This window comes from Ambystoma mexicanum, chromosome 5p (assembly GCF_040938575.1).
Source record: "Ambystoma mexicanum isolate Mex_15411 chromosome 5p, UKY_AmexF1_1, whole genome shotgun sequence".
NCBI lineage: Eukaryota > Metazoa > Chordata > Amphibia > Caudata > Ambystomatidae > Ambystoma > Ambystoma mexicanum.
The window spans coordinates 194,869,738-195,013,916 of NC_090930.1; the positions used below are offsets into that span (position 1 = coordinate 194,869,738).

At 44.6% G+C, this 144,179-nt stretch overlaps 1 long non-coding RNA gene across 1 annotated transcript; it reads right to left on the reverse strand.

Moving 5' to 3' along the window:
• Window positions 1–11,253: 11,253 nt before the first annotated feature.
• LOC138480844 (uncharacterized) lies at window positions 11,254–51,588 on the reverse strand. The gene is made up of 3 exons (XR_011274144.1): window positions 51,520–51,588; window positions 37,755–37,839; window positions 11,254–14,427 (listed from the first exon to the last, which is right to left on the reverse strand). It is a non-coding gene; the product is annotated as an uncharacterized lncRNA (long non-coding RNA).
• Window positions 51,589–144,179: the final 92,591 nt, after the last annotated feature.

The window sequence follows — 144,179 nt, forward strand, 5'->3', positions numbered from 1 at the left end:
ATAATATTCCTAATTCATTTAATGAGTTTAGGTTTATTTAAAAGTAATTTCATAAGATAATTACTTGAGCAGTTCCCTATGATCAAATGCACTGCAGATGTGGATGTACTCTCATCAAAATTAAGGCCAATGGGTGGTGCAATATGAAAAGGACCATGGGATACAGTTGTACCGATCCAGCTTTTTGGATGGAGCAAGATCACTCTGAGGGGGATCAACAAAAATGATTCCAAAGAAATGAATGAATACTAACAACTTATTCTATCTAGATGCCCATGCAGACATTAGTTTATACATATATATCAGAGTGAATAACAGCTATAATAATTGCTGAGTGTAACTCTTCATATATTACTTTTGAACACATTAGAGATTTTATAAAATTCCTTTGTGACAATGTTACTATGTGTTATATGTTCTCCTTCACGAGGCCTCATATTATTATTAGCTGCAATCAGTCATTTCCAGGAAATGTCTGCAAATTCTATTCTGATTTGCAATCTTTTCAAATTGAATAATTTCAATAAGAAATCCAATAATCTGCCACACCCCAGAACATTTTCTACAACTTTACTTTCACATCAGCAAGTATTGTAATGCTATGTAGTGCACCAATAAGTGAAGGCTGGCAAATACAGGCAAGATAACAACACTTACTGGTAGAAATGCTGTAAAACTGAAAACCCCAAAATGTGCATGCCACGAATAATTCTGGATTTTGTGCTGGGTGTCCTAGTCTTTGGATGAGTATTTCTGGCACACATTAAAATGTAAAACTCCCAAAATATCCTATAAATCTCAAGGGTTTCAGACATAAAGCTGCGTCTTACAGTTTCCCACGGAGACACTGCCAAGCTGTGTTTCTTATGTGGCAGATCTTGGTTTGTGGCAGGGTGTTGCGTTTGTTTAAGTGTTGTGATTGAGCCATAACTAAACGATCCAATTGCAAATGAAACCTACACCCAGCTAGTAATCGAATTGGATTTCATGTGTGTGTATTTTTCTTGTTAATCAAGGCATATTCAGCAAACCTAGAAGGTTGCCTGGCAACTCATGAGTCAATGTTCATGACCAAAATCAGTTTTTGTCTTCACAGATCTCCACAAATTGGAAGGATGGGTTATCTCTGCTTGGCCATCAGACCCAACTGGCTTTTTACACACCATTTGAACTGCATCTGTTTTTATTTGGCACAGAGCAGGAGGGGGTGCTGTGTTTTAAATCAAAATCTACTCTTATCCCGGGCAGGACGCATGACAATTCCAAATCATTGGTGGCGCAAGACGTTAAAAACACCAATTGGCCCGATAAAACAGCTCACAACTATTTTATTTAATTGTTTGTATTTATTCCATTTATTGATAGTGCCCAATACCCAGAGGTATCACTGCGTTAGAGGTTACAAAATATTCAGTACATTGGAGACACACGGTACCAAAATGGTACCGTAGGGTGGTTATCATGCACACATATTATAGTACAGATGAGAGATCCATTCAATCATATTTGCTGGACCGAAATGTTTTGATGTTTTTGCAGAAGCAGATAGGAGCTCATCATTTAGACTTTCACTGCACTTTGCCGTTGCATGTAAAACTTCTAATGGTTGTCTCCCAGTGACAGTGGGACAAGCTGATGGTCTTCTTTCCAGAATGATGATGCTGCTCTCCGAGGGACGGCGAGCCGATCTGATGGTACTCGTCTCTTCAGAATGATGAGGATCCTTGTATTCCTGACTACCACCATGGACCTGGGAGCGTCTAAGAAAGTCTGTTTGCTGTGGGCTCAGAGCTGCGTAGTTCAAAAGCTACATATCGCTTGAAGAACCTGTGACTGTGCCATGTTTCCCGGACGGAAGCTTGCACAAATGCTACCTGTCGCAGAAAGAACAGTGGGAGATTGGACCATTCTAAAAAGACTGAGCTAATGGTTGTTGCCTTGCCTGGCAGAGAGATCTATCTATCTGCCCACATGCACACATTATTGCAGGTCATCAGGTGTCACACTGCCTGTCAGATGTAAGTGTTCCACCATATATGAAAAGCACTACATGAAGAGCACCACCACCGGGTGATAAAATAACTTCTATGCAGAAGTACAGGGATTCATTGTGGTAAAACCGCCTACTCAGATACAACATACTACAGATAAACCAGCAGTGATCACTATAAAAGGTGAAACAGGCACAGCCCGAAAGGTATACCTCATTCACCTCTGTTGGTAATATTGGGGTGAGGGCAGGCTATATCTTCAGAAGGGGCGTGAGCTGATGACAGTAGCAAACCAAACAGGGTTAGTACAATTATTCAAAAATAAAAGAATGTCCAGTCAAGGTTCCAACAAAAAAAAGGGACTTTAATCTAGCAATAAAATATAAACAACTAATTTAAAATGCAAACCCGCGACTTGTAAAAGATACACAAAGAATGCAGAGCTTGATGTGAGAGTACACTCTGGGTAGATAGGCAGGAGTGTTCAAGCAAAACATTCCCACAGAAATGTCAACCGCGAAGGTAGTGTCTTAACAAGGAAAAGAGACAAGGCTTAAATGCCACTGTGGTCCTTAAAAGAAGGGCTGGGGACATGCCTCTTCAAATATCTTCATTTTTGTTCGTGGGGCCCAACAGGACTGAGCCAGGTTTTTTGCTGTCTAACCAGGAATCTGGGCACTTTCAATGCTGGGCCAGCGTGGATTTGTGGAGTTTTGTAAACATACCCCAACAATGCAGTACTGTTCAGCAGGAGTGTTGACTTGCAGGTTGAAGATGGTGGGAATAGCAGGCAGTGTTTGGTCAAGGCACTGGAAGGGGAGTAAGGCTGGCTCCACAAAGCATTGGGGCACTACAGCAGTGTCGGCTTAGAGCTCAAAGGAGCTGGTGAGCAGACACGTTGAAGAGTTGTAAATGCTCAAAGAGTCAATGGGTCGCCGATTCAGAGACGGTAAACAGCACTGAGCAAACTTTGAGGTTCAGAGGTGGTCAAGTATCAAGGTCAGGGGTTAATATTCCAGTGATTCCCTGCAGCAGCTTGAACAGTTACAAAGGTGCCCAATGTGGTGTGTAGGTGCTTCGGCGATCCAGGGAGAGCAAGGGATCTCTTCTTTGGTTCTGTGCTTGCTCAGAGATTCAATGCAGGGTTTCCAGGGAAAAGGTGAGTCCTAAATTTCGCTCTTTGAGAAGGATTAGTCCACAACAGTATCACTCCCACTGTTCCCTGAGGGTGGTTAGGTGCTAGAGCTTCTCTTCTCTGCCTTGAATGCCTTCTGTCTTCACCTCTCTCGCAGAGGACTTTGGAATAGACTGTATTCCCAACAGCGATCCAGTCAATCCTTCTTCTTGTCTTGATGGTCCACAGTGGAATCATGGAAGAAAAGTGGTATTGCTCTCCTTATAAAGGCAAAATGTCATAGGGGATTGATCCAAGGCAAGCCTGTTGTAAGAGGTCCCATGCCTGTTGTAACAAGTGACCCTTGCCTTCTGACATCATACCCATTGTGCCTTTCCATGCAGAAAATGATGGGGACATGAATTTGTAAAAAGATGGTGGGACCCCTCTAGTATCCTACGGCTCCTCTCTACCTACTCTAACTCCACCCCCTTCCCACATCTGCTGACTTCTAAGGTCCCCCAGTGACCAGCACACTGGTGTGGGTGTGGATTTTTTATGCCAGTGGTACCTTTGAAGGACTGACTCCCAAGAGAACTCTTAGAGAGAGTTTTCCTGGCCCTAACAGGAAAGTGTCATCCGTTGTGCAGGGGGGGTGGGGTTAAAGGGGACAGCCTGGCCATAGTTCCAGATTGCAGCTGTGGATACAGTCAGACCAGACTCTAATAAACATCAGTCCTCTCATAGCTGGACCCTACTAACAAAGCTGACAATGGTATAATATCAAATTGCAGTGGATGTATAATTGTGTGGAATTAGTAGCCACCATGCCACAACCAGGTATGGCTCCTATTTACAGATGTACGTCCTATCAGATCAACTGAAGTTACACAATGATTATACTTTGCGTCAGAGGTGCAGCCATATAAAAAGCCACCTCTGCCAGAAAGAACTTTCTGTTCCAGCAGCCTTCAGGAATCTACATAAAAGCTTTGCGCCTACCCTGTGGCACAGCAGGGCTGGTGCTCTAGGTATTAGGAGACTGGTTCAGCAAATGGCATGTGTATGCACAATGTTTTTGCATGGAGCTTTACTGACCTCCCTTTCAGAAACAGAATTACTTGCATCATTACTTGCACATCCTCACAGATGGCAATCCAAGACATTGAAAGCTGTGTGTGCTCTACACACTGGTAGACCCGGGGAACCCAATGTCTATGTTGGGCCTGCACTGCCATGCAGTTGCATCAACCATTTGTATGTGTGAGAGGGACATAGTGCTTTGACAAGAAACACCTTTGCAATTGACAAAGCTAGTTATTCAGGAAATGACAACAACCTGGTGCTGAAGGCAGGCAGGTGGTCATATAACAAAGGGCCATCCCATTTACCAGTTTGGTCTGGCCTACTCTCCCCTGAGAGTTCAGTCGGCCATCAGAAAGATCCATGGGTGAGGAGGTTTCAGGGAAAGGCCTTGTTTCAAGGCTGGACAATAGCTTGTCAAAAGCTGTACTGCGTTAAGATCCCTCATCCCACCACTGGTCCTTGTGTCGCTGCTTTTCTACTGGTACAACCCCTAACATAGATCATAAAATGTCCACCTGCACTGCTTCTCACTACTGACTTGCCTCTCCATCCATTTCTATTCACACAAGGGCAACTATTGTCTTTGCTGATGCTTGCTTTACTGAGCCTTAGCCTAGGATCTAGGAAGTTGACAGGTTGGTTTCTGGGAAAAATTAACTGCTTCACCAATAGGCCGGAAAAATGGTAGCAGGGCCCCCACACGATCCACGTGCTTTCCATTATTTAACAGCACCCTATGCCTGATACATATCTCTTCATTTGCAGTACGTTACATGATCGAGAAATGAAGACCAATTATTGTTTAAAAGTACATATGGATTAACATGAGCCCATACACTGGCGTGTAATTATGTTGCTCGGTGTTACCACGGGGAAAGGTCATTTTCAGATCAAATAAAGTAAGGAAAAGGCTGTCTCCTCGAATTGTTATGTGCAGTTAGGGATTTAACGTACAGATTTATTGAAATGTAATTGCAGACCAACTGAGTTGTCTGAATTCATCAATTCTGGATGTAAATGTTGGCCAGACTTCAGAAATGCTGCCAGAAGCAGTTCACGTTCTAACACTTAACAGTGAAGACCCAGCAGGTTTCCCCAGCAGGGCTGCATGCAGCGGTTTTTGTGTATTTCTTTTAACTTGAGCAACTGGCAGGTGAAAGGTTGTTGGCGTCACGCGCACAGTCAGGTGACCTTCGTGCCCTGATGGAGAGGACAATTGTTTTCATGCTTTTGCAACATTTGGTGAAAGTAAACCTGACCCCCGTGACCCACCAGGTGGTCGGCGTCATGTGGAGACAAGATAGTTTGAGACACCCGTGATTAGAAAGGAAATTAACACGTGTTGAGTGTTCTGTGTTTGGGGGTGGACAGTAGGCACACGTTGGATGACCTTCAGTCACAAGTGGATGCTTGGTGAAGTAGAGCACAACTTTTCGAGAGGACCTAAACCTACTTTGCCTTTCTGAACAGGCATTAATGGTGGCATTTTGGGTGCAGCCGTGCCCTATTTAAAAGGTCCCTCCTTTTCATACGAATCTGTCAAGTAGTTAACGTACACTTCCAGAACTATTTCTTTAAAAATGCTCAGAAATTACAGTAATACAAGTGAAATCAGAGTAACAAAAGCATTATATGGTGGCAACTACTTTCATTTCTTAAATATAATCATTTTCAAGAACGATTGTTATAAATGATTACGTGTTGAACAACTGAAACATCTCTTACATTAGATTAAGCAAGAGGCCAGGTTAAAGGGCATGACAGCATGTACATTTGTTTTGTAAGGAATACAGTTCCCGCTACAATACCTAAACATGGTATTGCAAGTCACCTCAGAGTCCTGTCACCTCATAAAGGACGTCAGACTTTGGCCTCTTTTTCTATGTTTGGTCATGGAACTCCTCTCTCTTGACTTGCTATATCCATATAACACACGGTAGGGGGTATTTTTTCACACATCTAGGTTCTGGGCTCTTATACTACAGAGCAGTATACGTACATGGTTCATTTGGGAATCATGTCGAAAAAGGCTTTATATCTTGTAAGTAATATGGTCTGTCTTGGGAGGCGTGTTTTGTTAGGAATAGACACTGGCTCAGATGGTGTGGAATGAAATGATCTATTTTTTTTTTTTCGAATGGAAACAAAATTACATTTAGAAAGACCGCTCAGAGACCGCTTTCCTGGGTGGTGGGTGTTCTTTAGAATGTGATATTTCTGCATTTTGAAGGCCACACAAAATCAGCTGAAATAAAAAAAAAAAAATTGAGTTTGCCCTTCATAATGAATAAATAGCACATGCTACCGGCCCGGATAGGTGGCTACATGGTCAAAAAAAGCAATAAAGTTAATCATCCACAGAGAAGCAATAGCAATGAAGCTGCATTCCCCCTACGAAGGCACCGCCTAACAATTCTGCAGGCCATTAGCAAGGTTCAAGATGGGTTCATAGGTGGTTGTGCTGTGAGTGAAGCTTAAACTTAAACTTCCTTCACTTTTGCCATTGTGTGTGTTAGGGAGCCTTGCTCTGCTGTCCCCGTGCAGAGTGTGTGAGTGAAACTGTCACATCTTTCGCCTTTGCTGTATATGTTCAGTGTGCATTACAGCTTGTCACTCTAACTGCCTTTGTTGTCCCTGTTTTGTCTGTGATATGATATTTTATTTGTATCACACTCACACACAAGTGTTTCAGAGGCAAAGGAAGGGAACAAGGGAGGACAAAACAACAATCTTACTAGGCCCAGTGACATTGAGAACGTGCAAGTGCAGTGGCGAGGGACAGGGAAAGTGCAAGGGGGAGGGAAGGAGTGGAAAGTGCTGATCAACAACTGGTAGCGTAGCCAGCATGGTGGCAAGTGCAAGGTTAAAGTTCAAACAAGGGGTGTCTAATAAGTGCAGGTAAGGGGCCTGTAGGGTTGCAGATACAGACCGAAGTGCAAGGGTTGCCATGAGGCTGTGCTGGTGTGTGGCTGGGTAGGCAGGGACCTGGGCCCAAAAATCAGAGAGTAACCAGGTGCCCGGTGCCGAAGCGGACAGATCAGCAGAGGAGAGGAATAGCAAAAGCAGAAGCAAAGTGGAAGCTCTTGAGGTGCTTCCGGTACCAAAGATGGTTCTTCTCAAGTTTCAGAGAAGCAGGGAGGCTGTTCCAGAGGGAGGCCCCAGCCGAAGAGAGAGATCTACCCCCTACTTGTTGCTTGGAGAAGCGACTGACCCTGAGGGAGTTGGAGGTGGAGGAGCAAAGAGCTTGAGTAGGACAGTATTTACAGTGAAAATAGCACTGCTTCTGCCCATGTAGTTCTTAATTTGCTTGTGGATTAGGCTGCAGTGTCTGTGCACTGCCTTTTCAGTGTTCCACTCAGGGATCATTCTAGCTGCAAATCTGCTGAAACGGTACTCTTCTTTCCTAACATCTATTTGCTTGCTTGCCTGAGTATAATCTTGTGAATGGATCGTTACAATAATTCATTTTATTGGGAGAAACATGAATGGATTTGCAATATTCTTTTTCTACGGGTACTGTTCCAGTGGTTCTTAAACGTGCCGTGGTCCTTCCACTCCTAAAAAAAAACCTGACCTTGATTCTCGAGTTCCTGCTAATTATAGGCCGAACTCCCTGTTGCCAGCAATTTCTGGAAAATAATGACTGTTTCCACCTGTACCAATCGGGCTTCCTTCCCAAGATGGGGACGGAGTCCATTATGATTTCATTGCTGGATGACCTGGCGATGCTTCAGGACCACAGAGAGACAGGAGTTCTTATTCTCCTGCATCTCTCCATGGCCTTTCATACAGTGGACCACCAAATTCTTTTGGCCAGACTAGAACATGCTGGTGTAGTTGGATCTCTTCTGGCCTGGTTCAGGCCTTTTTGGAGAGCGATCACAGACGGTTTCTTTCCAAGCGTGCTTTTCTTCTTTTGTTGAGATATCCTGCAGAGTTTCCCAGGGGTCGGCTCTAACTCTGCTTTTGTTTAACTTGTATGTGCACATGTTGGTGGATCTCGTAACTGAGTACGGCATACTCTTTTATTCATACGCAGATGATACACAGCTGATTTTTAGGTTGGATTCACCGCAGTCCTCATCTCCCAGTCGGTTGCGGGACTGTTTGGAAAAAGTTGGTGCGTGGAAGGTGGCCAACGGGCTTCAGTTTAATGGGAATAAAACAGAGATTTTAGTAGTCGGACCCCAGGCGAGTGACCACCTTTGGAATTCGCAATACTGGCGTGACTCCCTTGGCCCTTGGCCCTTGTCCTGTTCCTTGAGCCTCAGTTAAGAGCCTGGGTGCTTCACGAGAGACCCTAATGGCTCTCGTGAAGCACCACGCTGGTTACATCTGCAACAGCATTTATCTGGGACAGCCAAAGAACCAGATTCAGAGATTGCAGGTGCTACAGAATGCAGCAGTGTGTTTAGCGCTTAATGTTATCCGTTTGACTCCTTCGGCTGCTCTTCTTCGCCGACTACAGTGGCTGCCTGTTGAAGCGTGGATCGAGTTCAAGACTGTGTGTGTGGTACACAGAGATCTTCATAACACTGTTCCTCAATACCTGAGGAAGAAGCTGGTTAGAGATGTTCCTGCTAGAAGTCTTTGTTCAGCATCACAGGCTCTTCTGAAGATTCCTAAATTTCGTTGTAAGTGGCTAGGTGGCCGCTCTTTTTCAGTACTTGCCCCCAGTTTGTGGAATGCCCTCCCATTACATCTGAGAGTGCAACCTGAATACTTTCCTTTTAGGAAAGCACTTAAAACCAACTGTTTGGCTTCTTTTCTGCTCCATAGTATTTTTTAGGTATGCTCTAGTAAAATATGCTCTCCTCAGCTCAGCACCTAGATGCCTTTGGGCCTTAGTTTGCGCTTTATTAAATTTAAATAATAATAATCAGAATAAGCCAACAGGTATGGTTGTGCCCCCTCAAGGCTGGTTGACATCGGCAGTGTCTGCCTGTTAAGCATAGACAGTGTTGTTAATAGTGCTGTGCATACACCATACAAATGTGCTGTACTTTTCAGGAACTGACTGTACTGGACTGCTGTAATTCTGCAAAGCTGCCCTGATGAAAACTTCTGGTACAAGTATAGCAGACCTTCTAACCTGCACAGACACTGCCCTATCAAAAGTATAGTAGTCCTGCTAACGGTTTCTGGCAATGAGACATTCAGGATATGACAACAGTACTGCAGTGTGACATGTTTCAGTAAAGGGCCAGGAGGATAGCTCAGGGAAACGCACTTCGCACTTGGCGCAGTATGGGTTTTATACATGGTCCTGCACTTAGAAGATGGACTCCGGCATGAAGCATGATATAAAAAGTAGTTTATTATAATTATTATAACATTTCAACTAGGACTAGTAAGTATATCAGTAATTCTAAAGAGTTCTGATTCTTGCCTCACATTTGGCACCTGTATGCATAACTGCTCATTAGGATAGAATGGGAGCTTTAAAACACCATGGACATTTCTTCCTTGTCATTAGTTTTGACTATTAGGTGGCGCTGAAATAGTGGCTCTTGTTTTATTGTCATTTAAACAAAAGCTTTAAAATAAGAGATTCAAATTGGGGCTTGGAATGAGGGTCTATAATGCTTTTCAATGCAGATGGTATATGAGGATGGATTTGTGTTGTTTGGCTATGTGTCACACCCATCTCTAAGTCAAATCTATATGATTTTCCTACCGTTCCCACCCATCTCCACCTTAAACCACACCCCTTTTTGCACCCTTTAACCTGCATTTGTAGTGTGTCGTGGATTTATTAGCCATTTTATTTAGTTATAGCAGAAATGTGTTCCTGGTCACGTGCACAAATAAATGTAAATTCTATAAAAGATGCTGGTCTGGTTCATAGCTTTCAAACTGCATTTAAGATTGAAAGGCAGCTAGCATATTTGATCCATTGTAGTGAGGCTGTAACAAGTCGTGGGAGTCCAGGTTTGAGTATCATTTGGACTTTCTCAATTTTGACTAGCATTGGGCCACGTTTCTCAGGTCTGTTTCTAGTTTATGGACCCTAATGAGCAGCTTTTCTTGTTGACCCTTAAATTGCTGTAAACTAATGGATGAAGGGCATCCGAGTGGTATCTCGCCACAGAGACTCTAAGTTTAGGTTTGGTTGTGAGGGTGAAAAAACATCTCACGTTATTTTGCAAGGTGGTACTAGAGGGCATGATGGGGTAGTCAATAAATGTAACACCTGGCTGCGACCGGGACGCTAACATATTCGGCAGTGCCCTGCGGATGGAGTGCTATTACTGTTCGATACAGTATCTTGGGTCGGAGACTATTCTCTGGCATCTGAGGACTTCCTCAAGGCTGTTTGGCTCACCTCTGGCAACGTTGTCCAAAATGCACTTTCTCAAGAATCCCTATTCTTATAAGCTAAGAATCTTCACACAGTTGAGCAGGCACTTACTGGGCTAGCCACACAGAAAGAAAAACGAGAGGCGGTGCTTAATGCGTCACCCCAAGCGGTGCTGGGCCACCAACAGGCCAGCCAATCGGGAAAGAGAAAGGTGCCCGGAAGTGTATGAATTACTTTGTGTCTGTGTGCTTAGCGCAGGCGTGGGTTGGGGTTGAGATGAGAATACACACTAAAGTGTGCCATGCAGTACAAGAGAAAATGCTTGTATAGGCAATATGCTCGTTTCCCACTGTGGGCGTCTATGATTTCAACAGTGCTCATAAACACAGAAAACGATAACACTTTGCACTATGAGCGTTGTTTTTAATATTATTGCGAAGTGGTGCTGTTTAACGGTTTTAGAACATGGCACCCTCCAGCTATGGACTCTTTCCACTGACAATGAATGTGGCGCACAATAAAAACACTTGTTTATCTTTATTCATCCTCAGATTCTACTTTGAGAAGGCACCCAACCCGTCTCACACCCACCTTAACAAATACCCTGTGTCGTAATGGATTATGGTGTGTAACAATGAAATATTTATTAATTTTTAGAATTCAAAGAAAATCAAGCAAATCAAAATTAGGGCAGCAGCCACCAGTGTGTGGCAGTATACATGCAAAAACTCCTACAATACAGTTACTTCAAACTCCTAAAATAAGATACATAAACCTTTAATAGAAACAGAAACAAAATTACTTTTTCTTCAAAATAACAGATAGCAAACAGGTTAAGCACTCCCCCTGCAACACTTCCCCCAAACACCTGCTGACTAAATTATTTGTGGATGGAAATCAGTGGCAAGGAGTCAGAAAGAACAGGGAAAAATCAGATTTAAAATTCAGTCCACAATCCCAAGACGGGAGGCCAGAAACGAAAATGAAAACCATCAAAAGGAGCAAAATGGCAACCTCTGATTTTACTTGTTACTTGTATCTCAGTTTACAATTACGGTAGGATAGCTATCACAGAAATTCATGTGGCTGCACTTAAGAGACATGGAAGCTTACAGACTACTGAAAAGGGCACCAAAGCAACGTGGACACAGGTAAGACATCTTTTTTTGGAAGGAAACAATGCAGAAGAAAACATGCAGAAGAATTGCAGCTCTTATTTGACACAGGCTTTAAAATGACAAGCACCTAGGAAAAGGGGCTTAGCTGTGAACATCGGAAATCGGCTTTTGGATGAGAAACAAAGGCACATATCAGACAGGATTCTGAGGGAAAGGAAATATTCTTAATGAGATGATGTTTGGGTTTTTCTGGGAAAAATACAAATCTGAATTGAGAGAAAAGCACAATACATGGGAAAATTCGGTTTTTGCTGCAGAATGAGAGATTCTATTGAGGCGCTATTTTAATTACTATATTATTAAAGAAGGTCACTGCATGCAAGGGGGTTAATTTCGAATTTTAAGTAGCTCGCACTGCGTACCTCCTTATAGGGAAATTATTATTTATTTTCAAAATGGTACTAAGGACTTACAAAGATAACTGAAATAATTATAAAAGGAATACGCTAACAGATATGGACTAATACAGATTCGTCTAAGGAAAGGTGAACATATGATACTGGCGATTTGGGATTTTGTATGGGATTTGAATAGGATGCAAGGGTCAAAAGAGCAGGATATGCAGTTTTGGGTACTGGATGATGTGATACTTACAGGGTAAGCTTGTGTTTGGTAATTTGGACAGTCAGCAAGGTCTATGGATAGTGGGGCCAAGGGATATGGTCACTGAAGTCACTGGGACTGCTGGTCCCTCCTGGATAGGATCAGCTGGGTAAGGCCTGGTCACTGGGGACAGCTGGGCTCTCATGAATGGGATCAGTTGGGCACGGTCTGGTCAATGGGCTCCACTGGATGGGATCAGCTGCCTTTCCTCCTTTCTCCCTGGACTATTGGGTATGCCTGGATCTGGATGGGTGGTTCTGCCTCGATGGAATCAACTGCCTCTGGATCTAGTTTTGGAGTTTTTGAAACATCCCTTGTGTTTCTCTGTCACCTGCTTATATAGCCAAAGTGACATGTTAGAATTTTACAATCTAGGGGAAGTACACTGGAATCACCCATTGGCTGGTATATGCCGGTCTACTGGTGTTCCCTCCTCCCCCTGAGTTCATCGGTTCTGGGGAAATTACCTCATTTTATGTGTATGCATTTATGACTTTCTTTGTTTCACAAAGTCTATTTCTTGACAAAATTAGTTATGGAGCAAAACTTCAAATTTACACTAGCCACCATCATGAAAAGTAGATGTGCAGATTCAATGGGTCAAAGGGAATTTGGCAAGCCGATCGCTGACTCTGTGTGAGGTAGCATTGCATTTTTGCCCTTTGTTTGATATACATAATTAAAAAAATTATGGCAATGAGTACAAATGTTCAAAAGTATGTTTCATAGTAAATATATTAATAAATAATAATTCCTATTCATTTATAGTGCTGAGAAAAATGTCTTAAAGTGCAGCAGTCTTTTAGTGTCACTGGGAAAGATGGTCATGTGGGAGGGCATTGCTGCAAAAAAAAACAAAGCCAAATTGTCTGCTCTTGGCTTCAGTTTACACAAAGGGTCTCCTGGGAAGGGCGTTGAAGGAAATTGCACCTCTGTGTCAAAACACAGGGCCCAGTCACCTCCTTTGTATTAGCTGGCAGTCCTGCCGGCTAGTCCAGTAGGACCTGTAATTATCCTCAGCCCCAGCACATGTCCATGCAGAATTAGTTCACCCAAGGATGTGAAAGTGGGAGGCAAGACCTCCTTGATCAATGCCTGGGCTCAAAACCAGTTCTGCTAGTTTCAGAGTTTTTTTTTTTCTTTCAACAGAAACCTAGTCTTTTTGGGAATAAATATAATGTACATTTTATAGCAAACCCCCATATTCAATCACATTTATGTGCAAGCACAGGTTGTCACTTGATGTTTGGTTTTCAAATGGCACTTTACTGATCTGCACAAGAGCAGATCTACACGTGTGTTCATTTCCTTTCATGTCACTTTCACAAATGCGATTTCCCCTGCACACAGTTTCTTCATTACTAACCTCATGGAGGGCTTTTACATCTACGGTCAGTTTATGGACACAGAGAGATGCTGCCAAGAACTTCTTTGATTTTGACATGGAAAAGCAAGCCCCCATTTAATTTCTTTCTTCATGCAATTTGAGCGCAATGATTCACGGCAAAAAAACAAAAGCCGTGTTGAATGACAGCACAGAATTCTTTGCTCCAGTTACTTTTCAGTACTAATGCCATTCCTGAGATATATTGCCTTATTTTTTGGCAATTTGAATAAATAAATCACACATGGGTGTGTTTCCAGGAAGGGCACAACTTTGTGATGTTTAACATGAAGAAAGAACAAATTGTAAATGCAACTTGGATGTCATGCGCAGCTTTAGTATTTCAAAAGGACAGAACAGCAAATGTTGTGCCGTTCTGAGCATAGGTTATTTTTTGATGATTTACTTTGGAAATATACAATGCATAGCCATTTTTTGGGTGGCAGCGTACAGTGCTCGCCACACATGTACAAATGGAAGAACAGCACAGCTGCTTCTGTGGCATTATACCAATGTGGTTTTTTGGTGTGAAGGGAATTTCTGTTAGGTCTTATAAATGTACCCCACAGATACCCCCCAGCTCTGCCGTGACGTTTTGTTGCAGGAGAGTAGGGTTCATTTGGCGGAATCCTCCTTCCTCAGGGAGCAGCACTCCTAGATTCCCTTCCGTCTTTCAGTTGGAGGGTATGGAGCAGCACCCTCTTTCCTTCCTTCCCTTTCCAGGTTCCCGGGAAGTCCTCACCAAGCTAGGAGGTAATGGAGTTAATCATCTAATAGAAGATAGATGAAGACAGGTTTTAGGATTTTTCAATGACAGTATTCCTGGAAAATATACAATAGCAGAACATTGATTACAGTTAAGATTTTTCTGTGATCTCTTCCTCACATTTAGACAATAAAAACACACAAATTACTCAAAGGAACAAGATAACTTGATTTTTATACACCTCTGTTTCATTTTCACAATAACATCCAGCAATTTACTCAACAGGACCAGGACAGCAACTTGACTTTTAAAACACCCTTTTTCATTTTTACAATAACACTAAAGAAAAATACTCTCTGTAATATAAATATACCTATGCTTCTAAATACTTCCTTCTGCTTTTTCTTTTCCTTTTTTCTAATTCTTCCGATGATTCCTCTGTTTGATTTTCCATTGGCTCATCAATCAGCTGCAAAATGTGTCTGGGGTGACAACTTTTTAACTGATTGATGTGGACCCATTTCTCTTCTGACAGCTCTCCTTTGTGGATGCGGATCTTGTAGGCTACAGGTGAAAGTTTGTCTACAATTTCAAAGGGACCATGCCGGGGTGGGGGGAGGGCAAATTCTCCAGATTCCAATGAAATACGCAAAAGCATGCTGACAGTGTTTTCTTAGATTCTCAACATATTCATGTCTCATGGAGGTGTTAATCGGGTTCTGCTCATGTGTTCTATAGAGCAGATGCTGGAGTAACACCATTCTCATCCTGTCATTAGCTCAAATGGAGATATTTTGGTCTCAGAGGATCGTGTCGATCTGATGGCCATCAGGACAAGAGGTAATCAGATGTCCCAACTTAGCCCAGAGTCTGCCACAAACTTCTTCAGAATATTCACAATGGTTTTATTGTACCTCTCAACTCCCCCACTAGAGGATTGTAGGTATGCAATATGGAGTTTCCTTTTTACCCCAAGTATCTCCCACATTTTTGTCATCACTTCGCTGGTGAAGTGACTTCCTCGTTCTGACTCAATCCTTTGGGGAAGGCCAAAACGCGAGAAGATGTGGTTTATCATCAGGGCAGCTGCTGTTTCTGCCTTGCAATTTGGGTCCGGGAGACATTCCACCCATTTGCTAAACAAGCATGTTACTGTCAACATGTACTTGTTCCCCCGAGAGGAGCAAATCACGGGCCCGATGAAATCTACTTGTAAATCTGACCAAGGCTGTGTCATCCCCCTCGTCTGGAGGAGAGCTCGGTTTGTAAGTGAACTTGGCTGAAATTGTGTACACACAAGACACCCCTTCAAATATTGGTCATGGTCCTGCCCCATAGGTGGCCTGTATGCAACCTCCCGCAAGATTTCTAAAGTAGTATGAAACCCCGATGACCGGCTGTGGCCGTGTCATGGGTGTGACTTAGCATCAGGCTTCGTAATGAGGTAGGTACCACCCACTGGTCACATCCAAAGATGGATCTCCTTAGCAACAAACCGTCTTGGATTCAGAACATTTTGGTAAACTTCATCAACACCCTGAGATCCTCTTTCCAAATGTAATCAGTATTTTGGCAGAGGATAGTTCACAGGGTTCTCAAAGTGTTGGTAAACATTTCCCAATAATCGGTCCCCTTTTTGTGCCATGATTAAATCAGCATTTGCAGTCTCCTTACTCCACGGGCAGTTGAGAGTTCATTGTGAACAAGTTTCTGGGACCTGGTGACAGCAGGGACCTGGATTTCCCCCAACAGGGACTCAATCTCAAGTAGATCCCCCTGGATGGCTCCAGTTTTTGCCAACTGATCAGCCAGGTCATTTCCGGTTTTGTCTGGTCCCTCTATTGTGGAATGACCCTTAATCTTCTTCCAATAGCTGGTTATCCCATTAGATATGACCAGATCATTAATATTTTGAATGAGCTTGCCATACTTGAGTGGTTTATTATTTGCACACAGCATGCCTCTGGTTTTCCAGGTAATCATGTGCGCCATGAACCCGTTCCTGACATAATCTGAATCAGTGATTATGGCCAGTTTGTGGAGTCGTGTTGCACGGCAGCGAGTAGGCCTGGTGAACTGCCATCAACTCTGCCACCTGACTCCTGCAAGAACCGATCTAGTGCCCAGCGGAGGGTTCCAGGGCATCATCCACTCATACATCCCCAACGCCGGCCACCAGTTCTGTTTCCCCATTTTTGTCAACATGGTTGGCGCACCCGTCCACATACGCTGTGGGCATCCCCTTGCACGTGTCTTCTTCATAGACCTTGTGCAGGGAATTCAGGTACGCTTCCATGTTGTCTTGGGTTTTGAGACTTTCGTCCTCAAGTCAGTTTTCTCAGACACAATTATGCAAGTCAGCCAAACCTTGCGCGAGGAAACTCTTCTTGTTTTGGCCACATCTGACCTCCACAGAAAGCCTTGCATGGACAGAATCCGAAAAGTAATTCTGGAATTACTTACATTTCCTGCCCGGATTCTGTCACTTTGGAGGTATTGCAAAGGCTGGTGCGGAGTGTCCACAATGATGTGCTCCCCCTGGATGAACGGACAGGCAGATTATTTTTTTATGACCACACCGTTGTCAGGAGTGCATTCTCACAATCGTTGAATTTCTCCTGCACAGAGTATAAAGTTTTACTCACGTTGGAGATTAATTTATTGACCTTGTTATGCTTTTGATATAATACTGCTGTTAAGCATGTATTCGAGAACCCTGTCTCCAAGAAGAACTCCATGTTTTTGACAAGGTAAGCTAGACAAGGCGCTTGTGAGAGGCTCTTTTGAGTTGTTTCACTACCTTTTCTTGCTCTGGACCCCACTCCCACTTGACCCCCCGCTTCAACAATTGGACCAGGGGTCTCGTGACCTCTGCGTAATCCTCAATTAACTTCCTACTGTAATTAGTCAGTCTTAGAAGGCTCCTTAGTTCACACAGAGTTGTGGGGTATTTTTGTTTTAGTAGTGCTTCCACTTTCTTCGCTTGGGGACAGAGACCCCCAGGGGTGATTTCATGTCCCAAGAGGTTGACACGGGTCCTACACAACTCTTCCTTCTGGAAGAACAGTTTTGCTCCTGCAACCTCCAACTGGGTCAGAACATAGCGGATTTCCGTTATGTGTTCCTCCACAGTTGAGCTTTTAATCAGGACATCGTCCACATAGGCCAGGTTGCCCCTTTCACCCAAGTCGGGCATGGCCTTATGTAGAAAGATGTTGAAATCATTGCCAGAGTTTATGTATCCAAAGGGAGTTTGGGTCCATGTGTACTGCTGCCCCCAAAGGCCAGCTTGTACTGGTCTTCCCTACTAACGGGTATGGTCCAGTATCCATTGGTCAGGTCAATGGCAGTGTACACCTTTCACCCCTGGATCTGGGCCAGTCCCTCTTCAATGTAGGGAAGAGGCCATCCGGACATATGGACCCATTTGTTCAACTCCCTAAGGTCTGCGCAAAGTCTCCAATGGCCATTTGGTTTTAAACTCCCAAGTACTAGACAATGTTCCCTCTAAGCTCTGTGCATGTGCACTTGCCCAGCTTCCTTCTGGGTGCTGCTCAGAAGATTTTTAGCAGCGCATACAGACAATTCTCACCTATTCAAAAAGATTTAATAAGGCACAAGCCACAGCAATTGCCTGAAATTGTATTTCTTTTAAATTAAGCAACTAGTCTTGATATTCTGCTCATTTGCATTACACTACTATGCAAGGGTGACCGTAAACACCTAAAATCCCTAACAGCAAAACACACACAAGAGGTTAAAACGAATATTAAAAACTGTCTCCGTGAACAGAAGAATCTAACAAAGACATATTGTTCCCTCCCTACTCATGGCTCCTAAAGCTGACTCTATCACACTTTTACCAAATGACTCTAACTTCAGCCCCAGAACACATTAAGATACTACTGGACAACCTTGACTCTTTCTCTCTTGGCTCTGCGAAAGGTTAGTAGACGTGTAGCTATATCCACTTGTGTTATGTTTGTTGTAACATGAATAACGTTCACACGCCAACATTTCTGTTACTCATTGCGCCTTCCCAAAAGCATCACCCACACTATATAATCGAACTACCATCTCAAATAATGGATATTGTAAGTAAGCAAGCTACTTTGATGTGTAACCTTATCCCTTATTTCCTCTTTTTTTTACATATGTCACGCAAGTGCTTTGAAGCAGCCCCCTTGCAGGTTAAGGCATTACAAAACTCAAATATTAATTTGCCCTCTAGAGATTTTGAGAAGACAAATGTGATGCTCAGCGTCTCCTATTTTAGCACTACTAACATTACCCTATAAGTGGAGAGCAACGTTGCAAAATCATTTACTTAGCCTACAAGGGAAAATGGGTATGGACTATGCCTGGTATTACTCGTCCATAGTATCAGGTCACCACATATTCAGACAGGAGAATGCTTTCCACACAATCTGCATCATTTCCAAGTGTCCAGGGTTCCTTTGGCCATAGACCTTCACACATTATATGATAACTTGCTTCTATACAAAAACGCTTTCACTGAGCACTTGTGTAATCCTACACAACGATATATGGGTGGGGTATGTTGACAACAATCTTGTATGCACTGCAAAAGAATTGTGTACATGCAGAGTCATGACATTCTTAAAATGCACATAATATGTTGAGGCATTAAATATGCATTGCTTGCAAAGTATTGTGGGTCTGCAAATATCCCAGTGAGTGTTTACTGCTACAATCCCTCACTTTTTACAGCACTCTATCAACTAATATTGGAGGCTAGCACAGGGGCCGGGGAAGGGTATGTGTAGAAGAGCACAGGTCACCACTCCTTGAAGAAAGCAGCACATTTCAAATACCAAGGCACCAAGGCAGACATCTCGGCAGTACACTGAAGGAAATGTGCTGCTTGTTTGCTAAAGGATAGGAAATTCTAGTACCCGTCTAGACAACAGCACATTTGTTTTGTCTTTCTATGCTCAGCTGATGAATGCTTTTCAATATAACCATGTGTTCTGCGTGTATTGTCTCTAGCAGCTCCCTGCATCTTACTTAACTGATCACAAAGAATTACAGAAGAGGGATCCATAGTCACAGAAGAAGGCACTCAATTGTATCGCTGATGAATTGATGCTATTAACTTAAAAGACGTATATATGTAATTTTCTTCAGTAAGGCTCTTTTTTAATTGTATCTAGGCTGCGGTGGGGAAGGGTGGGCAAAACTACACACTTTAGTATGTGCCATGTCATTTCACTTCATATGTTGGGGTACAAGCAGGACTCTAATCAGATTATGCTCCCTACTTGGAGTCAAATGATTTTTCGGGGATTAAAAAAGTAATTAGCTTTGCCAATAGGGATACTTTCTGCTCATTAAAAGATGTTTTGTCCCCTTAAAATTCCTCTTGAGATCAGGCATTAATTTTAAATATCCTTCCTAGGCCACTGCTCTACTGGTCACTAATTCAAAAAAATATCTCTGGAGCTTTGTGGGTTTAAGCAATGATATGTTCATTGTTTCTCTTTTTTGTTAGGCACATTTTCCTTTTTTTAGGGAGTAAAAATTGATGCTGCATATGTCTCTTAGCTGTAAGGCTGGTGTTATCACTACCCACAGGAGAACGTAATGTGGATAGTAAGAAGAGGCACAGGAATTTGTGATCCTCATATTCTGATGGGCAATTATTCTGATACAATTATCATCCTTACACACATTATTAAAAGCATGTTCTCCTGGCCCTTGAATTACTTCATTAAAGTGGCACTTGAACTCCTATCAGCATGTTTTTGACACATTGTTTTTAATTGCCATTAATCCATCAGGCAAATCTTGTATTCTGTCTGAATTTCTTGACAGCCACATCAGTTATGACAACAACAGATATTTGTCTTTTGTAATAAACATGAGTGATTTTTCAGTGGCATAAAACATAAAAAATGTTCTGCACAGAAGTATGTTTGCAAGGTACTGTGGCAGATATTGAAGTCTTGGACTGGTTGATGAGTTTTCTCTATAATCACATATGACATATTTTATTTTAGCCTATCTGTTTAGAAAAAGTGTTGTAAGATTTGTAAATAATTGCAGTGGTTGGGAAGAGAAAATTCCTTTCCAAACTCTCTTTTGCAACGGTAGCTCACAAAGTGGCTTACCTCATTAGTCAGTTGCGCACATGGAAAATAATATGCGCACAACAGCCAACCAGTTGTGCACTTAGAGAAAAATAATGAGAGGGAACATTGGTACCAAATTATTAAAGGTACTGTGGACTGGACGAATTATCCCATGGTACTCTAGGTTTTTTATGATTTCTGTAAGGGACTCCGTAGATGCGAGAGGCAATAGATACTGCTACAGGAATACAGGCGTCATTCCAGGGTCCACGGGAATTGTGGTAGAATGTATTCTGGTGCGACCAGAGTTGTACGAGTTCCCAGCAAATATATCTTGAACATCTAAAAGCACCTGTTTCAACTTTTTCTTTTGTTCCTCGGTCTCACAGGCATCAGCGAGATTGACCCTTTCTTCAACCATCTGTCTGTAGCCTGGAAAGACCTTGGGTTTCGTGATCTCAGCGGTCTCCTCCAGCTGTTTGGAGAGATCTCTCATGAGGGTGTTGACCTGGACAGAGGGTTTCAGGTAGGAGAGGCAGTCATTGCGGACCTGGAATATCACCTCATCCTTCCTGATGTCACAGGTCACCTCTTCCCCCCGTAAGGGCAGGGAAAGTACACCAAGAAATTCCCCCCTTGCCGGGTGAAGATCTTTTCTGGCGGTGTGTCATTACCACAGTCATCGCAGTCATTGGGGATTGGTCCTATAATTTAATTCCCTAAGCCAATGGAAAAATGCTGGTCATCAACCGCCATTCCAATAAAGATGTCTACGCCAAGAGTGATACTCCTATGGTCGCTGTTATCCACCAATATTGGAATGGTGTTGTGTTCTAAGTCCACTAATGGTGTTGAGTTTAATCCCAAACCCTGCTGTTGGAGATGGTAATTGGGGTTTACATAAGCGTCTGGATTCTGAGGTTTCTGTCCTTGCTTAGTTTTTAAGTAAATTGAGAATTGTTGGGTCTGTCCTGGGATGGTGACCTCCTCTCCAATTTGAATTTCATCTGCACACAGTAGCAATTGAGCTGACCAAAATGCCTTTTCAGAATCATCAAAGCCCATAGGGTTGCCCCCCCCAATTGTAATGTAATTGAAGGTCCAAATTAATTGCAAATCGATTGAGAATGTCACTGCTTAAATAGAATGCAGCAGAGAGATCTTGCACGACCCAACAATTATGCTCTATGCTTTTATCATCTATGGACATTTTTACACCTGCTAGGCAGGAGATGTTTGGAATTGGGAGTTTCCAGGTCCATTTCCCACTTATCAACCAATTTAGATGTGGGAATGGTCGGATATTTTGGGAGTTTCCTGAACAATGCTTTGCCGATGACGTGTTTTCCATTCTTCAGGCACACCCTGGAGAGAACAAGCTCCATCCCCTCATATATCTGAATAGGGAAGAACAGGTGTTCACCCATTTTCTGGATATCAGCCAAGCTTTGAGCTGGTTTTTCATCACTTTTTACTACAGGACTTGGATTTTCAAATTGGGGATCGGTATAAAATTTCAAGGTATTTCCTTCCAGTATGGAATTAAGAGCTGAGGCTGGTTTTGTGCAAAGGTGATACTCTCTTGGTATTTTTCTTCCATAACCAAAATGTGGAGGTGTATGTAGGCAGTGAGTCGGTCCATTTTAAGCTGCTCCTCTTTAATATTCTGAGTCATGTAAAACTCAGTCAAGGCTTGATGTAACAGGCCACTGTCCTGCCACACCATCCATGTTAATGGAGGTGACCTGTTGCATCATGCTAGATAGCCAGGCTTCCTGCTGCTACTCTGCCCATTCCCCTCTAATGAATAGTTTTGACAGAAGTTGCTGCCTAGCCATATTAATCTCAATGGTGCTCATTATGAAAAGTGTTCTTCCTTTATTTAATCATCTATGCAAGGACAAGTCTGTCCTCGTGTTGCACAGTTTAGGGTTAGGTTAACTTTATTTTTACACACAGGCCTAATACCTAGTATCACTACCTTCAGTGGGTTAGCCTGCTGTGTTAAGCTGTCACGGGTGGGAACACTAAGCTCAATCCCGGCACAAGCCCCCACTGTTTAACGGTTTTAGAACACGGCACAGTCCAGCCAGGGACTCTTTCCACTGACGATGAATGTGGAGCACAATAAAAACGCTCTTTATCTTTATTGATTCTCAGATTCTACTCTGAGAAGGCACCCAACCCATCTCACACCCACCTTAATAAATACCCTGTGTCGCAAAGGACTATGAACCATGCCGGTGTGTAACAATGAAATATTTATTAATTTTCAGAATTCAAAGAAAAACAAGCAAATCAAAATTAGGGCAGCAGTCACCACTGTGTGGCAGTAGACATGCAAAACCTCCCACAATACAGTTACTTCACACGCCTAACATAAGATATATAAACCTTTAATAGAAACAGAAACAAATTACTTTTCTTCAAAATAACAGATAGGACACAGGTTAAGCACTCCCCTTACAACATTTCTCCCCCAAAAGCCTGCTGACTAAATTCTTTGTGGATGGAAAGCATTGGCAAGGAGTTAGAAAGAAGAGGGAAAAATCAGATTTAAAATTCAGCCCACCACCCCAAGATGGGAGGACAGAAATGAAAAAGAAAACCTTCAAAAGGTGCAAAATGGCATACTAAGATTTTACCTGTTACTTGTATATCAGTTTACAATTGTGGTAGGATAGCTATCACAGAAATGTGTGTGGCTGCACTTAAGACTACTAAAACTGAAACTATTCAGGACCACATCGATACCCTTGCTCCGACCCTTGCTGATTTATGTAGCCATTCCTTTTCATCTGGATCTTTCCCCTCCCATCTCAAGCACTCCCTTGCGCAACCTCTCCTCAAGAAACCTACAGCTGTCCAGCTAACTATCGCCCAATTTCCATTACTCCCTTTTGGGGAAACTCCTGGAAACGCTGGCCATCTCAGAGCTCAATCTTCATTCTGACTCTGTTGGCTCTCTCCACGACCACCAATCTGGTTTCAGAGCAGCCAGAAGCAGGGAAACAGCTCTTCTGAACATCTGTGAATACCTGCTCTCCAACCTTGACTCTAACATTCCCTCTGTCCTCATCCTACTTGATCTCTCCTCTGCTTTCGACACAGTCAACCATACCATCCTGCTCAATCGTCTCCATGACAACCTGGGTATCACTGATCAGGATCTGGCCTGGCTTACCTCTTTCCTTTCTGATCGACCTTCCCAGGTACAAATTGGGTCCTTTCTTTCCTCTATCTCCCTCTCTACCTGTGGTGTTCCCCAGGGGTCTAACCTCGCGCCCTGGCTTTTCAACCAATACCTAGCTACTCTCACCATCTGCATTTCCATTTTCTGCTCAAATTCCAGTGCTATGCTGATTACACCCAACTTATTTTGAGACTTCACTCAGACACCTCTTCTCCTTCCCTCATCTCTGATTGCCAAATCGTCATTCAAAATTGGTGTGCCACCAACAATCGCTGTCTAAATGCCAACAGAACTGAGATCCTCCTCATTGGTACACCTGCACCATGCTTTTCCCTCGCTCTCTGGTCGGCCTCCCTTGGCCCTCCTCCTACCCCTTCCTGTCAAGCTAAGAATCTCGGGGGCATCTTTGACATCTCACTTTCCTTCTCCGCACACATCGCTGATGTCTCTAAAAAGTCAAACTTCCTACTGCACCTCCTTAGAGGTACTCTGCCATTCCTCTCCTTCCCACAGAATCTCACGGTCTCCCAAGCTCTGGTTCTCTCTAGGTTGGACTACTGTAACAGCCTCTTTCTATATCTACCTGCCCCCACTCTCCACCCTTTACAACTAATCCAGAACAGGACTGCAAGACTTGTCCTTGGCCTCAAGCCCGGGGATCATGTCTCTCCAGCTCTGAAATCCCTACATTGGCTCCAGTGGATGCAAGGATTAAGTCTAAAACCCTCTGTATTGTCCACAAGGCTTTCTGGGGCTTGGGTCCAAAATACCTCCAACTATCCCTCCGTAAATATCTCCCCTCTCGAGCCCTTCACTCCTCTACTTCTAACTCCCTGAGAGTCAGTCATTTTTCAAAGAAATGAGCTGGGCGCAGATCCCTGTTGTTGGTGGGGGCCTCCCTTTGGAACAGCCTCCCGGCCACCTTGAAACTTGAGGAGAACCATCTCCAGTTCCGGAAGCACCTCAAGACCTTCCTATTTGCTTCTGCCTTTGCTCCTCTTCTCCCCTGCTGATCTGTTTTCTCTCTTGACACTATGCCCCTGGCCACCCCTTGTCCCTTGGACCCAGGTGCCTGTCTCACCCTCCTGCACTGACTCCGAACCACCCCTTGCACTGGGATCTATATCTGCACCCATACAGTCCCCCATTTCTCTTCTACACTTATCAGATTTACCCTATCTGACAAATCACGCACTTGTCTATCTATTTATTAATTGATTGCATTTATTTATTGCACCTATTATTTATTCTGTTTCTCTCCTTTGTCCCACACTTTCCACCTCTTCACCTTCCTCACACTTCCCCCCTTGTTTTTCCCCTTTTCCATGCACTTGCGCATTCTTGATGTCACTGGACCTAGTAAGATAGTTGTTTTTATTCTCCCTTCTTCCCCTCCCTTTGCTTGGTCTCGCTCTGAAACACTGGTGTATGAGCACGACATAAATAAAATATCATATCGTATCTTATCAAGAGACAAGGAAGCGTACAGACTACTGAACAGGGCTCCAAAGCAACGTGGACACAGGTAAGAAATCGATTTTTGGAAGGAAACAATGCAGAAGAAAACACACGCAGCAGAATTGCAACACTTATTTTACACAGGCTTTAAAATGACAAGCAGCTAAGAAAAGAGGCTTAGCTGTCAAATCGGAAATCAGTTTTAGGATGAGAAACAAAGGCACATATCAGACAGGATTCTGAGGGAAAGGGACATTTTCTTAATGGGATGGTGTTTTGGTTTTTCTGGGAAAAGTACAAATCGGAAATTTAGAGAAAAGCACAATACATGGGCAAATTCAGATTTTGTTGCACAATGAAAGGTTCTACTGAGGCTATATTTTAATAACTATATTATTAAAGAAGGACACTGTGCGCAAGGGGGTTCATTTAGAATTTTAACCAGCTCGCACGTGTCCCTCCTTATAGGGGAATTCATTGATTTATTTCAAAATGGTACTAACGACTTACACAGATAACTGAAATAATTATAAAAGGAACACACTAAGCAAAGGTGAACAGATGATACTGGCAATTTGGAATTTTGTATGGGATTTGAATAGTATGTGAATAGGATGCAAGGGTCAAAAGAGCGGGATATGCAGTTTTGGGTACTGGGTGATGTGATACTTGCAAGGTAAACTTGAGTTTGTTAATTTGGACATCCAGCGAGGTCTCTGGACAGCGGGGCCAAGGTATCTGGTCACTGGGGTCATTGGGACTGCTGTGTTCTCCTGGATAGGATCAGCTGGGCAAGGTCTGGCCACTGGGGACAGCTGAGCTCTCCTGAATGGGATCAGCTGGGCAAGGTCTGGTCAATGGGCTCTCCTAGATGGGATCAGCTGCCTTTCCTCCTTTCTCCCTGGATTATTGGGTATGCCTGGATCTGGATGGGTGGTTCTGCCTGGATGAAATCAGCTGCCTCTGGATCTGGATTTTGAGTTTTCGAATATCCCTTGTGTTTATATGTCTCCTGCTTACATTGCTAAAGTGACATCATAGAATTTTACAGTCTGGGGGAAGTACTCTGGAATCACCCATCGGCTGGGATAGACCTGGCTACTGGTGTTCCCTCCTCCCCCAGTGTTGATTGGTTTAGGGAAATGACACCATTTGATGTGTGTGCATTTATGACTTTCTTTGTTTCTCAAAGCTTATTTCTTGACAAAATGAGTTGTAGATATGCAGATTCACTGGATCAAAGGGAATTTGGCAAGCCGATCACCGACTCTGTGTGAGGTAGCATCACTTTTTGGCACATTTTTGCCCTTTGTATAAAATACAAAATTATGGCAATGAGTACAAATGTCCATACATATATTTCACGTATTTCCCCCCAGGTTTCATATTGATCCCATCTATAGAGCAGCCAGAACTGCATTTTCCCTGGCCATTTCAGTTCCCCATGGGCTAGAAAGATGCATATGGTCTCTTTCTGTTCACCAAACATTTACATAGAAACCTAGCATAACATAATAATTCTTATTCATTCATAGTTCTGAGAAAAGTGTATTAAACTGCAGCAGTCTTTTAGTGTCACTGGGAAAGTTGGCCATGTGGGATGGCAGTACTGCAAAAACCCCCACAGCCAAATTGTCTGCTCTTTGCTTCAGCTTACACAAAGGGTCTCCTTGGAAGGACATTGAAGGAAATTGCACCCCTGGGTCAAAACACTGGGCCCAGTCACCTCCTTTGTATTTGCTGGCAGTCTGCCAGCCAGTCTAGTAGGACCTGTAATTATCATACCCTCAGCCCCAGCACATGTCCGTGCAGACTGAGTTCACTTGAGGATGTGCAAGTGGGAGGCAAGACCTCCTTGATCAATGCCTGGGGCCAAAACCAGTTCTGCTGGTTTCAGAGGTTTTTTTTCTTTCAACAGAAATCAAGTCTTTTGGTGAGTAAATATAATGTACATTTTATAGCAAACCCCCATATTCAATCAGATTTCTGTGCAATGTGGTTTCTGCTGCACGCAGTTTATTTTTAATTAATCTTCTCTGGGCTTTTACATCTATGGTCAGTTTCCGGACACAGAAAGATGCTGCCAAGAATTTCTTTGATTTTGACATGGAAAAGCAAAACCCCATGTCATTTCTTTCTTCATGCAATTCGAGCGCAATGGTTCACCGCAAAAGAAAACAAAAGTTGTATTGAATGACAACACAGAATTCGTTCCTCCTCCAGTTATTTTTCAGTAGCAATGCCGTTCCTGAGATATATTACCTCATTCTTGGCAATTTTAAGAAATAAAGCATGCAGGGGTGTGTTTCCAAGAAGGGCACAACTTTGTGATGTTTAACATGAAGAAAGAACAAATTGTAAGTGTGACTCGGATGTTATGTGCAGCTTTAGTATTTCAAAAGGACAGAACAGCAAATGTAATGCCGTACTGAACGTTGGTCATTTTCTGTTGATTTACTTTGGAATCAAACAATGCAGAGCCATTCTTTGGGTGGCAGCATACAGAGCTCGCCACACATGCGCCAAGGGAAGAACGGTGCAGCCGCTTCTGTGGCATTTTTTCCAATGCGTTTTATTTGTGAAGGGAATTTCTGTTAGGGCTTGTAAATGTACCCCACAGCTAAGTGTTTGATGTTTGGGAGCAGGTTGTGTTCTCTGTGCTTCCCGTGCAGAAAAGGCTTTCACCAAATCAAAGGACTGGCCCTTTAACTTGGATTTCCCAAGGTGCAGTGGAGCTACAAAATCACCACACCCCGCGGAGCAGAGCAAAGTGTTGCTAAGTGTCGTGTTTTGTTGTTTTTGTGGGGGTTCCTGTACCGGAGACAGTCTTTTGGGTCCAGTTGCAGTGTCCCTCCACAGCGCTGTAGCACAACTCATTCTCCTCCCTGATACATCTCCCTCCGGCATGTGGACCCGGGCTGCTTTGTCAGCGGGAAGCCTCTATACGACTTAATTGAATGAAGCGGCAGGGAGTGGCTGCTGCAGCCGGGTCTGGAACAGCGAAAACAACTACAAGAAAAATGGTGACTCGAATGCAGCAGCAATCGATATGGACATTGGTGGAAGATGACACGTTAGCGGAGAAATTCAATGCAGGCAACAACAGTGACTTTGGCAGCATAAACAAAGTGAGTGGCGTCATGCAGCTGCAGCAGGGGGTCCAAATAATTTCTGAAGTGGAATGGCAACTAATTAGTTCTTCCCTGCCCCCACATGACATAGACTCAATGAGCGTGTTAGCACGGAAATGTTGCATTTTCTGACTCCCCGAACACAGAATGGTCTAATTAAGGCCAGGCTTGAGATGTCGCTAGAAATTGAAGACATCATAGATGCGTAGTTGTTAGACGCAGTCTCTTTACAGGTGGGAAGTAGGGATATGCAGGAAGAGGGCGGGGGGCTGCATTTAGTAGGCAATGATGAGACCATAAAATTGGAAAACCCTGAGTACGAAATACTCATGAAAGTAACAATTCACAGGTGTTGTAATAATCGATCATCCTCAAGTCCGGGCATGTATAAAGGAAGACATAAATCAAACAGTGTGTGAGATGCTCACTTTAAAGAAAAGCTGTATACCATTTAATGGTCACTTTGGTGAGGCTAAAGGGAAGGCGACTGCTGGTACAGAACCAGAATCCTTGAGCATGGCTTGTAGGTCTCTTGACATTGCCAAGACGAGGAGAGTAAATGGAGTAATCAAAGACCTAAAGATGAGGGAGAATGAAGAAATACAATCAAAGGCTGAGGCTGATGAGAGTTGGCTAGCAGGGGCTTAATGGGCAGAAAAGCAGCACCAATTGAAAAGAAGACTTTGATATATGAGCTACAAGAGTAAAACGAGTCGTTCAACAGGACACACAGGTTGATATAGTGTCAGCGTCAGGACTACGAAATTTGGTGCGGCTAACCATGATGAGGAAGTTCAAAGAGGGGCATGGTCAAAGTAGGCGGGAGCAGTTGTGAGCGGTGCTCCTCTAATTTATTTAATTAATTTTTACCGTTCCTATACTTTTATTTTAAAAAGAAACAATTTTTGAAACACAGTTGAAACTTGCACTTCAGTGAACTGCACTGAATGTTCTCTTATACAGCAGGTGCGTTTGTTTAGGGGTTTAGATTGCACGTGGGAGGGGAGTTCTAATAGGATTTGTGGGGAGCTAGGGCAGGGCAACGGAGAACATAGTTCCACTACTTCTTTTTGTGCACTTTGATCACTGGGCATGCCTGTCTGTGCGCTTACATTCAGACTTTGAAACTCTAAGAGATCAATTAGGTAAGGAATGATCCATCAGGCACACCACTATATCTGTCAAAAATGACAGGAGACTTTTCAAATTGCGATTTGACACATGAGCAGGAGAGTATTAGAGTCGACAGGGGATCTCAGTCCAGCATTCCTGAATCATCCTGTATAGACTCACCAACCAAGTAAATGGCAACCAAAACTTTTGCACAGATGAGGGGATAAAAGGTCAGCTGTCAGTGGCAGCAGGTATCCAGATTCATAATAACCTGATGACGGCCCTAACAATCTCCATGTCTCTGTTTATTAAATTATATGAATCATTGAATTAAAGTCTAAAATATCACGAGACACTACTTGCAATGGTTCACTCCAAACTTTTATATTTGGTAATGTTCACCAAAAAAGTCCAAAGGAGATTAGGTACTGAACCAGTAGTTATGCCATTTTATGCAAAATGGCATAAAAAACTGAGTGACCTGGTAAGAAATGAACTGGCTGAAAAAAACGATCTGATCGAGGCAGTGACAGATTCCACAAAATGGATGAGACACAACTTTGATCAAATGGCTCCACAAACAGTGGTACCAGAATGGCTCTGTGTGCTTAACTTTAACTCGCATTGAGACAATAGGAAAAGGCCCAAGCAAATAGGAAAGGCCGAAACCACAAATGGAGAGACAATACAAGGTGACACAGTGGAGGAGTGTAGTGGGAATGTTTGTAAAGAAGTACTGTCACAAAGTTCCAATATTATACAAGGACCAAGTGGATTCACTAAAGGTCCAAAAGACGATGTGATCCTGAATCAAAAAGATAGAAGAAAGGCTGTAATGGAACCTGAGGAAGTTGTGGCCATGAAACAACCGATAGCCAGGAACGCAGATACAGGCAGTACTGCAAAGACAGTAAATAGGTCAAAAAATTCAACAGTAAGGGAATGCAGCATGAACTAAAGTGCAAAAGGTACCTTAAATCCATTTTCAATTCCTAAAGACAATACCCTACAAAGCTTCAGTATTTTTAAGACAACTAAAAAAACAGCTACGCTGAAGGAGTGACAAGAGGAGTGCAAATTCAAACGAGAGAGGCAATTAAAGGGAAGTTGGTGAATGCAAATACACAAAAAAAGGAAAATCAAATGGGTGGAGAATCTTCATAAGAAATCTAACGACTCCACCAAAAACTACCCTATTTGATCATGTGAATGCTAATAGGATGTCAGATAACATCAATAGCCTAAAAAAATAAAAACAACTTGGAGCAGTACAGAATTATCCCGACGTCCAATGCAATTCAAAGAGCAAGGATGGAAGAGAAGGAGAGTGAGAGGGAGAAAAGTCACATGGATGAAACTGAGTTATTTGAAAACCTGTCGATATACTTAGATGAAAGTGACGACGGGGCCATCTCCATGCAGGACTCAATAGAAAGCAAGACATCTATGCTCTCAGTAATAGGTGAACAAAACATGTCAACTAGAAAGCATGGAAACCAAAGATCGACACAAGAAAAAGATAAGGACCACGGAATGGCAAAGGTGGGCAAACAGTGCTCGCTGTCATTCTCGCCCTTGAAGCACAGAACGGGTCAAAAACATTTTGACGCATCACGAGAAAGAGAGCGCACTAGAGAAAGGTCGGTCCCAAGGCTAAACCCAAAATTTACATCCTCACAACAAAGGAGAGAAAATAAACATAAAGGTGACAATCTCTCAGCTGAGTACTCAAGAGAACAAACAGGGAAATTACAACTGGAAAACGTTCTATCCATAATAAATGGCGTTAATCTAAATTGACAGAACGTGATGAAACTTTTACATTGGGTCCCCTCACTAAGAGCATAACTATCAGATGAAATAGGGATAGTAGAATATGTCACAGAAGAGTGCTCAGATTGGGTTCTGTTACACGTAAACTTGCAAATCATCCAAAGTACTCTCTTAGACGCAAGCTCTGCACTGCTTTGCCTTCACTATGAGCTAACCAGACAAAATCAAAATGCAGAGGATCATGAAAGAAAGCAAAAAAGAGTCTAAGCAAAATAAGGGAAATTGAGAGTTCACAAAATGAGCAAAGGAGAGATCAAAGTGAAAGGTCACTCATTAAATAATTGCACAAGGATTTGTGCAATTATTTAATAAGAAGAACATAAATAAAGATGAGCATCATATAATTTGTTTGCAAGAAACCTGGCTGCGTGAGCCCCTAGTGAGCGATGGATTCACAACATTAATTAATGTGGCTGGAAATAATCAGAATGAAGGCCGTTCCCAGGACTCAAAACAATGATAAGAAATAACATTGGCTTATATGTGATAAAGAGTACAAATCCAAATCTATTGCTACAGGGGATGGTTTTGCAAAAAAAGAGAACAAGCATGGCTGCCTACTATTTGTCAATACATATTGCAATCCAGCTAAAATAACAACGGGGTGCTTAATTGACTCAGTGTTGATTGATGATTGTATAATGGAATTTCACAATCCCTATATCATAATCTTTGGTGATCTAAACATAAATCGGATAGACGCGAAAGGGAAACCTATTGAACAAATGATAATCTCAAATGACTCAAGCAGAGATATAGGTGAGCGATGGGCCCATAAATGGCAGCTTGGAATTGTGTAATGTTAAATGGGCAAACAAGTGGCGACATCCCTGCAAAGCCAACATGGGATTGTAATGCGTCCCACGCCACACTAGATTATATTTGGGCATTGAAAAATCTCCAAATGAATATAAGTGATCTACGAGTAAGAGCAATGAATAATAGTGATCATGATGCAGTAAATCTGAGATGGGAGATGAAGTGGCATGAAAAGGTGGAGAGATATAATGGTGATTTGCTAATAAACACAGGGAAGAATCGCCTAAAGCTGAATCAGAGAAGTATTGACAATCTAACTAAGACTTTTTACAGACAAAATAAGTTAGGTCCGCAAGAACCAAACTACTCTCCACTACAGGCGATTTATCAATTAATAGATACAGGACTAAAGTATTGTGTCATCAAAAACCAAAACATATATACAGTCAAGAAGTAGCAGCATAGCAAAGGATATTGCAAAGGGACATTAGGAAATTGAGAAAGAATAAGTGCAAAAACTGGAGTTAAGAGATAAAGAAAAGAAAACAAAGATATTGTGATTGGCATATTTCATTTGAAACTATTCGAAACCAAGAGCAAGCAGAAAAAATGCTAAAATCCATCTACCTTCGTAATTCAAGAGAAACCTGAGCAATATTACATGAGTGGACACTTACTCAAAATGCGGTGCTAAGTAACTGAGTAAATGCGGAAAAGTGGGTTAATCATTTTAAACAGGTTTTCGCAAGATCATCTTTGTCCCAGAACGAAGTGTTGGAAGAATCTATAGTAACATGGGACTTCAACTTTAAGAAAGATGAAATTGAGGAAGCCATAAAAAAATGTAACCTCCTTAGCAGCAGAACCCGATGGGGTGACCAACATTACGCTGAAGAAAAACAAGGAATCCTGGACTCAGTTTGTCGAAATTCTGTTCAAGCAAATTAAAAAGGGTGATAGATTGAATCCAAACAACTATCGGCCAATCGCCGTGCAAGATGTAATTGGAAAGCTATTTGCATCATTCCTACATAAAAAGCTATCCGACTGGGTAGATAAAGAAAACATCATTGATGCAAGACAGACCGGATTTACCAAGGGAGTTGGGACAGATTTAAATCTCATGGTACTAAATCTCATAAAGCTCAAAACATTGAAAGTGAATCAAACACTGTTTCTAGCATTCATCGATCTATGTCAAGCATTTGACAGTGTAAATAGAGCAATAGTGTGGAAAAATCTTAAGGCGTGGAAATGCCGAGAGAACCTTTTACAAGCTATAATGGCCCTCAATTCTTATACAAAAATACCTATCCGGATAAATGCAGAAGGAGATCTAACGGACAAGATACCTACAGAGAAAGGCGTGACACAGGGGTGTCCGTAAGCCTCCTTAGTCTTTAAGTTGTACTTAGTGTATTTACTGGAGGCATTCAAAAATGTACACATTTTTCCTCCCAAAGTAAATGGAACCCCAGTCTCATGGGTTATATACATCGACAATCTCGTGTTATTGGACAAGATCCAAGTGGGACTAGAGCAACAAATAAATCTCCTTCACGAATACTTTAAAAGAAATGAGCTCGAAATAAACACAAGTAAATCAAACATCATGTCTTTCTGTTGCAAGATGGGGAAAGCAAGACAGATGTTTCAATGTAGATCAGGTTATGACATAATTGCCAAAACCTGGGAATCTTGTTTAAGAAATCCATAAGAGAATGGGAATGCCTACAAGATCTGAAATTTAAGATTAAGACACTGACCTCGCAAGGAAGTATCTTACATGCTAAATACGGCAAGTTCTCCATTAAACCACTCATTAAGTTCTACACCCAGAAGGTAACAGCAACAATAACTTTTGGAAGTGAATCAGGCCTGAACTTAAGTTGGTCAATATGGAACATTCTGGAGGGCTATGTACACCTATTGCTGCAATTAGGCATGAACTGGGGTTACAATCGCTGCAATCCATAGTGCTATGGAAAACTCTGTCACTTGTACGGAGAATGTCCATGTCGTCAGTTGCGAAACCATACCACATTCTGGGTCTTTTACTAACTGGATCTTATTCGGGAATACTATATACATGATATAATAAATGTCTGGAACATCTTGAACAACTGAATGTATCAATGATGGCACTAAAAGAGAATCTGTTTACTGTTAAATGGAAGGTAATTCAAAGTGACTGAATAGAGACCTTTACAAAAGGTCAACTCTCCATTCCTGGCTAGACATAATCGGCAAAGCTCACGCAGTCAAAAGCCTCAAGAAATATCCAGTAAGATTCCCAAGTCATTATCATCGAGACCAATTTCTTCACCTCAGACTGAAATGATATCCAACAAAGCAAGTGATGCACATGAGTCACTCAAAGAAAGTTAAGGACAATCGATGTAGATTCTGCAAAGAAGAGGTGGAATCAGTAGCGCACCTGATAGCTAGGTTCCTGAAGGTCAATATGTTAAGAAATCTCCACTTGGGGAAATTTGCACCAGTGAGTTTGGAGATGGATGACTGGTGGCAGCTAATTCTGCAGGGGGAAAATACCATGCAAACATATGTGACAATTGACTTTTTGGATGAGATACTAAAACAGGATGTTGAGTCACATGAAGATTTGCATCGATCACCTAGTGCTAGTGTTGGCGTAAATAAACAAGAGAAAAGCCAGAAGAAGCAAAGTATTTCAGTGATGGTCAGAAAAGTAACTAAAATCTAAATTAAATAGACCAAGGAGTTAAACAGGTGGAAGATAAGTGATAGATCTACTAGACGATGAGACAAATAACAAACACAATGAATTGGTAGACCTGCTAGACCTATAAATCAGAGGGTGAGACAGGGTTAATGATATGATTTTCTACTGTTGATGTCTTAACTAAGTAATGTTTTTTATTGTTGCGGATAAGGAGGGGAAGTGCGGAGATTATGAGTAATCAATGGATGGTGGCTAACTGATGATAAGAGTCTGATGGGAAGTAATGTAATGAACAAGTTTGTAAGAAACTAATGTTACAATAACAAAAATTAAAAACTGTATTATTGTCTTTATGTGTATGCAAAGCAGACTTACTCAAAATAAATACGATAATGATTTAAACATTGGATTCTACAAATATTTCTTTGGGACTGCTCATGGGAGCAGCAGGAGTGCACTACTGACGGTGCCAGGCATGCAGGGGAAATGTGAATGTGCTGCATTAGCAGTGCACATTTTACCAGACTGCATCAAACAGGTTCTGAGGTGGGAACTGCCACAAGCAGGAAAAGCGTGTGCAGGGACACGGGCACAGCCTTACCTCTCTCCTCTAATGTTGAAAGATAACGGCTGCCCTGCGGAAAAAGGCACATACTCTACAGACAAACACATCCTACTGACATCACAAAATACTGCACAGCCAATTAGGTACTGCTTACATCAGACAACACTAGACATCCACACCCACAAGCAAGTACATATACATTTTCAGAGACATTTTGGAAACAACTTATCTTTAACAACAGTCACTTTTTTATTTTTATTGCAAAATACATTAAAATATATTACATAACTTTAAAGCTGTGGTATGTATTTTTCAAGCATCACTCAAGTCAAATAACTTTTTAATAATATTAAGACATGGTGGCTGCCATTTTGGAAGTAAAAATGGCTTACAAATTCAGCACACAAAACAAATGCAGGTCAAAGAGTGCAAAAAGGGGTGTGGTTTAAAGTGGAGATGGGTGGGAATGGGAATGAAATCATATAGATTTGACTTAGAGATGGGTATTAAATGGGTGGGACACATAGCCAAACCACACAAATACATCTTCATATGTCATCTGCATTGAAAAGCATTAGAGATACTCATTCAAAGCTCCTATTTGAAGCTCTTATGTTAAAGCCTTTATTTTAATGACAATAGTTTCTGCATAAAGGTAGCACTTTCAGCGCCACCTAATAGTCAAAACTAAAAATGCATGATTGGGTGCACTTGTAATGAGGGCTGTAGTGATTTAGTCCCCCAGTACAGTTTGCTAAAATCAGGAAACGGGTTTCACTAGAAGCGGTTGCATTCCACTTTATTGGGAATACCGCAGTTTGGAAACCACTATTTGCTAGATGCATCACCCACTGCCTCCGTTGTTCAAATTTGAATGCTATTCCTAACACTCTCGCCATACTGTTTGATTCACATTTCCTCCTGCTTTGTTATTTTAGGTGTTGCACCCTCTGGCTCTTTCATTCGGTTCACTAGTAGCTGGTGAATCAGAGGTGGCAGTATAGTTGAGTAGAGCTGAGCCAGAGGGTCTGGCCAGGCACTAAGGGCCAAACACGAGCCGAGCCAGGAAAATGGCTATGGAAAACATGGAATATTTGTCTGAATAAAATGTTTAAAAACTGGAACCATTGCTGGGAAGTTAACCAATAAACAGCCTAAATTGGAGACTGGGTTCACGCATCGTGGGTTCACAATGTACCCAAAGTGTGTGATCCCAGGCAAATCATGTAATTTCACTTCTTTCTGTCAAAATGTGGAGGCCCTAGGATGAATTCAGTTATGCAGCTTGTGTTAGAAAAAGCATACTTTTGGTTTGCTACACTGTACTGTTGCTCCGACCACATACACTGACCATTCATATATGGCCCAGCACAACTTGTCTTTTGGTGAACTCATGACAACTTCTTGCATGTCGCTTACTGACTGGCATGCACTGCAGGATTTGGGGGGTGAGATACCGATGGTGTTCTCAGTGCATTTACATATTGCCATGGGGTGATGGGCTAGTGGGTGCAAAGAGGCTTTGATGACTCTGGGGGTGCTAGTGGGACTGCTGGTGTTTCAATGGTGTGCCAGAGGAGAAAAGACCGGATGGTGTAATGGTAGGCTTTCATGCAGGATGGTAAGAAAATAAAGCTAGAATTACATTAGTTTTTCCCAACTATCTTGTCAGGATCGTTTTATTGTGTGATTTGTGCACGTTTTAAACCCTCTCGCTAAAATGTACTGTTAGTTTTGTCATGTTATCAACCACAAAATGTCTGTGAAATGAAAACAGTCAGACCCTTAAAAAAATCTAAATCACTACGGCAGTGCTGTAGCCTGTCTGATTAATTTACTTGTAATGGCATTTTCACATTCATTTATTAGTATTGTGCGATGGACAAAACTGACTTTAGGCCAAGAAACACTACATCATTAATTCCTGGTGACTTGGAGCGTGAGCCATTAATAAGGCCCTGAAGGGCCGCATCTGTATGTTGTGGTGCACCACTGATTTAGACAATATCATGCACGAATGTTATGCCTCGATGCATGCATTTTATCTGTTTTCAGTGAAGTAATCATGATGCAAATGTTTGGACAGTGGCACACAAACACATTTACACAATGTTTCACAGGAGGGGCCTATTTTGGGGCATTGCACAGGCAGGTCTTGCAGAGGAGGCGTGCACTGCTAAAGTCATTATGCATTGTTAGTGCACTTCAGAATAAAGGTCTCACTGCTTAGGTTGCTGTAACCCTCCACGAAGGGCTACTGGAGGAAACTGATTCTGCTGAGACCTTATATAATTATTAGCAAGGCTCTGGAGGAGTGGTATTAAGTGGCTAATTGATGGTTACAGGTGGAAATGGTGCAAGAACCTAGGCATATAAAGGTAGTGAATAACAAGCCAAAACGGTTGGCTTTGCCAATGCTTGTTTTTTACTGAGACCTGCAATACGTGGCAGTATTTCCTGAACCGAAACTCTTAAAAAACCATACACTCACCAGACGTCTTCATACACAAAACACAAAAGCTTTCCACTCTAAAAAGCCAAACCCTTGGACTTTGCAGTTTCTGCTTTGTCTTCTCTTTTCCTCTTTTCTGTCTTTAGGTTTTTTTCATAGGTGTCACTGTGCAACACCTAGTGTTGGAAAAAAGAATACACTTTGTGTAAATAAGGCAGCATGGCATCCTTAAATGTATACATATATGCCAGTGCTTTGGCTGCTCCCCACACTCGAACGCACTCATGCTGTGCGGGCACTGGTGGCTCATCTCACAACAAGACACGGGTAATTGGCTCTCCCATGCGGTCATTCAGATTTTGCAAGTTCAAGCTAAAGAATAATACTGGATTGTTGGAATTCACCTTTTCTGATTGGCTGTCTCATTACCTTATTTTGAATCTTGCTAATGGGCTATGGAGGTTTAGAAGTTAACTTTGCTGAGAGAATAGATCTGCCTTTTAATTGATTCTCTGTAGTTGATTACCTTGATCATCTCATTCTCAACATTTAATTTCCTATCCCCGTCAGTCTTTATTCCTAAAACATGCATACCAAGATAGGCCACGTGTTTGTCTCCTACAAGGTATAACCCTTTTTTTGGCATGATTCCCACATCAGGCATGTACTTATACTGCTGCGGAGCATAGACTGCATGATACTAGGAATGGCAAAAAGTACCCTCTATCATACGTTATACGGATACTGCAAGTTGTGAGAGTTATCTTACCAAATAGAAGAATGAGGCCAAAGGCGGATATTAGGTCACTGACCTCTGAGGCAGGGGAATTTGTGATTATAAGAGAAGGTAAGCCATGTTCGAGCAGTGCATTCAGTGCACTCTGAGCATTTATTCTTTCACCCGAAGATGCACGTGATTTTGCATTTGGCATTTATTTTGCATTCTTGCCCAAGTTGTTTATGGTAATTGCAAAACTGCTATTTAATTACAAACTTTTGTGGTATACCTTATTTATGCCTCTTATGCAGAACATGTATGTTACTGAAAGTATATTTTAAAATAATATTACATAGCTAAGCTATATCTCCATTTGAGAAAACAAGAACTCTTCTCTGTGATATTCTTCAGCTGACATGTACACATTTATTTTAGACATGGAACTATGTTCTGCAGGGATTACATTCTAGGTTAACAAAAATATCACTGCTTCTTTAAGCGAGCATTATTGGGGGGGGGGCAGGCATTAGCATTAAAGAGAAGTGTAAGACCGCAAGAACCCATTCAAAACAGCAATAGTGATGTAATACCAAATTAAAAGCAATGGATGATCAAGGTTGGATAGAAATACAAGACTTTAATCAAAGTGCAAGTACTGGCACACTAATAGAAACACTACCAACGAATCTCTGTAATGAATTACACAAAATATCCTTAGTTTGGTATGGACATTTCACTCTGTTTACGAATGCAGGCGTATGCAGGCAGTTGTCTTTACAGCAATGTTTACGTTTAAGTATATGTCTTTCAAAAGGTAACAAGTGATATGTTAAATGTCACTAGTGCCAACAAAACATGGCCAGGGGGAGAAACTCAAAATTCATAACTTTAAATCTTCTTTGACAGTGTGTGGTAAGGCTTCTAGGCACTTTCTATGGGGTCAAGTCAGTGTCGATGCGTTCAACCTGGTTCGACGGGAGGCAGACACAATGCACTTCCGCACTAGCAAAGGGAGCTTTGGTACAGGTGATGAGTAGGTTTTCTCAATTTAACACAGTGATTTAAAGTCAGCAGCAAGCTTGTTTTTCTGGGTCCAACAAACCATTGCCGTTTAACAGCACCTTAGAATGTTCAGCTCCCAGAAGCTGGATGCTGGCAGGAGATGTCAAGTCCATGGCTTGGAGTGGTTCGAAGCAGCTCGGAAACTGTAGAATTCAAAGATGACTCAAGAGTGGTCGTATGAGCTGGTAACAGCTCAAAGTGGTAATCAGAGTCCAAGGCTGCTTCTTTTCGAAGCTGGGTTGATGTGGTAAACTGTCTGGTGTGTCAGGAAATGAAGTATGTCCATCTTCTTCCCTTTCCAGCTAGGAAGGTTGACAGAGAACACTGGAAAGTGTGTGACTTCTAGTAGGCAGATGTCATGGTACCAACGGGTAGTCCTTTTCCAGCAGCAGGCCATTTTAAATGCACCCCTGAAGTTGGGGGCTGGGGCAAAAGTATTGCTATCTCCTTGTCGATCCTTATCTTCACCACGTTGTTGGGGACTTTGAGCAGACTTCCCCATTGTCGTGACACAGATTTCTTTGAAGCACTGGTTCTGATAATATCTCCTTGTGGACTGGTCTATACCTCTGGGGAGATGGCAAGCCTTTCCTGGAGAGAGCAAGAGGTCTCCAGGACTTGGCCCACCAGTTTGTTTTGGGTGAAACTCGGCCCCAGACAGAAGTACACAAATTATCTCACAGTTGCATGTGCCATTGGAAACCAGTTGACAATATATTATATTATTATTATTATCATCAATAATGTGATTATTATTAGTAGTAATATTGCTATTAATATATATGTATATAGCATGAATCTAGATTGGGAGCAAGTGAGTGTGAGAAAATATTAGTAATAAGTCTTTTTAAAAAAAATCTTTTATTGGTTAAACAGATTAAACCTTTAACATTTCACCGTCTACACTACTGTCACATCTCAGAGATGTCCATTGTTAATAGGTAAGTGAAAGTCTATTCCTGTGCTGGTTTAAAGCACACGGACTTCATCCTCCTCAAATTCTTCTTCGTCTATTTCCAATTTCAGGGATTCGACAAATTGTAGGGCATCTAATGTTTTGCCAACTTTTTCGACTGTCAGTAATCTCTCCCAATACTCCTCCTCCGTCTCCTCATAGATGTTAACAGTGTAACTTCCTATAGATGACTGGCGGTTAGATTTCAGGGCCGGACAGGCTAACATCACATGTCTGATGGTTTCCTACAGTAAGCTTTTGATTATTCCATAAGCTTTCTTCTCCATTTCACCTCTCTGGAGTTCCAGATATTAAGTCTACATCTCAACAGGAGGTCTCTATAGTGGCTTGATGGAAATTTTGCCAGGTAAGGGGGGAGCAGATTTAAGCCTTTTCGCTCCCATATAACGTTATGGCACTGATTCCTGGACAGTCTGATTGCCTGAGTTTCCTCCCAATCCTTTTCCTGGATGGTTCTTTTTGCCTTGTCTGGATTGGATTTCAGGGTATCGTCAGAGATTCCGAACTGTTCCAAAATGATCTTACATTTCTTTTTCCAACGTCGGAGTATCATATCTCCAGTTAAGGGCCCTGTCCATGCTTGGATATCATACGGTTTAGGTGGCTTATCCAGGATGCATTTTCTGTAGAGCGATAGAGTTTTCCAAAGCACAGTTGATACCAAGGATTGGAGCCTTAGTTCAGTTCTTACAAGCTTTAATGACAGCGAATTTGGGAGGCGTAGAATTTTCCTCAAAAAGTAGGACTCACACAAGTTCCGGGCTTCCCACCATAGGGCTAGCAGGGCCTCGGCCCCATAAGTGATTACGGCCACAAATTTTTGTTTATAGAAGGTTATTATGGGCGTCATGGAAAACTTTCCATACCTTCGGTGTATAACTAGCCCTTGATTGGTCAGAGTCGTTAGCTTTTCCCGGATCAATGCGTAGTGCCCTTCTTCATTGCTGTTTTTATTTATTCTTACCCCAAGGTATAAAGTTGTGTCCACCACCTCCAGTTTTTCCTTCTCCAGCGACCAAGCAAAATGTTTCCCTGCCATTTTTTTCCCACGACAGGAATTCATTATTAGGACCATTGACTTCTTGATGTTTATTTTTATGTCGTTTTCGACAAGGTACTTGTTGAAAGCCATTATTCGACGCTGGTGTCCTATGGGCGTTTGGTCAACCAGTACGGCATCATCCGCATACAGCATCCACGGCACTTCTGTCCCGTTTATCTTTGGAGGGAAGACACAGACTAGATTTTGCGAGGTCTTCATATCTGCCATATATATGACAAATAGAAAGGGGACTAAGGTGCATCCCTGTTTGATTCTACGGGAAGTTTCAATCTTTCTTGTCAGCCCTCCATTAGCTGTTGTTTGAATCTGTATAGTAGTGCTGGTGTACAAAGCTTGAATCGCTTCTAGAAGATCAGGCGGGCATCCCCAGTTCGTCATTTTGATCCACAGGCACTCCCGATTAACCCCATTGAAAGCCTGTTCGAGGTCAATAAAAGCTAAATAAGTAGCTTTCATTCCTTCCAAGGCTTTGGCTTTCAACAGGTTGATCAGGAAGAGGTTTAGACCAGTTCCTACTCCGCTGATGAAAGCTGTTTGTCGCTCATCCATGATGTTCGCCTGAATCACCCATTTTTTTAGATCTCTTAGAAGGAGAGAAGCAAATAGCTTGCCAATAGAGTCCAACAGCGCTATCGGCCTATAACTTCTTGGGTTGCTTCAATCTCCTTTTTTATAGAATGGGACAATATATGCCTCTGTCCAAGAAGAGGGAATTTGCCTAGCTTGTTTTATTTATTGGAACAGCGCATATATTAGATCCGACCAATTTTCACAACTGTCTTTCAGTATCTTATTCCAGATGCCATCAGGGCCAGGTGCCCTAGAGGCCCTGAGTTTTTTTTACTAGGATTACGATGTCGTCTCTATCGAATTCAAGGGCCCAAGGAGTTTGTTCGTGGATCTTCTCTGTAGGCATTTTCTTGGTTTTCCCCTCATACAACTGGGTGTAGTGGTTAAGCCAATTCTCCTCCGAAACTTGATTGACACCTAATGCTAATTGATTGCGATCTCTGTTATTCAATAAGTGCCACAAGCTTCGTGTATTATTTGTTGAGACTGCAGCTAGCATTTTCTCTGCATCCCTTTGTGTTCTTAGGAATCGGGTAGAGCGTAGCCAGTTTTTATATGTTTGCTGACACTTCCTCCGCAGATCATACTTCTCGACGTATTTTGCCTTTTGAAACCGTGTTAGTTCCGCTCTGTACTGTTTTCTTCTGGCTACTAGAGCTTCGTCGTAAGCGTGTTTCTTTTCTATTGTTTTCACTCTGTTTGGGTCAGATTTAACTTCAAATGCTTAAAGCAACCATTTATATTCAACCACCTCTTTATCCTTCCCAATGGCCTTGTTATAGTCTTGTACCAGCTTTGGTATTGCCCGTTTTTTGAGCTTTAGACGATTTCGGCCCCACAACACCTCAGTTTCCATCAGACCTTTTTTCCTTGGAATTGAACTTATTATCCAGGCTAGTTCCATTTCCAACAGGCTATGGTCGCCATTTGTTTTCCTTTTTATTGTGCAAGAATTTACCCATGCAAGCGTGTTTCCTCCTACGAAGCAGTAGTCCAGACAGGCTCCCGATTTGCTTCTATGCCATGTATTCGCTCCGTTCAGGTCACCTCTCATCTGGCCATTTAGCAACCTCATGTCTCGGATACGCATTTCCTCCATCCATTTTTGTTCTTTCCCAACTAGATGTTCTGTCTTTTTAATGTTACCCTTTATGTCAAGCAACTTGATATTTAGGTCTCCACTGAAAAGGATCAACTGGTCTTTTTCCTCCGCCATTGATTTATCAATGGCATTCATGATGGCTTTTAGATACCCCGCCAGATTAGGCATATTTTGGCTCCAATAGGTGTTAATCAGTAGCAGACTTGACGGGCCATCGGTCTTCTTCGATTTGACTGCTATCTTCACTATTTGCACGTAGGGGTTTGGGTGGTGTGCTCCAGCACTTGTAGGGGGCTATCTAATTTTTTTTAGGATCATGAGGCCCGCAAAGGGTATCCCTTTCGGCCCCTTTCTGGCTGGATTTATGTATACTTAGTATCCCTCACACACTGGTGGTTCACGCAGCCAAGATTCCTGGACAGAGATGAGGTCGTATCTGCCCAAGAATCTACTGTTTTTAGAGAATAGATGCTTAAAGCCTCTGGTATTCCATGAGGCGCAGCAGACCGAACTTTGGGACTCCTATTGTTTCTTCTTTGTGTTTAGAGTGTTGGCCATCCACGTCCAGTCGTTGGACTTCTTATCCCCTTTATTAGGGTTTATTTTCCCCTTCCTCAGGTTCCCAGAGTTGTCCACAGTAAACCGCAAGGTCTTCAGTTTTTCTATACTGTTCTTCATTATGGGTAGTATTCCCCTTTGCGTTTTCATGTCTTCGTTCATGTTTTGGCTTGAGGTCTTCCTTATTTCCTCCACTGGGAGTGATCTGGTTTTTGCACTAGTCTCCTTCTCAACATCTTTCTTTGTATTGCGGACATTCCTCACCCCCCTACGGTCCTTTTCTTCCTTCTTTGTTTCTTTTATACTGGCAGGCTAGTAATTTCCTTCCAGGGTTTCTAGTCTGAAACCCTTTCTTATGAGGGTGTCACTGGCCTCCAGCAAATTCTGTTTGATCCTATTTGAGATTAAGTGGAGAATTACTTGGTCCATCCGATTTTCTTTTGGAAATTCAACAATTTTTATATCGTCTGTTGATAGCATGCATAGTGCTGAAATTTCATTGCAGAGAGGCATTACGTAGCTTCTATTTAACCCCACCCTTTTAGGGCCTTTGGATGTTGTTTCTAATTTTTAGTAGAATCCTTTCGGGGGTCTTGTATTCTTTGGGCTTCGTCGAGGAGAGGCACACTTTGGCGTATCATCGGAATGTACCCCTTCTTTTTTATTCCTTTTTGGAGTTGAATGGAACACTTCTTGATGCTTCCTTTCGGACTTATTTTTGATGTCATCCTCCTTCCTTTTTTGTTCTAATGTTTTGAAATGAATGGCATCACTTTCATCATCACAGGGGCCTCTATGTGCGGAATCTGCCTTATTCCCAAAAATCTGGGTGATATTTGTCGGTTTCTCTCTTTTAGGCTTTGGCGTCTTAACACTTTTTGGTTGCATTCCCGGGTCAACATTTTCCCAGTTATCTACGGTTTGCCAGTCAGATAAACTGATGCTCTCCCATTGCTCCTCTTCAGTGTTTTTGTCCATCATTTCAATTAAGTCACTTAGATCCACGGTTTGCTCCGTCTCATCCCAATCTTCATCCTCTATTGCCCCCTGTTTTTTTACTTTGACTGTCATAATCAGTTCTCTTGTAGGTTTCTTTGCGCACTGTGAACTTTCTCTTTTGGGTGGCGCTCTTAGATTTCTCAGGAAGGCTCTCGAATCATTTACTTTCCGTGTTAGGGTTTCATTCTTTAATTCTTTTCCTTTTTCTTGGGTGCCCCCTTTCCATTCAGCAAATCCTGGCTGTTTGAATTGTCACCAGCAAAAATGGCAAAGTTTGATTGCTCCAGTTTCGATGCGGGAGCACTTCTTCCCTGAATTATCTTTTGAGGGGAGATCAGAATGACCTCTTCCAGTGGGTTATCTTTGTGTTTGGGGTGTCTTTTATCCCCTTGAATCGATTTCATTGGGCCAGTTCCTCCCTTTACATTCTCTCCTCTGGGGTCCAGGTCGTTTTTCTGTTTATTAACAGACCTCATCCATTTGCAGTCCTCAAGGACTGCCTCCATTAGTAATGATTTATCAGTTGCGTCTCTTCTTGCTAAGTCACTGAGGTGATTTTGCCAGAGTTGCGATTGCTCCGCTTCCTTATTTATTCGGGTGTCCAAACTCTGTAAGGAGGTTTCCATTTTCAGATTTGCCACTTTGATTTGTGTATTAGTACTGGCAACTTCTTGGAGATAGTCCTTTATCACCTCGTAGAGCTTTAGAAATGGAGCAAGCGTGAATGTGGTCGGTATCCATTTTTCTTTCAGTTTTCCAGACTTCATTGACTATTTTGGTCAATTGCTCTTTAAACAGCTCAGCTTGGGACAGGTTATTATCGTCGCAAGCTGATGTTTGGGTAATTTTAGTTGAGGATTTTTTACTTGGAGTATAATGGGAGTCATGACTGGGTCCTCATTGGAAGATGTCCCTTTCACAGGGTCGCTGTCTAGGGCAGCCATTTTTTCCATTTATGAAGAAGCTTTTCCTTTTCTCTCTTTCAATTTTCCCTGTTAAAATCGTTATGTCTTCCATGATTTTATTCGCCAAACTAGAGTGGCTCTGGCTAGTTCCTAGCGAGTTTGGGTATACGTTATTTTGTAAACCTCCTGACAATCGCGTTCTCTCAACGGGCGTCCGTACTTGATCGTGACTCCAACCAAAATCGGGTATTTCCGTTGTCAATTTCTTAATAGGGCAGAAGCTATGACTTCCCTCCATGCCTAGGTTTTCATTAGTCTTAGGTATTACATCGTGCTGTTTGCTCACTTGATAGCTTCTACCTCTGTTTCCTTGATTTTAGTGGTCTTCCTTGAATGGCAGAAAAATGTTGAACCCTGTTGGATCAGTTCCTGTTGGGTTTATTTGGTGCGACATTTTCCCTTTGGTGGTCTTAAAGCCCTGGAGGGCTTTGTCCAGGTTGCCAAGCTCAGTCGGGTCCCAAGGGTCGGCATTTTCCCATAAGGCCTCTGCAGATGCAGAGGTCCATGGGATATGATTGGATGGTATCTTTGTTCTATCGGAATCCGGACTGAGTGTCGCAAACTCCGCCCCTAGCTTACTTCCAATCGTATTGCTCAAAGAACATTAATTTGGTTCCTTAACAGGCGAAGGCGTCCCTTCCCAGGTCGGGGGAGTCAAATCAACAACAGTTACAGATTTCACATTCTGACTTGTCGCTTGAGCCCCAAAACTCTTGTTGGTGGATTGGGGTCCTCCCCGGGGGGAATCATTTGGGCGACCAGCCTTGGTTGTTCTGGATTTTTCCACAAGGTCTGAGTTCAGATTCTCTTTATCCGGCCTTGACCTGTTTGACAGGTTCTCGGGGGTCACACAGAGTTCCGGTCTTATTAGACCCAAGCAGGTATCATGCTCAGTAGGGAGAATAATACAATCCGTCTGGACTTTTTCCCCCACATGACTTGCCTGAAGCTCTCCGATGCTCCCCACGAGCGGGCATGCTTCAGCTGCTTGGATAATGTCAGGGTTCGAGGCCGGTAGACTAGTACTCTCCACTGACATTGGAGTAAGGCAGTCATTATGGAGATGAGCGAGTTGAGCGGCAGAGGCTGAGTTGCCCTCCACTTCCAGAGGCACCAAGGAGCTCTTTTCAGTTGACAGATCGGCCCCCACTGAGAGGCTCTTTCTCTTCTTTGTACTATATGGTAAACTTGTCTGTTTAAGCACAGGCAGATCCTTTTGCATGGTTCTATGAGAAAGAGCAGGGTTGCCCTCACCTTCCGGGAGTGAAGTGAAATGTTGTCTTACCTGAAGACGAGTTCTTAGTGGCGATTGAGGCCTCCACGGGCACAGACTTCATTTCGTCGTGCAGCTCCTCTATCAGCTTCCCTCCTGGTAGTGACCAGCTGTTTTAGGATGTGAGGTTAGGTGGCTGGCAAAGCCACAGCAAGCAGCCAAACAGCACAACAGCAGGTACTCCTGAGGATGCCCTTTGCACGCACGGGCTTAGCACCGCAAGGGCGCCTGGGAAGATCTTTTCTAGGCCCACTTCCTGCCAGGCAGAGCTCGGGGCAAAAAGGGGACAGGGCTTAAAGGGGCAGAGCTTAATAGAGCGACGGCGCTTCTTCTTTCACAGTCAATTTCACTCGCTTTCTGAGGAACAGCTGATGTATAGATTCTCCCACGGAGCCACAGCACAACAGCAGGTACTCCTGAGGATGCCCTTTGCACACACAGGCTTAGTATTACAGTACAATATACAGAATTCTTTATATTCTTACAAGATAGCCAGATTCTAGGTAACACCAAGGTGTTGTGGAAGAGCAAGGTATTCATTGATTTCCTAAACTGAATGAGACATGGAACAGAATGTGTTGCCACTGGGGTGGGGTTATAGAGCATCAGAGTGTAGCCTGAGAAGGACTATTTCCTATTATCTCCTTGTGAGCCAGTCTGGTGATGGTTTTAATGCGACATGACCATGTGCTGCCTGATGGTTTTAGTTTTGCCATCAGGTAAGCCAGTGTACCAGTGGCGGTTGCCTTGTAGGTGAGGCATGCAGTTTTTAATGAAATCCTAGCCGGGGTTGGAAGTCAATGTAATTTGCTATTAATGACATTAACTGGTTTTTGGCAATTATAAGTGTATCTACTGTGAGAAACCAAAGGGTGTGTCAACTGCTAGTCCTCGGGGACTTGTCATCCAGGTAGCCAGGACACGGGCATCGCTTTTGCATCCAGTTCTGGGGGGTCGACCAGTGTGGGTGGATCACCTGGGTGAGGGGTCTTTGAGGAGTGGGGTGAGGCGATCGATGGTGAGACTCAGTATTACCCCTTTCCCGTACACGTGACCCATCCTATTTTATAGGATTCTTCAATGTTCCAACTCCCCCCCCCCTTTCTACGCAAACACTGGGCCGTGGAAGAGGGCGACTGAGAGTAAAGAGGTTAACCCTTACATATCTCATTTGACATGTCACACTAATCGGGTCAGGCAAAATCAGGCACTTGACTTTAAGTGCATTCGTCTGACACCAATTAGCTCTCCTCACACGGATAAAAGGCGGAACACAGAGACACACTCTGAGCTAGGTGTAACACGAGCAAGAGCAGAACTTCTGGGGTGACGTCGAACCTACTGGAGCAGCCCGAGTGACAGGAGCAAAGGGTAGAGAGTCCCAGGAGTTCACTGCAGGAGGTTGTTACATCCAAAAGACCACAAAAGACACGTGGAGAAAGAGAGTAGCCCTATTGAAAGTCTCTGTGAAAGGTGAAATGTTTTTGTTATGAAGCGATAAAGTGAATGCACTATAAAAAGTAAAGTGATCCAAATTAACCCCAGAAAAGGGGGGGTGGAGTCAAAAGGTGAATGTTGAACATTTGTACTTATGACATCAAGCTACCCAGGCCAAGAGACACTGGGGCAAATAACACAAGCGTGTGAGCTGAAGGGAAAGTCGAAGTGGTCCTTCAGCGGTCTATAGTAAAAGCCATGCACATTCGAAAGTCTTTGACATCAGGAAAAGGTCTGAGCCTGACTGAGGGAGACCGGAAGTGTGATAAGCTAGGGGAAGGGAATCCCTAAAGGATGTGAATTATGCTTGGGGAAGGGGATCCCTGCAAGTGGTGTGTTTGAAAAGTCTGAGCCCGACTGAGGGAGACCTATGTGAATGTTTTGCTTTGAAAGGTCCGAGTCCAACTGAGGGAGACCTACATGAACCTTTTGCTTTGAAAGGTCTGAGCCCTACTGCGGGCACCGGCGTGAACATTTTATTGAACTGTGTTTTGAAAGCTGGAAATGTGGAAGGCCAGGTGGGCCGCAATCCATGTTTTGAACTTCTTTTGTTTTGAGAACCTGAGGCAGAGTGTGTCATCCTGTCTACGGGGACCGCCTTATTCAGTGCTGTCTAACGTAGGGAGGAGAGCTGACTCAGCCACATTTATTTTTTATATTACTATACTGATTTTCCTTTGCATACATATTCTCCTTTACACACTTGTTGTACAAGAGATAGGGCAGGCATTAGGTTTTGTTAGTGAAGGCCATTTTCATATGAGTGACTCAACTAGGACTGTTATATTTATTATTTGATGGTAGAGACTACTCCCATCCTAGATATAGGGCAAAGTAGGAGTGTTTCCAAACCCCAAACATTGAATAAAGGTTTTACATATTGTACCTTTTGTGTCAGTGTCATACTTGTGATACCATGGCTCCCTTACACTACCCATTGGCCACTATATCAAGCCAGAAATAGCTTTATATTTTACCATCTGCCACCTATAGAAATATTAATGTGTAATCAGTGATAGTCTTCTTTAATATTGTAAGTGGTGTAAGAAAGCATTCAAATACAAACCAATATATTGCTGCTATAATAGAATAAGGCCAGTGAATGTGATAGAATTCTGACCTTTGTAGAAAATGTCTGCAAAGATGGTCACTTCATACATGTTTCTGTTCGGCATTGTAAGTTAGAATTCTTTTTTTATATTATAAACACTTAGCTTTCAAGTTCATTGGTTTGAACATCAAAGCCTTCTTTAATGTAGGTGAAACTAGATAAGGCTTACCTGATCCAATTGTAGCCTCATGCAGCTGTGTGTGTTGCTGAGCCCTCCTCACGCGGGAGATGGAGAACTGACATATTTATGAATTCTTTTATTTGATGCATGGGAAGATAGGTAGGAAAGGGTCATGCATTTAAGCATTTAAGCTAAGCAACCATAACTCGCGCCACCACCGTGCACTGCTAAGACTAACACCCAGGTCATCCAAGATGACATCACAAATGTCATTGATGACATCACTGATGACATCACGTGCATTTACTTTTCATGAAAAGTCTGTACAAGGGATTCTTATTATAATGTTGAAAAAAAAGTGTCAAGGGTCAATGGAATAAATATCATGAGCTAATTAGTGCATTAAGCAATGCATTGATATAAATACCATTCAATTATGAAGTTCTATCCAGTATACTAAGCTACTCATGTAGAAACATAGGCATTGTGTGTAGCATACATGATGAAGGTGTACTATTCATAATCTTGACATGTTGATTAATGAAATGATAACTGCTTTCTTATTAGAATTGTGCGTACTGTGAAACATGTAATAAGTAGCTAATAAAACACACTTACTACATAATTGCATTATTACAGACAAAACACAAAGAGACAACAACACATACAACAAATATGAGTATAAACAGGGAAAGTGAACTAAGCAAAAAAGCAGCAGTAGTTCCAGAAAGTGTTCATAACGTGACTGATTATCTTTATGCAGAGAAATGATTGCTCTGTTTCAAAGCTGCTACTTCCCCTATGTATATGTATCACATGATGTGACTGGACCCTAAGGAATGTAGTGTGAGTACAATGTATACAAATATGAGCATATACAGGGAAAGTACAGTAATAAATAAAAAAAACAGAACTATCAGAAAGTGCTGATAACCCTACTGATTATCTTCATGCACAGAAAGAATTGCTGTCTTTCAAGTCTGTGTCTTCTCCTCTATATATGTTTCATATGATGTGACTGGACCCTAAGGGTATTACTGTAAGAACATACTTGAAGGATAAGTGTACAAATATAGTACCTTTACAATTTTTAGTTCCTGACTGTTACTGAAGAAAACCATGTGGCCTAGATATGTCAGTAAAGGAGAAAAGGGGGAGCCAGACATGTGATGTCATCAGTGATGTCATCAATGACATTTGTGATGTCATCTTTGATGTCCTGGGTGTTAGTCTTAGCAGTGCACGGTGGTGGCGCGAGTTATGGTTGCTTAGCTTACCATAACTGGCGAATTTCAAGGGTTTTTCGCTTTTACTTCGAACTATAACATCCCGTTAACAAAGTTTTAGTGAATTTCATAGGTTTTTAGTAGCGCAACTTAACCATAACGTCCCTTTAACAAAGTTTTTTTTTACTGAATTTCATAGGTTTCTAGTAGTGGCACGTAACCATAATGTAAACGAACATTTGACTTGATTGCACACCTTCCGGAGAATGCCACATGACCATATGCTGGCTCACAGTGACGTTTCCGAGAGGCCGTACACACTTAACAGTAAGATCTATGCCTCGTGGACAGTGTGGAACTACATTTTCTACTGATGTAGGAACTTCAACTTCAACATTTCCCTTGCACAGCTCCAACACCTATTCATACTCAGCCATTAACAATGTAGTACACAATACATACTTTTAGCAAAAGTACTATTTATCTGAAAACGGCATGAGCTAAGACCATCCCTCCTCCCCAAGAAACAGCACTACTGTTGTAATGAAGAAGCATGAGAAACAATACCCCTACCTCACAAATAACACACGCACAACATTTTCCCCGTCCACCTACCCCTCCATATTACTGTTTGGTGCCTCTTTGCTCATTTCCGTCCGCAACTTTCCTTCTTAGCTCTCCTTCCAAAAAAAAAAACATCCGTAAAACAATTACATGTTCCTTTAAGAACCACCTTTCACAGTTTAAAAATATAAATAAAAAATACCTTGCATAGACTCCATCTACTTTGTATTTCTCAGTAAAGCACATAGACGCAATAAGATTTTCCAACATTTCCATTTGCAGTTTGTGTTATGCTAATGGGAATGTTGTAGCGTTCATCCTCCGTACCAGGGACTGGAACGGTAAATAAAGGGCCAGCAGGCCAGGTTATCAGCCCAATTGAAGCAAGAGTGCATAACGCGATCTCTGGATCATTACCCCCCTTCTACCCCTAAAATGGGGGATGAATGACATTAACAATCTAAATTTCCAAACTAGTAACCTGTTCTACTAAAAAAAAGTATTTTTCATTCTAACCCGGTACGCCATCAGAAAACAAAATCCTTTTCCAAGATGGCCACCATAGAAAGGGAAGGCGGGTGTTCCATACAGGGCCCCTCTTCGCTTTCCATGGCAGCCTGCAACAAGCAAAAATGAAACGCTGTTTACATATTACCACAAGCACTTTTTTCTTCCCTTTCAAATGTATCCTAATGTCGAACAACTTTACCACAAAGCCAGTACCAGGTGGATATGGCCACTTCAGTCCTATCTGTTAGCCCTTCTGGTCATGGCCAGTAGCCACTTTGTGCAGATCATGACCTCATACCATAATCCCGACATTCTGCCCACTCCCCATGGCTACAGCCTACCCCTCATTCAGTATAGGTGTACCGCAATTTTTTTTAACTACATTACGATACTTGTGAAATATGAAAACAATCCCACATCTCGTCACATAACCAACCCTAATGATATTGTACACCTTTTTTGGATGACGTTCTTCTCCAGTGTAGCCAAATGCGCCCATAAGCACCTACGTGCCATGACGCAGAACCTGAAAATGAACACACAGCGACGTACAACGTAGCATGTTACATTTTCAAATAATAAACTGTTTTTTAAAAGAAAACATTAACATTTTAGAATTTGTAAAGTACTTTTATTTCACAATAAACTGTCCGAGACCATCAGACTATTCCCATTTTCAATCAAATAGTAACTTTGTATCTTCGGCCATCATCGAAAATGTTAATCGTGAGGCACACATTGTTGTTTTCGCATACACAAAGTATTTGTTTTCGATAAAGCAACCGCTTCGGTCGCACACCGATTTCCAAGATGTCGGCATGAACTTCGGCCTACACTACCATAAAAGAGGTTATGTTACTCCTAATGGCCACTCCAGAATAGGGACAAATCGGTCCTGCCCGGTCGTCCCACAACACAGTGACGGTTAGGCAGCCGGTCACGAGTATGTGCATCTGGCGTGCAAAGAAGCCATCACTTGGCATCTGGAATCCATGGCCATCACAGTAAGGCAGAATGTAGCTATTCGGAAAACGTAACAGAAAATACATATCAATACCCAACCTTTACCAAACAATTTCAAAAAACACAAAAAGAACGTGGAAACTGATACACAAATCGATGTGGTCATACATAACATTTTAAAGAAATATTAGCGTTGAAAATGGGTGAATCTAGTGATAGCCTACAAACGTCGAGAATCTACACTCTCCATAACAAAACAAAAAAAAGGACACCTACACAGAAAGATACTACTTATGTTCTGATAATAAAAAAAATATAACTCGTTTCGGTGTAGAGTCATCAAAACCATCTCCATTGTCTTTGTTAAACTTAGACAGCAAGGTACTTGCACCATAGAATCTTCTTGAACTGATATTACGTGTCTTACAAACATTTTAAATACATAACCTTATCATACTCAGCCATTAACAAACTTTCACTCCCTGCATTCTTACTGAATTTTCCCTTTTGCTCAAGGTCACAAAACAATTGACCCTTATGGGTTCAGTCGGATGCGTGGGCCTACTGAGCTTGCAACCAAAAAATCAACGCAAGTGACCTTCACTCAGAATGCAAATACATTCTGACTTTGCAACAACATATCTGAATGCATTCATGAGAACCGTTACTCCCATACACTTGCAGACCCGCTGTTTCCATCAAACAGTGCAGGTGGCTGCCTCAGATTTCAAACTCTAGGACACCAGCAGTCTGACTGCAATATTATTTTAAATACATTTTAACACAGACGCAGTAAATCTTCGCCTGTACTTAATGGACACTATTTTGAGCAGCAACTTCCAATGTACCGTATAACTTTGGTGACAAGAAAACAACACATTTTGACTTCCTGATGCCACATCCCATCCCAGCCTCATTAACCCTCACCTTCCGAATCAGTATTTCATAAGTTTAACAAGTGCAATGGTGTCTTGTTTTATATGTGTTAGTGGCAATGTTCGCGTACACCAAAACACGAATGAAAGGTGGTGGGCGCAGCGAAAGAATCTGATGCACTTCACGCTGGTCAACATCCAATCAGTGAGCATGTCACATGTCCGCGGACATGACGCTACGGATTAGCCAATCGGTGTCTTGTCCGCGGAGCGAACAGGGAAGTGTGACCGTGGAGCGAACATAGATATCACTAATCTCTTGAGACATACTTTTTGGCCGTTTTAAAGAAAACTACTGGATGGATTGGCACCAAATTTACAAAAGCACCCTTTCAGGACTAAGCTCCTGCTCCTGCCACAAATATGATGCAAATCCATCCAGCGGTTTGGATGTAGGCATGCGCAAAGGTTTTTCCCCCATTCAGTCTATGGGCAAAAAAGACGTTTTGGGACCTGCCCTATAACTTTTCCCCCCCTGGACCAAACATCACCAAACTTTGCAAACAATTCACAGTGGCCCATACAGTTTGTTTGCAAAGTTTGGTGTGGATTCGTCCAGGGGAGTGGAGTTATAAGCTGCCCAAAAATGCTTTTCCTATGGTAACAGCAACTTAACCATAACAATATAATACTGTTAAAATGCCAGGCATTTTAAGTACAGCCTTTCTATTATTGTTTTTATTTAAGCAACAGTGTGCGCGCACACAGACAAGAGATATTCACCCTTCGCTTTTTGTGGTAACTTGGTGGGATGAGGGAAGGCTATACTCTCAAGAGCGTGTGAATGTGGCTCAGTAGCAACCCATACAATGAAGTATAACAGTTCAAAATAAAGGAATGTCCAAAACGGGGTTCTATAAAAATATATACTTTAATCAAACACACCATGTTCAATAATAACTAACTAGAAAACACTTTAAAACGCCACCCTTGTAGAAAGAACACAAATTACGCAAGTATAGAAAAGATGGAGCACTATGAGTAATGAGACGGGGGGTGCAAAGGCATTTAAGAAACTGCAATGTTCAAAAAGAATATTTTCTTGTGTGCACAAAGGGATCAAAGTTACCTAACCAGGCTGGGGCCCAAAAATTGACCAAGGGGGCTGTTTGAAGTGAATGGTACCTTTTTGCAGTTCTTTTGGTGGTCTGGCAGTGCCGAATCAGACTTCTTGGTGCTCTGGGTGCTCTGTGTCCCAATTCAGGGGCTCAGGGACCAGATTAGATCCTTTCTTAAGCTCCCAAACACGGGCTGGCACAAAGCTACAGTGGTCCTTCAACATTGTGAGGTCCTGGGTACGACTGTGGCTGGCAGAGAGGCAGGTTCTTGCTAAAGCAGAAGGACACTCCCCAGTTTGCTGTGAGTCCCATTCCAGGGGCCCAGGGACAAGATGGGTCCTTGTTCTCTGGCTCCCAAACACAGTGGAGGCTGGCATACAACTACTGGGGTCCTTCAACAATGTGATGTCCTGGGTACTGCAGTGACTGGCAGGGAGGCACATCTTGTTTTCCCAGCAGCAGGTGGACCCCCAATGGTCACTGAGAATGGTTAGGGGACAGAGTTTGCCTCTGCCTTGCAACACCTGCCTTCACCTCACAAATGGATGACTATCAAAAGGACATCTCTCCCTGCAGGGCGCAAACAAAATTACTTCTTCAAGGTTTAAAGTCCAAAAGATAATTCAAGATGATTCAAAGAAGTGGTGAGATACCCCTTCTTTTAGAGGCAAAAGTTCCCAGGTGTTTGGGCTAGCACTAGCCTGCTTTAGGGCCCAATCCCAGCACTTGAAATGTGTGGGCTTAGCCCTTCTCATATCACACCCAACGTGCTTTGCTCCAGAGAAAGCGGCGTGGTAAAGGAAAGAGAAAGCGAGGCAGAGAGATTCAAGATGGTGGTAGGTCTCCTTCCCTTGAACAGATTTCTCCTGACTACTCTAATCCTGCCACCTTACCATCCCTCTAGGAACAAAGGCCTTTAGAAATGCAGTCACCTGGCTTCAGCCTGGCTCTTTGTGAATGGGTGTGCCATTTGATTCATGTTCCGATGCCAGCATCACATGAATTGGGTGTTCCAGGCAGAAGGGTGTAACAAGCCCTTACAAAGGAACAAAAATAGGCAATCCCACCTAGCAACATTCCTGTCAATAGGGCATGGCCTAGCCTATGGAGGGTGGGGTGAATACACATTGTTCTTCTACAGCTGAACTGGGACCATAGGGCTGACACATGTTCAATATCAACTTAATGTGGCTTGGCTAACTTTGAGCGATGCTGGACAACCTACCCTAATTCAGGTATTGCTTATTTCTACAGTTTAGCATACCACCAGGACAGGATCTTCAGTGATATGCAGTTTTTGGAACAGGAGTGCGTATCTTAAATGCAGCCCCTGTTCTGCAGAGACCTGGATGTCACTGAAGCTGTCAAGGGGGCACTTGTGACCTCTGAACCTGCTCTGCACTCCTGGTAGAGAGGGTTCTGCAAATCAGGATACTGATACAGCAGGGCAGATCGACACACTATGCTTTTGGCATGGAGCTTATGAAAGGGGAATCTGATTAGCAGATTTCCATTTCTAAAAAGGAATGACCCACAACACTTTATTATTTAATAAGAATTCTAAAAAAGCTAGGGCTTTGACACCCTTGCCAGATGGCAATTCACAACTGTGTGGGTGTGGGTGTGTAGTGTTCTCACAATATGTGTGTGCAGATTTCAATTAATATGTGTGGGTGGGTGTAGGGAGGATTTTCAGTTTATTGCTACATGTCTCCCACCTTAGAGCCCCAGCACTTTTGCTGGACTTTGGAACTTTGTACTTTTAATTCTATTATGTGTTTTCTGTGTTTCTTTTGGTTTTGGAGTCTGGACAAACTCCATAGGCATCATGTTTGCATTGTGGCACACAGCACCTTCAGTGCAGTGGCACAGGAAAGTCTCTTAGATTTCCCAAAGGTTTTAATACCTTCTCTTGGATAAACTACTGTTTCCAAGAGCAGTAAAGTGAAATTGACTTTTCTTACCATTTGTAACTTTCTAGACCCAGCACACACTATCTTAGCATAGGGTGCTGGAGGGGTTACTTAGTATCCACTTTGTCTAGTTTCTCATGTAACATTTCTATGTTACCCTTTCTACAATCAATGGATGGTGGCAGTGGTTTACTTTAACTATACTGCGTGCTGCGATCGCAGCTGCAGTAACGCACCCATGGGTGCCCATTTTGTCAAAATGGCCCGGTCATCTTTTTTCACCATTTCTTGATGGAAAGGTCCTTCTTGTGATTTACTCTGTGCGCCAAACCAGGCTTGGTCCCTTTGTTAATTTTGTCTTTTGCAGGATTCACTGGTGAAGCCCTCCTCTGGCTCCACCGTGTTACAGGAATGCACCCAAACGTGATTGGCCAGCTGGCTGTCCTTGGAGGACAGAAACCCTGCGCCAAACCAGGTTCAGTCCCTTTGTTAATTTGTCTTTGGAGCTTCTGGCTCCAGTATGTCTGACAGGGGCAGGAAGTGAGGGAGGTGCCAGAAACTCCCTGTGCTTAATCCCCTTGGTTACAGGAATACACCCAACGGTGGTTGGCTGGCTGGCTGGCTGTCCAGCAAGGACAGCCACCCTGCTGTGTGATTGACAGCTAGGCTGGAATGAATGGGAGAAACCTGCATAAAAGGCGAGGCTTTTTGTCTTGGAGGGCAGAGTTGACCACAGGACGAAGGAATCCAAAGAAGAACCTGGAAGAGATACCTGCTGGAACTCCTGGACCGTTGGTTTGCCCGGTGATGCCCTGCTGCTGTGCTGAAGCTCCGAATTCGCCTCGACTAGTTGGGACCAATCAACTCTAAAGTGAACTCGTTTGGACATCCTCTCAGAGCTGGCTGTACTTCCACTGCTGCTGCTGCTGGAACCGAAGTGCCAAGGAGAGGAACACAAATGGAGTGCATCAGTTTTAAGACAGACCAGAGCTGCTGGAAGATCCCCCGGACTCCCAGTAAGGAGGACTGACCAAGCCTGAGCCACCTCAACAGAGTGCTGGACCCCAAATGTGAGAAAAGTCCGGAGTGGTATCTGTGAGACCGCGGTGGTGCTATTTGCTGAGACGCGAGGAGCTGAAACCGCAAAGTTCCACGGAATAGAAGTTGGTCCTTTTCTGGTGCTGACCGTCCCCTTGTGTTGTAGGAGTCCCCAGAAGTCCTCCCTCTTGTCCCCACGACTGGGGACCAGGAACAACAGGATCTACAAAGCCACACATTAACAGAAGCCTGCTGGAACCATTTCTTCTAACCAAAGGTACTGTACAGTCTAAGAGAACTTACCTCTTGTCTTGTAGCCTTACTTGATCTCAGTTGAGACTTGCCTTGTTTACTTCTGTCGAGTTGCTTGCATCTTCTACCTCTCACAAGCCTCCCAGCTTGTGGCCTTACTTTGATTCTACTTTTCCTACAAAGACTTCTATAACATTGTGTAAGACTTTTATTTACCTGCAAGAAATGCTTCAGCTCACCTAGAGTTTTGCCCAATTGACATTGGCTGACCTGGCTACCTTAATGACTCTTCTCTCCTCTGCGTGTGCCTTACCTTCCCTCCAGGAAAGGGTTAATTTACTTTGCATTGGGGGTTCAAAAGTACTTACCTGCTTCAGAATATTTGTGTGATCTCTTGTTTTATTCTGAAACATCTTTACTTTAACACTCATCTCAGTATTGCTCTAAATGTACCAGTGATATATTAATGTCCACAGTGGCCTAGCTATTTAAGTCACCTGAGGGTGTAGGAAGTGTATGCGTGCCATCTCAAATGGGTATTTGCTGATTTAGAGAAACTAAGAGTGTGTATTTTGGAGTGCATTTGAGTGTTACTATTATATTGCCCCTTCTGAAGAAGGCTTATTCAAACTGACTGTAAAATAAATTAATAATTGTTTAATCAAGAAACCTTGGGTGTAAGAGTTTATTTGGATACTTGTCACTGTGAATCTTTGTGTAACCACCCTACTGATCACATTGCCCCCTTTTGAGATAGGCCTGGCCGCTCAGCAACACTACCAACCTGTGTAGTACAGACTTATACCAAAGGTTGGGTTTGTATCAAATCTTGCCTAACAGTGGGTTTCAATAAATGTGTTTGTGCTGCTATCAATCTATGTGTGTGAAACCTTCAATGTATGCATGTATGCGCTTTCAATCTATTCCTATTTATTTGCCTTCAGCTCTACAAGTTTGTGATGGAGATGTAAACTTCTCCAATAACAGATACCATGTTAAAATACCCCTGTACTTTCTTTCACATTACACATATGTCTGTCTGTGCCTTCTAAGAAAAGGGATAGTAGGATTTGTAACACTTTGCATGATTCTCTGTGAAAAGGATGAATTTTCTGTAATAATTTCTGGTTTTGCAAATATATATCTATGACAAGAACCACACCGGCTGCACATTTCTCTACATGATATCACGTTAGACAATAGTGTGCCATGACTACACTTGGCCGGTGTGATTCTGTGTCGACATGTGTCAGCAAGGATTATAATTAATGGTGCGTAATTTTACAAAGTGTTCTGCATTTAAGTTGCAGAGAAAGTATGTGTGTTTTAAACTGCACCTCTCAATAAGAAATGCATTGGATTTTAAGGAAATTACATCTCACTTTATATGCTATATGTAAATGGGAGACACAGGTCATATTTAACACTGCATCTGTATCTTGGCCATATTATCATTACCCTTAATTCCCAACCCCTTTTTATTTCCAGGAGTTTACCATGGATAAACTATGCAGACAATGGGCCTCATTAGGAGTTTGGAGGTAGCCGTGCCGTTTTTAGCAGCATGGCTACCCCCAAACTGGGTAACGGGTCTGGGTCATGAAAATAGGGAATTACCAGGCCATTCCGATCTTGGAGTGCCCGGTAATTCCCTTTCGTGGGACCCAGAACGTCCCTATTCCCATTTGAGCCCACATAGGGCTCAATGGGAATGGGGAGGATGCTAACAATGGGTCTGTTTCAATGGGCCCGTTGTTAGCATCCTGGACTGCTACCGGGTCCAGCTCTGCACGTCTGGTCTGGCCAGGCATCCAGAGCATGACCCGCTGCAGACCTCGTAATGTGGTGGCCCGGAATGAACAGTGCTGGTCCCTTACCGGCACCATTCATTCCATGGCCGCCACACTCCTAATGAGGCCCAGGTGTAGTTAACTCAGGGTTCTAGTTACATTTGAAATGTGGCTTCTCATTTGGGAACAAAATATGCTTGGATCCTCACACTGGAGCTGCTGCATTCCGAAAGGTCCTTTTCAGCTGGCTATATTGATCCCAGGCCTGTTCATCTCTCCAGTCTGCCAGCAAAGCCGTCTCCAGTCTGCCTAAATTCTCCCCAGCCATCTCCTCTAAGTTATTTATGAGAATATTCTTCAATGTCATTTATGTCAAATAACTCTGGATTTGAATGTGCGAGATTAATGAAATCCAGATCAATTAAATCTATATGTCAAGAGTAAGAATACAACCCACGTCATGTCGCTGTGTGCTAAATATTTCCAGAGATAAGTATTTTTCCTAACTATCACTGGATTTTTCCATTACGCCTTAGGTGAATTTTATATGGGTTGTAAGCTATCATATTTAGCCATAAACTGCAATGTATTGGACATTGATAGGGGCTTTCTTTCTAAAGAGATGATTTTTCAAAGGATTACATTTTTTACTGCAGTTTAACAAGACATATACTTCAAATAAATGCCGGGTGGGGAGTAAGAGCTAGGCATGAATATAGCATCTAACATTAAAGTGTTGATGTGTAATGAGAGGGGGCTCGGCACATACTTGCGCAGAATCGTGTGAAGTCCTTCCTATGTAGGAAAAAGTTTGTCTATTGCACTACTGCAGGAGACCCACCTTACAGCGGAGGAAATGACAAAGGTCAAGGACGGCTTGGGTAGACAGGGTTACGGGGTGGCATAATCTAGATATGCTAGGGCGGTGTTCGCCTGGATCAACGCTAATGTGCCATTCCAAATGCTGGAAGTGGAAGCAGACAGTGATGGCAGGTACTTAATTTTAAGATGACAAATAGATAATGTAGAGGTATGCATTATCAACTCTTATTTTCTTTATCATGGCATCCCAGCACATGTTAATATGATATGCGCCAAGATTGCGCAGCACCGGGACTGCTTCCTCATATGGGGGGTGATTTTAATTGTGCTAGGACCTGCTTCTGGATATATCATTCCCACCTGTGAAAGGTACAGGACCGGCACCCTCAGCCCTTAATGCAGCTCTAACTAACCTAGATCTGGTGGACGTGTGGCGGAAACTAAACCCTGTGGATAGGAATTACTCCTACTACTCTTCGCCTGATGGTCTATACACCAGGATTGATTATCTTTTTGTGGGTAGAATACAAATGGCGGAAATAGGTGCGGCACATTACCTGGGAAGAACAATTTTGGATCACTCTCCGCTAGCAATGGAGTGGACTATAAAAGGTCCCAGACCCCCCCCATCCCGTTGTGGCGAATGCCGACAGATGCTTTGACAGATCAAATCTTTAGAGATGGGTTGAAAGTGAGATTGGAGGAGTTCTTAGAGCACAATTTGGGAAGTGTGAAGGAATGGAGCACGGTGTGGGAGATACTGAAAGTGGTAGTAAGAGGGGAGGTAATTGCTAGTGCAGGAGGTATCCGAAAAACTTTGAGAACAGATTTGGAGAAGCTGGAAGCAGAAATTCAGGAAATGGAGGCACTAGCGGCGGGACAACAAGCTGGTGAGGTGCAGCTATCACAAGGTTAAGAGCACCAGATCATGTGCAGAAGGGGACAGACAGGTAGGCTCTTATCCTGGCTCTTACTACAGTAATTGAAAGGAAGGGAACACATTGTTACTTAATATATGTATGTATTGTGTTATGGTTTGAAATTAAACCTTTCACAACAGAAAATGGCACATTAAACCTGCGCTGGGAAATTTCCAGTGGTCATGTTATCAATAATGTAACATCCCTCAAAAAACAAGGGACATTGATCAACCAACATTAATTTGTGTTGTGTCGACTTGAGTTTCGGCTCTATTGGTCCCAGTGTTCTAATGGACCAGCCTCTTCAGGAAAAAACGATTGTGTTTGGTAGGTAGCATAAATATTTCTGCAAAGAAAATGTAAACTCAGCAACCTGTAAATATATTCGAATCCAGACAATTCCATTTCAAAACCATGAGTTACAGAGTGCTAACATTGGAGACACCTGTGCCCATGGCATCCCCCAGTGTCAGAGTCAAAGAGGCATGCCGGATGCAAGAATACCCCAAAGGTGAAAGTCAACCATGCTCGAAGCAGCCTGTGTTTATCAATCCCATGGATGTTGACGCTTACCCATAGTAAAACGGTTCTCGAAAGTAGACATGAAAACTAATTGTGTTTCACGTGCCATGTAATTTAGGAAACTGCTGATGCAGAAGAAGCACCATCTGGGAAGGAAAAGAGGGAGAGAGAAAGAGAATCAGTGGAAATAATCCACCCCCAATCTGCCTATTGATCAATTTGATGTGTCATACCTGCAGAAAAACCAAAAACAGAAGAAAAAAAAAATCCAATTCGGTAGGGGTGGCAAGATTGCACACACTTGTAGCACACGGAACTCCCATTTTCAAATTGTTCGCCGGATCAGAAGAGCGCCAACCCCTGGAGTGCTCGAAATGTATAGACACCCACTGTTAACTCTGCTAAGAGCTCAAAACAATGGATGAAAATGCTGAACGGTACAGTGGCAAGCAGTTAAAAAGTACCTGACCTTCACGGCGGGTGCACTGGCTCTTTCACAGACTAATGGCCTTGGTCGCAACAGCTGTAGCCCAGAAGCGGAAGTGACCTATTTAAAGGAGCAAAAATATATTAACAAAATTGTCCTGCAAACTCCAGTAAAAAATGTCAGCCCTCTTGGACATCCTAAATTGCTACCGGCTGATGGCAGGCTCATGGGGCCAATACTGATGGCTGTGTACCCGATTGTAAACCTGGGTATTCTGTAAAGTCATGATTGTCTCAAAAGAAATTACCAATGTGATAATGTCAAGGAAAACACACCAATCTGTCATGTCTGAGATATTTGCACATTGTTAGCCTAGGAAAACAGCAATGGAGCTGGACACTTAATGAGGCATCTAAGTGGATAGAACTGACCATTGCAATTTGTCATTTAACCCAACAATATGAGTTTGCAAGTGATAAATCCATCATTGTTCCAATTTCAATAGTCTGTTGTTACTAGAGAAATAAAATGTGTCCTGTTTAACCTGATCAATAATGCACCATTGTATATCAACGGCATTCTATGCTTGTACATAATGTTGCACTAGTGCCACTATCAGAGTTTGTGTATGAATGCGGGACCTGTGCTCATTAATCCTGGTCACTGCTTTTCTGGTGGTCATGCCAATGTATAGCAAATTACAGGGATATGTTATGGAATACACTACATTGCTAGTCTGGTAGTAGGTAAATGTGCATAATTGCCATGTAAATTCATGATACATGAATGTAGTCGTCTTAGAAGTAAAATGACAGGCATTGCAGTTCCCACATGGATGGTGTCCTGTCACCGGGGACAAAACGTGACACCATGATGCTTGTAGTGTGTTTTGCCTCAAGGTAGGTGCTCTTGAAATTAATCTAGAGTGGACCAGGCTATCGCGTAAATTTTGTCCAAGTCTAATTGCAAACAGCGGAGGACCTGTGGTACATACAGTGCTTGTAATTCCAATATTGTTTAATACATTTTTGTATTTTAGCTGTATGTCTGGAAAAAGTTGTTAAACAAATAATCCATTGTTGTTCAAGGGTTCTAATTCGGCATGTCAGGAGAGAGTCCCTATTGGTAAACCATGCTCTCTCAGCTGCCCGTTTTGATACCTTACGTGGGTAGCCTCAGGAGCTAAGTCTGTCCATTAATAATTGAGCGGTTCTGAAGCACTGGTCAAGACTTCTCACATGTCTACTGCGGCTTGGCAAAGGTCAGTGTTACAGTCGATTAGAGCTCGAGGAACTCGACTGGCTTGAAAATGTCCTTTAAGGGGGACAATGGTAGATGCTCCTTGAGGCATTTCGCCCAGCTTTTTCAATGGGCTTGTTTTGTCCTTTAAGACAAATGGCCCAATCTGTGGAGTGTGTTGCAGGCAATTACCTTGTCCCTTGTTGTAGGTTCAGAGACCTAGGTAGCTTGCTGCAGAGCCTAGAAGGGCACGCTGTGTGCTGGCTGGGTACCAGTTCCGGAGCAGCCAGAGGGTCCTCTGAGGAATTTTTTTAAAAAAAAAATGTTTTTATTATGTATAACTGTATTTAACAGTTTTTACAAAAAGAGACCTTTCCTCGTGAACTTTATTTTGATTCTTTTGAGTTGGCTTGCAAGGGTTAAATCCTTTGGTATTGGCCTTTCTAGGGGAGGGAGTCCAAGTCAAGGCTTTGCAAGAAGTTTCCCATTGCAATGACCGGTTTTCAATTTAACCCGTTCATCAGAAAAGCCCACCAATAATCTTCATCCAACCTAGAAAATTGTGAGTGTAGGTGGCCAAGATGGATTTCTCTGTTAGAGACTAGTGCTGGGCAATTGAGGATAAGGTGCATCAGGCTTTCGATTGTGTTAGACTCCAAGCAAAAGCGACAGGAATTTGCAACCGTTTTCCTTCGAATTCCCAGTATCTCATTCGTTTTCAAGATGTTTAATCTTGCTCTCAAGAAAGTAGAGCGGATTTTCTTGTTTGAGAATTTCAGTAGATAGTTAATGGGTTCATTTATTTTTTGCGCGAAAGGAGGCAGAGGACCAGTAGACTTATAGCTCAACGCTTTTGTCTGTGTATCACAGCAGTCTGTTTCTTTTAATTTTTTGGCAGTTTTGGTTGGATTTGTCAAAGGTTCATCTTCGTTGCTTCCTCTCTCTTCTAAGATCGTCTGGTTTTTACTGATCCACGTTTGGAGCATTTTGTTTGTGCCTTTCTTCATTTCCTCATGAATGAGTGTGTAGATTTTTTCTTTGGAAGATCTTGTTTTCTTATACAGCATCAGACTGTTGAGAGAACTATTCCTTTGAGCGAGATGAGACCAAGCTCTCTTCTTATCAAAGCCATCGGAGTGGAGGCTGGAAGATGCAGCAATTTCCTCCAGAGAAAACCTTCAAGTTTTATCCAGATGGTTTCGGGGATCATTGGCATGGCTTCCGCTCCATAAGTGAGGGCCGAGACCACCTTCGCTTTATAGAAGGTGATTGCCGCTTTGAGAGAGAAACGACCAGATTTTTTGTCCATCAAGATAATTTGATTGGTATAGGTTTTGTTTTTAAGGACCAGGGTTTCTTGCATCGGTAGTTCTATAGTTTTGTTATTGAAGGTGATTCCCAAATATCTGAAAGTTTCAACTTCTTCCAGCCGTTCTCCAGCAAGGAACCATGCACCGTGCACTTTCTGTTTAGATGATTTATCCAATCGCATCAATTTGGTCTTCACTGTGTTGCTTTCTAGGTCGTTGGTTTTGAGATATTCGTGCAGGTTGTCCAGTTTTCTCTGTAGCCCGATCTTAGTTTGATCGATTCAAATAATATCATCCGCATAAAGCAGCCTGCTGACCTTTTCGGTGCCCAGAGTTGGTGGGAAGGCTTTTACGTTTTTTCAGCGTGTTGGTAGTCTCCTGTATAAGCATTATACAGTGCCGGAGACAATGAGCATCCTTGCTTCACTCCGCGGGTAGTTGGAATGATTGTAGAAAGTAAACCTGTGCCGTTGAGTCGGCTCATAGATGTCTGCGAGTAGAGTTCTTAGTTCCAGTTAAGAAGTTTTTTTCCACAATTTGCCTCTGTTGACTTTGTCAAAAGCTTTAGACAGGTTAATGAAGGCCAGGAACAGAGGAGGGGTGCCTTCCAATACTTTGGCCTTAAAAATGCTGAACGTGAATATGTTGGCCGTTGTGCCTAGGTTTTTAGTAAAGCCAGTCTGGAATGGATCCCAACCTTCAGATGAGGAAACCCATGCCTTGAAGCTGTCCAAAAGAAATGATCCAAAGTGCTTCCTGATGCTGTCGAGCAGTGCGATTGGGCGATAGTTGTTTGGGTCACCTCTTTCACCTGATTTGCATATCGGCACCACATTGGCAGTCTTACAAGACAAGGGAATTGACTTTGTTGATGAACAGGATTCAAAGATTTCGGTCAATAAGATAGACCAAGGACCAGGGTTAGACTTTAGGTCCATATTTGAAAGACCATCTGGGCACGAGATGGTTTAAGCTTTCTAATTTAACTTTCAGTGTTGGTTGTGTTGAGTTCGATATCCCATTTGTTAGCAGCTCCACAAGATGTTGCAATTGAGTGCAGTGGTGAATCAAAGAGGGCTGAAAAGTGAGTAATCCAGGACTCTTCTGGCACGCTAGTTATCAGGTTATCTTGTGTTGTGGCGCCTTTGTGTGATATAAGTGACCAAAAGGCCTTTGTTTGCTTACCACTGAGTGTTCTCAGCATTGATTCTGAGTCTTCTTGGTCGAGTTGGATTTTGTAACCTTTTAGCTAGTTTTTCTATCAGTTGGTGGCTGTCAGGCCTTCAGCACAATTTGTGGTAGAGGGGAATCGAAGAGCCTTTCTTTTCGCTCATCTCATGATGAGTCTCCTATCTCTGAGGGCCAGATTGTTGTTGTGATGAGTCTTAGTTGGTATTAGGCCTCCGTTTTTTGCACTTGGTACAGTAGCAGTAGCGGGCAATAGTCTGTGAGGGTTATAGCGTCATTTTGCTTGTTCAGCTTCTTGGCTTGACAATAGCTGTTTGTAATGTCGTTGACCGCTGTGGCCTTCAGTCGCAGATGTGTGCCCTTGGCGTTAGTCCCGATGTTGATGGGCCTGGATGGGCGTGAGGGATTGCTGGTGTGTGATGTAGTCGCCCATGTTGTTCTCAAGAGGTTGTGGTCGCTGTGGAGGGTACAAATGATCTCAAAACCGATAACATGTGTTAGAACTTCTCTAGAGAGATATACATGGTCTAGGGTTGCTTGCCGTCCTGCTAGTTCCCAGGTTGGAATGATCGGGTCAGTGGTTTTTTTCAAGGAGTGTACGTTGTGTAGTTCATAAGACTCCATCAAGTTGGCCCATTTCTTTCCTCTGAGCGACGCGTCTTCTAGCGTAGATCTAGGGTTAGCCTTTGACCTGGGAGGAGATTTTTCAAGTGAGTTTTCTGTTCTTTTTAACGCTATTTTGGAGTTCAAATCCCTGCAGATAATTATGCTGTCAATAGTGTCATCAGTTCTTGCCTCGTCAAGGATTTCTTCGATCTTGGAAAGAAATATCTCTGTCGGGAGTTCCTTCGGGTTCCAGTAGACGTTTATCAATAAGTACGTTGTGCCCTTCTGTTGATTTATAGCAGGTTGGGGTGGGCATCGTCGGATCCTAGTGGCCAGAATGTGGGGGTCTTCTTTTACAACTTTGGCTAGTTGCAGATTGCACCCTATATGGATTGCTGTTAATAGTCCCGCCCTAGGTCTGCCCGCAGGTCCTCTCAGAGCTGAGGAAAAGGCGATCTCGAAGCCGTCGATCATAGGTTTCTTTAGCATCCATACTTCTTGAAGACAAAAGATATCGAATGTTCCTAGGTTGATGTCAGAGGCGTATGTCAAGTAAGAAAAACCTTTAGTATTCCATGAGCCCAGGGTCAGACAGGGAGCGTCCTCCGTTTTTGATTACGTGATGGAGTTGTCTATGCTTCTCTGTCTTACTGCTGGTTGCTAAAATCGTGGTTTAGCTGTTAGGGATCCTGGAAGCCAGGCCCATTGGTTTAATTCTGCTTTTATACGGCACAATGTCTGATCATTTACTGGATTTGTGTGTCTCTGCTTGGAGATGTCCTAGTCGATTGTAATATTCCAATTTTTTTGTGGGCTGCGCGGCACTCGTTCGGTTTCCAATGAACTCGAGCGGTGATCTATGTTTCGAGCCCTTGATGAAGAAATTCGGTGGTTCCTAGTTGGACTTGATGGAGTTCTGTGGACCGTGGTTTGGCTCTTTCTCATGTGTCTAGCTCTCGTTCTGCTGTGAGGAATTCTTCTTTTAGTAAAGTGGGCAGCGCAATCGTTGTGCTTATTCCACTAAATATTTCTCCTATTTGCTTGTTTCTTATTTTGAGGATTTTTCTTATCGTGGGTTCTACTTCGATAATCAGAGGTAGGTCTAGGGGTTACAGACCTGTGACCTTGTAATTTCGCTTTTAGGTTACGTTGTTTGCCACGAGACAGAAATTTCCTCAAGTCGCTTGTCTCATATTCTTTTAGGTCATATCCCAGAGATCTTAGTTTGTTTTTTGCCTCAGTAAGATCTTAGTGGTAGGCGAATGTATGTGAGGGTAAATGCTGTCCACACGCTTCTTGTCTGAAAATTCTACGATCGTGATCTCCTCTGATGTGAGGTGCATAAGTGATGGAACAAGGTGAAGAATCGTCAAGATGGTTTTTCTGTTTAAAATTAACAAAGGGTCTTCTTTCCAGTTGCATTCTAGGAGAAAAGTGCGGGTCTTTGTAGTTCTTTCTTAACGTCACAGCATTGCTCTTTTATTTCGATGGTCGTCACTTTTCTCCCTATTTGAGTGCTCATGTTTTGGCCTTCTGGACAACCTTGGGTTTGCACCGCCGTGGTTTCTGGTCGGTTTGGCCGATCTTTCACTGTAATTAGTTTTAAGTCGAATTTCGGGGCTCGGTCTTCGTGAAGTGTGGCGACTTTTCGGGCTTCTATTTAGATGCACTCTAGAGCTCCAATGCGTGGAGTTCCTTGTCGACCAGTCAGACTTTGACTTTGGTTTGACTCCTCTCGATGGAGTCCCTCTGTTGAGAGAACGTGGCTCGGACATTGGTCGATGGATTTATTTTTAGTTTCTTGCTGCAGGGTATTGAGTTGGCCTTTGGTCTTTGTTCTTTGCAAGAAGTTTTAGTTTCTTTTCTTCGAGAGTTAGGAAGATGGGGCTTGGAGAGTCTAAGACTGGGATTTTCTGATCCGGTTCATCGTTGCTTTGAGAAGAGGTATCTCGGTTAGTCTTCCTTTTGCCTCTTGGTGGATCTTTCAGCTCCAAGCCATCCGTATCCTCAGAGACACGATTGAAGTTTAAAGCGGCATCCATTAATTCACTTTCAGTAAGTGACCGGACACTGCTTTCAAAGTCCTGATCGTTGTCAGAAGAAATAGGTCACTCGCTGACTTGGGGACGCAGAGTAAGATCGATGGATTTTCTCTCCAAATTCAGACGGGCTTGTTTTAGAGTGGAGACAGAACTGAGCTTGGTGGTTTTAATTTGAGCAGTCGTCTGTTCGATGTCAACATGGAAATCCCTGCGGGTCTTTCGATATCTTTTTGAATTGATAGGTCAGTCATCTGTATCGCACATCCGTTTTTTGAAGGTTTCCATATCAGGATTTTCAAGTTGATTGTCTTTGCGGGCTCATTGCCCGGTAGGTGTTACTTTCTAGTGTTGGCTGTGCCGGTCCCCTTTGATTTGGTTAAGGGTAAAGTAGGAGGACCTGCGTCCGCAAGTTTTGCTTGGTCCTGTCCCAAAGTTGAACTGATTACTATGGGGGGAAGGGCAACGCGTTTGGACTCTTTCGGGACACCTCCTGTAAACAGAAACGTTTTAACGTTGGTCTCTTCCATTTGGGTAGGGATCAGGCATTTTGTTGAAGATTCCAGTTGCTCCGATTATGAGAAGGCCTCTTTCGTGGGGGGTTTATCTCTGTCTTAAGCCGTGATGTAACCTTCAATAAAGGAGAGTCTTGTTTGGATATATGAAGTAGTAGAGGGACCAGTGTCACCCGTAAGGTCACTCAGTCTTGATGATTTCCTCAGGGTTTTGGTGACTGGGGGAATAGTTTGGGAATCACGGCTGACCATGGTATTGCCAGTTGTTATCAAAACGGGGTTGATGGGCGTCACACTAGCCGGATTCTTACGGAGAGAAAGATCTGCTAGCTTGTCACGTTCCAGTGCCTCAAAACCAGGCAAGTTGCAAGAATTCGGATTAGAGGTTTCCGCCGAGTTTGACGTCTTCTTAGAACTTCTGGACATCTCGACATATGGTCTGCCAGTGTGTACATCTGGATAGGAGAAAACTGAGTTGTTAGTTGGTCTGACATAATTTTTATTGGTTTAGTTCGGGGCCTTAACCCCTTAGTTTGTGGGGGGCTTCCAGTTTACTTCAACCGCTCTGACTTCAGGTGGCATCTTTTCAGGAATCTATTTTGAGCAGCGAGTCATTCTCAGTCTCCTGAGTCTGTGCCGTGCCTGGATGGACGAAGGGATTTTGGCCAGGATCGATGGACGGCTCCTGGCACGTTCCTTCTAGTAGATCTGCATCTGACATCTTGCCTTTTCCTTCTACTTGAAGTTTCCTTTTTTTCATAGAGAAAAAGTCGGCGAGGAATTCCGTCGTTGGTGTTTTTGATGACTTTGATGGAGGCAACTGAGCTTTGTTTTTCATTTTGGGTTTTTTGTGGGCTATCCATTTGCCAGATTTAGACTCGTGTTTTGATTGATTTTGAGGCCGGTCCATTTTAGGCAGTGTTGGTTTAGGGGGGCTCATTTGTGTGCCTAGAGTTGGCGTACAGTGTTGCCCCTTTGAGTTGGTTGGCCGTAGGGGAGTAAGATGTTAAGGTTGCCGATGGATGACTCAATTTCGTCATCTGAATACTCTATAGTAGAGTAAGAGCAGTCGTCAATTATGTGGTCCTTAGCATAGCTATTTGGAGGGCTGGCTAAGTCCTCTTGGGTAGGAACGTGGTGGATGATTGCCTTGGTGATGTCTTTGGCTGAAGGTAGTGCTTGCTGAGCCACTGTACCATTTGTCAGGGGAGGGGAGAGACTGCCCCCCCTTCCCACGTGATGGGAAGTGTTTTCTGATCGCTGGTCACTTCAATTGACTTTTTCAAGTTACTGGAGTCGAGCGAATTAGAGAGTGTTTGTTCCGACTTTAGCTGTCGGTCAGGGGAGAGCCTGCACGTCACTTCCAGTGTGAGTTCAAGCTCCGGGTGGAGCAGCGCGCTGTGTGAAGTCACACGTTCCTGCGCCAGGTCTACTGCTGGTGCTTGCCTGGGATCAATCAAGCAGTTCCTCCGAGACTCCTCCTTCTCCCCCTCCTTCTCCTCCGAAGTCCGGCCCGAGTCAAATGAGCCGGCCGCCTCTGCGACGGGCTGCAGGTTGAGAGCACTGCATCGGCCAGGTGAGAGGGCCCGCGATGACAGGACGGACAACGTCGGTAGGCAGAGGGAGCAGTTGCAGGTGGCTCACTGTCCCTAACCACCCGGACGCCCCCTCACTCATAACAGGGTGCTCAGGTACGTGGGCGGCGGTGCTCGGAGCAGGTGCTTCTTGGGATTTCGTAGGGCTGAGTTTAACGCTGGAAGGAGACGAAGATCGGTGTATTGGTCCTTTTTCTTTGCCATCCGATGAAACGAGCATTGTCAGGTCTTTGGACAGGGTTTCAAAGATTGGAACAGCCATATCAGATGCCGTACAATTGTTAGCAGGCTGTTCTTCCATCAGCAATGATGTTGTTAGAGTGTGTTCATGTAAGTCGCTGCTACAGTTCGTCAGGTTTTCGTTTCGCAGGCATTACCTTTGTCAGCGGGCCGCGGACTGCCACAGACTGCAAGCACCTCAGCAAGCAGCTACGCGGTCGCTCCGCAGCTTAAATGGGCTTTTGAAGGGAGTTTGGTCACGCCTCAGACCAACAAGGAAATGGAGAACAGACTGCTCAGAGTGCTTCCCACAGACTGCGAGCAACTCAGCAAGCAGCTCCACTCTTTATTTATTTATTTGCATTTTGGCATCGAGGTGCTGTTACAGAAATAGTTTTTTTTGTTGTGTAATTGTTTTTTTGTTGTTGTCTTAGTTGCATATTTATAACACGCTTAAATACCCAGAGGTATCTAAGCGCGGACCCGGGAGTCGAACCTGTGTTGCTTCGTGTCATCTTGCTTCGAAAGCGAACACGTTGCCGCTGGGCTATCCTAAACCTCTGTTCCCTAGGAGATGTTTAGGGGAAGGATCTTGCTTCCCTCTCTGGCAGAAGATGTAAGGCAGATTGTTGTACCTTCAGCCGGGGTCCAATGATGAGTTCTTCTTTCTGATCCTTGGAAAGTCTTCAGATGATCTGCCAAAAAAGGGGCTCAGCCCTCTTTTAAAGACAAATGGGCCACAGTGATTGTTGTAGGCTAAGCCCACCTCAATGTACCAATCCTTGAGTCCCCACCAACAATCTCTGTATGCATGAAGTCATAATCAGAGTGCTTGGCAACAGGAAAGGTAAAGGGATGAAAACATGTGATACTAAGTCTCACCCATCTTCCTGACTGTAGTTGATCAAAGAGTGTCTCTGGTTAATGGATCTCTCTGTGGTTCTTGTTTTAAGCGGCAGGTCTTCCTAGAAGATTCAGTGGGACCAGACTCTTTGGCTCCTGAAAACCACATACTTGTACCGTATGAATGTGGTCCCCCTACCGGGGAGGTTTACTGTAAACACGCAGTCCCAGATATGATGGTTCACTGTCAATGACACTGAGGGTGGGAGCTGGCTTCAGGTTGATACAGTTACAAATCAAAGGTTGTTGGGGTTTCCTGTTGCCTTTGTTAACCTCTGAAGCCAGGCCCCTTGTGGGCCTGTTTGAAGTACACTCTATTTGTATGTTAATTGCTGCCACCAACTGCAGTTATAGACAAAAACACAGGGAGGATCCATGAAGCCTTTGTTAGTTAATCAGGTTGGCCATGGCAGGGGAAGCTTGGTCTTCACCTTACTGGAGAGGACTTAGTGTACTCCTGCCTGTCACATTCCAACTAAATATGACAGGGTGAACTGTGCCTGTAGACTGTGTCCACCAAGAGTACATGGGTATATACGCTTGTTGTGGTGTGAGCATTGGAAAATGTGTGTGGATTAGCCCCACACATTTTCCTGAGGTAGGTCTACAATCATTCCATTTAATTAGACATTTTTTAAATGAAAACAGGCTAGCGCACACCCACTGTATGGATGGTCGAATGCATGCCCCCCCCCAGCCTCAACATGTGAACCACCACCTTACTGAGGGTCTGGTTCAACATCAAGGCAAAAGTACCGGCTGAGGGCATCTGCATTTCCATTCTGGGAGCCTGGCTTGTGCTGGATGTCCATATCTAATCCCTTTAGGGAATGGCCCAACGCAAAAGCTTAGGGTGCGCCCCTTGCATGAACATTAACCATCAAAGATTTTGGTGATCTGTCTGGATAGTAGAGTGCGACCGAAAGATGTAGGGTTTTAGCTTTTTTACTACCCACATGACCGGACAAGCCTATTTTTCAACAATGGCCCAGTTCCTTTCCCTTTTTTGTCAAACCCCATGTAATGTAGGCAACAGGTTAATCTACTACTTGAGAGTTCAGCTGCGCTAACACTGCTCCAATCTCAAAATCACAGGCGTCTGTCTGGATAATGAACTCCTGACCATAGTCTGGCACTTTCAGAACTGCGGCCCTGCACAATCCATCCTTTAAATCCTGAAAGGAGGTTTGACAGGTAGGGGTCGAATATACCTTCTATGGGATTTCCTTGGAATTTACATCATTCAGGGGCATGGCAATGGTCCCATAGGCCTTGATGAATGACCGGTAGTACCCGATGAGACCTAGAAATCTGTGTGGTGGGGATGTCCCAATCCTTTACAGCCTGTACCTTCTCTTTGAGAGGTTGTTCCTTACCTCCACTGAGCAGTTGGCCTAGGTACGTCACTGTGCCCTGGCCTTGATAGTCAGACCTGCATTTTGCAGCACCTGAAGCACTTGTTTCAGGTGGGATAAGTGATCTTCCCAAATGTGGCTGAATACTACAATGTTTTCTAAATAGGTGACACTGAAGTTTTCCAGTCCAAACAAACCTGGTTAACCATCTTCTGAAAAGTGACAGGGGCATTCTTTAATCTGACGGCATCACAGTGAACTGATAATGTCCCTCTGGATTTGAGAATGCTGGCCTCTCTCTCTCACTCTGTCTGTCATTCTGACCTGCCAGTACCCTGCCGTGAGGTCAAAGGTACTCATCTACTTGGCAGAACTGAGCTTGTCAATGAGCTTGTCTTCCCGAGGAATGGGGTGAACATCTGTCTTCATGACAGAATTAAGCCCCCTGGCTGAAGAAAAAGCGGACTTCAGTCTTCCCACCTCTGGTCTTTTTAGGGACCAATACCACTGGGCTAGCACAGGGGCTGTGCGCTGGCTCTATCACTCCTAGGCACAGCATCTTGGACACATCCTGCTTGATGGTGTCCCTGATCTTATAGGACATCCGGTAAATCCTACTCTTCACTGACTTATTATCTCCAGTGTCCACATCATGGGTGCACCAATCTACGTGACCCAGAGTCAGAGAAAACAGACCGTCAAACTGCCCCAGTAAACGGTGACAGTCTGTCAGTTGCTGTTCTGACAGGTCAGTTGCAAGGTTGGCACCTTAAACCGACCCATCTGTGGCTTCAGTGTGCAAGAGTTCTGGAAGGGGATCAGACTCCTCCTCAGTCTCTCCATCAGTCACTATTGCCATGACCAAGTCATCCAAGCTATAAGGGGGTTTTAGCCGGTTGACTTGAAAGACCCTGCACATCTGTTTCCGTCCTTTTACATCAATAAGGAAATTCACCTCACAGACTTTTTCCAGCACACAGAAAGGCCAAGTCCATTTTTCCTGAAGGGCACTGTGTTTCACAGGCTCCATAATACGCAACGACTGGCCTGGAAAATAGAATGCCACTATGGTCTTCTGGTTGTGCCAGTGCTTCATCAGCTCCTGACTAGCCTTATGGTCTTTGTTGACTGTTCCATGCACTTTTTTGCCATTCTAGATGGAAGGCTGAATACACAGTCCACCACATCTCGTGTAGGGGATGAGGGTTTGCTTTATCATCCCTCTTTCACTAGACTGAGGGGACCACATACAGGGTGTCCAAACAGAAGCTCAAAGGGGCTAATCCCTACTCCATTCTGTGGCACCTCCCCTTTGGCGAACAGAAGACATGTATGAGAATATCTCATTTTCTCCACAGGTGCTCTTCCAAGCCACCTATAATGCCTTTCAGGGTCTTGTTAAACCACTCAACAAGCCCATTTGTTTGGGTATGGAAGGATGTAGAGAACCTGTAGGTGACTCCACACTCTTCGCACATGGTCTTCATATATGCTGATATGACGTTTGTTCCGCTGTCAGAAATGACTTCCTTGGGAAATCCAACACAGGAGAATATCCCAATCAGAGCCCTCACAACCACAGGAGTGTTGATGCTCATCATAGGGACAACCTCAGGGTATCTTGTGTTGTGGTCTACCACCACCATGATGTATCTATTCCCTAAGATGGTTTGAGGATCCAAAGGACCCACAATATCCATGCCTATGCTCTAGAAATGCCACCGAACCACGGGTAGTGGAATTAAGGGAGTCTTTGTGGTACCACCTGACTTGCCAGAAGCTTGACAAGTCAGGCAGGACCAGACAAATTCCTTAACCTTTATGCCGAACTATGGCAAGTAAAAGTGTGCAGACAACCATTCTGATGTCTTAGTCACTACCAAGTGACCCCGCTAAAGGAATTTCATATGATATGATATAATAGGTTATTTATAACGCGCTTAATAACCAGAGATTTCTAAGCATGGACCCGGGGATCGAACCTGTGTCGTTCCATGTCGTCTTGTTTCCAAGGCAAGCACGTTGCCGCTGAGCTATCCTCCTGAGGCATATGCCAAATCCAAAAGGAGCTTTCTGTGGGATTGGGAATCACCAACCTCTGGGTGCCCTCACTCTCAGAGTCTTTTGGCTCACTGTACAGGAGTCCATCCTCGCAGTACACTTTGAACAAGCCAGGGGCCTCGCCCTTTGCCTGCTCCTCTGCCTGCTTCTGCAGTCCCACCGGAGTGGGACACTCTTTCTGGGCTTTAAAGAAGTCAGTCTGATCTGGACCCCCAGCTGATGTGAACTCATCCAGCTTGGGCAAGCCCTTCAGATCTGCGCCCACCTGGCCCTCCACCTCAAGTTCCTGTGCTGCGCCAGGCAACTCTGAAGTCACTGAATCCCCTGCTACCAAAGTAGGGTCCTCAGTGGCTAGTGCCCCTCTCCCAGGAGTAGGCGAATCAGCAGTCTGTGGAACTGGACTAGGGGCTTCGGCCACGTCGGTCCTTCCAACAAGCCCTCTGGAAGCACTCTAGGCCCCAAGGCTCACAGAGTGTTCAATCTGGCGATCTCTTTGGCCCTCGATCGGGTAGCCACCGCGATTATCTCAGGATTCGGATGATCATTACCCAACAGACGTGGGACAGGGATGCAGTCTTTCACCACTACACAGCAATGGGTCATCTCACCTTGCCAGCTGAACTCTACTATCGCCAAGGGGCACTTACTCTTTCCATCAAGCCCACTTCCGCTACAATCAGGACCATCAATATACTGGCCTGGCTTTACCCACTGCCATTTGACAGCAGTGACGCTAGTCGTGGTATCTCAGAACGCAGGAGTTTTGTGTCCATTGATGTTCTAGATAGAGTTGAGTATTATTGGAAACTGAGATCTATTCTGTAGACCCGGTACCATTCCCACTCAGTGTAACCAATCCACATTCGGCCACTCCCTTGCCTAGTGGGATTTCCTCCTGTAATGATGGCCTCTTCCATGAGTCCAACATTCATTATGGCTTTTGTAAGCCCTTGCAAGCAGGATCCCCTTTCCTATGACCCAGCTCCTTACGCTGAAAACAACCTTTGGGTGGTAACAACGCAGGTGTCTCAGTGTTAGGGGTTAACAATATTTATAGATGAAATAGAGTTCGGGGTAACTGGTAGCACTGGGCAAAGTAGCAATTAATAGCATGCTTACATAAAAATCTGTAATATTTCAATTGAGCATAAACAATTAAAACAGAATTAAATCACTCCACATATATTAGCACTAAGGCTCTTGACAAAAAAACTTTTCTAAAAACAATTATCATAGGAATTCGTCAAAACCACTGAATGATTTTTGTTACAGAAAAACAGTTTTATGTGTATCAACGCATTCAGTCATTGTACAGATTTTTCAAATCATTGACAAATATGGTAGTTGTTGACTCTGTTACAATCCAGAGCAAAGGGGTCTCAACATGTTTCTGCTCCAAAGAAATCAGTATTGAACATTCATCAGGAGGGTACTTTATGAGCGGAATCCTATTCAGAGAATCCAAGTGGAGAAGGGGGGGGGGATAAGACCAGTTCAACCTGTAGAGTTAAAAGAAAATAGAGGGTAAGCTAACTAATAGCTACAATTCCTTCACAGTTCTCACTGTGGAACTTTGAACCTACACTTTGGGGGTAATATTACCCTGGATGGTTCTCGTGGGGGCAAACAACTTCAAGGGTAAGGTGGTGGGACTTCTTAATAGGCCCTTTGTTGTCAAAGCTGCAAGGAAAAGCGACAACTTAGCTCTTCTGAATTGCTAAAGCAATGCTATCAAAATCTATCATAAGAGTGACAAGCCTGGCACTCACCTGTTAAGTGAGAGAGGCTAAGGGAGCCGTCCCAACATGTGGTGAGTTAGAGGCTCACACTGGAAATGTAGGTTCCTTCCTGGAACTTATCAGTAGGTCCCGGGATGGACTGAGGAATCCAATCCACCAGGGAGTTAAAACAACCTGCAAGTATTAAAGGTATAATACCCAGTGTCACAACGGGAGACAGAGCCTAGACTTAACGCAATGCATACTAGGATCAGGGTAAGTAAATTCATGAAAATGGTTAAGATTATGTACCTTCAGCGTTGAACTGTAAACCTCGTTATGAGTGTTCAAGTAGTTGGAAGATAAATACCATAGACGTGAAGTTTCGGCCTGTTAGGGTGAACACAACATGTCTAGGTGTAACTTGTGTTGTGTGCTTATATTTAAATTCTCAAGGATGGACACAATAGATATACAATATAGAGGGCAATTCAGACTATGACAGCGCTGGGGGACAGCAGCAGTGACTGAAATGGAATCATAGTTGTAGGCAGCAACCCAGGGATCATTCCGCACACCGAGTCTGTAGCAAAAATGCTAAAAACAAAAACAAAATACCACGATAGCTACAGTAAGCAAATAGGGTTGCTGGCAGTCTGTGCTTACAGAGGGCTGGGTAGAAATGTACCTAATGGCAGAGTGATGAGAGGTACAAGACGTCTGCATCTTAGCTTATAGTGCTCGCCAATCGAATCGGAACGCTGAAAAAGCTGTGTTAGGACGCTGGATAGCAAAGCTTTCTGGCGTTAATAGCAACACGAGGACACAGTACTTTCTTGATTATGCCCACGCTTCGAGGGCGTCATCTTAGAGTGGAGCATGATAAGTCTAAGGAATAGTAATTAGGACAGGGTAATCATAACCCCGGTGCAATAACTCTGACGGAGGAGCCAAAATTCCTATTACTTGATTAATCAGAAATCCGGAAGAATCGAGAAGGTACGAACTCTGCCATGAGGATACATGACATGAGTGCCAGAATGGCACAACTGAAGCCGGAATGGCAGATAGGTCTTAAAAGGGCTATAGATGAGTGTAGTCCTAACATCTGACATACACCCGAAAAGTTATATTAATGGCAAAAAAGGGTCATAATAATGGCAAAAAAAGGTGGATAATAAAAAGGGTCTCTCTGTTGCTAACAGTACGAATGGCCCATAACTACTGAGGAGGAAGTGGTCCCTCATCAGAGATAGGTAAATAAATGTACACAGCGGGACTCTGTGTGGATTAAATCTAACCGGAAATGGCAGAAACGTTCAGTGTGTAACAATAAGACCGATAGAGGGAGCCCTGACATTAGCTATACAGAAGAACAAAAATGACAAGAAGGTCTCTCTGTTACGTAGTACATGAAAGGCCCTTGACTCTTAAGGAGGGCATTTGTAAGGTCGTAGTTAGTTCTTGATTTTGTGCCACTCAACTGAATCCTTAAAACCTCTAACGTCACTGTTCATCATTCATCATATAGATAATTTCTTGTTCTTTTCTAAATAATCTGTTCTCCAAAGCAACTATGTTGCTATCTTTGAAGGACAGTAGAACTGTCCAAGTAAAGTCTTCATAGCCATAATTCATTTGGGTGAAGTGTTTGACCATAGGTGCATTTTCAGTCTTATTTTTAAGAAAACTCCTATGTTCCATAATGCGAGATTTGACTTTTCTGATTGTTTTGCCTACATAAGGTAGTCCACACAAGCATTTTATAAGATAAATGACGTGGTCGGTATTGCAATTGGTTAGAGTCTTTTGTACCCAGGGTTTGTTGTTTCCAATGTCAACTTCTTTCATTTTGGTAGTCAGTCTACAGACTCCACAGCTGGCGCAGGGAAAATGTCCAGTCGGTCGTGTCATGCCCCATATCGTGGTGAGACTGGGCGTCACAGGGCATCTGGTTTTAGGTTTGCTACTGCTAACCTTATTACCTATATTCACACTTTTCTTATAGACACAAATAGGGGGTGGTAGAGGGCTCTTGGCTGTGTTGAAGATTCTCCAATGTTTGTTGATGATGTTTTCAATTCTGAGACTTTGGTCCGTGAAGGTATTGACACAAAAAATTCTATTTTCTCTTGGTTTTGGTTACTGAAGGCTTGTTTCGCAGCCCGTTTCACCATTTTCTTATGGTATCCCCTTTGTCGAAGATTGGTAGTGAGTAGTTTGGCTTCAGATTCATAGGTGGCGTTGTCAGAGCTATTACGTGACAATTGATAATTGTTTTTAGAAAGGTTTTTTGCCAAGAGCCTTAGTGCTAATATATGTTCAGTGATTTCATTCTGTTTTAATAATTGTTTATACTCAATTCAAATATTGCGGATTTTTATGTACGTGTGCTATTAATTGCTACTTTGCCCAGTGCTACCAGTTACCCCAAACTCTATCTCATCTATAAAAATTGTCTACCCACCCCAGGCCTAGATAGAGTTGACACTCCTGACCTGTGGTAGTCTAGTGTTGACTGGAATTCCTCCTATATTTACAGTACCAGTGTTAGGGGTGCCTGAGCTCTTCTTTTCAGTGTGCACGGCTGAACTACAGTTTGGGGATTTTCCTTCAGTCTTTTGGGCACCTGACTTCGAATACTATTGGGTTGGACCTTTGTCCTCCCCATCCTTGTTTACTTTTATGTCTGCCGATTTCTCTCACGGTTTGGGTGTGCTCACCTGAGCATTTGTCTGGACTTGAGCACTCACAAACCTGTCAGTAGCCATTGCAAGCTCCCCAGGGTCTGAGATAGTCTTGTCCAGAGGTCCACCACACAATGTTTTAATACATGCTCACACACAATCAAACTGTAAATCCCTTTAAATGTGTCAACTTTGTTACCAGTCTCCCACCCGCTCAGATATTTCAACGACAAGTGTGTGAACACTTCGAATGTCTGCCCACTTTTCTTTCCAAGCTCTCTGAAGCTCTTGAGATATTGTTCTGGGTTTTTAAAGAACTTCTTGAGGAGGGCTGCCTTCATGCTTTAATAAACTGGCCTTTCCTCAGGAGTTAACTGAAGAATTACATCAGTCCCTGGTGTCAGTAATCGAATCATCAGTGATGCACCCCATCGTACCTGGAAAGCCAGCTGGTGTGATTTAAACCAGTCATAAATATCCTCACCCACTTCATAAGCCTGCACTAAGTCTTTGGGGATGTGTCTACGGGGCTTATCCCATAAACTCTGGTTTCAACAACTGCTGCTGCTTTTGCTAGAGGTGGATCTGTTGGCCTCTTTCTTCTTTTCGAGCGCCAGCTTGCGCAGCTCTATGGTGGCCTTATCCTGCCGTTTCTGTTCCTCTACCGCTAGTCTCCTCTCCTCAAGCAGGAGCTTTCTAGCCACTACCTCATTAACAGTTGGAACAATTACTGGGCCACTTAGAGACTGTGCTGATGCCTGGGACCTGCGGGATGCCACATTAGCCCCTGACCACACTGACACCCTCGAGTTGTTTGAGAAACCACACTTGCCCCTCGGTGGGATGATTGTTGAGAAACACTGTTCATGCGGTCTTCCTCATCCTTTTCCACCCTGAAAGGTCTTGTTGGATTGGTTACACTGGGTTTAACCCATCCCCTGGGGTCTTCTCCCCAACTGCCCTCGCTTCTACCCAAGCCCAAGCTTGGAGGCTGGTCAGCAACTCAGGTTTATTAACCTTAGTGCCGTGGGGAAGTCCCCTCTCTTGACATAAGACGTGCAGGACATCCTTGGTCATGCCTTTTACAGTCTCCATGTCAAGATCCATGACTACTACTAATACTTAGCAGTGACTAAACGTTGCCTGCAACAGTACTTTTATCGTTGGGTGACTAAGCTGTGTGCAAGGTTCCAACTGATTCGACCAGTTCCCACCAATGTGGCAAATCAACTTCCGGGGCACCAGTGGTCCGGGGATGAATATTGGTTTCTAAACCATCAATCAGCCCCACACCTCTAGTACACCAGAAGGGATCCAAACAGAATGGAAACACAAGTCAATTATAAACCTTGTTGTCCAGTTTTGGTAATATGGATCGAATGGCAGATTTATCTCTGCAAGGTTGGTGTAGGGATACTGGCGTAAACTGTAAGGCACACTGTACATTCAGCCAGGGTCCAAATTAGTCCTTCTTACTCCTTTCAAAGTCATTGGATGATCTGACAAAAGATCGGCTCAACCATTTTATAAAGCCAAATGGACCCCAGTGATTGGTGCAGGCTAAGCCTAGCTTAATGAACCAATCCTGGCTCCCCACCAACAATCTTCTGTTATGTGTGAGGTCATAACCAGAGTGATTTGTAACGGGAAAGGTAAGGGGTGACAACATGTACTACTAGATCGCACCCATATTCCTTTCTGTTGTGAATTAAAGTAATGTGCTGGTTAATTTAGCTCTCTGTGACTCCTGATCAAAGCACAGGTCTCCCTTGAAGTTTGTGGTGAAAACAGACTTTCTGTCTCCGTCCAATCACATACTTCTTCCCTCTGAAAGGGAGTCCCCCTGCAGGGGTTGCCTACTGTAAACAGTTGTCCCAGACATTACATTTACTGCCCTTCATACAGAGGGGTGGGAGCTAGTTTCAAGCTTGCACATTGCATATCAAAGGGGTGTTGGTTTCCTGTCCCCTTTTGTTAGTTCTGCTATCAGGCCTCTCGCAGACCTGTTTCAATTAACTCTCATCAGTATGCGCTGCCACCAGCAGAACTTTGACAATAGAAATGGCGGATCTGTGGATAATTAATAAGGCTGACCTTGTCAGGAGGAAGGTGTTGTCTTCCCCCTTCCTGAGATGCTTTAATGTACTCATGACTGTCACATTCCATCTCAAAATGACAGCGGACTGCACCTGTAGGCTGTGTCCACCCAGACTACATGTGACTCTGTGTTTGTTGTGCAGCGAGCCTAGAAAAAGGTGTGTGGTTTAGCTCCACGCATTTTCCAAGTTTAATCTCCCATCATTCAATTTCTTAAAAGTATCAATAAAGCCCAGGCGAGTGCACACCGTCGTGCAGATGGTCGAATTCCTCATAGTGAAACTCCTCCCCAAAGCTCCCTCCCTAGGGAAAGAGGCAGACAGGACCTCACCGGGAAAGACTCTCCCTTTTGGCAACAAGGACTCCTGTTCTTACGAAGAACTCCCTGAGAAACATACCAATAATACACCTCACAAAACATACAGTGAAGAAAGGTATGAAGAACATACCAACATATGTTATGGTCATCAAGAAACAATGATTATCCCTTGGAAAGAGAATTTAACTTGTACTGAGAGGAGGAAAAGGCTATGTGGAGGGATACAGAGCGAAAAACAAACAGAGAAAAATGTCTGCAAGAATGTGCTGGGGCGGACTCACGCGGATGTGATAAAAGAAGGAGTCAGAGACTGGGAAGAGAGGGAGAAACCGCAAGTTACAAATTCGCTTGCAGGCATATACCTGAAGAAAAGCTGGACACATGGTGTCCCATACCTGAGAGAGATAGACGGGAATTCTGAAGCACACAGCGCTGGTACACCACTTCCATGGAGTCATGGAGGCTACACGGAACATACCGGCAAACAAGACACCAGCGAGGTCGCACATGAGACAAGAGGAAAGAGGAATACAGGAAGAATTCCAAAAGACTATTATGACAAGTGGAAGAGAAGGTCCCAACCAGGCATAAAACCCGTTGATGTTATCCCAGAGCATGAAAGGTAATGTGGAAAGTGGGAGAAATGGTAGGGAGATTGAAACTCATTACTGGAACGCTCATACTCATCCCACTCAAGATAAAGGATTAACATGGAATGCTAATCCTTACTCGAAGATTCACACATAAAAGTAGCCAAGGAGAAAAACTTGAGATATTACAAAATAAAAAACTTGCTCAAAAGGGAAACCTGAAGAACCAATTACAGAGAATAAGGGCCAAGCGCAAGTTGAAACTAGAGACTGTGAAATAAATGTTGAGAACCCAGGAAGTCAAGAGAAAAGTCTTAAGTGTTAGTTAACGTTACCTTGTGAAAGGAGAAGAATAAATACAAGTAAAATAAAACAAGAAGAGAGCAAGAGGGAACGAAAGAATACACATAAGAAAGGGGATGGTGAAAACGTGAAGAGCCCAGTAGCAGAACTGCGTGAATTACTAAACGTAATTACCAAGAGCTATTTGAGAATAGTTTACTGAACTGAACTTGCTGAATAACCAGCTTGCAGGAGAAGGGAGTATTCCCCTGGTTTTTGATGTTATGATAGCTGTAGAGTTAGAGGAGGTTCGGTGAGACAATGGACCGATTCTGATTTGGGACTCTCACTGATGACTGACAAGCACCTTAGTTAGTTTATTTAGGTAGGGAAATCCCTTTGCATAGGGAAAGGTAGGCGTGTTTTCATATTATTTAATAAAAACCTCAGTGAGATAGAAAGTCCGAGTGTGTGTCCTTCTGACCCGTCACAACACTTAGAAATGAAGGTGGCTAGGAGCAATAGACCTAGCCTAAGGGCAGTTCTGATGGTGAGCTTTCTGGTTTAGAGATGCTAGTAAACCTCCCTGCTACTGCCACTGTCATTGGCTACGGTGCAAGTGCACATAGGATTTGAAACTAGGCTAAAGATTCTCCAAAGATCAGGAGCTAACCAAAAAGCCAAAAAAGTAAAGTGTCAAGTGAATGACGGAGAGGGGAGAACACCCAGGGAAGAGAACCCTGAAATAGGGTGACAAGACATCCCGGTTTTCCCGGGACAGTCCTGGGAAAGCGCCCTCCGTCCCGGGGTCCCAGGAGTTTTTTAATTTTATAAACCCCATCCCGAGTTTGCAAAGGGTTGGTGGCTAGGGTCCCGGTTTTTGATGGGACTCTATTTTTAAATCCCGAAATCGGGTAATGGCGCAACTCTTCCTGTGCGAATGGGGGCGGGAAACGCTTTTCTCGCCCCCATGTCTTCCCCCTTCCCCTCCCGGCCGCTCTCCTCCAATGAGAGGAGTGTGCCTGTGACCACATCCCCACTTCGCCCCCCCGCAACAGGCCAGCGGCATAAAAGTAGGACTATAGTTTTATTTATATTTACTTTAGTCCTACTTATTTTTGTTTTTTTATCTGGTCACCCTATCCTGAAATGACAAGTTTCAAACCCAGAGACTTTTGTTTGAAACCCTGAGACATTTGGTTTGGACTCAGAGGTTTTCGTTGAACACCAGAGACCTTTGTTTTACCCAGAGATGTTTATTTCAACACCAGAAACTTTTGAATGCAACTAGAAACTTTAAACCACAGAAAAACAATGTTGTACAATGTTGGTGAGACAGTAAAACTCTCTTACCATTTTGACATTTTAAATAATTCATTCGAAAATGAGTTGCTGTATCATAACATATGTAAAGTTTGTTACACTGTGTAAATGTGAGTGTGTGCATACTTGTGCGCAGCTCTCTGTCTCGTGCAAATGTATATGTCTGTGTGAGTGCACTCTCGTCGACAAACCATGTCAGACTCATAGCAAGTCGTCTAAGCCTTTTTACCAAATATCGCACTCACACGGAAATTGCTATACCACTTCCGACACAAAATCGAACAAATCAATACACAAAACATACATTGGTGCTTCATATCACAAGATATGTGATATACATAAAACAGATTCACCTAGATTGAGGTTTTTGGATGTGCACCTTTTAGCATATGCCTTATCCAGATTGCATTAAAAACCCGGAACACATGTAAAACTTAGAATCTATGAAAGGCCCCAGGGATCTCCTTTGGGAATCTGGGACCAGGTAGTAGGTGCGAATCTGAGATGATCACGGGAATCCCCGTATTTGCTCTTGTGCAGAAGAACTTGTGACTCTAGCCCAGACAGTCAATCACAAACGGAATAAAGGCAAACCTACTGGCTTTGGTAAGGGTTGTTCTAAGAGCTCACTCACTGGAAACATATTCGTTTGCTTAGCAGCAAAAACACATCTGAAAGGAGAATCACATACCGGCCGTCCTGAGCTCTATACATACCGCAAAATACTGCAGGAAAAAAAGCAAGGGCTTCGAGTGCTGGGGAGATGACAACCCTAGTTTCGCCCTTTTAAGAAGCATTACTTTGTAAGGTAATATTTTCAGAGATCTTAGTCTTCTAATGTGGGCCTGGAATCCAAAAAGAAAAAAAAATAACTTGGCCCAAATCAAGAGTTTAATCAGTGAGAAAATATGCGTCTTTCTTGCCACATGTGGAGCGCCCAGGCTGTGCCAAGGCGGCAGGCAGTCTATAGGAATAGCAAGAGCCATCCCAGCAGAATGGACAGCCTATAGGTGCCAGAGTGGGCGGCATGATGCCCATCGGTCCTCTGTAGCTCCGTGATGAGGAATAGCAGCCAGTTGGCACTATGTTACACGGCCACATTCTGCCAGAGCTGGCCTTTTGGGCAGCTCCACTTTAAATGCATGCTGGGGTGCGTAGTCCCATAGTGATAATGAACTAAAGCAAAACGAAAGGGTCCTGCATGCTATAATGCTCTGATTACTTACCGGTAATCTTCATTACTCTTAGTCCTACTCTTCCTCGTCACAGTACTGACATCATGAGGCCCCTGCCTCCGACACAGGACCTTCTTCGATTTCTTTAAATTCCTAGAACTCCTCCCCCACATCACCGTCACTCAGTTTCATATTACCAAGCCGGAGCATGGGACCTTCCCAGCAGGGAAGGTGAGGAGGGTCGTCAGTACGGTGACGATGAAGAGTAGGACTAGGAGTAATGAAGATTACCAGTAAATAATCAGAGCATTACCTCCACGTCCACTCTTCCTCGTCCCAGTACTTACTTCATGAGGTATACCAAAGCAGCAAAGGGGAAAAGGTCCCAATGAGACACAGAGCTAAAAACAGTGCAGCAAACGCGCCCACAATAACTCTTAAGTCACATCCCCACAGACAAAACTCCAACCACGAAGGAACCAACCCCTGGAGTGGGAGAAACTCAACCCATAGTGCTTGATGAAAATGCCTAGACCGGCCAAGGCGGCAGCCATACAAATCTCTTGCAGAGAAAAACCCTCCTTGCATCGGCCCAGGAAGCCGCCAAACCCCTGGCGGACCGCCCCTGATCATGCGCAGGCACAGGTAGGCCAGAAGCCACATAGGCCCTGGAGATCACAACCTGGAACCACCGGAAAATGGAAACCACAGATGCGTTATGCCCAGCCCCAGCCGAACCAGAAGCAATCAGAAGACTATTAGACTGGTGGAAAAAAGCAAACCTAGCCAAATACTCCAACACGTCCCGCCAGACATAATGTTAAGCCAAGCCACCTCCTCATGCATTCTCGGATCATGAAAGAAGTCAGGGAGAACCAGATCCTGAGAGGTGTGAAAACCGAGATACAACTTAAGGGAGGAACTTCGGACCACACCTCAGCACCACCGAGTCTGGCAGCACCCTCAGGAAAGGAGGGTGACATAAGAGAGCCCCAATCTCCCCAAGCCTATGGGCAGAAGTGAGGGCAATAAGAAAAGCAGGTTTCAGTGTAAGATGTTTGATATCAATCTCGGAAAAAGGGCTCAAAAGGAGGCCCTTGAAGGAACCGTAATACAAGAGGGAGATCCTAAGGGGGAAGCCCTTTATCAGCACAAGGACGGGAAGAAGCAAAACCCTGGAGCAACTTCCCCAACAACACCTCCCCATCCAAGTGACCATCAGAGCCCCCCAAAAGGAATTTCATGGAGGCCCACTGAGAGCGAAGCCTGGAAAAAAACTGCCAGGCCCCTGTCAAAAGCCCTTCTGAAGGAATTGAAGGATAGCAGAGAGGCCAGAACGTAGGGGAGGGATCTCAGACCGGCCATACCAGTCTCGGAAATGGCTCCAATGCCTGCCGAACACCTTCAGAGTGGAGGGTCTAAGAACATCCATTTTGTACTCAACTACAGGATCTGAGAACCCCTGAGATATCAACCTAGACTGAGCAATAGACACACTGCCCATTGCATCTGGTGGAATTCCAACCGCAGATCCCCTTGAAGGGGACACGGCCACCTCGGAACCAGCCAAGGTTCCTAGGACCGAAGCTCCCACAGAGAGGGGAGCCAACTCCGGCGGGACCAGAACCAACACAGTCACCCTGGACACTCTGATGCGTCAAACCACCCGGGGCAGAAGGGGAATAGGCGGAAAGGCATAAAGGAAAACCCCACGGCCACTGTACAGAGAGGGCGACCATCCTCTAATCCCCCCGGTCTGAAACCGAGAGCAGAAGAGGGGAACTTCTGCTGAGGCAGGGGATGCAAACAGGTCTAGAACCGGGTACCCCAATCTGACACAGGTCACCACAAAGACCTGGGCCAACAGGACCAATTCCGCAGAGGAGTGAAAACCGGCGTCTGAGAAGATCTGCTTGAACATTGTCCACCCTTCTGATACGCGAGGCCACCAGTGACACCAGATGTGATTCCTCCCAGGTGCCTATCAGCGCTGCCAGAGCATTCAAGGAGCGGCCGGAACCCCTTTTGCAGTTGACATATGCCAAGGCTGTCGTATTATCCGATCGGAACAAAACCGCCGACCGTCCAGCAACTCCTCGTACACCAGAGCTTGGACAATGGCACAACTCTTGCCAATGGGATGATCGCCGGCTCTCCCCAGATCTCACAACCCTCGAGCTGAGAGGACCCCCAATGTAGACCCTTTCTGCTGGCGTCGGTAATAAGAGAGGCCACAGGAGGAAGGACCATGCACACCTCAGCCTGTAGACCTGAAACCCCCGCCACCATAGTAGGGAGACTCGCAGCGCTGGGGACACTAAAAACAAAACTACGAAAGCCAAGACGTCGGGAGCCAGTGGGAGAGAGTATAAGACACCAGGGGGCGTACCCAAAGACGGGCTCAAGGAACCGGAAAACACGCAAGACGCCACGTGCACCGTAACTTCAGCAACAGGCGAGCCGAGACATACTGCCTTCTGAGAACCCAGCCCAGACCAGCCAGCAAGCGCCCACCCTGCACAACATCCAGAGTACGCTCTCCCCAGATATCCGGACAAGCAGTGCAGGGTCTTGAGACCCATAAGCAGGTGACACATCCTAAAAGGCATAGGGACCAGGAACACCCGCAAGTAGAAAACTTGACCCTGAACAGGGAGAGGAACGGGCAAGAGGGTAACCCACAACAACCGTTCGGAGAACGGATCCCATGGCCAACTACTTGGACCGTGAGCTGGGTACCAAAGTCCTAACCATGCAAACCTGGACAGGAGGAGAGAGGAACGGCAACAGATACCCCCCCTCCAGAAGGAGCCCATTACCAAGGAAGCCGAACCCCACCAGTCCCATACACCTCCGAGAAGATAGAGACGAGGAGCCAAGGAAAAACTCCAGTCACTGCACTTGCACCAGAGGTAAATCACAGGACGTTGAAGCATGCCTGTGCCACAAAGTAACATCATGCTTGTCAGCCCACAAAAAGATCCGACTTATCAAAAGGAAGATACAGGACAGCCCAGAAGTCCAGCAGACCATGGCCCCCCCAGCATGGCCCCCCCAGCCGACAGAGGAGCCACCAGGCTGGCGTCAAAAGGGCAGAGTACTGTCACAAAGCGGGGCAAAGCAATCCATCCCGGATAGCAGACATCAAAGGCAACCCCCCACCTGGGGTATACCTACACTGGAAAAACCCACTGAAGTGACATCCCCCTCCACCGACACCAGGGGCTATGAGAACCCATCTAAGCACAGACATGTGCCACCATGTGCCATATCACTTCCCAGAAGTCTGAGAGGAGGCGTGAAAGCAACACGTTGGCACCGGAGGACCTAGGCCCTAAAAGAAGAGACACTGGGAACCCTCTGAATGGCCCTTACTTCTGTTAAGACGGATTTCTGAACTCTGTCCTGGTGGCGCAGAAGTTCAGAAGGCCAACCTAATTACTTGGAACAGGGTAACCTCTGGACGAGCCAGACCAATCAAGGTAGCGATCGCGGCGGTCAAGACTAGGTCTCAAGAGGGGTGAGGGTGACTGAAAGCCCGCAATGAGCACACAAAGCAAGATCACTTACAAACTACTCCAAACAGTTGTTATATTAAAAATATATACACATTTATTTCAAGGCCTTTAAAACAATGACCGTAGCGAGAAAATCACAATATAACGATAGTAAACCAACACATACCATATCAACACAATATATATACAAATACAACCAGTCTCAAGCGTTATATGCACGAAATGTGTAGTCCACCTAAAAGGGAGGGAAAACAGGCAGTGCGCAATAATGCTTAGACCCAGTTCACCTTCAGAGGCACCTAACTAGATGGAAGTCCGAGCCCTGCGAAGAGTGGAGCCTTGTGCTCAAAAGTACCTACACGCGCTGGTGCCAACGGGCAAAAGGAGAAGCTCTTCGAGGGAACTCAGGCAGTTCAGTTTAGTGCACAAAAGAAGAAGAACAAGTTCCGCGACTCAAGCGCAGCCTCCACAGTGGGAAGAAGCAGAGCGCGAGTACGGAAAAGGGTGACACAGCGGGGAAAAGCAATGGGCTCCTGCAGGAGGGCGACCAGATCCTAGCTATGCTACTCACCGGTCCCCGATGCAAGCAGACCCAGGCTTCTCCGCGTCCGTTTCAGCAGCTGGCAGGTTCAGAAGAGCAGGGAACGCCTCGTCGTCGTGTTGAGTAAAAAGACGTCCCAATCGAAGAAACCCGCACAGTTTGTTACCACAGCAGGGCAACGGAGCGGCCGTGTGTATCTGAGCCAAATGTACACTACTCACTTCAGACCTGGGAACGCCAAGTATACGAAGCGTGTGAGAGTGACAAGGGCTCGAAATACTACACAACCTGGCGGCGGTTACAGAGCAAGACTCCCGTGTAAGCTGGTCAGTCAGCTGGATGGCCCAGAGACGCTTCCGAAGGCTTACTGGCAGGAGATGGTGAAGATGCCGAGAATAGCTGTTCCCGCTATTCCAAGGGTCGAAGTACCAGTACAGGCCTTCTGGTTCGATCAAAGGTGAAATGGGTTTCACAAGGCGACAGCAGTGCAGAGGAGAAGTCCTTCAGCGGGTCACCAGCGATTCCTCGGTCCAGCCTCTTGGTTGCAGGATACTTGGCTCCTGTATTCCTTCATTCGTGAGAACTCAGGAGATCGACATGGTAGTGGTGTTTCCAGCCCCCTCTTATCCACGGTTCCCTTCGCGCCAAAACGGAGGGGACCCAATGGGAGATCCGCTCATCAACACTCACACCATTCGTGGACCAATCACGGACCACGGTGGTCCCAGGCATTCACACCACCCTAGACTCTCTGGCACCCAGGATGTGTATTGGGACCAGACATCCCAGCCCACATCCTGGAGGCACACACAAGACATGTAGAAGCCTGCGAAAGCATCCGTGTTTCGCGGGAAAGTACATGCCCAAATAAGGAAGGCCCCGGGTCGGCTCGACCTGGGGAAGGTGAAGGGAGCAAGACGGTCAGCGGACAGGACAAAGGAGCCTCGTGGTCTGGCCATTTTGGGAGCCAGGCCACCATTTTGGGTTAAGCGCGAGAAACACGCTTAGAACGCCAAAAGGAGCTCAAAACACAAGAAACGATCGCTGCCACCATTCCCGTCCCTGAATCACTTGCACCGATCAGATACAATCCTAAACGAGTATCTAGGGCCTGTAGAAGGCTAGAGACCCAAGAGAGCTGTAACTTAGCTTACAGTGCCCTCTTGTGTCATGTTGCACAAAAGCCGCAACATGATAAAAGAAACTATGGGAAACAGCGTTCCCCGGTACTGACTGTCTTAAGGGCATGTCAGTTTCCCCATAAGAAAGGAGCGAAAGCCCAGAGGAGTGCGGCAGAAGGCTGCACCTCTCTGGCAAAGTCAAGAACAAGGTGAAAAACAACAGCAAAAAGTTTAGGGGTTGCCACATGGAAGGAAAATTACCTACAATTACGAAATCTTTCCTAACAACTTCCATGATGCATTTTCTATAATTCCATGCCGGACAAGGGAAAAGAAAATCATCTCCTTTGACCTTCCCTCGTGTAGTTCAGAGGAAGAGGACAGGATAAGGAGTCTGCATCCATAGCTAGCACAGACCCAAACACACCACTAACTCGTCACATGACTGAGAGGTGGCTTGAGCCCTGTATCCAGTAGCTGATAGCCCCAAGCTCTAAATCGTTCCAATGCGTCGGTCTAGGAAGGATGAAGGGCCGAGTCAGCAGCGTAGAGACTCGAACCCGAAGTGTAGACTATGCCAGGCCAGTACCCTTCCGGCCGCTTGCAGACGTGTCCAAATCCACGCTGTTTTCAGAGGCTGCACGCAAAGAATGCAGCCAACATCCGGTGCATCCTGGGCTACGTGTGTCTGAGGAGCGGGTGGTATGTGACATGCCTGTGACAGAACAGAGCCCCCGCACTTTCAAAGACTCTCTGCCACAGTCACCCCACGACAAGAAGAAGAGAGGCCACACAACAAAAGGGAAGGCTAGCCCATACTGCCAAGTGCTTGCCATCATTTCCAATAAAGATGTGTACACAAAGCATGAGGAAACGGCATGTTGAAGGAGTCAAGATGGCCATACCAGCAGGAGAGGGGAAAAATATCAAGCACAGTCCTCCCCTCTCCTTACCTTCCCCCAGAGAATGCAGCTAACATCCGGTGCATCCTGAGCTGTGTGTGTCTGAGGGGTGGGTGGAATGTGACATGCCTGCGACAGAACAGAGCCCCCGCACTTTCAAAGACTCTCTGCCACTGTCACCCCACGACAAGAAGCAGAGAGGCCACACAACAAAAGGGAAGGCTAGCCCATACTGCCAAGTGCTTGCCATCATTTCCAATAAAGAAGTGTACACAGAGCACGAGGAAAAGGACTGTTGAATCAAGATAGCCAAAAACAGGAGGAGAGGGGAAAAACATCAAGCCCAGTCCTCCCCTCTCCTTACCTTCCCCCGGGCCATGCAGGACCCGGGACACAATGCTCACGCTGCGGTCCGGAGCCCAGCAAAGAACCGAGCGAGGCAATCCCGCTCAACTGTGACCCCAAGCCCCACAGGTGGCCCAGGAGCAGCGCCGCACCTGAGGGAGCCGAGGGCCCCTCCACACAGCCCCCCCCAGGGGGCCGGCAATCGGTGCTCTCCAGTACCCCGCACCGGGAAGAAAAAGTCCAACCTGCCGGAGGCAGGAAAAATTACACTGAGTGACGTGAATGTGGGGGAGGAGTCGTAAATGTGGGGGAGGAGTTATAGGAATTTAAAGAAATAGAAGAAGGTCCTGTGTCGGAGGCAGGGGCCTCATGAAGTAAGTACTGTGACGAGGAAGAGTGGACGTGGAGGTAATGGGGTCTCGTTACATGAGTCCATTTGGCAACTATGATGGCCACACAGCAAGCATATACTTTTGTGCTCATCCAGTGGTCCAAATATACTCATTAATTTTCGGGTAAACTATTGACATGAATTCAGAGAATGGGCCTTAAACAAACACGTAAAGGCTCAAATGCGCCAGTGAGATGCAACCTACATATGGCAGGTATTTAACAAAAACAATAATGAGTCATCTTGGAAGAACAAATACCTACAGCCTTGGCCACCCGTGATAGTGAACTAATGGTGTAATCTCTACCATATGAGACGGGGAGATAGCTGAAACCTGTTGAAAGGCCGCACGGCCCCTGGGACCTCGCATACTTTTCTCCAAGAGGCTGTGCGAGTTAGACTGATCTGTAACAGCATTCATTGTGTGCTAGGCCTCAGCCAACCTCAGCCTGGAATTCCGGGCTCCCTGGGGAATCCGCTTGAACAAACTGCCTAATGTGCACACAAAATACCATCCGGGAAACAGGAATCCAACTCTCCTGGGCGTTTGTCTGGGGTCCAGCGTCCGCGCAGATGAAAGGAACCTTTCAAAACCGCGCGCAAGGCTCTGCCGGACATGTTTATAAAGCGAGCCCCAATTCTGATTCAGGAGGGTTATTTATCGCACACATCGGGACAGTGCAGGGCTGTGATGCGCGTGAGCAGCTTGTTTACACCTTAACGCGGACAGCTGGCCCTTGACCACAGTGTCAGGAACAGGGCGCGTGCTGTTCTTAGGCCGCGCATGCGCTGGCTGCCAATGAGACCTGCAATTTAAAACCATCCCCTGGGCGAAGTTCCACGTAATTAGGTGCAAATGGTCTGTACTGGATCCGAATGAGCCCACGGATTTATGGCCCGTGCATGCATGCCAGAGGTATCCATTCCATTTGGGAGCCACTAGTCCTGGATTTATAATTGGGAACTCTGGGACTACAAGTTCCAGAATGCAAAGTTAAAACCATAAATCGGACTTGATAATGTTGATAAGCATAACCTCGGACTAAATGGGTTTGAGTCACAGAGCGTTTTTCTGCCGCAGGTAAGGAGAGCTTCAATTCCCTCAGAAAACCACACAGGAGAGTCATGGAGGGCTTCTGAATGTGCTGACATTTTCAATGCATATGCCCAAGTGTGGAAATCGGGAGAGCAGCCCTTTCCAATGCTTTGAATTTGCATGCATTCCCTGGCGGCTGTATGGAGCATGCGCATGGGAACCCGCAATACATAGAATGGTCACCTTTGAACCCTCTGTGCATTTTTCCCAGCTCAGGAAACCAATGGCAAGAACAATGATATTCAGGACCGGTCTTAGAGGCTGCAACGCTCTGGGCGAATTGGCGCCCCACGCGTATCTTCCCCTCCCCTCGTGCTCCTGGTCGACAGGGGAAGAGGCAGGTGGTTTGAGGCAGGAGCACCACATTTGTTTTGTCACTTCCTGCTCCGGTGCCTCGCAGGGGTTTTTTCACTGGACTAGGAAGCTCAGGCATGCTAATGCATGAGCGCCCTATTCCAATGAAAACCTCCTGGCTCCCATGTTGGAGCAGGGAGGTAATCATCATGTGAATAGGATCAGCACCCTATTGTTATTAAATGCGCCCCACTGCCGTGGGCGCATTTAATAACAAAAGGGCGCCTGCAGCACCTTTTCTCACTACACCAGCTCTGGGGAGCCCTTAAAAGAATCCCCTGACCTGCCGTGGTGGGGGGGATAATGGCGCCCTGGAGGGGCATGGCGCCCCAGTCGGTCGCCTGGCCCTGCCGCTCCTAAGGACGGCACTGACTATATTCCCCCATATATTTCCACTACTTGTGAAAGGTTGAAATGTCTTTCCCTCTTTTCCCCAATTCAGCATGAAAGGGCATTCAAATAGATGATTCCAAAAGGTTATCAGAGAGATAGTGACCTTAGCAGTGTGTATTCAATACTAGCGCGGGAGATAAGGCTATGAGTCAAGTATAAGACCCGCATCCTCAAACTCCCTTTAAGCAACTTAGTCGTCAAGCAGTGATAGTTGTTGGTGTGATGTGCAAAAACGGATTAGGGCTAGGAGTCACTTTCCTCGACCCACACTCCCAAATACCAAACACCAAATGCACTGCTCCGCGCAACGCACAACACTCCACGCTAGTGTGGTAGTTTTATGAAATTGCAGCTGATTGGCTAATAGAACGTGTAGGAAGACTGCACCCATAGCACAATTCCAGGGGTGCCTTCCGACACCATAACACACTGCTCCACACACCGAGCTGCACTCCGCACTGGTGTGGTAGTTTTATGGAATTGAAGCTGATTGGCAAATAGAACTTGTAGAAAGACTATAGCCGTAGCACACATCCAGGGGCTCATAACAACACTGTAAGACCAAACACACTGCTCACACACTGCGCCGATAGGGCATTTAAGGCAGGTTATATGTTGGGAGACTACCAAGGTATGTGTGCAGGGTGCCCAACATTTTTATGGTGACCAGTCGGCCTAATATTTGAGCTACTGTATGGCTTTCAGGAAAAGCACAGGGCACATTTGCAAATGTGGGGAGATGTGCATTTCCAAATGTACACAACTTAGTCATTAGTGTATTTCTTTAGATAAGCATTTTTAATGGGAAAATCCCACTGAAAAGTGCTTTGTAAAGCAGGACAAAAGTGTCTTAGACAAAATATTTCACTTTATTGATGCAGCATGTAGGTCATAGTAAAAGACATGGCCCTTTCCATTCTCTACATAGTCACTACTCAAAGTACGTAGTCTCGCGTCAGCGGGATGCGGATCTGTGTGTGTATCATCCGCATAGTTAGTGTAGGTGATACCCAGGCCATCTAGATCATCAAAAAGGGGCTTCGTGAAAATGTTGTACAGAGTGGGCGATACGCAAGAGCCCTAGGGCACACCACAGGTAATGGGTATAGCGTCTGCAACTGCTGAGGGTGAGAAGACCTGCATGGTTCTGTTGTCCAAGAAGGATTGAATCCATCCTATAGCCTCTTGTGAGAAGTGGGTAACAGAGTCCAGGTGGTGGCAGAGAATCCTATGGTCGACCAAGTCAAACGCCGCTGAGAGATCGAGCAATAGTAGTAATGCTATGTTGCCATTGTCTCTCAGGGTGTCTATTTGTGCCTTCAGGTCAATCAGTGCCGTTTCTGTTCTGTGGTCTAAAACCTGACTGCTTAGTTCCAAGAAGGTGGTTGCATTCCAGATATTGTTGGATTTGGAGGTATGCCACCTTATCTAGGATTTTGAGCAGGAACGGTACTGTAGTAATGGGGCGGTAGTTCGTGGGAATGGATGGGTCAAAGGTTTGTTTTTTTAAGAGTGGGAGGACCCACAACTGTTTCAAGTTGTTAGGGATAGTGTCAGTGGAGAATGAAGCATTTATGAGCTTAGTTATGAATGGGGAGAGGGCCCGTGCAGCGTCCTTTATGATTTGTGCTGGGCAGGGGTCACCATGACAATTGGACGGTTTTACGGTGAGAATTACTTTTTTAACTTCTAAGATGGACACTTTCTTAAAGTTGAAGAGGGGAGACATCCGTTTAGAGGTGGTGGGAAGTCGGGTGTTCGAAGGCAAAGGAGCAGTGTTGTAGTTAGGGTTGGAGGTGAGGAGGAGGGATTCCTTTTTATTGTTAATTTTCGCCTGTAGGGTAGTTACTTTGTTAGCTAGAGCACTCTGGATATTAGTTCACCAGTTTTATGCTTAAGGCAGATGTCAGGAGGTTTGATAGGAGTCTCGATTTCTTTGAGAATGGTGAACAGTTCTTTAGTGTTAGAATTGGCTTGGGAGATACACAGATTGTATGACTCTTGTTTAGCAAGGATAATTTCTTTTTTGTAGAGTGATGCTAATTTTGTGAGGTTGTTTTTGTTAGTATCTGACGGGTCTCGTCTCCATGTTTGTTTGCAGAGACGTTCTCTGATCTAATGGCTTTTAGAAGGGGGAGAACCATGTGTTGACATGTTTTTTCAATTTACTTTTTCTAATTTTCAAAGGTGCTATGGTATCGAGGGCAGATAGAGTTTACTTGTTTTTTGAAAGTGAGAGTGGAGTCTAGATAGAAGTCTATGGCTTCGGCGACTGCCTACACTTGTAAGCTAATTAGAGCAGCCAAGCCTTTCCTTACACCCAACAACTGTATCACGTTAGCAAGAGCATTAGTATTATCCACTGGATTATTGTAATGCCCTATATGTTGGGAGTAACAAATATATCACCAATAAAATCCAGATCCTGCAAAATAATGCATTGGGAGCAGCTCTCAACACTCCTAAGAAAGCCCACATATCTGACCTAAGAAGATCCAACAATTGGCTGTCTATCAAAGACAAAATCTTCCTGAAGTCAGCTTCCCTGACACATAAATGCCTTCACCTGGCCGTCCCACGATACCTCACCTCCAGATTCATGAGACAATCTACTAATCGCCCTTCCAGAACAGCCACTGCCAACCTATTGCGGGTGCCCAGATTCAAACGCATGAAGATGGATGGCAATAGCTTCCCGGTCAAAGCTGCCCAAAATTGGAACTCTCTCCCTCCTACTCTTAGGGAAGACATGCCCTACCTTCGCTTCAGATCCAACCTTATCCACTGGATTAAGGAACATGACATCTAACTCTTTCACCATGCCTGCTCCCACTACTGACCCTTTCTTTGTATATAATACTATGGTGATGCCTCTGGCCTCCACTTGTTCATCTGCATGATAATCTTTTCAATACTGTCCTCTATTGTATTGTAAGTCACAATTGTAAATATTGAGCCTCATTACAACCCTGGCGTTGGACCATGGTGCTATTAGCACCATGGTCCATGCTGGATTCCGCCATGGTGGATGGCGAATTTACCGCCCCATTCCAAGGTTGGAGGGACGGTAAATCCCCATTCACCATGGCCCCTTCCCCATTCCCATTTTTGGCCCATAGGGCTCAATGGGAATGGGGAAGGCGCTAATTACGGCACCGTAAATTACGGTGCCGTAATTAGCACCAAGGTCCCTTAGCGGGTTAAAGTGTAAATCTGGCGTTAAGGGTTTAACAGCGCCGCAGCCTTTTACGGCGCCGTTAACCCCTTAACGCCAGGGTTGTATTGAGGCCCATTGTATTGTAAGTCACAATTGTAAATATTGTAATGTAATGCACAGTATTGTAACTTAAGCTGAATAATCCTCTTTTTGCCTTCTGCGCCCAAATACCCTCGGGTCTGGTGCACGATATAAATAAATAAACAAACAAACAAACAAAGCATATACCTATTTACAACATACAATTTAGTGTTTCGGCTGGAAGGATATGGCAGCAGCATCATGTTCATGTTAGAAACAAGAAAACTGCTGAGCAGCTTTAGTTTGATACCTAATCACCAATCATGTGCCGACAGGAAGCGTCATATAAAATAAACTTATTTACAGTCTTGTCGAAAAAAGACATATAGATTCATTTAAATTATGGTTCTCACCCTCTACACCATTCTTTCAAGTGTGAACAGTTCTACTTCCTAGATTCATTTTAACATGCATGTTTCATTCCCAATTGTATGAAAGATCTTCTTCAGGGGTTCTCTAATTCACTTATTTCTAGTACTTTGGGAAGATAGGCAAACGTTTTGGTATAAAGCATAAAGAAAATGTTGTCCTTTACACCTTTCCGGTAGTGTTCATGAGGGTCCCAAAACACCCGTCTGTCATGATTCCTGCCCCTCATGTCCCCAGCCCTCCAAGATGTCAGGCAGGAGCCAGGCCACGATCACCTACATGGCCCTTAAGGGCCTCTACATCCCTCCAAAGACCCACTTGGAGTCAGACTTGGCACTTGTGGCACCAGACTCACTCACTCCCATAGGATAACATTGGGGATTGGACTTGTAGTGCATTGATGGGGACAAGATGGATGCCCCCACATATTTTGGTTCCCAGAACTGCATGTGCAGTCTAGTCTTTTGGGTGTGGTTCAGCCCAGAGACACCTGGGATACCCAGAGACTATTTAAGCCACGCCCAGGCTGAGAAACATGCTTTGTGTTTTCTGCACTTGCAGCGTGACACTCACCGTGTTCGGATCGGTCTCCAGTAGGCTTGCATCTTTCTTCTGCGCTCAGCTCCTGTGCAAAAACAAGAACACTGTTAGGAAAAGCCGTACCTTGCGGCGCTTCTGCCCATCATTCATCACTTCTTCTGTTCTGCTGGCATCTTCGGCGGTGTCATTCCCATCCCGGCACGCCGCTTCTTAAGGAAAGGGAAAAGAACAGAAAAAAGGCATTAGTAAGCATTCAGCAAATCTTCGCTTATTTTTAAAGACTGTACGAGCTTCAAACGCTTACCTGAATCCCAGCCGCTCTGGGGGAACTCTGTTTCCGGAACTTCTCATCCATCTGCAAGGGGGAAAAGACACTCCAGGTTAGCGTGGAAACATCTAGAGACGCCGCATACCGCGCTTACTCACCGCATTTCTTCTTCATAACCCGCATCCACGCTGAAAATGTCGCGGCACCTAAGAGACACAGAAAAAGAACTCAGTTCAATACAAATATGAAAGGGTCGCATCGTGCATCGCTCTCTCACTTACCTTCAGCGCTACTCATCTCAGCAGCACATCGCCATCCCCCGACGCCGGCCATCATCTAAGGAAGGAAAGGAATGAAGTTAGAGAACTGTTCAAAAGACTAATTATATTTACCTGTCGGACTCTTGCCAGTGAAGTAATTAGGCCTCAACAAGCCCGCATCAATCAACGCGCCCCTGCACTGAAAGCAGGATGGAGAGCACACTTTCCAAGAAAACAAGGTGAGCTGTGGGTAAAAGGGAAGGGTTGGACCCCGGGGAAGAAGGGGTTCAAGCACACAGAGACAATAGGGAGTTAAACTCTACCAATCCTGTGTTTCAGGCCCAGTCTCCAGTCGAGTAGACTCCAGGGAATGGTTTGAGGTCGTAAGAGGTCAGAACAGGCTGAGTGACATCCCCGTGGATACCAGGTGAGCGTTACACCATCTGCTGGGCCTTGGCATCTCTTAGGGTCAAAAGGAGACACTGGAACAAGCAGGACACTTAGGCAATTTTCAGAAGTCATAAGGGTTTTATTTTCTTCCAGCAGGCGATACACATCATACATCTTGGACACCTCACGAAAATCTGCTTCTATTGCTAAGTTTACCCACCCTTATATACAGTCCTAGGGAGGTGAGATAATGGTTTGGTCACAAAGACAGCCCCTTCCTATCTCTGATTCGTTAACTCATATGGCATGATCAATTAGCTGTTCCTATTTCTACTTTGTGATTGGCTGACCTCTCTGCCACTCGACTGGCCCACCTGCCACTCGAGCATAGTCTAAACTTGTTCTGCTCACTCCTTCCTCCCCTCCTTTGTCCTTTACATGAACTCTTATAAAAAAGATCCTCACTGGTGTCATCATGACTCACAGCAATCCACCATTTTAGGAATCGCCTGACTGCCAGACCTATCACAAAATGGTGGATTACCCTATTTCTGGTCATATCTTGACACCTGGTCCGTTTCAAGTCTAGTTTTTTAGTACAATATACTTATCATGTACTACTTAACAAGACTTCCATTATTTAAAACACTCTGCAAAGCACTACAATTCTAATATTTACACCATTTAGAGTAAATAATCACCCCACCAAGTTAACTACGTTCGGTAAGAGGGGGAGGTGGTCTATCTCCACTACATTCCGTTTGAGGGAGGGGGGATAGTCATCCTTTACACTCCGCCATCTGTACAGTATTTAGTTATTTACTCAATACTTACAACCACACCCATGTCCACCCTCCTTCTTCTTAATATACCTACACATTTCTGACCTAATCACCCTTTTCTACAGGTACTTTACTTTAATCTAAGAGATATGCTAACACATTTCTACAATGTCAGCACTAACACATTATACTCTCTTAATCTAAGCATGTGTGTGTCCCTAAAACTACATTTATTTACTTTTATTTGAGCCCTACCTCCATTCCCCAGTTTACTTTAAACTAACTATATGCCTCAGATAATTTCACAGCCACTATGCCTTTTTTGAGAGACAGTTACTACTTGAGGTAAACCAACAGCCCATCATCTGCATACATTTTAGCCATATCGTGGCTCATCGTCCACATATTTTTTCTGCTACTCCCACCCCACGACATCATTCCTTTCTCCCATTGTCTTGCCCATACATCTTTTCAAATGCACAAGGATCATTTTTTCTTTGCACTGTTAAATCTTCCACCCGACTTATCTTGGCTTTGTCCTCCTTTTTGAGCTGTTTTGCAGCAAGTTCCCGGGCCCTTTACTTTCATACCCAGTTCCTCCACTTTGGAGTGTCTCTTTTTCCATAGAGAATTACCTGTATGTCCATTTAAATGTCAACGGGGGGAGGGGGCACTTTAGCAAGGGAACACAAGGATGTAATTGAACAGGGCTTTTCATTGGGTTCCTTGGTGACTTCTCTCTGCTTATGTAGTTGGACAATTTTCTGAGCCACACAGGTCCCCCGTTGTCCACCTGTAATATAAAACTGAATGAATGAGTTTCCTTCGTAAAATAAATGTGTCTCTATTATCAGTACATTACCTGTCAACTCATCCCCTTAAAAACCTTGTTTGCAGATTGTGGTCACCTTCACCTTCCTTCTAAACAAATTACATTTTATCTTATTTGTTTAATGTCCCTGCCTCCTAGAAAAACTACATATACATATTCTAATGTATGGTTAGCCTGCTGGAACCTGATTGTTATAATAAAAATATATTTATTAATTTAAAAAAAAGTTTTTTAAACTCCTCATTTTTCTCTGCCCGTATGACATCTGGGCTTTCTCGTTAAACACTATTTTTCCTTCGCGGGACACATTTCCTCCTAAGGTTTGACCCTTTCAGACCAAGGAGACAAAAATAACAACCAACAAATAAACACATAAAAAAAGTCATTAGGAGAAGGGTGTCTTCTTCTTCTTCTTCTTCTTCTTCTTCTTCTTCTTCTTCTTCTTCTTCTTCTTCTTCTTCTTCTTCTTCTTCTTCTTCTTCTTCTCCTTCCTCTTCTTCTTCCATCAATAGCAGACAAGAACATTGCTGGTAGGAATCCCTGTTGTCCTTAGAACATCGAAATAGAGACAAAAGTCATTCGGAGACTGGCAAGGGTGGTCAATTGTTCTTCCTAGCTTAAACCCCTTCTTCTTGCTGCTAACAAAACATGTTTTCTAGATTCACTTCTTTTTTTTTTCCAGCTCATTTTACTCACAGGCCCTCCCTTACTCGTTGGTGCACAAAAAGAACTACTTCTCAACAACCCTATATAATACTCAATGGTAGGCTTTGTTCTCTGCTTTGCTGCATGTGCTTGCCGCTCAGCTGTAAATTCTTTGTTCAGCTTAGCAGAACGTGCTTCATGTCTTTGTTTCTTCATATTTCTCCTGATTACATTGGAGCATGGTTTTTTCCTTCTGTGCTTTGCTTTCATTCTGTTGAGACACCCAGAAACATAATTCCCCCCCTAACCCCACTACACTAACCTATCCTACCCCTGTTTTTCTAGACTATGGCATTAATTCTTACTACGTGCCTTCATATTAGATCATATAGCTACAGTGTTTGCCTATTCTGATCATCTTTACACACTCCACAATAATGGGGAAATGGTTAACCACCTTCAATTTGATTTCTTTGTTCTGCGTTTATCTGAAGTGGCCACACTTTCATCTATTTGTCTACCATCTTCAACCAGATAGCCTATGTTGGGAAAAAATGGCTACACACTTGAAGACACTATGGGCCTCATTACACGGATGGCGGTGGACCAAGGTGCTATTAGCACCTTGGTCCATGCCGGTAAAATACCGGCACCGCCTTGGTGGAAAGGGGAATTACCGCCCTATTCCAAGGTTGGTGGGGCGGTAATTCTCCCTTCCCCCATTGCTCTTCCCCATTCCCATTTTTGCCCCATAGGGCAAATGGGAATGAGGAAAGTGCTAATTACGGCACTGCAAATTGCAGTACCGTAATTAGCTCCCTGGTCCCTTTGTGGGTTGGTTTTTAACGCCTGCAAAAAGCAGGCGTTAAATTCTCCAACCCGCAAAGGGACATCGTAGTAAGGCGGTAAGGGTTTACCGGTACCGGTAAAATACCGGTACCGGTAAACCCTTACCGCCCACCGTGTAATGAGGCCCTATGTCTCTATCTACCTCTTTTTCTGTTACTTACCTGGATCCTCTTGCTTTTAGTAATGATCAACTGTGTGTCCACACCTTTGTAGCGTGAACCAGTACTTACCTCTTTTTTCTTTTCTCCCTATTTAAGGTCATGCAGACATTTCTCTTGTTTTTACGCAAGATCCATGACTTCTGTAACATAAATCAAAATCGTTATGGGCACTCAAAAAAATGGTAATTTACTCACCTTTATATTTCTTCTTAAATTGGTCCTGTAGACAATATTCCTTTTCTGGTTAACCCAATTTTGGTCAACCATACCCCTTTCTGGTTCTCCATTATTTCCTGACTCTTTTTATTGATCAGCGTAATTTTTCAATGTCGGCTTGGAATCCTCATTGGTGCTATTTAAAAAAAAAAAGAAAATTGTTTTTTGGTTATTTTATGTTCCCTATTTAATTCCTTATCCAGTTATTCATTCATCCAATAATTTCTTCATTCAATTTTCTCTTTCATTATTTTTATATTTATTTATATATTTATTTAAATATTTTTCTTTTTTTCATTCAAATGTTGTAAATGTTTTAAACAGAGCTCCTTACTTTTATACTGTTTAGAATAGATTATTTATTTTTATCTTCTCCTAATTCAATGTTCTGGACCTATACCAAAAAAGGCCCAAAGTCTACCTACCGTTTTGACACTTTTTCCAATTCCTTTTAATGTGTAATGCCTTATTGAAAAACACCACTTCATACTTCATTAAGCCCTATGTAGGTATATCGTCATCTGTGACGTTACTTAACGTAAATATTTTTATGAGAACCATAACTGTCCTTCATGATTCATTTTTATTATTCTCTCCTAAATCATTTGCCGTATTTCCTTACTTTATGGCTGTCTCTAATTTCATGGAGGTCAACTGTCCCCCCTCTTTTGCTCATAAATATCCGTGGTCTGAGACTGAATTCATCATATACTCTCACCAATTTTCCACTAGATCAAACAATTATCTATAATATCGTTGTTAGGGTATTTTTCTGGAGGTCGGCAGGGCGGACCTCCAGCTGTGGGAAGGCCCTAACTCCTTCCGTGTCCCAAAGAAGTAAAAGGCGCACACAAGAGCAATAGGTTACTGCTGTTTATTGCACAAAACAGACAGGGACAGGTACACAGAGTGTAGGTTCCAGGAAACTTCTTGCCGCAAGTGGGCTCGCAGGCCCCTTTGTAACTGAGTGATATAACTGCGCGTCATCCGTGAAAGTTCATCCCCAAACCTACCGCTACTCCGGGTTGGCTCCCTGAGTGGTAGGGTCAGTATAGGACAGTATATTGGAAAGGGTTATTGGTAGAAAAGTGGTCAGGTGGTACGCTTGGGTTGTCCCTAAAAATTGCTACTTGAAAACAGTTACATGAAGAGAGTTAGTGATTGGTTGTGTTGTGGTGCCGTCAGTAATTAGCCCCTCGTGTCCCGATTGGTCCATCCACGAGACCCCAAGCCTGGGACCATCGTCGTTCCCAGCTCGCAATGTACCTGGTGTTGGCAACAAAGTGTGACTATGTGTCAGTGGAAGACAATGGACAGGTCCTGTTACTTGCCATTATAGCGCTCCTTTCCCACTGCTGCCGGGGTCCGAGTTTGTTACTCTTTTGTTGCAAGCTTGGTCCCAAACGTGGGACCCCAGTGCTCCTTTTCTTTTCCTTTTTTCATTTTAAAAATTCTTTATTGGCATTTCTTAAGTTTACAACAGCAGCATATCTGGGCAGGCATGCAACAGCATTAAGTATTGCAGGTGAAAAATAACAGAACAATAACATTAAACCTACATTAACTGTCTCCGTGTGGCTGATGATGCAGTTCGGTATGAATGATACCAGGTCTGGAGCAAGGCATGCGGGACAGGGGTAAGGAGTGGGGGGAAGGAGGCAGAGAAATTTGGATCTGGGGAATAGTCTGCCTCAGATGCATCTGTAATTGGTGAGTTCCAGTAATAGTGGTGTGGGTTGTTCAGGGGGGTTTGTCGTCAGAGGGATGAAACATAATCCACGTCAGTGCTTTCCGAGCATCCAGCGCCATACTTGCATCATCAGGAGATCTAGAGACACTGTCCTCCAAGGCTTTGGTATCAGCACCTACCCAGCGCTCCAACTCTCCATACCATGTGTTGTATTGCAGGCCAGTTGGTCGTTTCCATGCCATTGCGATGGTCCTTTTAGTTAGTACACATGCAATGTCCATGGGTTTTACAGTGTGCTTAATTTTAGCTAGTCCGGAGTAAGTTCCTAAGAGGCATTCACTCTGGACATTTGCCCTCCTGCACGTCTGTTCCACCTCAGCCCAGAGACCCCACACCCTGGTGCATTCCTAGAACATATGTAAAGGATCTGCCTTTTCAGCTTTACACCATGTGCAGTTAGGATGAGTTTGTTTATTGAACTTCGCCTTTCTGTATGGAGTTAGGTATGTGCGGTATAATACATTTAGTTGAATTTTTCGAAACCTGGTGTTCATGGACACCTCTTTTGGAATGCAAGTGCCCTGTCCCACTCTTTGTCGGTCAACTCCAGCCCCAGATCTTTCTCCCATTTGGATTTTAATTCAGAACTGCGGGGGTTAGGATTGTCCCTTAGGTGGCCATATATTTGGGACACTGGTTTCCAGCCCTCCCCGAGGTTATATAGGAATGTCATGAAAGGATCTGCTTCTGGTTCCTCAGGCCATACCTCCCACTTCCCAGTACTCCTTCAGTCCTTGAGGCTTGGCACCATTTCAGGTCAGCTTGGTCACGTGTTGAGGGACCGTGTTTGAAGCAGAATTACGGGGATTTGATTTGTATTTTGCCTTCTGCCAGCTGCCGCGGTGGCAGGTGTAACCTTGGCTGGGGGAGCTCGAAGTGTGGATTGTAACGTGGCGACCTTGGCTGCGGCGGCTCCAGTTTAGGATGGGGGAGCTCGAAGTGTGGATTGTAACGTGGCGACCTTGGCTGCGGCGGCTCCAGTTTAGGGGAGGTTTTGTGTGCTCAGCACTTCGTGACTCTGTGTGAGCTGATCCAGCCTGCCAATTCTGGTTTTGAGGCCTACTTAGGCTATGTTATATGTAGCAGTATAAGTTCCATAATGTGAGGGGTGTGGGAGTCCAATGCAGTTCTTTGTGCATTGCTCCATATGGTCTTGTCTTCAGGGTTAGTTGCATAAAGCATCTGCATGCATGTACACAAACTCTTCTGACTTCTTGGGTTTCTGCGATGCGGTTGCTGACCTATATGAAAAATAATAACAATGCACGTCTGTGAGGGTGTATGGTCCTCTATGTTGTAGCACTGCGCGTGTTCTTCGTGTGGTTTCGGTGTGTGTCTGATCAAGGTGTAAGGCAGCACGTGTGTTTCAGTCCATTGTGGCTATGTCGTTGTGTCATTTCTAACGATGGTAGACGTATGTTTGTGACATTTTAGTCGAGCTGGTCCATGGGATCGGTTTCAGTTCCATTGTGGTGCCCTCCTCGTGTTCTGGGTGGGAAGCAGCCAGGATTTGCTCAGGTGGAGCAGGGTCATGGTGGATGTGGACATCCGGGGCAGTGGACAGAGGTGCAACCTCTTCCTGCCGAGGGTGGTTGGGTCGTGACGTCGGCGGCCATAGTTTGTATGTTGGTCGGGGGAAGGGACTGTCTCATTTTCCCTCTTTACTCACCCCTCTGGTCGACTTGTTGACCACAAAATTATCCACTCTCTTGTCTCCTCGCACTTGCCACACCTTTGTAATACCAGCCAGGTGTCTGTACCGGTACACATGATCTTCAAACGTCCAGTACATATACACACACATCCACCGCCGGGTTTACAATAAACCCATTTCCCAACGTAGCTCTTTGCATTCCATGGATTTTCAACCTTTATTGATGGGGGCACAAGTCTGCTTTCACTATCTGTTGGTGTAGCCGTTCACGTTCCTTGATGATGACATCTGTGTGTATTTCGTCTTCTGCTGGCATTAGTATGTGCATGCTGATCATTTCTTCTGCTGTGCGTTTTGACCTCGCCATCCATAACTTTATCCCCATTAGAGAGGTTATTCCCAGTACCATGCATCTTGACAATACCTTGAGACCATCCGCCAGCCATGACGGCATCCATGACCAGATGTAGGAGAACCAGCTACCATCCTTGTTTGTCCCCTTTGCTTCTTCTGCCATCTTTGTATGCATCTTGGCCAATTGCAATACTGCTTCTGAAAGAGTACTGTTATCTTCATCATTCGCGGGAATGAACGTACAGCAGGACCTTCCAATCTTTGCGCAATCTTCCATCGTTCTAAGAAGGTCTAGCACGTATCTGTTCTGTAAGGCCACCATTGTTATTGCCCTTAGCGCTTCTTTTATTGTGTTGAATCCGTTCACCATGCAGTTTATTGTCATCATCAGCTCCCATCTTGTAATTTGCAGCCATTTTGCATTTGCATACGCCTGTACTCCGGGATGTATTACTGAGTAGAAGAACATGGCTGCTCTACTGAACAATCTGTGAGCTGGTGGGATGTCGCTGAGGGCTGTTTCTGACTTGCCCCATAGATAGTTCCCCGTCAGTGGTTCTCCTTGCCTCTTGACCTTTGTCAGCGTTCTTCTGGTTGGGGAGACACCCTGTGATATGCTAGCCATTTGCTCCATTGATCTTTTCCTTCTCCTATTTCCTTCATCCATTTTGGGGAAGTTTTCCATCCATGTTAATGTGTTTCTGTGGGACCGCTAGGTAGGGAACATTTACATGTACCAGGGTACATACTCCGCCCCATGATTGTGGTAGGCTGTGGTATGCTTTTGTTCCACAGGCCCAGTAGTGACCCATTAGTACTGCAGTTCCAGCTCCCCCTCAGGTAGCTTCACTATCCATTTGCATCCTTCATTCGTCCCTACAGCATTTTCTCCATCATGCTGGAAACATAATGTGGTGGATTCGACTGGGATAATCATCAATTGCTCCTCCTCCTTGCCCAACCATGTTAGTAGTCCTGCGCTCTTCCCCCATTCCTTGTAGCATCTGTCATTTTCTTCCTGAACCTTCATTACTGGATCCTATGTTAGTATCTTGCTTCCCACTACTCCGTCCACCCATACGTTCATCGTGTATACCTTGCCATATACTAGTAACAGTGGTCTCTCCCAGCATCCAGGCTCACCTCCTACCTCACTTGCTCTCAATTTACATGGCAGATAATCCAGTGTCATTTCTTTTGTTTCTCCTTTGTCTGGTCCATCTGTCATGTACCGTAGCCCTTGTGGGAGTTGCCAGTAGTTATCTTACATAGGTAATGTTTTAATGAAGTTATCTTTGTATGGGTATGTTGACCTTGATTTCCACCACAGTGTCGCCATTTTCCTTTGGAATCGTCCTCATGTCTGAAACAGTGCTAGATAGAGAAGGCACTCCGCTGTGGGTGCCGGCACTTCAGTTGCCACAAATGTTCTGGAGGTGCTCATGGCGTACAGAATCAACAAGCAAACGTAACAGTTGTCCTTTGTTGTATCCTTACCAATTTTTAACATGTATTTGTACCACATGATGTCCGTGGCATGTGCAGACTCTGTAAGTTATGTGTCAACCCCATGTAAATCAAGGGAAATACTACATTTACCTCTCCATGTGTTTGTCCCATGCTACTCGTACCTCCTTGCGGCTGAGGTAGGGGAAATGTTAGTATTGACCTTTGTGGTTGCATGCAAAGCATAGTAGGCCTGCCAAACAGCGGCAGTTATAAGTCCAGTGGTAAAAAATACCCCCAAAATGTTTATTACAGTTGTTAAAACCACTGGCATATTGATTTTACCTTATGCTGCCATCCTGCAGCTACTTTAGTTCGGATGGTATAGGTGCCCGCCTGAAAATGTCAAAATATTGCGTATTTAACTGTTAGTATTTGTTAATTAAGCCTGTGTATCAGATAGTCGTTCACTGCCCATGCGTAAAGCTCCTCCCACATCCGCCTTACCATCCTGTCTCTCAGAGCAGGTAAGGCCGCGTGGAGGTGTGGGTATGAGCACAATGTTAGTAGCAAAAACGCGTTGTAATAAACGCATAGCCGTCTGGGCCTTAAGTACTTTGGTCTTTTAATTATATATACAAACTGTTGTGATAATGCTTCTGGGTGGTCGTCGGTAGGTAACATTTGAGCCTGGGCAGTGATGGATGTTTTTTATCAGATATTTGTATACAATAATCACAGTGCGCGATGCCTACATGTGCGAAACAAAAAGAGAGAAGAGAACATGCACGTGTTTAGACAGTGTTGTGCATATTGCAGATAGCCTTGTCGGGGTTACTTAGGTAGAAATTATGTTGTATCTTTTTTAATTCACACTTTACTGTTTTACTCCATTATCACTTATCACGGTCAAAGTTTTATTAGTAGGGCAGTAGGGACATTTTGTGTCTGAGATCTCGTTACCATGGGGTGTGCTATGGGCTGTTATTCGTTTATGTCCTTGGGTGTATCTGATTCCTGTGCAGTGCTCTTTCCGTTGTCTGTTGTTGGTGTTGCCGAAGTGTTTGCCCTGTCGCTTTTCTGGTGGGGCTCGGTCTGTACTTTGTAGGGCTTGATGTCGTGGATATGTGTCCAAACGTCCTTGTCGGTCAATATTACCACTCTGGGTGCCACCTTTTTTGAAGGTGTGCGGACCCGTAAATCTAGGGGCATTCCACTTTCTACGGTAGTTTCTGAGGAGAACTGTGTCTCCTTCTTTCACCGCCCACAGTCCAGTTTGTTCCTCGTTGTCGGTCGTTTCCTGTGGGTTGTTCTCTGACCGGCCCTGTGTCCGATGTATCTGTTGATAGATAAAGGAGGCACTAGTAACCAAAGAAGTGACATATTCATACGTTTTTTGACCAAATATATTATCTGCTCCTTCACAGTCATACATTGCCATTGTGGGTGGAGTTAGTGGGAGGTGCATTTGGCGTCCAGTCACCACCCCGTGTGGTGTGATGTGGTGATCCGAACCAGGTTTATTCCTCAACTCAAACAGAGCCAGAGGAAGACAATAAAGCCAACTCTTTTTGGTGGTCTGCTGCGTTTTTGCAATTGCTTCTTTTAAGAGGCCGTTGAGGCATTCACAGACACCATTGGCTTATGGGTGGTATGCACAGGCAAACTTATGCTTAATCCCAAACAGGGCAGAGACGTGCTGGAATAATTCATTCGCAAAGTTTGGGCCGTTATCTGATCTCAATACTTTGCAGACCCCCCACCTTGGGAAGACCTCCCTTACCAGGAATTTTGCTGCCCTAAGTGCATCTGCATGGGAGCACGGGCCAGCCTCAATCCACCTCGAGAAGGGGCACACTATCACAATCATGTATCGGTAGCCTTGGCATTCGTTGATCATGTCAACGTAGTCAATGTGCAGATGCAAGAATGGTCTTTCAGGCTGTGGTTTCGTACCTTTGATCACTTGTAATGTGTGTGACCGGCCGTAAATTGCATGCAGGTAAGGCAACTGCTGATAAAGTTTGCAACGTGTGTATTTAGTTTGGGACAAAACCATGACTCTTTTATCCATGCTGCAATTACTTCCTTTCCTGTATGGGTGGGATTGTGTAGTTGGGCCAGCACTGTTTTTAGTAGGGCCAGGTGCATTACTACTTTGCCTGTGTTATTTTGTCTCCATAGTGCAACTGTTGGGGACATAGTGCCTTCTCTTTATACCCACAGCTTCTTTTCTGTCATTGGGGCTGCTGCTTATAGTTCCATAATCTGTGTTTCTGAAATATGTGTGTAGCCATCTTTCATTATCATCTGTCTTGCCCCCGCCTTTCTTTTTGTTTTTCTTGGCAGTCCCACATCTCGCCAAAATATGCAGCATATTTTGCATGTGCATCTGCTGTTTCATTACCCCTAGATATTGGGTCTTTGCCATTCATGTGTGCCTGACATTTGACCAGTGCTAACTTGTGTGGGTATGTTATTACTTCTATCAGTTTACCCAGGAGGAGAGCATGTTGTACTGGAGTACCGTCCGCCCTCCTAAATCCCCTTCTGAGCCATCTTATTAATCCTGAGTGTACTGTAGACGTGACAGAGGCGCTGTCAGAATATATTGTTACTCTTTTACCGTTGCTTTCTTCTAAAGCCAATATGAGAGCTACCAGTTCTGCTGCTTATGCCGAATATTGTTGGGGTAATTTGACACATTTTACTGGTACATATGTCCAGTCCTCCCCCAATCGCACTAGAGCTGCACCTGTCCTTCTTGTACCATCACTTTGATCAATTGTTGTGGACCCATCAATGTTCAGAACTACACCTCCCTCTAGCGCAATTTCTTCTACCTTGCGGGTGGACAAATAGTACTCAATGACATGGGTACAATTATATTTGCCTTCTGCTACTTCTTCAGCTATGAACTGTGCTGGGTTAGCATTGGTGCATCTCACTATTTTCAACTCAGATCTTGAAAAAATAATCTCATATCCCGTTGCTCTCTGGGTGGTAAGTGTGCTTTTTGGCTTATGCAAAATTGCATAAAGGGCGTGTTCAACGTATAGCGTGGTGGAGCAACCCATAGTGATGGAAGAAGAGTTTTCTACTGTGAATGCTGCAGCAGCCAGGTGTTGTTCGCATGGGAAGTGCCCCATAATTACTGTGTCTAGGTGCCCGCTGTAAAATGCTAGGGGTTTGTGTGCCATACTTGTTTTTTGTGTTAGTACTGCTTTCATTACTGCACCATCGCAATGTGAGAATATGTAAAATTCTTGCTCGTAGTTGGGAGTGCCCAGAACTGGTGCCATTGAAATAGCCTCTTTCAGTTTGTTGAATGCATCAGTCATCTCTCTTGTCCATTCCAACTTTTTCACCCCTCTTTGTGCTTCTTTAAGAGCTGCCAGCAGGGGTCCTATGTATGTGCTGTAGTCAAACACCCATGCTCTGCAGTAATGGCACAGGCCAAGGAACTGTTGCAATTCCATTAGTGTTTGCGGCTGGGGTGTATTTTTTATGGCTTGTGCCCTTTGTGGTGCGATGTTCCTCCCTTTCTGTGATATAACCTGTCCAATGTGTAGGACCTGTTCCTGACAGTACTGCAGTTTGTCTTTGTCAACCTTGTACCCTTTTTCGGCCAGTACTTCCTGCATTCATTCTCGGTGGTGCTGCAGATGAGAATATGCAATACTTACATACTGCAATACTATGCTCTCAAGTTGAACATTCCCCAGGTCCATCTGTATAACCCTGTTAAAGATGGATGGTGACTCGCAGTATCCCTGGTGTAGCCTAGTGTGTTTCCATTTTTTGTTGCGGTATGTGAAGCTGGTCAGGTCTTGTGAGTCAGGGTGCAGTGGTATTAAAAAGAACGCATTCTTGAGGTCTATCACAGTGAACCATGATGCCTCTGCTGGTATTCCACACAATATTGTGGCGGGGTTAGCTGCTATAGGGTATTCTGCCTCTACAATGTTGTTGAGTGGTCTATAATCTTGTATGATACGCCAAGACCCTCCCTTCACCTTGCGCACAGGGTAAACCGCAGTGTTGCATGGTGATTCTGATGGTACCAACATGCCCCTTTCCACTAGGGCGCTTATTGTCTCATAGATCCCTTCATCAGCTTCTTTTGATAATGAGTATTGCTTCACTCTGGGCAGTATTGCTCCCCTTTTTAGTTTGATTTTTACCTCTCTAATGCTCTTTATGCATCCCACATCATAGGGACTTGTAGTCCAGAATGAGGCGGTTACAGCGGCCAAATCTTCCTCACAGAAGTCAGATTGTGTGGGGAGGGGCGCTTCTAGCGCCATTGCCATTTTCTGAGCAACCTCCTTGTATTTCACTTTTAACCACACGTAGACACTCATCTAGAACACCATCTCTCCATCTCCTGCTTCATCTGAGAACAGCTCCTCGTCTGACACCTGTGTGACCCTGCATACTTCTGCCAATGCTATCACTGCCCTCCAGGCCTTTCCTTCCCCATCCTGGGCATGAACTGCAATCCAGTCTTTGTTAGCTACAATACTTTCGATGTCTACTGATACTATTTCCCCTTCTTCCTCACTTGTGGGCGTTTCTGGCCTAAAAAGGTAGGAGGCGGGCCTCCTCCATACCTTACCCTCAATCCCTGGTAGCCATGCTATTGCCATGTCTGTCCAGTATTGGAAGATCTTAGCGTCCACTGGTTCTGCACTCGCCACTGTCTGGCCACAGTAAGCCTGGACTATGTGTCTTGCCGTGAGCATGTGTATGCCTGGTATTGAGCATATTATTCCTTTTTCATTGAAGGAGATGGTCATATTAAACCGGCTCATGATATCCCACCCTGGTATATTTACTGGTGATTGTTTTGAGTATAAAAGTGCAAAGATAAGTTGTTATCTCCAACAGATAAAGAGATGTTATCAGTAAAAGGAACCACCCCTCGAGCCTCAGAAAATCCTTGAGTGTGCATGGCATCGCCTGTCAATTTGAACTTCCCTTCCCTAATACAAAATCTAGTGGCCTCTGTGTCAACTAGGAAGGAAAATGTTTTGTCACCTATCGCCACATTTATGCATGGTTCCTCCGCAGGGGTAGGTGTTACCGACAGGATGGGACACAACAAGGAAGTCTGTGGGCTATCCTATTGGGGGTACAATGATTGTCAGTTCCCTGTGTGGGGTTATGTCCCAGTAGTGTTACTCCGCCCATTTGTGTCGTTGGTACTGTCGTGTCCATGGGTTGTTGTAAGTTGTCTTGTACTTGTGTTAGTTACTGTACTGTGTGGACGTGTTGTTGTTGTGCCGTTGTATTTTGTTGTTGTGCTTGTTGTGTGGGTTGGTGTTGTATCTGCTGTGTAGTGGGCAGCATGTTTGGTTGCTGTTGTAGCTGTGGTTGTTGTATGCCCCATTGCTGTTCCATCCGAGCCTGACCCACTTGTAGCGTTTCTTGTGGGTGGTAGTTGTTTGGTCCCCCTTGGTAGCCCTGTTGTCTTGCTCGCCCAATCCTGCTTGTGCCAACCTTTGCCTTGCATGTGTGTGATACGTGTCCTACTAACCCGCATGTCTAGCATGTGGGTGGCTCCTGAGCTTGCCATGGGTAATCCCCTGTGCTGTCCAAATAACCCTGTTGTCCATATTGGGAATACCCTCTGAACCCGCCCCCTTGCTGGTGTGCTGATGGCCCAAATCCCCTCACCCTGTTAAATCCTCCCCTACCTCTGTAGTTGTTCATGTAACCATCGCCCATTTGTGTGTACCCTCCCCCCATTGGTAGTGCATATTGTTGTTGTGGTGTGCATGGGGGCAGAGGCGGCAACGGTTGTGTCATTGTGGTACTTGTTGTGTTGTTGGTTGTTGTAACGTGAGAGCTGGTACCGGTGGTGCAGAGCTCGTTATGAGCGCCCCCTCTAGGGCACATTTCGATAGCTTTTTCTGAACCAATTTTGTCTCGTCTGCCTTTCTATCTTCCTCTTTCTGTTTCATCTTTTCTTGCCATAGTCTGCAATGGTGTACTATTCTTAATTGTATCTCTGGCCACACCTTTGCTTCCACCAATTTTTTCAATTGCCCCTGCACGGGTTCTGGTAGTCCCTGTATCAGTATATGGTAAAATGTAGCTACTGTTTTGTCCCATGACTCTCGCTTTTCCAAGCGCAATTGCTCCTGAATTTCTTGAATGTAATTAACAGGGTCCTCGTCCTCCCACATTTTGCGTGAGGTAATCGCCCCTATATCTGATGTGTCGGGGTGTTGTACCATTAATGCTTGCCACACCGTGTGTCTGCAGTTTGCAAATGGTGACCCGTCATGTGATGTGTCACTGATGGTCAACCCCGGGAACCCCGCCCTCTTCCAAATATCATCTGCAGCGTCAGCCAAAATTGATATTAAGAGCCTCTTGACGTCCCCAACCGCTAGCCTGTGTCCTGCAGTTAATTTTTCCATTTCATATATCCACTTCCCCACCCCTCCGCTTAGGGAGGGTAATCTACACTTAATGTTTTCATTGTCTGCATGTTCCAGGGCACATATTGTGGCCTCGTCCCGCCCCTCTCCAAGAACGACTTCTGTGTGTATGATGTTACTTCGTCTGGTGTGCGTCTATGCTGTGGGATGTGGAAGTCTCCTCCTACATGTCAGATAAATTGTTGAAAAAATCAGTAATGTGGTGTGTACGTTGTGCGTTCCCTGTGCTCCTATGGTCCCCGTGTTGGCCTGTCTGGCCCTTGTTATGTGCTATGGTTGATCCTTCCTTTCTGTGCCCAGGGAGGCTTCTGAGATTGTTGGCGTATGGTGTGTGTTTGTTGGATGATGTTACTGTTTGTAGCTGTTTGCAGCATCCCTTCCCCCGTGTCCTTGCTCCCTCTCGTCCAGCTGTGTCTTCCTCATGCGTTCTGTATTCCCATGACGACCCTATTCCTGTGCGTGTGATGTACAGTTTGCTAAGCCCTTCTCTGCTCCCATCGCTCTGTTCTCTGCATGTTTCTTCCTCCTCCTCATCACTACAGAAGCCCTCGAGAATGTTAATTTCATGCATGGGCCTAGCTTTATCCTCTACATCTACCCCTACTTGAGGTATCGTGTCTGCTTCGCAACTGTGTGTTTTCGTTTTATTCCTCATTGTTCTGTTGCTTTCTCTTAGCCCTTGGTCGCCTGGCCATTCGCCCTCGCTTCTTATTTCCACTCTAGCTCTGCGTAGTTCTTTCATTATGGCATCACTTACCTGTCCTAACACCCTTGCATCTCTATCCTTGATGCTCTTTTCTCCACCCTCCCTTGCTAGTGTGCTTTCTATTATCCTTCCCTTTTCGTACTTACGTGTGCCTTCTGACAAAATCTTTTTCTTCCAGAGTGTCATTTCCCTGTCACTCTCTTCCCTTTCTTCTTCTTTTCTTCTAATCTCCTGTTGTTCCATACGTGCTGCTGTTTCTGCAATACTCTGTATGTGAGCCTCCACCTTATTCCTCTCTTCTTTCCCGTGTTGCTCTAATTCCATTCTTACTCCTTTTTCTCTCTCTAGCTCTACCTGTCTCTCCAGTTCCTTTAGCTCTAGTTGTTTAATGAGTATGCTTCGCATCTTCCTTAATTCAGCCAATTTTGTCTCCAGTACTGCTTCTTCTTCTTTCGTTGTGTTCCCTTTTTCCCGGTTACTTACCTCGTTCTTCCTCTGCAGTTGACCTAACTCCACTCTGACTATTGCCTGCATCACCACCTCCTCCTTTTCTGTCATTGTCCCCTGAACTTTTAATAGCACCTGCGCTGCTATCCATTTGTCTGGCCCTATACCCGCTAAATCGAGCTGTGCTTTCTTCACGCCGTCATCTTTCACCTGTGTCTCTTTCATACTTACCGTACCTCCTACTGGCAATTCCTTCTGATAGTAGTCCCTCGGGGCGTACGGTGGCGGGTTATATGTAGGGTTTGAGTATCCCTCTGTGGCTGTTAATTCTCGGGGCTTTGTGGTTTCCCTCAGTTCTCTTATTGGGTATAGCCCTTCTACCTCTTTCTTTACTTCTTTTATTGGGTATGACCGCTCTGCCTCTTCCTCACTTTCCTCAGCGTCTTTTACTTTATCGCTAGGAGGGCCCTGAGGCATGCTGTCCCTTCCCCTTCGCTCACTCCTTCGCTCTTTACCTCCTGCATGCTCATCATCCCCGGGGCATATCCCTGAAACATCGTCCACAAGTCAAAAACCTCTAAATGGCTTGTCAGTTTCTTCCCCTTGTATGTGTTGTGTACATATTCTAGCAGTGAATGTTGTGCTTCCATTCTAAAGCTACCATTGTGTGGCCAAAATATCCTTATCTTTTCGTCTGCACCTTTAGTCCATTCAATACTATATTTCACAATTTTGTCTCTGTGCGGCGGCAGTGTTGCACACATGTGTTGAAGTGGTGTTGTTAATGAGTGGTACCCATTGTCTGTTCCTAACCCATAGAATGATGACATTTTGTAACTATATATATATATATATATATATATATATATATATATATATATCTCACCGTTACCTGGCGACTATTTGGGGATTTCGACTCTACGCTGTTCAATAGTAGGAACACATTTTCGTTAAAAATGCTCTCGAACTATTCAGTGCCAACTTCTCTGTCGTCCTGTACTGGGCTGTCACTCTTCGGCACTCCTCCTCGCCTCCTCGTGCAACTAGGGTCCCCTTTGACCTGTGGTGCACAAGGTCCCCTGCGACCTCCCACACAGCACGGTGTGCTCCTGGGCCGCCCCACCTTCTCGGGGTAGCTGCTGCTCGACGTGCCCGTGTTAGTGTCCTGATTTCTCATCCCCCCTGTTTCCTCACAGCCTGTGATGTGTAGGTTCGTACCGTCCCACCCACATGGGTTGCACCACTGCTCGGCACACCCCCTTCGATGAAGTGCCGGCATTCTCCATGTCTGCACACCTTTAGCTCCTCCCCTTGCTGCTGGTCACGGCTCCAATTTTTTGTAAAAAGAAACGCGATGTCCTATGCAAGCCCCATGGGTCACGTCACCAACTAACACAACGTATTACTGATACACAGTTTGAACATGTAATGCGTGCCAATTTCCACAATAGCAATACCCACAATCCCCACAGCTGTCTTCCCACTACACCCTTAGTGGAGTATCCATTAATCACTATAATCATTATAATTGGGCTGCGCACACTGCGTCGCCTCGCGTGTGATACGCTCCCTCACCAGGGGAACTTAACCAGCTAAATATCTTCCGCAACCTGAGACAACCTCTAGCTACCTCCTGCGGGAATACGTCATCTATTCACCGAGCTAAACACTCAATGTATAGGGATCCTCATCTATTCACCGAACTACAATGCCTACTCATAGGAATACCACACCCCCAGACATATGTTCGCTATCCAGACCAATCAGCGCGGCACTCCATTCAACACGTGGGGACTCATTGCCCCACCCACTATCCTTGGTAACACAAGAAGGTACTACCTCCGCTCCGCTCCCTTCTACAACTCTCGTGCCGACCACCACCGAGAAACAAAATTTTGAGACAATGTAAAAATCTCCCGCCGCCCTATTTTACAATACCTCCCTCCACCCGCACAACATAATTTTGCTGGTTGTGTGGGCCATACTCACATCGGGCTTATGTCTGCCCGTGCCACTCAGCTGCGAACTACCCTCCCAATCAGCTACCCGCCTCCCCTCATCTGGACCACGACTGGACACTCGCCAACCGCTGCCAGAATACTTCTGAAGTCGGCTCTCGACGGCCAATCTTTGGATTGCGCAGTCCGGGCGTCTCGCAGTTCTATGATGGTCCTGCAGTCCTCCAAAGTGGGCAACAGTGGAGGGGACCATGTTTCCGGGTCATCTTGTCGCAAATGGTCTCGCTGTGATCTATCTCAGGATCTCAGCAGTGCCTCCAACTTGTTAGGGTAATTTTTTGGAGGTCGGCAGGGCCATACCCGGAGTCTGCGGCGCTCCAGCTGTGGGAATGCCCTAACTCCTTCCGTATCCCAAAGAAGTAGAAGGCCCACACAAGAGCAATAGGTTACTGCTGTTTATTGCACAAAACAGACAGTGACAGATTCACGGGGCGTAGGTTCCAGGAAACCTCTCGCCGCAAGTGTGCTCGCAGGCTCCTTTTGTAACTGAGTGGCGTAACAATGAGCGTCATCTGTGAAAGTTCATCCCCAAAAATACTGCTACTCCGGGTTGGCTCCCTGAGTGGTAGGGTCAGTATAGGACAGTATATTAGAAAGGGTTATTGGTAGAGAAGAGGTCAGGTGGTACGCTTGGGTTGTCCCTAAAAATTGCTAATTGAAAATTGTTACATGAAGAGAGTTAGTGATTGGTTGTGTTGTGGTGCCGTCAGTGATTAGCCCCCCATGTCCTGATTGGTCCATCTGTGAGCCCCCAAGCCTGGGACCATCATCGTTCCCAGCTCGCGATGTACGTGGTGTTGACAACAAAGTGTGACTATTTGTTGGTGGAGGACAATGGACAGGCCCTGTTACTTGCCATTAGAGCGCTCCTTTCCCACTGCTGCCGGGGTCGGAGTTTGTTACTCTTTTGTTGCAAGCTGGGTCCCAAATGTGGGACCCCAGTGCTCCTTCAGTCCTTGAGGCTTGGCACCATTTCAGGTCGGCTTGGTAACGTGTTGAGGGACTGTGTTTGAGGCAGAATTATGGGGATTTGATTTCTATTTTGCCTCCTGGCAGCTGCCGCGGTTGCAGGTGTAACCTTGGCTGGGGGAGCTCGAAGTGTGGATTGTAACATTGCGATCTTGGCTGCTGCGGCTCCAGTTTAGGGGCGGTTTTGTGTGCTCAGCACTTTGTGGCTCCGTGTGAGCTGATCCAGGCCTGCCGATTCTGGTTTTGAGGCCTACTTTGGCTATGTTATATGTAGCGGTATAAGGTCCATAAGGCGAAGGGTGTGGGAGTGCAGTGCGGTTCTTTGTGCATTGGTCCTTATGGTCTTGTCTTCAGGGTTAGTTGCATAAAGCGTCTGCAAGCATGTACACAAACTCTTCTGATGTCTTGCGTTTCTGCGATGCGGTTGCTGACCTATATGAAAAATAAAAACAATGTATGTCTCTGAGTGTGCATGGTCCTCTATGTCATAGCACTCAGCGTGTTCTTCGTGTGCATCTGATCCAGGTGTACGGCAGCACGTGTGTTTCAGTCCGTTGTGGCTATGCCGTTATGTCATCTCTAATGATGATGGCGTATGTCTGTGACGTTTTAGTTGAGTTGGTCCATGAGATCGGTTTCAGTCCCATTGTGGTTCCCTCCTCGTGTTCTGGGTGGGAAGCGAACAGGATTTGCAGGTGGAGCAGGGTCATGGTGGATGTGGACATCCGGGGCAGTGGACAGAGGTGCAACCTCTTCCTGCCCAGGGTGCTTGGGTCGTGACGTCGTCGGCCATAGTTTGTACGTTGGTCGGTGGAAGGGACCGTCCCATTTTCCCACTTCACCGTGCTTTTGCCACAACAATAAAAAGCTTTAGTCCCTACCAACCAATCTCATCAGCCTCCTGCCTTGTTCATGCCCCTATAAATATACCCATATTCAAATGGGGCATTTCTTAAAACAAACAAAACACTTATCTTTGATTACCTAAACAACATCATCATGCTTTAGGCTGTGTCACCCAATCCTTTCCTCAACCACTGGCAGGTGCCTGTTACAACTACACTAAAAATATGTCATAACACACTCTCCTTCTGTGACTGCTAATTTCTTACTAAACAAACTTACACTTATTGTCTTAAAAAACATACTCAGCCTTCTACTATTCATTCACCACCTTTCTATCTTTGCTGCATGGACATACAGTCCCAATGTCTACCACTAGACCAAAAATTGTTCTCTCTTTGCCATATTAATTCTTGGCACCTTCAAAACCTAGTGCCACTAACAATGCTAAATGCATCAGGTCCCCCTCAATGAGCTCTAACAATTTCTGATGTGTGCTCAATTTATGGAAGAAAACTAGTTTTTAGCGTGTAAATTGCTTACAGCGGGGATCTCTAATTGTTGGGGTGGATCAAGTTCAGAAGTTCGAGGATGCCTTCCATATATGGTGTAGAATGGACTTTGCCCAGTACTGGAGTGTAAAGAGTTGTAGGCATACTCAGTTATCCATAAAATATCTTTCCAGTTGCCTTCTGTTTGGTGTAACATGCACCGTAGATATTACTCTAACGTTTGGTTGGTTCTCTCTGTCTGACCATCGGTTTGGGGATGGTGGCTGGTTGAAAGTCTAACTTCAATTTGGGCCAATTGGCAACATTTTTTCCAAAATTGTGATATAAACTGACTGCCTCGATCAGAAACTAGGACTGAAGGGAATCCGTGTATTCGGACGATGTGTTCGAGGAATTCTTTAGCCAGGATCCAGGCTGAGGGTAAGCCTTTTAACGGAATGAAGTGAGCCATCTTGGAAAATAGGTCCACTATTGCTAGAATAGTGTTGAAACCGTTACAGGGAGGAAGGTCTGGATAATGGATGCCAGGGTGTAGGTGGAATGACTAAGGGTTGTAATAAACCCGCTGGATTGTTCTTCTGGGCCTTGTTTTGAGCACAAATGCCACAAGATAGCACAAATTGCTCAATGTCTTTTCGCCAAGTTGGCCAGCAGAAATGCCTCTTGATTTTAGCTTTGGTTTTTGCAATTCCAGGGTGGCCTTCTACCAAGGACTCAAGATCATTGGAAATAATCTGTTTCTGCAATTCCTCACTAGGTAGATAAAGACGTCCTTGGAAGTAAGGTAAGTGATCAATGACTGAATGATTTTTCCTTTTGTTTGACCAATCTTGTAAGGCTGAGCAGTCGAAGAGATGTTGAATTTTCTCATGAATGTCATTTAAAGTTAGTGAGGCGGTTATTCCTAAGATTCTTCCTCCCGGAATTATGGGCACCGATTTGGCTTTGAATATGCTTCTTCCATTCCTGTGCGGGATAGAGCATCTGCCTTGCCGTTTTGACAGCCTGGTCGGTAAGTATTTACGATATTGTATTCCACAAAAAATAAGGCCCATCTAAGTTGATGAGACGATTGGGCCTTGGCTGACTTTAGGAATTGCAAGTTTCTATGATCTGTAATCACCGTAATGGTGTGTCGGGCCCCAAAGAGGTAATGCCGCAAAGCCTTGAATGCTGACTTAATGGCTAGAAGTTCTTTGTCAGTGACGGCATAATTTAGTTCAGGCACTGAAAACATTTGTGACCAAAATGCCACTGGATGGAATTGACCTGTCTCAGGATCCTTCTCCGAAAGCACTGCCCCCATAGCCATGCTGGATGCATCAGTTTCTACCACGTACGGGAGCTCTGGGCGTGGATGCTTCAAAACTGGAGCTGAAGTGAATTTTTGTTTTAGGTCTTGGAAGGCTTTTTCTGCTTCTTCTGACCATTGAAATTTTTTATTTTTCCTTAACAGTGATGTGATGAGGTGCACCAACTGTGAAAACCAGGAATGAGCCTGCGGTAGAAGTTTGCAAACCCAAGCATGCTCTGTGCCTCTTTTATGGACGTGGGTGAGGGCCACTTGAGGATGGCATCTACTTTCCGGGAATCCATTCGAACTCCATTTGGGGTCAGGACAAAGCCCAGAAACTCGACCTCGGTAGTGTGAAAGAAACATTTTTACAATTTTGCGTATAATTTGTGTTGACGTAACTTTTCGAGTACAGTACGAACATGTTTCACATGGTCTTGTTCAGAAGATGAGTATACCAAGATATCGTCAATATACACGACGACACAGACATCAATAAGTTCACACAGGACATTGTTCATAAAATACTGAAACGCTGCCGGAGCGTTACAAAGCCCAAAGGGCATCACCTGATATTCATATAATCCATACTTGGTACGAAAAGCGGTCTTCCACTCGTCCCCTTTTTTCACGCGTACAAGATGGTATGCCCCTCGAAGATCCAACTTAGTGTAAATTTGAGCATCTTTTACTTGGTCCAATAACTCTGGGATTAGGGGTAAGGGTTACCGTTTGGTTTAACGCGCGATAGTCAATACAAGTTCTTAGGTCTCCTTCCTTCTTAGGGACGAAGAACAAAGGTGAGGCCGCGGGGGACTTGGATGGACGAATGAAGCCGTTAGCCAGATACTGGTATAGGTACTGCCGTAAGTGAAGATTTTAGGGTTCTGTAAGGGCGTAGATCCTACTACATGGAATTTGCACGCCGGGTATGAGATCGATCTGGCAATCGTATGGTCTATGAGACGGTAAGGTATTGGCTTGGTCCTTCTGGAATACACCCTGAAAATGCTGGTAATCCTGGGGTAGTAGGTTTGTTGGGCTCATGACCGTGGCAATCTTCTTGGTCGGGGGTTCTTCCGGATAACAAGTATGTACACATTCCGAGAAGGTCACTCTCCTCTCAAGACAGATTATGCAAGGATTATGTGTTTCCAACCATGGCATTCCCAGAATTATTTGGAATTGTGGAGCCTTGATTACAACAAACGCAATGTTTTCTCGATGCCCATCTTGACCCAACAGTGTCATCTCTGTCGTTGAGTGAGTTACTGGGCCGGAAGCGATTTCAGTTCCATCAACGGTCGTGACTAAATCCGTTGTGGTCTTTTTGCAAAGAGAAAGATTCATCCTTGTAGCCAATTCATGATCCAGGTAGTTACCTATGGCTCCACTATCGGATGTATGCTCAACGCATGCGCGTTGGTTGTTGGTGACTAATGAGGATTTTAATTTACATTTTTTAATTTACATTTTTAAAGCGCTCACACAGCCCACAGGCATCAAGGGGCTGTTACAGGAATGTGTTGGGTTTTATTTGCATAATTGTTTTTTTTTCATCTTAGTTGCGTATTTATAACACGCTTAAACACCCAGAGGTTTCTAAGCGCGGACCTGGGGATCGAACCTGCATTGCTTTGTGTCGTCTTGCTTCCAAGGCGCGCACGTTGCCGCTGAGCTATCCTCCCAGGATCATTGGTAAAGCTAGGTGTGAGGTCTGGGAGTCCTTCTTCTCCCTCGACAAGCAGACCTCTGCACTTGTCGGGCGTGGCAGTTTTCCGGCTCCGGTTCAGTACTGACTTTATCGGCGACTCCTGCGGCCCTCTTAGGTGGTTTCACCGGACAATCTCACAAGAGATGCCCTGCTGATCCGCAATATAGACACAGTTGCTGCTGCCTTCTTTTGTCTCTATCTGCTTTGGACAATGGTCCTCTAACTCCTCCGATTTGCATGGGTTCGGATACATCTGTATTTTGGAGACGTTATCTCTTGGTCTCACCAGTACCCGATTCTCGAACCAAGCTCGATAAGCTTTCCGGTTCTGGAGTCTGTGGTCCAACTGAACCACCAGGTCTATATATTCAGCACAGTCTTCAGGTGGGTTTACCACTTGCGCTAAAAAGTCTTTTAGTCCCTGCCTCAGTCCATGATGGAATATTGTAGTTCTTTTGTCTTCAGGCCAACCGGTTTCTACCACCAACCTATTGAAAGTTGCAATGTAAGTTTACAGGTCCTGGTTCCCTTGGCGTAGGGATAAAAGTTCATTGTCTAACGCTTGACCTTGAGCCTGTCTGGCAAACAATTTCTCCATGTTTTGTTGAAACCCGTGGAAATCCCGAAGAAGAGGGTCATCTTGGTTGACTAGTGGAATGGACCAATCTGCTGCACTGCCACTGAGGTATAATAGTACGAATGCCACTTTCGCTTGATCATTTGGAAAGGCTCCAGGCCTACACAGAAAGTGTAGGCGGCACTGGTTCATGAAGACAGCAAACCTTTTAGGGTCCCCTGTAAAACGTTCTGGTGCAGCTAAAGGTATAGCCCCCGGTAGTACCACTTGTACTGGGCTGCTTGACTGAGTTGGGATTGATGTTCCCCCTTGCCCAGGTAATGAGGTGTGGGCAGCTTGGGATTGAAGTAGTTGTCGGGCAAGGTCATCCGTACGCTCTTTTGCCACAATCAGTTCTCTTCTTAGAGCATTGGTTTCTTGTCGGGCGGAATGTACTTCAGATCTAAACTCCCCCATGAGCTGGGCTAGTTGGTCAGTCTCTGAGGTTTCCATGACGCATGGGTAGAAATTTGTGTAGAGGGCTTTGCGTTCTGTTACGCTCAGCTGGGTTCCACAGGGGCGCCGAACGAAACTGGACTGCAAAGGTCTCCACCAGTGTAATTCGTAGTGAAGTGATGAGCGACTGCACCTGCCCTCGGAATTTCGTTTGTCTGGCACGAAGGAAGATTTTCCTAGAGTGGGACAATGGTAAGTTAGCTAACCAATAGGAGGAGAACTGACTTCTGCTTCAACTTCCGTAACCTCCTTTTGTTCGAAGGATGGGCTCTCCATCCTGCATCTGCATGTAGCGGTGCGTTGAAACTTGGGTACTCAGTTAACTTCACTGATCCCGTGGTTGAGTTCCTGACAACAACTCTGAGGTAAGTCTTATGCCTTGCTTTTTAATTCTGATAGTCTTACAGTTCACTTCTGCACTATTGTATTCATAGTGTGTGTTTCCTTTTGCAGAATTACCGCAGGCAGATGTCTCTTCCCCGAAAGACCAGAGTAAATGCCAAGGTAAGTTTCAGCATTACGAAGAAATAATAATGTCTTAACATGCGGTATTGTTCATTCGCGAGTTTCACTTGTTGTTCTCTTTCTTGTCTGCTGGTGCGGCACTTTTCAGAGCGAAGCTCGTGGGATGGTGATTAGCAAGACCGCAAGTGAATATATCTTCGGGGTAAGTATTTGCGGCGCAGATTGATGTCTTATAGCGAGTCGCAACTCACCAATTGTCTTTTCTTGTCTTTTACAGATGCGGCTGTTCTGGGCGGTGATCACGTTAGAGTGCCTCGCTGGAATCGCCTGGACGAACGGAGCATCGGTGAGTATCTTGGGGCGCTATGTAAGTTGTTCTTGAAATGCTTCCTGAAGTAGCGCGGTTACTGATGTTCCTTTCCTTGCAGGTAAAACACTCTGGATGATTGTGATGGAGAATAAGGGTAAGGTTCTTGCTATCACCTGTTCTCTGTTCTTCCTTTGCCGATACAGACTGAGGTAAACAGATCGGGCGTGGCTGAAGACTGGCCGGAGCTGCAGGCACAGTGAGCGTTATGCTGCAGGAGTGCAGAATAACGTGAAGCATGTTCTGTTATCCGGGCGTGGTTTATATAGCCTCCCAAAGGTAGTTCCCAGGTAAAGTAGTCCCAGTACCACACCCAAGGAAATAGTCCCTTGAATAAAGTAATCCCTTCAAACAGCTTCACGGTGGACTGTACCTGGTTTTGCTACTGGATAATTTGACTTGCCTAAAAAAGGCAATATGAGCCTGGTGCCAACGGCGCCAGGACTGAGTCCAAAAAGCCCTTAGGCAATCCTTTGGGGCCTTACAGGTCCCCATGGGTGCCAAGACTTTGGGCAGACTGGTCTGCTCCAGATGTTTGGGGGCAGTCATCGTGACACAATCCCTAATTTCTACACATGCGTGCAAAGTGCTTTTACATATCTTATGTGTAATACACTGGAGGAGGTCTCCTAACCAGCCCATCATGCATATTTTGATTGTTGTTCTGCATATTTTGGAATTTACCCAGGTTACTCTGAGAATTTCCTTAATTATTTTGGATGCCTTTATCCTAGAAGACTCCCCTATCTTATGGTACTGCTTACTGTGTATTTGATTCGCCTCTCCTACTCCCATTGCCCTTCCAATGCTGCATTTCAAAAATTCTTTTGCATTTATTTCACTTTTTCTCACTTTCCCAGCATTGCTTTTCTTGCGATTCTTTTCTTGCAGAAGCCTGCACTAATGCACAATGGTTAACTATATCTCTATTCATGGCCTTATTTCCAGGCCCACTAATTCCTTAGGCTGTGTCAGCATAAGCTCTGACAGCCTCTGGCATTTCGATATCTCCTCCATCTGGAGTGTCTGGACGCAGCGCTATAAACGCTTTCAAGACTACCGGCCTTTAATTGTTTACACAGCACTCCATTATGAGCGGTAATGCTTAAATATCTTACCTTTGACCAACTGTCATCAGTTTTTTGTTCCCACAGCTAGAAGAACTGTGCTGTCTTCTGTAGCTTCTGTACCTCTTTCTAACACTTTTTCTAGTACATGTATCCACTTCCCAGTGATAGAAGTCAAAAACTTGGGAGTTTGCACCTTAATTTAATCTTACTCATCTGGGATCAAGGTACATACTGTGATCTGATTCTCCCTTTCTCTAGCAAGAGAAACTATAAAGCCCCAAACTCATTCTCATTTATCATTATCTGTCTAGCCATTGCGAGGGCAATGGCTCTGCACTGCCTTCTACCTGACAATGATCTCAATTTTGCTACCATGAGATGGCAACTTCCCATACTTAACCACGAGGTTGCCTTTTTAAGTTGTTCTGACTGTGCCAGTGATTCTGATGCCCAAAATACAAATCGGACCATCTTCTTTTACATACACTGAATATTTTCTCTATTTTAATCAGCTGTGGCCTTCGCAAGCTGTTTATGTACACAAGCTTGCTTTGACTATTTTGCCTACAGCTGCGCAATTGTCTTTTATCATGAACCACTTTCAACTTGTGGCAAAACATTTTCCTCAAAACCAAAAAATGACGTGCCTTTTTCCCTGATCACTTTCAATACATAACACCGCATAGCCTACCATGCTTAAAACATAGCACACATATTTTCTAAACCAATGTTCCATCGATACACAGCAATCAAAAACTCTTAAGTATTCTAATTTTAAAAACATCAATTTTGTCAACATCTGAGTCCATTTAAAAAGTTAACTTGCTTCGTCTGAAAACAAAACTGACATAAATTTCTACTCCAAGCTGTGCACAACTCTGCTTATCTCATTTTCACTGCCTAGGTTGTTAAACAGATTCATGCCTTAGCAGTCGGTTATCTTGGAATTTTGCCAAGCTACGCACTTCATAATTGAAACTTTTCCCTCCTCAAGAAATCCTGTAAATCAATTGTGATTCTATTTCGCTCAAAGCCTATCAGATTCCTAAAGGGTCTGACCTCATTAGTGTAAAGAATTTAATCATCTGCCTGCTTTCAATTTTCTACTGCAGGCTTTTTAAGTGACTACACATTTGTCAACAATAAATCTTTTGTTTTTACACAGGAGCTGTTTCGCATACTTGCAGCTCCCTATTTCAAGGCTACACAATCTTATCTCTAAATTTAAAAGAAAATTCAATGCGGTTTTAAACCGTTGGATATTTTTCAAGCCCTTGAAGATGTTAACATCATAAAAATAAAGGTTTTAACCTTATGTATGCTGGCATTTCTCTATCACAGAGCTTTTTTAGATGCCTATGCACTTGCATTCATCATTTGTTTTTAAACTCCACTTCCAGCCTTATCTTTCAGCTGCTTATTTCCATCAAAATGAACACAATTTTTTTTAGTACGGGGTGCATATCATAACTCACTTTGTCTAGTGTTAGCAAATGTAGAAATTAACTCCAGAGTTGCTGGGCTTTGGTTTCTTATAAAGGCTTAAAGGGAGGCAGTTTCTTGCAAGTTTTTTTACATTTATTTCACTAAGTTTTGTTTTTATCAATTTAAAAACAACGCAAATCTGTTTACTTTGGTCTATAATATATGTTTATCTCATTCCTATTCCTATTTAATTTCTTTTAATTTCTGGCTTAATGCCAAATTTTTAAATAAATTAAAAATGAATTCTCTTGTCTTAAATCATAAACAAAAATGTACAATGCACACATGTGACATGAAACACAACACATAAACAAAACAGACAACAAACACACATATATTGTCCTCTAATAGTCTTCCTCTAAGACATATTCTTGCCTTAAAAAAATTGCTCCGATTGGAACATAAACCAATTCTTTTAGGACCGTCTTTAATCGTTCCCGTCTTCTATATGTCCCAGCAAGGGGCTCTGAATTAAGGTTTCTGCAAACACTCTTTAAAGCTTAGGAAAGCTTAGGCATATACTCTTATTGTGGCCTCTCTCACGACGTCTCTTACTTGTTCGGCAACACTCATGGCAAGTTTCTCAATAACTCCCTGACGCTTAACGTCTTGAGTTAATTCCCATTTTTCGTTACGATTTCTAAACTACTTATACGTTACTTCAAAAAATATTACTTTTCCCAAAAATGATCTTAGAGGGGTTCCCTAGAATTGGTAAATTTTGTGTCTGAAAAGACCATTGACAAATAATCTCAAAACATTTTTCTTAGAGGGGTTCCTCACAAGTGACTAAAGTTGTTTCTGAAAGCCGTTAAAACATTACCTCCAAAAATAATTTTTCGAAGAGTTGTCTCTCAAAAGTGACTTTTAATTTTTTCTTGAAAAATTGAAAAAAATACATTTTTCTATAATGCTTGTCCCAAACATTGATTTTTAAATAATGAATGAATTTTTTTAAGACCCTTGGATTTTCACTCATTTTTAAATTTCTAGGAACTTTTCCAAGAATGGACTCTGAAATAATTTTTCTTGGGATTTTGCCCAAAAAAAAAATAGTCCTCTTCACTGGCCTAGCGCCAAGGCCTACTGCCATGCTATCATGCCTGCAAGTCCCTTCTCTTCTAAGAGCTGGGGCAAATGCAGTTTGCCCTTCCCCCATCTGTCCTCCTAATTCATTCTCACCCCCCATCCAGGCGTGATAGCATGGCTTACCCCATCTTCCTGGTTCAGTCAGTCCTGGAGACATCAGCTCAGGACAAGTGGCTGGCTTGCCAAGTGTTCATGAGGGTCTCAAAACTCCCATCTGCTGGGCCTTGTCATCTCTTAGGGTCAAAAGGAGACATTGGAATAAGCAGGACACTTAGTCAATTTTCAGAAGTCAGCAGGGTTTTATTTTCTTCCAGCAAGCGATACACATCATACATCTTGGACACCTCAGGAACTCTGCTTCTATTGCTAAGTTTACCCAGCCTTATATACAGTCCTAGGGATGTGAGCTACTGGTTTGGTCACAAAGACAACCCCTTCCTATCTCTGATTCGTTAACTCATATGGCATGATCAATGAGCTGTTCCTATTTCCACCTTGTGATTGGCTGACCTCTCTGCCACTCGACTGGCCCATCTGCCACTCGAGCCTAGTCTAAACTGCTTCTGCTCACTCCTTCCTACCCTCCTTTGTCCTTTACAGGAACTCTTATAAAAAAAGATCCTCACTGGCGTCATCATGACTCACAGCAATCCACCATTTTAGGAATCGCCTGACTTTGCCTGACCTATCAAAAAATGGTGGATTATCCTATTTCTGGTCATATCTTGACACCTGGTCTGTTTCAAGTATAGTTTTTAGTACAATATACTTATCATGTACTACTTAACAAGCCATATGCCCTCATTACAAGTCAGGCGTTAACCCTTAACGCTTGATTCACACTTTAATGCCTGCTTTTTGCAGGTGTTAAAGTCCAAGGCGTTAAGCGACCTTGGTGCTAATTACGGCACCGTAATTTACGGTGCCGTAATTAGCGCCTTCCCCATCCCCATTATGCCCTATGGGGCAAAAATGGGAATGGGGAAGGGCAAATGGTGAATGGGGAATTACCGCCCCACTCACCTTGGAATGGGGTGGTAATTCCGCCATCCTCCATGCCGGACTCCGGCATGGACCATGGTGCTAGTAGCACCATGGTCCAGCGCCGGGTCGTAATGAGGCCCATTATTTAAAACATTCTGACCGTATAAACATAAATCGGTTTTAAAGCACTTTGCTGCAAAGCACTATCATTAACATTTTACACCATTTAGAGTAAATAATCACCCCACCAAGTTAACTACGTTTGGTAAGAGGGGGGTCTATCTACACTACATTCAGTTTGAGGGAGGGGGATAGTCATTCCTTTATACTAGTATTGCTAAGTACTACCAGAGGACTAACCATTACCACACAGGTGAATCATTATCTTATTTTTTTTATTATTTTTTTTCATTTACTTGATTTAATCAAAGAAATGATTTTTACAAGAAAGAAAAATAAAGTAGTCGTAAAGAACATATGAGTCAAACAGCGACATCAAAAGAAATCAGGAGAAAACAAAGAGAGAGAAAATATGTCCGAAGTCCAAATCACTGCTTATCAAGTTCAGGACTGACGTTAAGAATCTGTTTCAGGGTTTGGGCTGTAGCAATTGTCCAGGCCGTCTTTTCACCGCTGATTAATCTCTCCCACCAAATTGCTTCCTCCTGAGTGTAAGATGCCATCAGGTGGGAGCGGACATATTTTTCGCTAATTGACTAGGTTCCTGGGCAGTTCAGTAAAAGATGTCGAAGGGTTTCGGGCTCTTCTTCATTTTTACAAAAACGACATCTATTTGAGCTGGATTGGCCTCTGATCGCCCTGATTTCATTTGTCTCCAAAAGGTTGAGGCGAGCTCTCAAAAAGATGTTTCTTACTGACTTGTTAGGAAATTTTGCTAGGTAGTTCGGAATTGTGTTCAGTTTGGTCTGTTGAGATGGAAGATGGTTGGTGGACTTAAACTGAGCCGCTCCATCAAGAGTTTTTATCCAGTCTAACTCTTCCAGTTTCCTTTTTATTTTTGTTGGGTTCTGTGTAAGCTCCTCTTCTGATTGCGAGATTTCGTTCAGCTTGTTTTTACACGATGTTTCCCAGGTTTTCAGTGCTAGACATTTCCCACCTTCGATTTCCTCCCTAATTATGTCCAGAATGATAGGTCGCTTTGGGAGTCGGGTTTTCTTATAAAGCATCCTGCTGTGGATTTCGATGGTCGCTGCCAGCGAGAGGAGGCGTAGTTCTCTTCGAATCAGCAGCATAGATGTACCCTTCGGAAGGCCTAAGACGGCGCACCAAAAGAGCCTCTCCAACCAAATCCAAAGTTTCTATGGGATTTGTAGCATGGCCTCCGCCGCATATGACAGTGAGGGCACCACCTTTGCTCGATAGAATCTTAACATTGGGCCCAGTGAGAATCAGCCATATTTTTTGTCTACCGCTCGTGCTTGTGCAGCTAAGTTCCGAACCTTGTTCAGGAGAGCTTCCTGTGCTGCTTCGTTGTTTTTTGTACAGTCAAGCATCACACCAAGATATTTGAAACAGTGAACCTTTTCCAGTGCAGTTCCGTTTAGGAACCAACTCAAGCGTTCTTTGGTCCTTTTTGACTTTTCCAGTACCAAGATCTTGGTTTTCGCTACATTAATTTGTAGGTCGTTGAACTGTATAAATTCTGCCAAGTTGTTAAGTTGGCGTTGGAGGCCGATAGGGGTAAGATCCATCAGGATCATATCGTCGGCATACAGCAGACGAGTAGTTTTTCTGGATCCCATAGTTGGTGGAAAGGAGCGAATTGAAAATTCGGTGGCCTGAAAGTCGCCCATGTAGGCTATAAAAAGAGCGGGCGCTAATGGACAGCCCTGCTTCACCCCTCTGCTTGATGGAATTTCCTTTGATAGCAGGCCCGCTTGGTTTAGCCTGACTCTTATCCTGGTGTTCTCATGCAGCGCCCGGATTGGTTGTAAAAGTTCTTGTGGGCAGTTCCACTCGTGAAGTTTCCTCCATATAATTGTTCTATTGACCTGGTGAACGCTTGTGCCAGGTCAATGAAAGCCAGAAAAACGCGAGGTGCCCCCTCAGTGATTTTATTTTTTAATACGCTCAGAAACAGAATATTTGCTGAGGTCCCGATGTTTTTAGTGAATCCAGTTTGGAAAGGATCCGCACACTCAGCGTTTTGTGTCCAGCGCTGGAATTGCTTTAGGAGGAGGGCCCCAAACACTTTTCCAATTACATCGAGAAGCGCTATGGGGCGATAGTTCGAAGGGTCCTCTTTGCTGCCTTTCTTGAATATGGGGACCACTATAGAGGTGGTCCAGGAAGATGGGATGGATTTTGAGTTCATGCATTTGGGCAGGGGCAAAAGCTATGGTATATACATCCATAGTGGGTTTATCCATCATCCATGATTCCTGGATGCAAAGGAAGTCAAATTGGCCCAGGTTTGTGTCACCTTCTTTGGTCAAATGGAGAAAACCCCTGGTATTCCAGGATCCTAAGGCCAGCTTTTCATTCCGCTTTGGTCTTGCAGTTTCAGCGTCCAGTAGAAGGCGGGCGCATTGCTATTGTTTCCTGCTAATTGTTAAAGCCTTCGGAATCCAGGACCAAAGATGAGCAAGCGGTGCCTGCTTCGTCTTTAGGGGAGAAGATGTGCCGCTCTGGTTCGGAACTTGCAGAATCGTGCGTTCGATGATGTCTAACGGGCCTTTAGGGAACCGGCCAATACCCAGCGGGTCTTTGTAAACTTGGTTATTCCCTGTCTTTCTTGATGTCTCATCTTGCAAAGATTTAGAAGTGCAAGAGCTCCGGTATTCTCTTTGACTCTGCACTCCCGGGGCGTGTGACCTGGATTCGTCACTTAAGTTGTCTTTTTGGGGGTGGTCCTTTGTATTTCGTAAAGAGTGCTCTTGTATGTCATGCTCCTGGTAGACTGGGCCTTTGGACTCTTCTGTGGAAGTAAATTCATAGCGCTTGTTTTTGGTTGAATGTAGGGCTCTAGTGTCCAGTTTAAGAAGATCAAACCCCAATTTTAGGAAGTGTTCTTCAGCGTCCGAGATCATGAGTTTTGCTGAAGTAGAAGGAATGTATAGGTATGCGGTTGCTTGCTTTCCTTCATGGAACGGTTCAACCAACGCAATGTCTTCAGTTTTCAGACGCCTCAAAGACGGGATGCATTTGAAGAGATTTAATACATAACCGCGGTTTAGAATGATGTATTTCTTATTGTCAGGAAGTTGTTCTAACTTAAAAGTGCGAGTCTTCATAGATCTGGAGGGCGATTTCCGGTAGCTTGCTTTTTCGTTGCGTTTTTGGCTCTGCAGATTATCTTTTCCTGAGTGGGGGTCTGCAGGATCTTGAAGTTGAGTTTTTACTTTTCTATTTGAAAGATCTTTGTTTACTTTCCCCCTGCTGATTTTTGCATTTGGCCGTATGGGGGACAGAGACCGCATATTGACTTTCTCAGAATTATTTTGTTTAGAGACTGGTGACGCAATGTATTCAGTATTTGGTTGGTCCCTAGTTCGTTTTTGGATACATGAAACACTTCTTTCATCTGGGCCCCAGGTGTAGTTTACGGTCAATTTCTTGCAGCGATCTTCGAGAGTTAGAAATTTGGAATCAGTTTCTGCAATAAGGTTTATTGGAAGAGCTGTTATTGCCGTTTCGGATACTGAATAGACACTTAAGTTCATTAGATCCGCGTCGAAGTCCACAGCAGCTTCTTTGTCAATAGGAGCAGAGCAGGGGATTGTGGCCGCGCCAATGGGCTTGATCTTAAGTTTCGCCTTGGTTGTCACATTGTTTTCCTTAATGGGTGCAGTCCCTGCTTGCACTTGTGTCGGGAGCCATTTACAGGGCCCCCCCTCACTGTTGGAGGTGGCCGTTGCTTGGAGCGCCGGCTGCGAGCTTGGTTTCGAGTTGTTTGATTTCCGCGCAGCTGGGTTAAAGAAATCTTTATTTGAGGTTGGGGGGATCCTGTCTAAGGAAACCGTTTTGGTTTGGTCATTCGAATCAGACTGAATCTTAATCACCTCTTTGTTTATGGAACCGTTTGTACTCTTGCCCACAGGAATGCTTTTCTTTTTTATCGGTGTGGCTATTTTTACCTGATCTGTTCTTTGCTCCAAGTGGATCTCGTTTTTGCTGGTCGTCCAGACCAAAGGAGTCTGGGAGCTAGTTTCAGCAGTTTCAGGTGGACTGTTGAATGTGGAAGTGTCACCAGTGATGTACGAGAAGTAAGAAGGTTTTCTGACTGGGTCGGTACTTCCTCACAGTTTTTTTTTCTGTTCTGTTGTGCAGGGCGTTTATATACCCCTCAAGAAAGATCAGCCTGCTGTTCATTGAAGCTGCAATTGATGTATGATCTTTTAGGGTGTCGTTTATGGATTCATATAATTTACAGAACGGAGCAAGAGCAATCGTTACTGTAGACATTATAGACATCAGGTCCGGCTTTTTCTCCGGAGGATCTTTGAGAGTATTTGCCGGTAGTTCACTTAGCCGTTGGCTCCTCCATGGACTGTTCTGGGTGAGAGGTCCCCTGGGTTGATCGAACGGAATAGGGGGTCTAAAACCTGCAGTCTCATCGACCTGGGCTGGCAAATGAGCCCCTGTAGGGCAGTGCACACTGGGAGCTGGAGCAAGAGATGAATATTCGGTGTCTGGCTCTGTGTCTGCATTTAAGGCCCACTCATCGACCCCACACCCATTTGGCAGGTGGACCCCATTGGGGCAATGCTCACTTGGAACTGGGGCAAGAGATAGGACTTCGCTGTCTGGTTCTGTGCCTGTATTTTACGGCCTGCTTGTCTCCCCCACGCCCATTCTCCAGGTGTATTAGGGGCGCGGTCCCAGTTTCCAAGTGAGGGGTAGCAGTGTTCGAGCTAGTTATTTCAGAAGATTGCGGCAAGACAGTTTGATTGACGATGGCGATGGAAGGAGAGGGGGCAAAAGAGAGGACTGTCTTTGGGCCCAGAGTCTTTTCTCCTGCAGTTTTCAATGGTAGAGCTGTGGGGGTCACCGGACCTCTCTTCACTATTGGCCACAGGGTTGGGTTTGGTACAAGCTGCTGAAAGTGGTCAGGTGGTCTTTGAGATGCAAAGTGCCACCTGACGACTGGTGAGGGAAGGGCATGGTGCCCCCCTCCTGGTCCATTGCTGGAACCTCGGCTGCACATAGTTGATTCCGCGTTCCTATTTGAGGAGCAGCCTGTTCGAGGACAGCTTTCAGAATTTCTGCATCTGAGAGTTCTTCTGGTGTTGTGTCTTTCCATTTGCGGAATTTGGCGAAGAATTTTTTTACAGGCGAGCTAGCTGCTGTGATTTTTGTTGCACCCTTTGAGGGAGCCGTTGTAGGACTTGTCGGTCGATTTTGCGTTTTTAAGCTTAGGGTGTGCAACACTTTTTTTCCAGATTTTTGTCGGAGATGGACACAACGCTTTCTTCGAGCAGGAGCTGTCTTTATTTTTAGCAGACGCTGGTTAGAGGAGCTGTAGATTATTTTTAGTGGTCGAAGATTTGGTGACCCACTTTGAGGGCACTTTGGGCTGGTTTGGCAAGATGATGTTTCTGTAGGCATAACCGAATCCTCGGTGAAGCTTTGCTGAGCTTCCCAATGCTCATAGAACGCCCCCGCCCCAGATAGGGGCGGGCGGGGGTGTAGCTGGATCTAGACTTCTGATCGGTTTGGGGTGGGCAAGGGCGACACAGGCGACACATTTGCCAAGGCAACCTTGGCCCTTTCCCCCCCAATGAGACGGACTGCCGTGTAGTTCCCTCGTCTATAGCGATAAGGGCTACAGAAGCGCCGGCAGCGGGGTAAAGGGAGCAGGGCACTTCATCAACCAGCACCCGATCCTTCTCCCCCCCTACCCCATGCATTTCTCCCTGGAACCGCTCCTTACCTGGATCCTCCGGTAGGGCCTCTCCTCCGAGATGCACTCCCGGTTTCTCGACAGGCTGCAGAGTAGTTTTCTTGGGAAGGCAGGGAGTCGGGGGTGAAAGCCTTTCATCTGTTTCACCCCGCCTTTTGCCCTCTTCCATTTCTGATAAGGGCTCGTGAGCCATGTGTCTGTCCATGTCTGTGATTTTTTTTGAGCTTCTTAACTGCCTGCCTTCCCCCGTAGGTGGGCCTGTACGGGGTCCGCGGGCCTGCCGCGGGCCTGCCTCCGACTGCGAGGGGTTCGACTCTCCCCCTCGGGCCTCCATCGTCTCGGCCCGGCTCACAGCACTGCGGACTGCCGCAGACTGCAATTTACACCGCAATTCGCACCGCGGTCCGCTCCGCGGTCAGTAAGGTACTTCAAGTGTTCAAGTGGGTCCTCCCACAAACAGAAAGTAGTAGCCAGTGAAAGCAGACTCGAAGAGGACTGCCGCAGACTGCAATTTACACCGCAATTTGCACCGCGGTCCGCTCCGCGGTCAGTAAGGTACTTCAAGTGTTCAAGTGGGTCCTCCCACAAGGCAGCATATCTACACTTGCTTCTTCCAAAAAGAGCTATCCTTCAATCCGCTTCCTTCTGGGTCTGGGGGTCAAATGATATGGAAGGGCATCATTCACTATCGTTTAATGGTTGATCATGATGTAACAGTCTAACTGTGTGCTCTCCAACTGGACATAAATCACTGAGAGCACCTACCTGGCATACAGTACTTTCACTGCTGCAGGGTGTGTGCACCACTCTTCACAGAATTAAGATACTTTTTTCCTTTGTTTCTTGCCTGCTACCTATTACTGTCTCATGAAACTAAGTAAGCCTTCTTGTAACAGCACCACGATGCCCCTGGGCTGTTTGTTCGCTATATAAATGTTAAAAATAAAATAAATAAATAATGTGTGATGCAGAGTCCAATGTAATCTGTTGGTTCCCTATGAAATGAGTAAAAAGAAATGTCATCTCATATCTACTGTTATGCAAAGCATTTTCCACCATAAGCAATATCATATGCTAGCTATTACTTGTGCCTACCTCGACACCCTAAATGTTTTGTTTGAAGCTGGCTCATTTGTTTCCAACCATTCCTAATAGGTCACCTGTTCCTTTTCACGCCTTGAAACACTTGTGTATAGGCGCATTATAAATGCCATATCATATCATATTAGTATAGGGGTATGTGTTGTACATTGTACTCCAGTGATAACATCTGAACATATGTGTTTCTATCCTGATGTCACTAATTAATTGGGTAACAGCAATATACTGCTTACATACAGGATGTTGAATATTATAGTTATGTATGAGCTTCACTTATGTAATGGTTTATTGAGAGGCCACCCTCAAAACAGGTTCCTTCCCTCCCCAAGCCAGGTGTCACGCAATAAACATTTTAATGTCAGTTCTTTACTCAGCCCTATATCAGACTTGTATAATGCCCCTGGGATCCCTCCCCCTGAGATACCAATGAGCCAAGAACCAAGCCTGTGTACATGAAATATATTTGTATTTATTTGAATAATTAAAAATGGAGATCACACTAAAATGACACATGTCACCTTCTTTGTGGCTCACAATTAAACTTCTTGTTACATAATAAATCACACAAATTGGTTGGGAAAAACACAAATCATAACACTTTAATTCCTACTGGGTTCACTTAAAGAAATAACCAACACTGGTCAATGAACAAAATCAATTTTCATATGCAATGCCGTGCAATTTCGATTTTCCTGTACACTTAAAAAGGTTAGCAGTTTGGTGTACAGATTTGTACAAGTGTATATGGCAATTATTATTTCACCCACACTTTTGTTTTAAAATAAATAAACACAGGGTGATTTAGCAGTTTGTTTTTCAGACCCCCCCTACTTTGGTCTGTGTTGGGGACGTCAGACAGAAAAATTAGAATGATTTGGGAATTTTGGATTTTACACTCCCCTCCACTTAAAGGCCTGTGTTGGGGAAGCTGGACATAAAGATTGCCTAATTAAGTCTATAGTTTTCAGCGCACCCGGTGAATGAGGTTTGTTAATTCGAATTTGAACAGATATCGCCCTGTGGTGTTCTGCCGAATGGGGAATTAATTATATTAATATGTTTAGTTAAATAGGCTAAGGATCTACACTGTTTTTCCCCCCAGCCACTATAAACAGAAAGGATTTAAGGCAAGCAGACCCCCCCACCTTTTCATTTCAAATGGCTCAATTCTACTTACATTTAAAACCTCTGTTTACATTCAAGAAAACCAGCTGCATTACAGATCCATCTTGGAGGACAGGGCAAGGCTCTGGTCACACCACTCTCAAGGATGGCCCCGAGCTCTTCACCACAGGGCCCAGTTAGGTTTAAGCCTCCCCAGCAATAGACAGCTCCACCCAGATGCAATTTCAGCAAAATCTCCTTTGGTGTTTCCTTGCGGCTGTCAGGTGGTAATTTTCAGCAGCTGCTTCCTTCTCTCATGGTGCATCCACTTTATATACCATTAATGACACCATCAAGATTTCAATTTTGGGCAGTGTCCTGCATGAATTCCGACAACCAGGATTGGACAGTTACCCTTCTCTCCCCCCAGTCCAGCTTCTCTCTAAGGATTGGTTTAGGAGTCTAGAGCAGAAATATAGCAACTCCCATTGGAAATCCCCTTTTGTTTTCATGTCAACTTTTGGAAAAAATCTAGTTATGCAGCGAAAATTTCATAATTTACTAGTAACTGCTATAACATACAACTATTCTGCTTTAGCTAATCATGGGGAATTTAATAAAAAAGCCGGGTCTGCACCATGTTCAATGGCCAAGTGGACATTTTCCACCATTTCTAAAAAAAAGCATAATAGTTAGGAACTTGCAATTTACACTCCAAATGCCTAATTTTACCCTCCACCAGTTCTCCAACTCTTAAATTCAGAAAATGTTCAGAGCAGCCGGAACACATTTTAGTTTGCTATTACAATTCCCTAAGTCACAGGTGGGTGAATTCTATTTCATAAAATCACCCGGAATATATCTTCAAAATTACCTTTAAATGAATGCAGCACGATGTGTGGTTGCTGAGCAAAATGCATCAGTTATATTTGTCCTTTTAAACAAATGTGAAATCTTTATGTTATGTAAATGTGAGCTCCCCTAATTTATTTTATTGATTGTATATTTGTAGGGTGCCTATACAACAAATGGTGTCTCAAGGTGCCACAAGACAAAAAAAGGGGAGTCAAGGTAGAGAGATAGCAATAACGGTCATACTAGGCCTTGTGACATTCAGATTGTGCAATTGCAATAACACGAAGCGCGAGGGAGGGGTGCGGGGAGTGGTTGCTAAAATAGGTGCATGCTGGCCATGCCACATTGCCATGGCATCAAAGCACAGTGACCAAATGTGGGCCCACGACAGCACAAACATACCAAAACTTTGTGCAAGATCCACAAACAAAGGGCAGGTGTGTCACAGCCTGAGCATGAGTGAGCTGTGTGGCAAAAAACCCTCCAGGAACTATCACATGACCGGCCCATGCATGGGTGATGGTAGGGCAGTCAGGAGAGCATGACTCACAGAGTCTGGTGATTTGTGCAGCCATCCAGGAATTTGAAATAATGTGCCACTACTGCATCCCAGCGGTACAGGTTGGCCAACACCTGAGAGAAGGCATTTGGTGATTGCACACGCTCCTGAAGGTATATGCACAACATGTGTATTACACAGCAATAACAACGTCAAGTTCTATGACAGTGACCATGGTACACTCCGACAGTGAGCCCACCTCCCTCCACCCCAACCAGAGTGATGGCAAACACAGAGTGATGCAGCACAGGTCAATGTAAATCCAAATAGACAGTGCACACCCATTTGTCTGATTGACATACCACCACATGTCAGACACATGTGCATCCAGCCGTCCGCAACTATCCCAGCAACAATACACAAGCATGCACGCAACAAGACACATGACTTGACATAGAGAGATGCACTCAAATAGAACTAGCAAACAGGCCGACACACAAATGAAATGCAAAAAGCGTGGAATGTATCAAACAGTAAGATATATATTCAATAAATATGTACATGAAAAGTTCACAAATTAAACTTAAAGTTGTCCAGGTAAAATGTTACAAAAAAATAAAGCCTTATGCCTAAATAACGATATGCAGTAAAGAAAGGTGAAGGAATGTCCGAAAAGTCTGGTGAAATAAAAAATCAACTAAAGGACACCTACACCTAAATAACTATATACACAGGCAGTGGGCTACTCCATTTCCTCATCCCTCCAGCATATGTCTCTCTATCCCATTCACTTCCATGCAAGTGGCCTCCAGGATGGCAGCCGGCCTCCTTGCCTGATGCAGCGCAACCTCTGCCCTGGCCATCAAAACCCTTGCCCCCCGAGCCTGCTGCCTCTCTGCTCCAATTTTCTACCCACAGCGCTGAAACACGGAAGACATCCTTTCCCTGAGGTGCACATGTTTCTCCTGCCTCACATCTCGCACCTGCCCCCTTTTGATGGGCCCTGAGATAAATAGCCTTCTCCTTATAGCCTGCTGCTGCCACGGCGCCCAATGCCTGCTTTGTCTGCATGTCCTCCAGGCTGATGACTATACCTGGGGACGTATGGCCCATGCCCTGCTTCTGGGTGTCTGCTGTCCCTCCATTGCCGGTGACTCTGTTGGTGCCTGGATAGGCATGGTGACCACCTCAGCTGATTGACCTTTCAACTCCCAACTCAGGCAGGGATGTTGGCTCCAACAGACTGGGCAATCTGGGTGGGACTGGTGCACAAGGGGGCCCTGGTATTATCTGGGCCGGAAGGCATGCCGGTGGATGATTGGCGCACATAGGAGAAAGGCGGGGAGGGGGTTGCATATGTAAACAGCCCACACAGCACAAACTTGACCAGGAATGTTGCAAGCCACCTTAGGAGACAGCATACTTTATTGTGATAACGTGCAAACAGTCTAAGTGTAGCCTGCACATCATCACGTATAACGGCTGTACACCTCACCACCATGGCCTGCAAGGGTATCACGTAGTCCTGAATGGCAACAGCAGATGGTAATGGGGTGTTGGTCTGTGTGGACACAGCCGACACCAGGGGCTGGGCCTGGGGGGAGGCATCTTGGCCGGCACACACAGCTGCATCTGCTGGCCCAGGGACAAGATTTTGCACAGGCACATCCAGGGTGGCCAGCACAGCCTCTTGCCCCAGGGTCGGGATTGCACACCCACCTCAACACCCCCACCTGACCCCATGGGCTGTTCTTCAATGGCGACCTCCTCCCCCTCACCTTCCGCCAACCTGAATGACTCTGGGGTGTCTTCTGCAATGGATGGCCCTTGTGTGGCATCACCTGTCCTCCCCTGCTTCTGAGAAGTCCACTCACACCTTCGCCCTCTTGGACTTACCCCCAGCAGCATTGCCCGATGGTCCCAGCATGGCCCCAGCCACCTCGCTCCCTGAAGATGTGCTCTCAGGAGGACGTGGCTGTGCCTCGCACCTTTGCCTGGTGGTGGCATCCCCGCTGCTGTGCTTCACAGCACTGCTTCCGCCCTCTTAATCAGATGCAACTGTGCAAAAATAGACACAGAACAGAAACATAAGTGTACTGCTCAAATGTGTGCATGGCAATACCAACATTCACATGAACATGACTAGTAAAGGGAACAACCATCATCCTCTACACCCACACACATGGACATGCAATCCACATCCATGGAGATACATGTGTGCCCATCGCTCCCGACATTCACATCAGGCTACATGACACTCTCACAACCAAGCAATTGCATATGCTACACACATATGCATCATGTGCACATACACATGTCATGCACACACATCAACAGAGAGTACACAAGCAGTGTGATGAGCTATCACATCAGAGTCCTGTTAACTGTATTCCCACTACATGACTACGTGAGACATCCAAATGCACATGTTGCCTACATGCGTGAGTGATGGCCAGTCACACATTCCCATCTTTCCCACACAGACATGAACATCATGCATGCACATGACGCAGGCAAGGCTATTGTCACACCGGCACGTCTCATACACAAGTACCAAAACATGTGCACGGTCTCAAAAGCAGCATTACAGCAAACAAGGAAACTGATATCTCATTCAAATTACTATGGTCCAATGCACACATGGATAGCAATGTCTGGTGCATGCACGCATACATCCACCTCTGAGGTATACTTGCTGCAAGCCTAAGGGGCTTACTGACAACATACAGCAGCATGCACATGCACTGTAGAGCATCGCAAGACATGGATACTCACCAGTCGACTCCATACGTTGCTGCAACCCGCAGGCCTGGGTGTGCAGCACCGGGTAAAACTTCTCCAGGACTCGCATTTTGTTATTCGATAGCCAGCACCTGTGCATATGGTGCCCCTCCATGGATGCACCGTCATGAAGCGCAGGGCCTTGCTCTGGGTCCTGGACTTCAGGGCCTCCCATTGCTTATGCACATTCGTAAAGGTCCGGGATGCCACCCCCCCGGCGTTGATGGCATCCCTTATCCCATCCCAAATTTGCTGAGGTCCTTCCTTGCCGACTTGCAACGATTGGCTGAAGAGGGCATCACAATTCTCCAGGACCATCGCCACCAGGATGTCACCTTGCTTGGCAGTGAAGTTGACAGCCCTCTGCCACGCTGCCATGGGGTTGCCACTCTCATCAGAGGATGATGGTGCTGACATGGCAACCCCGAGGCAGGTGTGGGTGGGCCAGGTGGTCCTGGAGATGGGCTGTGGAGTGGTGGTGGTGGTATGGCACAGTGGGAGTCTGGTAAATCAGCTGAGGTGGTCACAGGTCCAATCACCTGAACACTGGCAATGGCTGGACAGCAGGCACTCAAAACGCAAGGCAGGTGGGCAGCAGGCACACACACTGGGCAGGCAGCAGTAGATTCCTCGGAAGGAGGCAACCCAGGTTAGTAGGAGGCAGGTTAAATGACTCCGAGGCAGGAACGTGGGTCTTCCGTGTATAATGCGTGGGCAGCTGGAAACAGAGTGACGGTTACTTTGCGCGCTTGAAATTAGCGTGGATACGTCAAATCCTAAGTACACGTGCTGCGCGCTGGCGTTGAGCACACCAGAATCGGGAATACATAAGTACGCGTAGAAGCAACTCCGACCGTAAATGCGAAGTGGAGTAGACAGATGAGTGGAATACTGCTATTTTTGGGGTGCCACGCAATTTGTTCACTTATGGGACCATGCAAACTTCTTATTTTGTTGGGGGATTTGCCTCAGCGCATACAAGTTTCTACTTTTGTTTTTTCAGAGGCTAACAGTGAGTCGCATATGCAATTTTACTACTCCAGGTGCCCCTATGTATCGCGTACCTCGATTCATACCTTAACTGTAGCTTTCCGGGGTTCGCGTATGCATTTTCTTTGTAGCTGGGTGCCACTGTGTATCGCTTACCACTTTTTCTTTTTTTGGAAGCTATTCAGGAGGTCACGCGTATGCTATTTTCCTTTTTTTGGGGTACCTGTGTGTTACACATCCTGTATTTTTGTCACCTGGGGTACATTTGAGCCTTGCTGGACACCGAAGTACTTTTTCCATCAAGCACACTGCCCCATCACTCTAATTGCCCAGGACAATTGCTTGGTGTGCCTTCCATTGTACAATTACACCTGGAACATGAGTGGAAAGGCCCCAGGAACGAAAGGTGGCAGAGGTTGCCGGAGTCGAGTCAGGGACGTGCAGCGGAAGCTGCTGTCCCAGCTCAAAGGGTCCCGGGACATGCAGTGGAAGCTGCTGTCCTAATGCAAAGGGTACCGGGACGTACAGGTGAAACTGCTGTCCCAGCCCAAAGGGACCCGGGACGTGCAGTGGAAGCTGCTGTACCAGGCCCACAGGGTAAGAGTCATGCAGCTAAAGCAGCTAGCCCAGCCTCAATGGGTGATGCCATGCAGAGTCAATGCCAAAACCACGTGCCAAGAAGGCAAAGCCTGCACAGCAGGAACAGGCTTAAGCCCATGTCATGATCTCTGCTTCCAAAAGGTCAGGGTTTTCCCAACTCCCTTGGAAGCAGATCCATAACCCAGGTTCCGAGTGCCAACCAGTCCCAATTGGGACCTTTTGGACCCAGTCCTGGCGCCAGTGGCACCAGGCTCATAAATATGCCCAGTCCCAGCGCTGGAAGCGCCGGGCTCATAATGCTTGGGTGGACTTACCTTCAGCAGACCATGCTGCTTACTTGCCTGCCAGTTGAGCCTCTGATCCTCTTCTGTTTGGAACTACTTTTCCTGTTGGGTGGGGCTGGAGCCACTCCCTAGATTCAGAACACTGGAACTCTTCTGGAAGGCAGGAACTCTTTTCTTACCAGGAACTCTTTTCTTACTTAGGCGTGGCTGTGGAAGGAGACACCTAAGCACTACAGGAGGCTATTTAAACCACACCCGGTGGATGAATCTTGCTTTGCGTTATTCTGCAACCTCTGCAGCAGAA